At 44.7% G+C, this 144,179-nt stretch overlaps 2 protein-coding genes across 2 annotated transcripts; both read left to right on the top strand.

Annotated features, from left to right (window-relative positions):
- The first annotated feature begins 4,122 nt into the window (after positions 1-4,122).
- Positions 4,123-41,216, top strand: P3H1 (prolyl 3-hydroxylase 1). Its single transcript, XM_069742104.1, has 15 exons — positions 4,123-4,611; positions 16,079-16,231; positions 17,157-17,346; positions 18,948-19,079; positions 19,899-20,038; positions 20,922-21,011; positions 21,135-21,187; positions 22,560-22,681; positions 30,593-30,720; positions 30,800-30,895; positions 31,029-31,179; positions 32,547-32,664; positions 33,300-33,375; positions 34,038-34,178; positions 40,657-41,216. The coding sequence occupies exons 1-15, from the start codon at positions 4,183-4,185 to the stop codon at positions 40,864-40,866; spliced, it is 2,229 nt and encodes a 742-aa protein (XP_069598205.1). The 5' UTR covers positions 4,123-4,182; the 3' UTR covers positions 40,867-41,216.
- A 33,494-nt stretch (positions 41,217-74,710) lies between these two features.
- Positions 74,711-127,428, top strand: CLDN19 (claudin 19). Its single transcript, XM_069742481.1, has 5 exons — positions 74,711-75,252; positions 106,416-106,580; positions 108,338-108,422; positions 115,657-115,806; positions 124,426-127,428. The coding sequence occupies exons 1-5, from the start codon at positions 75,030-75,032 to the stop codon at positions 124,466-124,468; spliced, it is 666 nt and encodes a 221-aa protein (XP_069598582.1). The 5' UTR covers positions 74,711-75,029; the 3' UTR covers positions 124,469-127,428.
- The last annotated feature ends 16,751 nt before the right edge of the window (positions 127,429-144,179 follow it).

Genomic DNA, 144,179 nt, shown 5'->3' with positions numbered 1-144,179 from the left:
GAATCCCAAAGTAATGGTATAATATGACTTTATGTGACTATGTTGTATAATAATAAATTAATTGTTTTCTACTTTGATCCTAGTTGTGCAACTTTTTCTATGTAGGGGTTACTCTATAGTATACTGCACACACACCCCTCCCCATAGGCAGACCCTATAGTATACTGCACACATACCCTCCACATAGGCAGACTTTATGGTATACTGCACACGCCCTACCCATAGGCAGACCCTATAGTATACTGCACACATACCCTCCCCATAGGCAGACTCTATGGTATACTGCACACACCCTACCCATAGGCAGACCCTATAGTATATTGCACACACACCCTCACCTTAGTTAGACTCTATAGTATACTGCACACACCCCTCCCTATAGGCAGACTCTATAGTATACTGCACACACCCTCCCCATAGACAGACCCTATAGTATACTGCACACATACCCTCCCCATAGGCAGACTCTATAGTATACTGCACACACCCTTCCCATAGGCAGGTTCTATAGTATACTGCATACACCCCCTCCCCATAGGCAGACTCTATAGTATATTGCACACACACCCTCCCCTTAGTTAGACTCTATAGTATACTGCACACACACCCTCCCCATAGGCAGACCCTATAGTATATTGCACACACACCCTCCCCATAGGCAGACCCTATAGTATATTGCACACACACCCTCCCCTTAGTTAGACTCTATAGTATACTGCACACACACCCCTCCCCATAGGCAGACCCTATAGTATACTGCACACATACCCTCCCCATAGGCAGACTTTATGGTATACTGCACATACCCTACCCATAGGCAGACCCTATAGTATATTGCACACACACCCTCCCCTTAGACTCTATAGTATACTGCACACACACCCTCCCCATAGGCAGACTCTATAGTATACTGCACACACACCCTCCCCATAGGCAGACCCTATAGTATATTGCACACACACCCTCCCCTTAGTTAGACTCTATAGTATACTGCACACACACACCCCTCCCCATAGGCAGACTCTATAGTATACTGCACACACCCCTCCCTATAGGCAGACTATAGTATACTGCACACACCCCTCCCTATAGGCAGACTCTATAGTATACTGCACACACCCTCCCCATAGGCAGACCCTATAGTATATACTGCACACATACCCTCCCCATAGGCAGACGCTATAGTATACTGCACATCCCCCCTCCCCATACGCAGTCTCTATAGTATACTGCACACACCCTTCTCATAGGCAGGTTCTATAGTATACTGCATACACCCCCTCCCCATAGACAGACTATATAGTATACTGGACACATACCCTCCCCATAGGCAGACTCTATAGTATATTGCACATCCCCCCTCCCCATACGCAGTCTCTATAGTATACTGCATACACCCCCTCCCCATAGGCAGACTCTATAGTATACTGCACACACACCATCCCCATAGGCAGACCCTATAGTATATTGCACATCCCCCTCCCCTTAGGCAGTCTCTATAGTATACTGCACACACCCTCCCCATAGGCAGGCTCTATAGTATACTGCACACACCCTCCCCATAGGCAGGCTCTATAGTATACTGCATACACCCTCTCCCCATAGGCAGACTCTATAGTATACTGCACACACCCCCTCCCCATAAGCAGACCCTATAGTATACTGCACACATACCCTCCCCATAGGCAGACGCTATAGTATACTGCACATCCCCCCTCCCCATAAGCAGTCTCTATAGTATACTGCACACACCCTTCCCATAGGCAGGTTTTATAGTATACTGCACACACCCTCCCCATAGGCAGAATCTATAGTATAATGCACACACACCCTCCCCATAGGCAGTCTCTATAGTATACTGCACATCCCCCCTCCCCATAGGCAGGCTCTATAGTATACTGCATACACCCTCTCCCCATAGGCAGACTCTATAGTATACTGCACACACACCCATCCCATAGGCAGACCCTATAGTATACTGCACACACACCCTCCCCATAGGCAGACTCTATAGTATACTACACACCCTCCTCCCCATAGGCAGCCCCTATAGTGTACTGCACACACACCCTCCCCATAGGCAGACTCTATAGTATACTGCACACACCCCCTCCCCATAGGCAGACCCTATAGTATACTGCACACATACCCTCCCCATAGGCAGACCCTATAGAATACTGCACATCCCCCCTCGACCTAGGCAGACCCTATAGTATACTGCACACACCCTCCCCATAGGCAGACTCTATAGTATACTGCACACACCCCCTCCCCATAGGCAGACCCTATAGTATACTGCACACACCCTCCCCATAGGCAGGTTCTATAGTATACTGCATACACCCCCTCCCCATAGGCAGACTCTATAGTATACTGCACACACCCCCTCCCCATAGGCAGACCCTATAGTATACTGCACACACACCCTCCCCATAGACAGACCCTATAGTATACTGCACATCCCCCCTCGACCTAGGCAGACCCTATAGTATACTGCACACCCTCCTCCCCATAGGCAGACCCTATAGTATATTGCACACCCTCCTCCCCATAGGCAGACCCTATAGTATACTGCACACACACCCTCCCCATAGGCAGACTCTATAGTATACTGCACACACACCCTCCCCATAGGCAGACTCTATAGTATACTGCACACCCTCCTCCCCATAGGCAGCCCCTATAGTGTACTACACACACACCCTCCCCATAGGCAGACTCTATAGTATACTGCACACACACCCTCCCCATAGACAGACCCTATAGTATACTGCACATCCCCCCTTGACCTAGGCAGACCCTATAGTATACTGCACACCCTCCTCCCCATAGGCAGCCCCTATAGTATATTGCACACCCTCCTCCCCATAGGCAGACAGTCAGACTCTATATAATATAAAGCGCCCCATAAAAACAATAAATCCAATACTCCCCTTTCTTCCTCCGCTGCTCTGAGCGCCTACACACCTCCGGACAGCGGGCGCCCGACAGTGATGTCATCGCTCCAGCTGACCATGTTGGTGACATCAGACGCTGAGAGGAGGATGATGGGAGAGGGAGCGTAACACTCCTTCTCTCATCAATGAAGTCAGCTGTAGCAGCTGCGACTCAACCCGACATGCGTTTCACCTATTCTTCTGGGGGCGACCCCAGAAGAATAGGCGAAACGCGCGTCGGGGTGAGACGCAGCTGCACTGACACGTCACACAGGTATTAGTATGTGACTCCATGCACCTTATATTTTCCAAATAGAGTAGCACTGTACACATAGACTCTTTAGTATACTATATTGATGACTATTATAGATTGTCACTAGTGTGTACCATTTAATATGTACAAATGGCACCTTGATCTATATTAGACTGGATGTGAATATTTGTTTTATGGTTTCCATATGATTATGATGCCTATATGGTGCATACCTGTATGTGAATCAGTGTGTCATTCTGCTGTCGGTTGTTAGTCGTTCTGTTGAGGCATCCATTATATACTGTTAACATGATTTTATGGATATGTATTTGAAATAAATGTTATCAATAGTTTTACATCCACTTCATGGGCCTTTATTGGGGCTAAGGAACATCTGAGAACCGCTGGTGACGGAGCTGCTGCGAGTTCGGCGTCAGAGATCGGTGGTGACGTCATCGACGTAAAAAATTGGGGCGGATCCCACGCTGTTTTTTAAAATTATTTAACTAAAAAAAACATCAAAGGGACCCCTCTATTCTTGATAACCAGCCTTGATACAGCTGACAGAGCCTGGTGGGGGGGATGCTGGACTGAGCTATGAGATGATCCACAGCTCCTATGGATGAAAGAATAATAAAGTGATAGCTCCTGTAAGGAAAGAGCCCACATCATCCCAGCTGATAGGCAAGAGGTGCTCAGCAGCTGCGGGAGGACACGCGGTCTGCACTGAGGCGCAGGCAGCAGCGGTATTTAGGCAGCTGTGGGCGGGGTTATGAGAAGTGGGCGTGTTTGGAATGTCAGATTGACAGACAGATCTGCGGAGCAGTTACACGGTAATGGGCGGGTCTTATTCTCTAGGCGTGTCTTTCATCCTGGTATGGGCGGGGCTAAGCAGTCCCAGAAGCCGCACATTGGGCGTGCCCCTGTGTGGGCGTGGCTGTGGAGGAGGCCCCTGCGGCTGGCGGCGCGCTGCTCACAGTCTCCGCCGCAGACATGGCGCCCTCCGTGCTCCTTCCCGGGGGTCTCCTCCTATTAGTGGGCGCTCAGCTGCTGGCCGCCCGGCTGGAGCCCTACGACCTCCTGTATGACAGCGGCGTGCAGGCGTATTACCGGGAGGACTGGCCGTCCGTCATCCTCTCCATGGAGAAAGCGCTGCGCAACCGGGAGCTCCTGCGCCGCCACCGCATCACTTGTCGCATGCAGTGCGCCAATACGAGCGACTACTCCGCTCAGCCCCCGGGCCGGGGACCGCTGCAGGACCTGAGCCTCTTCCAGAGGGTGCTGGAGCGGGCGGCCTGTGTGCGGGGGTGCGAGCGCCACAACATGGGGGCCCCGGACACCTACTTTATGGCCAGCGAGGAGCTGGAGCTGGAGTTCAGGAAGAGGAGCCCCTACAACTACCTGCAAGTCGCCTACTTCAAGGTACAACTACTCCCAGCATTCCTCCAGTACTGCATGCCTGGAATGGGCTGTGCTCCCTGCTCATCAGTGCTGGCACTACAAGAACCAGCCTGCACTAGCCAGGGATAGGTGTCCATAGTGCTGGGGGCTGCAGTGTATAACCCCCATCATCCGTGCACTCACAACACTGTACTACAAGTCCCAGCAGTCAGTGATGGGCTGTGCTCCCTGCTCATCAGTGCTGGCACTACAAGAACCAGCCTGCACTAGCCAGGGATAGGTGTCCATAGTGCTGGGGGCTGCAGTGTATAACCCCCATCATCCGTGCACTCACAGCACTGTACTACAAGTCCCAGCAGTCAGTGATGGGCTGTGCTCCCTGCTCATCAGTGCTGGCACTACAAGAACCAGCATGCACTAGCCAGGGATAGGTGTCCATACTGCTGGGGGCTGCAGTGTATAACCCCCATCATCTGTGCACTCACAACACTGTACTACAAGTCCCAGCAGTCAGTGATGGGCTGTGCTCCCTGCTCATCAGTGCTGGCACTACAAGAACCAGCATGCACTAGCCAGGGATAGGTGTAGGGATAGGGGGTTATACACTGGAGGCTGCAGTGTATAACCCCCATCATCCGTGCACTCACAACACTGTACTACAAGTCCCAGCAGTCAGTGATGGGCTGTGCTCCCTGCTCATCAGTGCTGGCACTACAAGAACCAGCCTGCACTAGCCAGGGATAGGTGTCCATAGTGCTGGGGGCTGCAGTGTATAACCCCCATCATCCGTGCACTCACAGCACTGTACTACAAGTCCCAGCAGTCAGTGATGGGCTGTGCTCCCTGCTCATCAGTGCTGGCACTACAAGAACCAGCCTGCACTAGCCAGGGATAGGTGTCCATACTGCTGGGGGCTGCAGTGTATAACCCCCATCATCCGTGCACTCACAGCACTGTACTACAAGTCCCAGCAGTCAGTGATGGGCTGTGCTCCCTGCTCATCAGTGCTGGCACTACAAGAACCAGCATGCACTAGCCAGGGATAGGTGTCCATAGTGCTGGAGGCTGCAGTGTATAACCCCCATCATCTGTGCACTCACAACACTGTACTACAAGTCCCAGCAGTCAGTGATGGGCTGTGATTTCTGCTTAGCAGTGCTGGCACTACAAGAACCAGCATGCACTAGCCAGGGATATATGTCCATACTGCTGGGGGCTGCAGTGTATAACCCCCAACATCTGTCCACTCACAATATTGTACTTGTAGGACTACAAGTTCCAGCATGCTGAGCAGCCTCTTACACCTTAGCCTGTAGAACTACTAAGACCAGCATGCACTAGCCAGGGTTACATGTCCATAGTACTAGGGGCTGCAGTATATAACCCCCATCATCTATACACTCCTAGTATTGCACTTGTAGAACTACAAGTCTCAGCAGTCCGTGATGGGCTGTGATATTTGCTCATCAGTCCTGGCACTACAAGAACCAGCATGCACTAGCTAGGGATATGTTGCGTCCATCTTGCTAGCGGGTGCAGTGTATAACCCCCATCATCTATACACTCCCAATATTGTACTTGTAAAACTACAAGTCTCAGCAGTCAGTGATGGGCTGTGATCTTTGCTCATCAGTCCTGACACTACAAGAACCAGCATGCACTAGCTAGGGATATGTTGTGTCCATCTTGCTAGCGGCTGCACTGTATAAGCCCCATCATCCGTGCATGGACCCTGTAGAACTACTAGTCCCAGCATGCTGCAGTGCAGAGCTGCTGCTGGCTGCGCTGTGCGGCTGGCACATGTGTCACAGGCTCTGGAGTTACAGAAGTTTCCGCTGCATCTTCAGAAAACTTCCCTCCCCCATTCAAAGCACTGCCACGTATTGAGGTGGGGAAAGCCTCCATCCTCTGCCCTCCCACCCTGCGCAGCCTCCCCCCAGCTCAGCCGGACCCCGGGGTCACCTACACAGTGTGTCATTACATACCCCTAAGTGCGATCTAATGTTCTCTGTTATCAGCCATCACATACAGTAAATTCTGCATTTAAAGGGATCTACATGGCCTCCTCCTGAGTGGAGCAACAGTTCGTATGCTCAACCTCCGCTCTATTCATTGTGTACGGGACTGCGGGAACCTGAGCGCTGCACTACAAGTCCCATAGACAGTGGATGGATCGGAGGTCAAGCATGCCTATCTATGAGGATGATCAGCAACGTATCCCCTATACTATTGATCAGACATAACCCTTAGTGTATGTTCACACTACGTCTTTTTTTTCAACGTTTTTCTTTGTGTATAAAACGGCGGTAAAAGTCCTGACAAATTGCTAAAAAGAATGGACCTTTTAATTTTTTTTTGTTAAACACTTGGTCATATGTTCAGGATTTTGAGCATCTTTTAAACTCTTGTGCATTGAAAAGACACCAAGTAGTTAAAAAGAAGTAACTTGTTTTATTAGTTTATTAACCCTCCATGTGCTTCACAGGAAATAAAGCAACGTGGAAGGAAAAAATGAACATTTAACTTTTTCCACACACATTTTACTTAAATTTTTTTTTATTTTCACAAGGTAAAATGAGAAAACAGACCCCCCAAATTGGTTGTGCAATTTCTCCTAAGTACACAGATAACCGTTATGTGGGGGAAAACTACTGTTTGGGCGCACGGCAGAGCTCGGAAGGGAAGGAGCGGCGTTTGACTTTATGAACGCAAAATTGGCTGGAGTTATTAGCGGACACCTTGTCCCGATTGCAGAGCCCCTGATGTGCCTAAACAATGGTAACCTCTCACAAATGACTCCATTTTGGAAAGTAGACCCCTCAAAGAATGTATCTAGATGTGTGCTGAGCACCTTGAACCTCAAGGTGCTTCACAGAAGTCTATAACGTTGAGCCGTGAAAATAAAATTAAATTTTTCCCATAAAAATGTTTTTAGCCCTGTTTTCTTTTTTTTCACAAGGGTAACAGGAGAAAATGGACCACAAAAATTGATGTGCAATTTCACTTGACTATGCTAGTACTACATATGTGGGAGTAAACTACTGTTTGGGTTGTTAAGTCCTTCTCAGTCCCTGGCTTACTAGAGGTAGGGATCCTGAGTAAATGACACGCAAACAAGGTATTGTGTGATCATATACAGGGGAAGCCCAGAAGCACATCTCTCTCTCTGGGCTTTGCCCTCCCTTTATATAGAAAGAATTATTCTTTTACAGACATGCGCACAAGCGCTCATATTTCACTATCTCTTACATAAACAATCTATACCAGTCTTTATCAGTAGAAAGTTACATCATCTGGAAGGTGAATGAAAGGCTGCTATTGAAAGAAGGAATGCACACATGATTACTTCCATAAAAGGAAATGTCAAGTCAGCAGAAATGTATCTTGTTGTAAGCGAGATTTCTCAGGAAGAAGATAAGATGGATTCCTTTAGTTCAGTCTGATCTCCACAATTCCCCCCTTTGACATTTTCTTTTATTTATTTTATTACCACAGGGCCAAAGACAAAGCCTTTATTTGGTATTACACATGTACATGCTTGTATTCAATAAGAGAATCAAATCTAGTATTAATTCTTCCGTTTAACTCTCGCAACCTTTTCTTTGTTTTGCAATAAGTACAGATATTACAAAGGGATAGCAAAATAAGCGCAATAATCAGTATTAGCAAAGGATAACATAAGAGAAGAAGGAAAAAAAAACTTTATACTCTTGCATCTATTACACAAAGTTTATCTGTGCATACTGAGATACTCTTGAGCACAATCTGGAACAGTACGTATATGACTACAATAATCATAACTATATGTATTATGCTCTGCATAATCCCAGCAACCCACCCACCGATTCCTCTGAACCAGTTGGCTGGGTTAAGAAAAGAAAAGGTATCTGACCACCAGCTATCCTTATTCTGGTCATTGTCTTTGTCATACTGATCTCTGAGTCGTTGTACGTCCTTTAATTTAAATATCATACTCATAGTACTATTCGGGTCTATATAATGACAGCAGGTGGGTCCGATGATTTGACACATACCCCCTTGTGAGGCAGTTAGGTAATCCAATACCAGGGTATGTTGGTTAGTGACTATTATAAGCTGATTCTGTACAGCTATACTAGTGTTTAGTATATCCAATATATCCCAGATCTGATCATCTAGATAATCCGTGGCTCTAACTAATTTATCCCACATCTGTGTTAACATAGGATAAATAAAAATGGTACTAGCAATTTTGTTAGGAATTCCCATTTGTACTATATGCGGCCTCCCCGAGGGACGTGGTGAGTTATCTGCAGCTCTTTTATACAGTGTGTGCTTGGGCACGGCTTGCATATTCACTTGTTTATTTGAAATTATGAATGTAGCCGGGGTTAGGCGTCCTAATGTACAAGTACCCTTTATACCTACGGGAAGCCATTTATATGCTCCTTCTCCGCATATCCAAAATGTACCTTCAGGCAGATCCCATAGAGCTGAGTGCTGCAATACCAATCTGTGAGCCAAGTCCACAAATCTAGATACATTCTGAAGCATACACCAAGAGGGTTTTTGTCCCAAGGGGCTACAGTACCCGGCTGCGGGATTCCCACATACAGGCATTCCTTTGATATACTCATCGGATTTATTACAAACCAGGTTCCCCAGCTTACTTGTACAACTGTTTGCATCACCTTGGGGGAACAATTTAGAATGTTTCCATTTTCTATTATGTATGTATCTTTCCAATACTACAGGTTTGAAAGCATCAGAGGGGGGGGACGGTTGTACTGAAACTAAGCTGTAGATTTTCTGTGGGGACCTGTCCTAAATTAGTTAATCCAGTCTTATTTCTAGGTACCCATTTTCCTCCCCTAAATGCTAAATATTGTAGATGTGTGTTACTCCCTGAGAGATTACCCTGCCACCAAGGAAATTCTACCCATCCCACAATTGGTATGGCGATTGTAGTATTCCACAGCCTAGTATTACCAGTTTGGTTGTTGGCCAGGTTGTCTGAACAATTAGGCCAAGCGAATATTTCTTCTGCTAATACGGGAACTGCTAGAAAAGGTATACTTGTGGCTGATACCGGCGAATGGGTACAGATCCAACAATCTGTCAGGGTTTGTGTATTGTTTAACAAGTCGTGCACTAATTTTCTATGATGTTGTACGAATCTATTGTTCAAAGGGGCTAGAGAATTCAGTCTATCCCACGCCTCCGTTGAGGTTATCATTATTAACATCAATATCATGAGTTTATACTGCTTTTCTTGCAATGGCTTGCATGTATCCATGATGCCTTTCCTTCAAGCTTGACTGATGTAGGTGTTGTCAACAGGACTTGGAAGGGTCCGTCAAACCTTGGTTCTAGAGCCTTTCTGGTGTGTCTTTTTACATAGACTTGATCACCTGGTTCCAACTTGTGACTTTCTTCTGTGTTGTCAGGATCTGGAAGGGAAGCAAAAACTTGTGCATGCACCTTAGTTAATTGTTTCTGAAGATTTTGCACATAAGAAGTCAATGACTCAATATTTAACACAAGTTGCTGTGGAAAATAACATCCTAAATTGGCAGTCCTGCCAAACAAAATTTCATATGGAGACAGTTTAGTCTTACCCCTTGGGGTATTGCGTATTGAGTAAAGGGCCAGTGGAAGGCATTCTGTCCAAGGCTTTCCTGTTTCAGCCATGGCTTTCTGTATTTTTAATTTTAAAGTTCCATTCATGCGTTCTACCTTACCAGAACTTTGAGGATGATACGGAGTGTGTAACTGACTTTCAACACCCAACATTTTCAGTACATTTTGAAATATTTCTCCAGTGAAATGAGTACCCCTATCTGACTCGATCACTTCAGGGAGACCGTAACGGGGTATCAGTTCGGCAACTAGCTTTACAGCAGTGTTTTTAGCTGAAGCCTTCCGAACTGGATAGGCCTCTGGCCACCCCGAGAACATGTCCACACATACCAACACATACTCATACCCATTACTTTTTGGCAGCTGGATAAAGTCTATTTGTAATCGCTGAAACGGGTAGAGAGGTCGGACGTGGTGCTTCATAGGGGTCTTTGCTGTCTGTCCGGGATTATGTGTCAGGCATATAGCGCATGCAGCACAATAGTCTCTTGCATAGTTGCCAAAACCTGGAGCCAACCAGACTTGCTTTGCCAGTAGTGTCATTGCATTTGCAGACACATGAGTAGGGTGGTGCAGTCCACCAACTACAATCGGATACCAGGCTCTAGGTAGACATATTAGTCCATCTTTCTTCCAAATTCCCGCTTGTTCTTCTGCCCCTTCCTTTTTCCACCTGTCCCTCTCCTCTTCTCCTGCATCTTCCTGTGCTTGTCTCAGTCTATCTTCAGTATTTTCTGTGAGGTTTACAGTATGGACCTGTTGTAAGGGTTTGACAGCTGCTGCTTTGGCTGCTTTATCAGCCCTATCATTTCCCCTAGATTCCCTAGTGTCGAGTCTCACATGTGCAGCTACCTTGATTACTGCTACTTCTTTTGTTTCTTGTGCAGCCTCTAAGATCTGTTTGATCAGAGAAGCATGTTTTACAGGTTGTCCTGACGCTGTCATGTAACCTCTAGCTCTCCAGATTACTCCAAAATCAAACACAATACCATGTGCATACCTAGAATCAGTGTATATATTAGCTGTCTGGTTCTCAGCTATTTTAAGAGCTTCAATCAATGCTGTTAGTTCTGCTTCTTGTGCAGACTGTTTCGGTGGAAGTGGTTCTGCTTTGAGAGTTTCAGATTCTGACACAACTGCATACCCTGTATGGAAGTTACCTGTGTCATCTGCAAACCTACTACCATCTATAAACAGCTCTAAATCTGGATTTTGAAGTGGTGTTTCGGATACATTGGGTAAGCCTACCGTTTCTTGTAAAATGAGCTCTGTACAATCGTGTGTCTGTAGGGAAAAAATTTGCGTGTGGATCAGTGTCCTTATTCCCCCCTTCAGACTCGAGAGGTAGCAGTGTAGCTATATTGAGAGTCTGAAGCCTAGCAAATGTGATAGTAGAGGGGAGCAACAAAGAACACTGAAGCCGCAAATGTCTGGCCATGGAGATGTGTTTTGGTTGTACCTGGTTTAATATCCCATAAACATCATGTGTAGTTTGAACTGTGAGTGGATGCTCTAGGACAATTTCTGATGCTTTGTCCAACAATAGTGAGACAGCAACAACTACACGTACACAGGTTGGCGCTGCTCTAGCTACGGGATCTAACCTTGCTGAAAGATATGCAATTGGTCTTTGTTTCCCTGCATGCTTCTAGGTAAGAACTCCTGTAGCATGGGAATCAACTTCTGCAGCCATAAGCTGAAATGGTTTGGTGTAGTCTGGTAGCCCTAACGCTGGAGCTGAAACAAGGGCATCTTTTAATTGTTGGAACGAAATCTGACCTTCTTTTGTCAACAAATAAGGTTCACTTTTTACACAGTCATACAGTGGTTGCATTAGTTGACTGGTATGTATAATCCATTGTCTACAATGAGACACTATTCCTAAAAATGCTCGTAGCTGTTTATGATTTCTAGGCTCATTCATCTGTCTTATTGCTTCAGTTCTTTGAGGTGTAAGATGCTTTTTACCTTGAGAAATGCAATGACCTAGAAAGACCACTTTGGTCTGACAAACTTGTAGCTTTTGTCTATTCACTTTACACCCTTCTTTTTCTAAAAAAACATAGTAAACTCACAGTGGACCTTTCTGCAGTTTCTAGATCTGGGCAGCAAAGTAGTAGGTCATCCACATACTGCAAAATTACTACCTGTGGTTCGGGTTCAAACCTCTGAAGGACTGTTTGTAGGGCATTTGAATAAAGAGTAGGGGAGTGTATCATTCCCTGTGGAAGGCGTGTCCACGCCAACTGTTTGCCCTTAAATGTAAATGCAAACAAATGCCAACTGTCTTGGTGTAAAGGAACCGAGAAAAATGCATTTGAAAGATCTATTACAGTAAATACTTGAGAACTGGCTGGTATCTGTGATAGTAACGTATGAGGATTGGGTACAACTGGGGTGATTGGATCTAGAACTTTGTTTATTTCTCTTAAATCATGTACCATACGATATTTGGGCATAGAACTCTTATCAAGAGTTCTCTTTTTGACTGGATACAGAGGAGTGTTAGCAGGTGATTGTATCTCTACCAAAACTCCTTTCTCTTTATATCCCTCTATCTGTTTTGTAATCGCTAGTTCCTGCTGGGCACTCACAGGGTATTGTCTGAGCTGTGGGAGAACAGTTCCTGGTTGCACAGATAGTTTTACAGGAGAGATATGCAATAGTCCCACATCGGTGTCACCCTGTGCCCACAGTGTTTCTGGGACCATTGAGAGGTCTAGATCTGTGGTGTACTCTTTTTCTTCAGCATAATCCTCAAAAGCCTGAATTCTGACATATTGTTCTAATGTTTCTGCATCATCAGGGATAGTCAGTATAACTGTGCCATCTTCCCTAAAATTGATGTTAGCTTCTAATTTCTTTAGGACATCAGTTCCTAACAAACATGTTGGGGCACCTCTGGCATACAAAAATCTGGATGCAAAACATTTAGGTCCTAATGAGACCTCTAGGGGCACAGTGTATGGTAGTGTTCGAATTACCCCATCATAACCCTCAGCAAAAGTTGTTTGTTCTGAAATATCTTCCGGATTCGGAAGAAAATCTTGATTCAAAATTGAGGAAGTTGCACCTGTATCTATCAAAAATGGAATCTCTCTCCCCCCCACATTCACCTGTATCATAGGTCTTCTAGCTGGTAGGGAAGTTTGTAACACATCGAGTCAATCTGAATCTGGTATGGGACCATCTATGATGGTAGATTTCTGCTGGTTGTCCGTTTGGGGAGGGTTATTTCTGGGAACAAATTTGCCTGACTTTATATCTGCCAACTTCTTCCTGCACTCTCTTTGGAAATGACCTGGCTTTTTACAGTAGTGGCAAGGAAAGTTGTGTCTCACTCTTCCTCCTGTATTAGCTTGTGCTATTCTAACAGGCTTACGATTCTCTCTCATATCCATGACTATTCCTAAACATCGTTGTTTCACAATATTTGGTTGTTCAATTGTTCTCCAATCTGGAGTAGAGGATTTAAATTTTTCTCTGATTTTCGGATCTAGCCCCTCTATTAATTGTTTTGTAAAAAGTCTCCTTACTGAAGCATCAGTCAAATCCAATCCTTCATCCCTAAAGCTATTTTCTAATTCTTGACTATATTCTTCAATACTTTGCCCAAATTTCTGCATAATCACACCCGTAGATCCCCTTTCCCTCTGTTTTTCTCTCATGAAAATTATTAATGCCTCTGTGAACTGGGTACCTGATGCTTCTGTCTGTAAGGCACCCCCTTCTGCCACTGGTCTATTGGGCTGTAGGTGTGTCAATAATTCCTGAAAAAGTCCGGGGGACATTTTCATTCTACATAATTCTTCCCCGTCCGCCCAGACCCCAGCATGAGTCTGCATGATTTGTTGTATGTATTGTGCAAATCGGATGGGATATTGAGTGGGATCAGGCGCATTATGCAGGAGGGACATACCTTCAGCAGGGGACCAAGGAAAATACTGTCGGGTCTGGTGATATCTAGTTCCCATTACCCCGTCAGCACCAGGTTCCCTAAAGGGTCTTGGTACTACCCTAACAGGGGCAAGTACAGCGCCATGTCTAGGTGTACCACAGACTAGGCAATCATTTCTCCAATCTGGATTTTGTTGTCCACAGTGTGAACATACCCATCCTCCTACCCCACCAAGATTGGGATACAAGGCTGGAAATTGTTTTCCTCCTTCTGCTCCTCCAGATGGTACAAATGATTGGGCTTTTGGATCTAGGTAAGGTGGTGGGATTATGTCACAACTTTTTCCCTTCCCCATAATCCATTTGGAAGTGTCTGGATCATACTTCCAATTCTCCTCTTTAGCTGTTTTTGAGACCTCTATCATACAGTGTATGATTTCTTCCCACCCATTGTCTTTGATAATTCCACCTCGTTCTTTACTCAGTCTTTCCCATTCAGTGCTAAACATAAGTGCTTCTGAAATTCCCAATTTTTCTCTTACCCTTCTAATCTGACTTCTGACTGTCTTCCCACATCTTTCCTGTATGATATCTGCTGCTTCCACTTGTCCTAAGACGGTTTTTGTCTGTTTATTTCCCATTTTTCTTTTTTTTTTTTTCAATATTAGCTATTTCTACCCCAGGTGACGTTTGGACAATCACTTATCCTAGGTGATGTCTCGTTGCCTTCTCTCCTAGGGAGCTAAAATATTGAAGGGCTGATCTGCTCCATTCTTTCTAATGTGCAGAATGTACTTAAGTGCTATTATGCACGCAAACAGACCCAGCAACACCATACAGATCACAAAACTTTCTGTGTCAGTTAGCATACTTGTCCCAGGCTCATGGACCCGCGTCCTGGGCTCATTCTATCAAACCTTATCCAGAAATGAAGGAGGTTAAGCACTTAAATGAGAGTCAAGCATGGGCGGAGGTCTCCCCGAAAGGACGCAACCACATGACCCAGTTAGGCTGACTTCCGTGTATAAGGCTTATACCCCAACTATTTCGGCTTATTTTTCTACGCACTTTTGCTCTTCTTTCACAACATACCACAACCTTCACACTGTTCACACACTGCCAGGGACAGGACTCATAAATCTATACAATATAGTAACCCGAGTTTTATAGGTATCTACTCACTACTAGACTAACCCAGCGTGACACGGCTCATAGAGATCTTTCGGATAATACAAGGCAGATAAAAGAGAACTAATAATGTCTCTTACCTGGCCAGGTTTTTCAGTTCATTTGCCGTCCATTATCCCAGATCTCCATTGTCCGTATCCGCAGGTGAATCTCGAGCAAATACTCTCATCTCGGGTCCCTGTTCGGTGCGCCAAAGAAATGTTAAGTCCTTCTCAGTCCCTGGCTTACTAGAGGTAGGGATCCTGAGTAAATGACACGCAAACAAGGTATTGTGTGATCATATACAGGGGAAGCCCAGGAGCACATCTCTCTCTCTGGGCTTTGCCCTCCCTTTATATAGAAAAGAATTATTCTTTTACAGACATGCGCACAAGCGCTCATATTTCACTATCTCTTACATAAACAATCTATACCAGTCTTTATCAGTAGAAAGTTACATCATCTGGAAGGTGAATGAAAGGCTGCTATTGAAAGAAGGAATGCACACATGATTACTTCCATAAAAGGAAATGTCAAGTCAGCAGAAATGTATCTTGTTGTAAGCGAGATTTCTCAGGAAGAAGACAAGACGGATTCCTTTAGTTCAGTCTGATCTCCACAGGGTGCATGGCAGAGCTCGGAAGGGAAGAAGTGATGGTTTGGAACGCAGACTTGGATGGAATGGTCTGTGGGCATCATGTCTTGTTTGTGTCCTTCCGGATTCCCCTCTTGGCGCATTCTCTGCCCACGTTTTTTTGAATCTTCGTTGTTTGGAGCACGGTTATTTATGTTTTTGTATTTTCAGATCCACAAATTGGATAAAGCCGTAGCCGCTGCGCACACTTTTTTCATAGGGAACCCCGACCACATGGAGATGCGTCAGAATCTGGAGTATTACAAGATGATGGCGGGGGTGTCCGATTCTGACTTCCGAGATCTGGAAGCCAAGCCCCACATGGTGAGTGTTGGGGGGTCGCACATCTGGAACGTGGGGGTGGGATTACCGATGTTTGCACCTCACTGAGCTCCATGTTTGTTCTGTCGCATTGTTCCCCTGCTGCCTACCACATACAAATAGTCTTCCTGCGTAATATGTCCGATCTCTGAGGACTCGGTCTACAGAAATGCCACCGACGTCAGAATGTATAGTGACCCTCCAATGTGGTATTAAAGGGGTGTCCAGTTTTTTGCTAAAAGTCTGTAGTCGCTCTATGTGACTGCAGATTTCTGAATCCTCACCGCACGCTGGCAGGTTCTATGGCAATATATTATTATTATTATTATTATTATTATTTTTCTTTCTTCTTTTTCAATTTATTTTGAGGAGGGGGTGATTTGAACTTTTATACCCTTTTTTTTTTTAAACTTTGTTTTTTTTACTTGCTTCAATTATCTCTATCGGAGATTATAAACTGCGATCATCCGATCGCTTGTGCTACATAGAGGAAGGCTTCAGCCCTGCTCTATGTAGCAGAAATGCTCGCTTGTTATGAGTGACCAGACCACAGACCTCTATCGACTGGTTTCCCACTAAATCCATCAGCATGTGCTATGGCGCTGATGCCAAGTAGGTGATGGACGCAGACCCCAGTGCAAAAAAAAGGGTCCTGTCTTACACCCCTAAGAATTGAGAGGTGGCCAGGCGTGCACCACACTATAGCCAAGGTCATGGTCTTGCACAGCCACCATCATTTCCCAGGTTTATGATTCTAGACATTAATGTGGGCCCTGCATTAATCCTGTCGTCTGAGCGGAGTACCAAATCCAACCTGTGGACATTGGTGGCGCTGTTGCCACAAGTAGGCAGCCATGTTTGTCTTCACCAGTCCAACTTCCTTACACTTTATAATTTTGCTGCTTTCCTTAATCTTCTTTCTTTGCAGCATCAGTTTCGTCTTGGGGTGAGATATTACACGGACGAGGAGTCTGCAACGGCCATTACCTATTTTGAAAAAGCCTTGGAGGAATATTTAGTCGCGGATGTCGAATGCCGCAGCCTTTGTGACGGCCCGTACGATTACGATGGCTACAACTTCCTAGATTACAGTGCCGATTTATTCCAAAGTATTACAGGTGAGTGGGGGAGAAAACGCAAAGGGTTAACCAATGCATCGTCATGCCCACTCCTAATGGTGGCCCGCGCCCCCACGCTCGGGGATGAGTGGCCCGTGCCCCACGCTCAGAAATGAGTGGCCCGCGCCCCCACACTCGGATGGCTGGCCCCCACGCACAGGGATGTGTGGCCCGCTCCCCCACGCTCTGGAATGGCTGGCCCGCGCCCCCACGCTCGGGAATGGCTGGCCCGCGCCCCCACGCTCGGGGATGTGTGGCCCGCGCCCCCACGCTCGGGGATGTGTGGCCCGCGCCCCCACGCTCGGGGATGTGTGGCCCGCGCCCCCACGCTCGGGGATGTGTGGCCCGCTCCCCCACGCTCGGGGATGTGTGGCCCGCTCCCCCACGCTCGGGGATGTGTGGCCCGCTCCCCCACGCTCGGGAATGGCTGGCCCGCGCCCCCACGCTCGGGGATGTGTGGCCCGCGCCCCCACGCTCGGGGATGTGTGGCCCGCGCCCCCACGCTCGGGGATGTGTGGCCCGCGCCCCCACGCTCGGGGATGTGTGGCCCGCGCCCCCACGCTCGGGGATGTGTGGCCCGCGCCCCCACGCTCGGGGATGTGTGGCCCGCGCCCCCACGCTCGGGGATGTGTGGCCCGCGCCCCCACGCTCGGGGATGTGTGGCCCGCGCCCCCACGCTCGGGGATGTGTGGCCCGCGCCCCCACGCTCGGGGATGTGTGGCCCGCGCCCCCACGCTCGGGGATGTGTGGCCCGCGCCCCCACGCTCGGGGATGTGTGGCCCGCGCCCCCACGCTCGGGGATGTGTGGCCCGCGCCCCCACGCTCGGGGATGTGTGGCCCGCGCCCCCACGCTCGGGGATGTGTGGCCCGCGCCCCCACGCTCGGGGATGTGTGGCCCGCGCCCCCACGCTCGGGGATGTGTGGCCCGCGCCCCCACGCTCGGGGATGTGTGGCCCGCGCCCCCACGCTCGGGGATGTGTGGCCCGCGCCCCCACGCTCGGGGATGTGTGGCCCGCGCCCCCACGCTCGGGGATGTGTGGCCCGCGCCCCCACGCTCGGGGATGTGTGGCCCGCGCCCCCACGCTCGGGGATGTGTGGCCCGCGCCCCCACGCTCGGGGATGTGTGGCCCGCGCCCCCACGCTCGGGGATGTGTGGCCCGCGCCCCCACGCTCGGGGATGTGTGGCCCGCGCCCCCACGCTCGGGGATGTGTGGCCCGCGCCCCCACGCTCGGGGATGTGTGGCCCGCGCCCCCACGCTCGGGGATGTGTGGCCCGCGCCCCCACGCTCGGGGATGTGTGGCCCGCGCCCCCACGCTCGGGGATGTGTGGCCCGCGCCCCCACGCTCGGGGATGGCTGGCCGGCTCGCGCCCCCACGCTCGGGGATGTGTGGCCCATGCCCCCGCGCTCGGGGATGGGCGGCCCTCGCCCCCGCGCTCGGGGTTGGGCGGCCCACGCCCCCGCGCGCAGGAATGGGGGGCATAGCCCAGTTGGGTTGGCGGTGCGGGTTTCTTCCGCTAATTTCTATCCATTTGTTGTGCTGCTAGAGTAAAATTAAAATGTGATAATGACGCCACTTGGTATCACCTTGTGCTTTCCCAGACCATTACGTGCAGGTGATGAGCTGCCGGCAGGGATGTGTCTCCGAACTGGCCACACAGCCGGGCAAGGACAAGCCCACAGATGATTTCCTCGCTTCACACTTCAATTACCTGCAGTTTGCCTATTACAACAGTAAGTCACAATACAAGTCTCATCGCTGCCACATTTACAGCGCACCTGTCACTAGATGTGACTGTACAATCTTAGCCCTGATGATGCTGGTGTACTTTCTTTATAAAACGGTGTCAGAATGACTTTATATACCTTTCCCCATTTGATAGTAAAATGTGCTCTAGTTGGACTCCTAAAATGCTTGTTTTAATATCAGGACTATACATCTGTCCTTATCAGGTCTAACAGATTAATAAATGCTGGAAAATCTGATGACTGATCAACTTAAAGGGAATATGTCAGCAGTTTTTTGCTATGTAATCGGAGAGCAGCATGATGTACAAGCTAAGACCCTGATTCCAGCTATGTGTCACTTACTGGGCTGTGTGTTGCGATTTCAATAAAATCACTGTTTTATCAGCAGGAGATTATCACTTCAAGATTAGGTTTCTCGTGCCTCCTTGTCCTGCTGTTCTGTGTAATCCTGCCCCCACCACTGATTGGCAGCTGTCAGTCTACAGTGCACAGAGAGCTCAGCATTTCAAGCTCTGCCAGATCTGCAGCAGAAAAAAAGCTGTGATTGTATCAAAATGACAACCAGCAGCCCAATAAGTGATACATCGGCAGAATCAGGGTCTCAGGCCCTAAATTGAGCTGCTCTTGGGTTACGTAACAAAAACCTGCTGACGGATTCCCATTAAAGTTAGTGACTGTTCAAAAACATCAGGGACTGCCGCGTTTATCTTAAACAGTCTTTAAGTTGCCTCTGTCCTAGAATTGCGCCATTTTTTACAGCTTATAGCAAATTGTTAACCCTTTACCATGACCTCTGTTTCCCAGCTGAGAACTATACACAAGCGATTCAATGTGCCAAAACCTACCTACTATTCCACCCAAATGATGAAGTCATGACCCAGAATTTAGCCTATTATTCCGCTGTCCTGGGGGAGGACGCCGCCGCTCTGATTCAGCCCAGGGAGGTGAGTGTGGAAGACGCTGACAACACCTTTATAAGCAAAATAGTTAGGTTTTACGTGCTTTACCACTAAAGGGGGTCGCACAATTTACACAATCCATTGATATATACCTTATTAGAATCTTCATGTATTGCCGGAATGGAGCATTTCCCAATTAGGAACCTCTGACAGCTGGAGGGCGCCAGTTTATTTTGCAGGACCCGGCCCATCCGCCACGTCACTAATCTGTGGCCATCGGACTGGAGCCCTGAGAACCGCCTCTTACCTCCCTGCATCCGCAGTGGGAGGACTTGGGTGTTCTGGTTACCAGTAAGCTCAATGTCAGGCAGCAGCCGCAAAAGCAAGCGAGATTTTAGAGTCTATAAAAAGCGCAAATGCCGTGATCCCAGCGTGTTACTACCCTTCTGTTAGTCACTTGTGAGGCCACATCTAGGATATGGGATCCAGTTTTGGGCAATTGCACCGGATGGAGGGCCTCTTCTATGCTGAGAGGTTGGAGAAGTTGGGCTCGTTTAGCTTAGAAAAAAGCAATGCAAAGGATTGGCGCGCGATTTATTACTTCCAAAGGACCAGAACTCATTCATTACTTGTGGAGGAAAGATGATTCCGGCTCCTAAATTGGAAAGGGTTCTTTACAGTTAGAGCGGTCAGACTGTGGAATGCCGACCACGAGAGGCGGTAATGGCAGATATATTGGCATTTATACAAGATCCTATATTGCTGACCTTTCCCAGCATAGCTCATCAGTATACAATTGGTGGACAGCCCCTTTAAGCCTCTTTTCTCTAGACAAAACCAAATAAGCATGTCCCTTTTAAATTTCCTTTGCCTTGGCTTGCTGCCCCCATATACAGCGCCGCGCACTTTCACGATCTTCCTCTTCCAGGACATCCAGGCTTACATTACAAGGAGCCTCCTGGAGAAGGAACTGCTCTATTTTGCCTACGACGTCTTCGGAATTCCCTTTGTGGACCCTGTAAGTCGTTTCATTCATTCTTATCATCCGAAAGGTTGACGATCGCCGTGTACACGACTGTCCGACCCCCGTGTCACCCATCGTGGTCACTGACGATACTAATATTATGTGTTCTCCTCCCAGGATACATGGACGCCGGAAAGTGTCATACCCAAAAGACTGAAAGAAAAGCAAAAGTAAGAGCTCGGGCCTCGTATAGACAGAATGTCAGCTCATCTAGTGTAGTAGTGGGACCAAAGAGACCACCATGGGACCCCTGGAGTTACAGGACCCCCTTTGTGTTGATTTGGTCCCCATTTTATTGATGGTGGTAAGCAGGATATAGAGTAAGTCCGTATTTATTCAGTCTAGCCTAAACCAAGATGTTTTTTTTTTTAGAGTGAAATGCGTCAAATTTATTAACCTATTCATGACCTTTATCATTTTAAATGTGCATCATGTAGGTGTATGGAGCGGGCTCGGGAGCTGAGCCTGCACAATACCAGGGCAGGTACCTGCGTACTAGAACACAGGCTTTATAGAAGGTTGTTACTTCTGCTGTATAGTGCAGTATTATACAAACGATCACAGGGTTTAAGTCCCCGATGGGGACTAAGTAATGATGTGAAAATTGAAAAAAATGTTTTTAAAAGGAGGAAAAAAAAATAGTTTGCGACCCCCCCTCAACTCACCTTTTTTTTATTTTTATTTTTTTTCCAATTCTGAAGCCAGAAGAGAAATGTGAAATAGTCTATGAAAATCTTTAATGCAAACGGGAGAAAAAACATCAACGCTCCAGAATAGCCGTTTTTCGGTCCCCCTGAAAAATGTAAAAAAAAAAAAAAATGATCAAAACGACATATATACCCCAAATTGATGTCAATAAAAATGGCAAACCGCCGCGCAAAAATAAACAAGCTCTCATACAGCACTCCCCGGCGGAAAAAAAAAAAATTACAGATTTCGGAAGATGGCAAGACCAAAAGAAAATTTTAGTTTGTTTAAAGAAAAAAGTATAGATTTTTTTTTTTTCTTTAAATGCCTAAAATAAAAAAAACTATTTTCAAGTTTGGTGTCGCCAGGTTCATACTAACCTCAGGAATTAATCTGCTAGGCAATTTCTACTTCACAATGACCACCGACATGACACAACCAATGGAATAATGATGAGGAATGTTTTATATATATATATAGATAGATAGAATTTTTTTTTTAACACTTCACCCAACTTAAAAATTTTATTTTCCAGTGTTTCGATATATTACATGGTAAAATGAATGGCGTCATTCAAAACTACGGCTCGTCCCACAATAAACAAGTGTCCATATGGCTGTTTACATTGAAAAATAAAAAGTTATGGTTCTAAGAGGTAGGGGATTAAAACAACAACAAAAAAAACCTAAAAAAATAAAAAATAAAAACCCTAAAAAAAACCTAAACCGTGAAGAGAAAAAAACAAAAAAATAACCCTAAAAAATGGAAAACAAAACTAAACAATGAACAAAAAAAAATGTCCTAGTTGTGAAAGTGTTAAAAGGCCCTTCCATGACCTGTTATTATGTGTTCCAGAGTGGAACGGGAAACTGCGGCCAGAATATCGGAGGAGATCGGGAACTTGATGAAGGAGATTGAGAATCTGGTGGAAGAAAAGACCAAAGAGACCTTCGATTTATCAAACCCCGTAAGGGAAGGTAGGAGACCCCTTATGACTCTGGTTGCCTCCGCAATGGAGCAAATAAATGGGCCACAGTGTTAGGATAGGGTCACATGTCCACATTGTCTGCTGTGGATCTGTGGCAAATGGGCACCAAAGGTCCCCAAGGTGTTACGCTCAGAGTTTAAGGATGTTAATGTGAATTTGCCTTGGATTTCACCTTGTTCATTGGAAATCTTGCAAAATCTACTATGAAAGTCTGCAGATTTAAAGGGTTTTACGGTTTTGGGATAGTTCAATAGCTGCAAATTCTGCACTTTCCTTACCCTCTTGTTATTGTCGACAGCACTGCAGCCCTCACTGAGCTCTGCCCGAGTACATAGCACCAGCCTCTCATAGCCACTGACCTCAGCTATTGGCACCGAAAGCAGCGGAGACTCGGCACTGGACTCGGGGAGTCAGGCAATGTGTTTTCCAAAACCTGAAAACTCCTTTAAATTGAATCTATCAGCAGCTTTTGTTATGTAATCTGAGAGCAGCATGATGTAGGGCTTGAGAGCCTGATTCTAGTGATGTGTCACTTACCAGGCTTTGTGAATACAATGAGTGTATCATCATCAGCAGGAGATGATGGCTGGAGGACAACTGGCCTTGTGCATCCCAGTCCACCCCCACCGCCACCACTGATGGGAAGCTTTAGGTCAATATACAGTGTACGCAGAAATCTGCCAATCAGTGGTGAGGGCGGGGTTATATAGAGCTCCGCATTCAGAGCTCTGCTAGATCTGTAGCAGGGAAAACTGATATCACAACTGTACCCAGTAAACTAAATGACACGTGCTGTAATCAGGGTCTCTGCCCCCACATCATGCTGCTGTCAGATTACAAAGCAAATCCTGCTGGCAGATTTCCTTTACAATCCGCAGCACAAGTCAATTTCCACGATAGATTTTTATCTGCGGCATTTGAACGTGCTTTGGTAAAATCTCATCCACTTTGCTGCTACTGCTGATTTGCAGATTTATGCGGACAGACAATCCACAGAATTTGTGCACATACTTGCAATACCCCTTTTCTCCTTCGCCTCATTGGGGGACACAGGACCATGGGTTATGCTGCTGCTGTCACTAGGAGGCTGACACTAAGCTGAGACAAAAAAAGGTCAGCTCCTCCCCTGCAGTATACACCCTCATGCTGGCATCCAGAGACCCAGTTCAAGCTTAGTGTCCGTAGGAGGCACACTGATTTTTAATCTCACTGATTTTTTACCTTCCTATTCCGGACGAAGGGGGCGACGGATTCTTTCAAGGTCCGATCTCCCCCGAACCAACAACAGGCGAGCACGGGAGTTTCACCTCTCCGTATCCTCTCCTGCGACATGGGAGCCACTGCCTGAGCTGACCTTTTTTGGGTGACGGTCCCTTTCCCGGGCGCCGATCTCCCCACGTTGTACAGACGAGCACTGGTGTTTTCCTCCAGTATCCTCTTCTGCAGCCAGGCCTTTTTATTGCCGGACATCTGCCCTGTCCACCAGGTTTTACCCTCAGCTGTACAGAGGCCCTATTCCCGTGGCGTCCGTGCAGCCCCCACTGCATCACCACTGTCTATGCGTGATTCAGGTGGTGGACGGTTCCTCTCCACCCCCCTGTCTGGGGCTGGTGGATGGAGGCTTCCCAACCCCTGCACCGTCCCTGCCATTCCAAGGCACTCCTCACCTCCTCGGGGCAAGTGTCTCATGGGGGGGGGGGGGTTGCCGGTTTTGCGGTCCGGAGGGCTCCTCCTAGGTAGCGGCACATCGCTTGGCTGGGCCCCTAATTTTCGGCACTTTGCGGCCGCGCGCCGGACCGAAGCCGCAAATTTAGTCCCCGGCTGCGGCCTAGCCACAGGACGCTGCCGATAGGCTCCGCCCATCCCTTCGCGTCATCGGCGGCGCCGCCCCCCGGTCCTGGCGCTTCTCGCAGCCTCCGAGATCTCTCTCCTGATCTCGGCGGCCATCTTGGTCCCTCACTGCACACCGCAGCTCCAGTCCTGCCGCAGCTTCTAGGCGACACAGCGCCCACGTGCAGCCATTATTATTCCACCTTTCGTCTTCTCAGGACAGCGGGACACAGGACCTGGGTAAGGAGACCTCGTCAGCCTCTCCTCTGCAGCGTCGCCCTCTGTTTCCCTACCTTATAGACCCTGTGGTCTATTTTTTTGCATTAGAATCATGTCCTAGTCAAGGTCTAAAAAATCCTCTAAGGTGCATACGACCTTTTTTTCTGCGTGTACCACCTGCCAGGCCCCACTTCCTCGGCCTCAAAGTTCTCCCCTCTGCTCTGCCTGCGATGCTCCACGTGCCCAGAAGCCCTCCACCGACTCCGGCGTACCTAGTCTTCCCCCCCCCCCGTGGGTCGCTTCACTTTCGCAGTCCGTGGATTTTTTAGCCAACGCCATCAAATTCATTCAAAATCCTCCCGGGGAACGGGGCAATCCGTTACAGGTCCTAAGAGATCCCTCCGTAACAGGGGAATCGTCGGCCAGCAGGGGCGGCTCTCTCCATAAAGAGGCACGGTCATCCAGAAAACGGATCCGCACTACCTCTCCTGAGCGCTCACCTCGCCACTCAGACTCTGGCAGCTCCACCTCTCGCTCACCCTCTTTGGGGGCTCGCAGCGTTCACGACTCTGAACATGAGTCCGAAGTATCATTGGACCCGGAGGCTCCGGAGTTCAGAGCTACGGTTGACTCCCTCATTGTAGCAGTCAATCACGCACTTAAGGTGGATGATGACTCTAACTCCGCTCCGGAACATGCTGTCTCTTTTACCAGAACCAAGCGTTCCCACAAGACTTTTGCCTCTCACCCAGATTTTCTGGATATAGTCAGGCGACACAGGGAGCGTTCAGATAAGTGTTTCACGGGTAAGAAGGACCTGGTATCGAAGTATCCCTTTTCAGCAGATCTCGTGAAAGACTGGACGGATCCCCCTATAGTAGATCCTCCGGTCTCGCGCCTGGCTTCTAAAACGCTTCTTTCCGTTCCGGATGGCGCTTCAATTAAGAGTCCCACTGAACGCCAGCTAGACTCTCTAGCTCGCTCAGTGTACGAAGCCTCAGACTCTTCCGTATCCCCCTCCTTCGCCGCGGCTTGGGTGGCCAAGGCAATGGTTTCCTGGGCGGATGCTCTAGCGAAATCCATTCATGAACAGGATCTCCCGTCTGAGATGGCGGACCTGGCTAAACGGATAGCCATGGCTAGTGATTACGTGATGTACGCATCCCTCGATGCAGCATCGGCGGCTTCTAACGCCATCTCTATCAGAAGGGCACTTTGGCTCAGAGAGTGGCGCGCAGATTCCTGCTCTAAAAAATCTCTGATCTCTCTCCTTTTTCAAAGCAGGCGCCTTTTCGGCGAAAAGCTTGACCAGCTTATTTCTGACGCCACAGGGGGAAAGAGCAAGTTCCTTCCCCAACAGAGGCCCAAGGTGGCCTTCCAGCGCCAGCCTTACTTTCGCTTTCGGCCCTTTCGTACCAGCCCAGCCTGGTCCAATCCTTCCGGTCTTTCCAGATCGGACCGATCCGCTCGCACAGACAGAGACGCTCGTCCCTCCTTCAGACCGAATCCTTCCTGGCGCGGAAAGCCGAGGCAGCCCAGAACCAGAGGTTCGAGACCCCCCCCAGATTCCCATCTCAATGACTCGGGAACGGCGCCAGTCGATACCACCAGAGTAGGCGGACGTCTACTCCTTTTTCAGCAAGCCTGGCTCTCCGTCATTCACGACGAATGGGTCAGGGATCTGGTATCGTCTGGCTACAAAATAGAGTTCTCCGCTTCTCCTCCAACTCGGTTTTTCCCCTCTCGTCTCCCCAGTTTGGGAGCTCAGTCTCGTGCCCTCCTTTGCGCCCTTCACTCCCTCCGCCAGAGCGGGGTCATTGTTCCGGTCCCGGAACACGAGAGGTTCAAAGGTTTCCACTCAAACCTCTTCGTCGTGCCAAAGAAGGACGGAAAAGTGCGCCCCATTTTGGATCTGAAGCTCCTGAACAAGTGCGTAAGAGTTCGGCACTTCAGGATGGAATTGCTCAGGTCGGTCATCTCTTCGATGGAAAGAGGGGAATTCTTGGCATCGATAGACATCAAGGATACCTATCTTCACATTCCGATATTCCCGCCTCATCAGAGGTTCCTCCGCTTTGCCGTTCTGGAGGACCATTTCCAGTTCACGGCCTTACCCTTCGGTCTTGCCATGGCGCCCAGGGTATTCACGAAGGTCATGGCGGCTGTCATGGCCATCCTTCATTCTCGAGGAGTCGTCGTGTTACCTTACTTAGACGATCTCCTCATAAAGGGCCCGTCTTTTCAGGCCTGCGAGTCAAGCGTCCACATTACCCTGGATTCTCTTTCGCGCCTGGGCTGGTTGATCAACTTGGACAAGTCCTCTCCCGTTCCTGCCCGTCGGATCTCCTTTCTGGGAATGATCCTGGACACTTCAAGGGGGCTGGTCTTGCTTCCTCGGTCCAAGGCCCAAGCGCTTCAGCAGGAAGCCCGAACACTCTGCCATCCTCGCCCGCGAACCATTCGGTTCGCCATGAAGATCCTGGGAAAGATGGTTGCAGCAATCGAAGCGGTTCCTTTCGCTCAACTCCATCTCCGCCCCTTGCAACAGGCTTTGCTGGACAACTGGGACAGGAGTCTCCCATCTCTCGACCGCCCTTGCCCCCTGTCCCCGCGGGTTAGACAATCACTCGTATGGTGGACCCTGGGCCCATCTCTTCTCCAGGGGAAGTCCTTCCTCCCGATCCGCTGGTTAGTGGTAACCACCGATGCCAGTCTTCTCGGCTGGGGGGCGGTGTTTCTTCACCACTCTGCCCAGGTCCGTTGGACAGTTCAGGAATCCAGACTCCCCATCAACATCCTGGAGATTCGTGCTATCAGACTTGCCCTGAGTCGCTTTCACGCCCTGCTCGCGGGTGACCCAATACGAGTCCAATCGGACAACGTCACGGCGGTGGCTTACATCAACCACCAGGGGGGTACCCGCAGCAGGGCGGCGATGCAGGAAGTTTCTCACATCCTTCGTTGGGCCGAAACCAACCATTCCACCATCTCTGCGGTGCACATTCCGGGAGTCGAGAACTGGGCGGCGGACTTCCTGAGCCGCCAGGGCCTTGCCTCAGGGGGAGTGGGAACTCCACCCAGAGGTCTTTCAACAGATCTGTCTTCGCTGGGGGACCCCGGACGTGGATCTGATGGCGTCCAGATTGAACGCCAAGGTCCACAACTTCCTTGCACGTTCTCGGGATCCCCAGGCCATAGGAGTAGACGCGCTGATTTCTCCGTGGCATCAGTTTCAACTCCCATACGTGTTTCCTCCCCTTCCCTTACTGCCGAAGGTGATCCGAAAGATCAAGACGGAGGGAGTTCCGGTCATTCTGGTCGCCCCAGACTGGCCACGCCGCGCTTGGTACGCGGAACTCGTTCAGCTCGTAGCCGACGTCCCCTGGCGGTTACCAGACCGCCCAGACCTGCTTCGCCAAGGTCCGATCTGCCACCAGAGCTCAGGGGCCCTACGTTTAACGTCGTGGCTGTTGAAACCTGGATTCTAACTCGTGCCGGTTTCTCTCAGCAGGTCATTCCCACCATGTTAAATGCTCGCAAGGCGTCTTCCGCCTCCATTTACCACCGCGTCTGGAAAACATTCTTCTCATGGTGCAGGCTCCGAGGGCACCCTCCGCTCGCTTTCTCTATCCCTTGCATCTTGAATTTCCTTCAGTCCGGCCTGGTCCGGCTTGGCACTGAGTTCCCTCAAAGGCCAGATCTCAGCGTTATCCGTGATGTTCCAGCGCAGGATCGCCGCCCACCTTCAGGTCAAGACTTTCATTCAGGGAGTCTCCCATGTGGTTCCCCCCTACAGGATGCCGTTAGAGACCTGGGATCTCAACTTGGTCCTGGGGGTTCTTCAGGAACCCCTTCAAGACGTTCCGCTCTCTGTCCTCTCATGGAAGGTTGCCTTCCTGGTAGCGGTGACGTCCATCAGAAGGGTTTCAGAGCTCGCCGCTTTATCCTGCCGGGCTCCTTTCCTTGCCTTTCATCAGGACAAAGTAGTCCTACGCCCTTCCCCGGCGTTTCTTCCGAAGGTGGTCTCATCTTTTCATCTTAACGAGTACATCATTCTTCCCTCCTTTTGCCCGCAGCCCAAACATAGGGTCGAGAAGGCTCTCCATACCCTGGACGTATTACGGGCCCTCAGGAGGTACATTTCCAGAACGGCTCATTTCAGAAAATCGGACGCCCTTTTCGTGCTCCCGGAGGGTCACAGATAGGGTTTGGCTGCGTCTAAATCCACGATAGCCAGATGGATCCGATCTGCTATCCAGGAATCCTATCGGGTCAGGGGCAGTCCTATCCCGGCGGGGATTAGAGCACACTCCACTCGGTCGATGGGTGCTTCCTGGGCCATCCGGCACCAGGCAACAGCGGAGCAGGTTTGCAAGGCCGCAACGTGGTCCAGCCTGCATACTTTCACAAAGCATTACAATGTCCACATTCACTCCTCTGCGGACGCGGCCCTTGGCAGGCGTATCCTGCAAGCGGCCGTTGCGCATTTGTAGTCAGATGGTACACAGAGTTATTTGGTTGTATTGTTTCCCTCCCAGGGACTGCTTTGGGACGTCCCATGGTCCTGTGTCCCCCAATGAGGCGAAGGAGAAATAGGGATTTTTGTGTGTACTCACCGTAAAATCCTTTTCTCCGAGCCACTCATTGGGGGACACAGCACCCACCCTGGTAGCCTTACGGCTCGTTACCTTTTTTGGTCTTTTGACTGTTTGTTTGACATGTTATACTCTAATGTTACTTGATATTTTGTTGTTATTATCCTACTGCTTTTGCACTGAACTGGGTCTCTGGATGCCAGCATGAGGGTGTATACTGCAGGGGAGGAGCTAACCTTTTTTTGTCTCAGCTTAGTGTCAGCCTCCTAGTGACAGCAGCATAACCCATGGTCCTGTGTCCCCCAATGAGTGGCTCGGAGAAAAGGATTTTACGGTGAGTACACACAAAAATCCCTATTTTTTTTCTGTTTTTGATTTGATCTTGCACAGGTTTTACTATAAATTAGGGGGCTCCGTGTGACCACTGTGTTAGGTTTTGGGCATTAACGTTACTGTTAGCCGCCATCTTGAGCCGGTACATAGACCCATTCATTCTATGGGGCTCCAAAACAATGTTTCAGGAGGGACTGTTCCAAAATGATAGAAGAGCACAAGGAAAAGATAACCTTGCTACGCCAACCATGGCAGGTAAACCTGTTAACGAGCCTCACGGTAATAAAAGGACGACTGGCTTGGATCTGGCAATAGTCATGTATCTGGGCTCCTTAAAGGGGTTGTCCACTGATGTGCCGCCTGAGCCAGAACTAACAGTGTCTTCCAGCTCAGACAGCACAGGACCGCTGCAGTTAGTCTATGGCCACTGATTGGCTGCAGAGTAGTGATGAGCGAATGGGGTCAGATAAGGTGTTATCTGAGCATGCTCGGGTGCTAACAGAATGTCTTCGGCGTGCTCGAATATTATGTTCGAGTGTCCACAGCTGCATGTCTCGTGCTGTTAGACAGCAGCAACACATGCAGGGATTATCTAACAAACAGGCATGCGAGACATGCAGCTGTGGGGAATCAAACATATTTTTTTCAAGCATGCTCAGATAACACCTTATCCGACCTCATTCGCTCATCCCTACTGTAGAGGTTACCTGACATCTGCTGTTGGTAGGGGAATATGGGCAGCCTAACTGGGGAGTGATAAATGTTTCCATGGGCCCAGTTTTTGAATTAAGAAGCATGTGACAGACCACCCATTTAAAGGGTCAGCATTTACCTGCCTTCAAGTCATGAGCGATTGCCTTCCTTCTTGGAGGGAGCTAATCTGCGCCAATCAGGAGAATGAGATCCGCAGTCTTGTTCCGCAGGAGGCCCCGTTTTATTCGATGAAGTCAGCGTAGTGATGACCTCCAAGACCCTGAATGGATCGCAGAGAGTAGTGACCGACGGGGTGATCTCTGAAGACGAATGTCGGGAACTGCTCCGACTGACTAATGTAAGTGTCCCTCTCCGCGGAAAGTGATCGGCGTGGAGTGTAAATAAGGAAACCCTGACCCGCGCCTCCTCTGTCCTAGGCTGCGGCCTCCGCCGGTGACGGATATCGGGGCACAACCTCGCCTCATACCCCGAATGAAAAGTTTCACGGGGTGACTGTGTACAAGGCGCTGAAGGTAAATCTGCGCGAGGGCGCCCCCTGATGGAGGTCACAGGGAATAATCTGGAGGGAGAATTCCTTCTTTTTGTTGTTTGGGGGGGTCTGCGCGGCTGAATATTGAACCTGTGCCGTATGTGAATTGCTTGTAGCTGGGGCAAGAAGGAAAAGTCCCGCTGAGGAGCGCTCACCTCTACTACAACGTCACCGAGAAGGTCCGGCGCGTGGTGGAGTCGTATTTCCGCCTGGATTCTCCGCTGTACTTCTCTTATTCTCACCTGGTCTGCCGTACAGCCATCGAAGGTGAGGGTACTGGTCCGGGACTATGTGCAGCACCCGGCCATAAGAGCCAAAACGTTGGCATCGAATTGTATTGTTCTGCTGGGATATTCGGGGGTTCATGTTGTAAAATGAGGGCTTTTCAATAAGTTATACCAAGGTCTGACCCCTGGGGACCCCAACAATCCATGCTGAAGCCCCTTTACTATTTTCCAGTGATCCAGTAGTGCAGGGAACTGCATTCCCATAAATAAAGAGGTGCTGCAGTTCCCCTGCACTGTGACCCCCCCCCCCCCCCTTCATTCTCTGGTTTTGTGAGGTTTGGACCCTTCTGATCCATATTCTAGTTATCTGCCCTCCCGTTATCGGGACCTGACCATATATCGGAGCCAGCAGCACCTCTTTACTTTTGTTGCGACGCTCTTCATCTGTCCTCTGTTATCCGGGGGGAGACGTCTCTACAGTGCACGAGCACTGGTGGGGGAAAAAACATCTATAGAATAGATGATCAAGGGTTAATTAATAGGGGTCCGGTTGCTGAGACACCCCACTGATTTTTAGAATGAGGGTCCCAAAATCCACGGTGTGGTAGTGAGACCACTGCTCCATTCACATTCTGAGGAACGCTTCCTTCACACGGGACTTTGGGGCTTTCAGTAGGGTCTCAATAGCTCGGACCCCCCAGCAACCATGCATTAATCATCCATCCTGTGGACAGGTGATAAGAGGATTTTTGTATTTGCTGTAAAATCTCTTTCGTAGCTTTCATTGGGGGGACACAGGAGATGATGGATCCAGTCCAACACCACCACCACTGTGGTCTACATCAACCACCAAGGAGGAACTGGCAATGGACAAGCAATGCCCGAGGTCTCTCACCGCGGCACCTTGTGATTGTGTCTGGATGCCATCATGTCGACGTCTGGAGTTCCCCACCGAAGACAGATCTACTGAAGACGGTCGGATTTAGGGACCACTTTCCCCGCAGTTAACCCCTCGCTGCTTAGGAAGTCTTGTCCACTCCAACGATGTTGACTGCTGGGCTTCCTGGTTTCGCCCAGTATAGGATCTAAGAGACCTCTGACATTGCTTGACTACTGCAAGTTCCTCCTTGATGGTTGATGTAGGCCATGGCGGTGATGTTGTTGAACTGGACCCATGAATGAAGCCACCAAGAAGTGCTGCACGTGAGACAACTCCCTCTGACGTTACCAATGATGTATTTAGGCTTAAAACACAATTGTCCTTCACCTCTAAATTCCACGTCAGGAGATGATCGGTGGGCTCAGTGCCCACTTTCTAGGTACCAGCAGGCCATGTACTCGTGCGCGTCAGGCCTTGTCCTAAGGGCGCAGACGGTAATCCCCAATCCATATCCGTTACACTTCTAGAAAAACAAGGCGACCGTCAGGATTTGAGCCACCCCGTACATGTGGATAACTGCATTCTGAAAGCTGAAGCCATGATGTGCGTAAAGGAGCATCCTGCATATACGTTCCGGGATTACAGGTAAGATATAGCGCTAACCTAGTCAGTAGCTCTGTACACATGCTGTATTTGCAGCCAGGAGAGAGTGGACTGACATGGGAATAAATACACGTGGTATTTCGGGTCACCGGCGTATCTAGCCTCATAAATTATCTATGTTTTCATTAACACTTCATGGCAGAAAGTACTGAGCAATCCCTTTAATCTGGTCTCCGATAATCCACTAAATCTGCTAATCCTGCGCTTGTTTCCAGCAAGTCGCGGGGATGGATCCGTACTCGGCTCTTATACGTGTAGCTGCATGTCTGTAAGGGGTCGTATGAGGCGGAGGGATGGGTTGTATTCTGAGGAATGGATGCTCCTAAGGCTAAATTGACATGCGGAGACAAACTCCAGCCGAAACGTGACCTGCACCAATAACACATGTATGTAGACGCCGTACTGAGTGATTATCGGGGGACGTTGTGCCCCCTGCTGATACATGTCCATAGGGTCACCCAGGCTTCGGAGAAATGCACAGTCCCTGCTCTCTACGCGCTTTCCTCTCCTTTTGGCTCCTGTGAATCAGTGATAACATTGTAGGGAGAAAGCGATTTTATGTATTTTTCAAATCATTTATTAGATGAATTACTGACCCCTCAATTTTATTCTTTCAGCGCCATATTGTATCTAAATGGCGATTTCGAAGGGGGACACTTCTATTTTACAGAATTGGATGCAAAAACCATCACTGTAAGTATTGGGTGGGCCATTCTTCTTAGGATGGAAATGAACTGTACGGGGAGACCTTAGTCACCTGACGATCCCAGTGAGAAAACTGATGGCGGGAATTTTAGAAAGACTGAATTCATTTGAAACTTGTTTTTAGTTTTCAACATTTGTCAGGCGCTTTAATTGCCTGCAGATCGGTGGTTGTTTGGGTTCTGGTCCCCCCACAATCGCTTAAGACCCCCAAACTGTGTGTGGCTCGGTAGACAGAGAGCGTGCACAAGAGAAAGTATAGGCTGATGAAGCCTGACCTTTTATTGTACCTGAGGCTCCCGTCTGCTGATTTTGCTCCCGTCTGCCGATTTTGCACCCGTCTGCCGATTTTGCTCCCGTCTGCCGATTTTGCTCCCGTCTGCTGATTTTGCTCCCGTCTGCCGATTTTGCTCCTGTCTGCCGATTTGCTCCTGTCTGCCGGTTTGCTCCTGTCTGCCGCACACTGTTCAGGGGTCTGTTGAGCGATCAGTGGAAGTCTCAGGACCCAGACCTGGAATAATCTACAGACAATTTAAGTGTTTGCCAAATTTTGAAAAACAAGGTCAAAGATTAGTTACTTTTTGTAGGAATTGACCTAAAATGTTGTTCTGCTGTGCGTCCAAATGAATGATATTACTGTTACTACCCCCCAGGCCGAGATAAAACCACAGTGTGGACGGATGGTGGGATTTTCATCCGGATCTGAAAATCCTCATGGTGTGAAGGCCGTTACTAAAGGACAGAGGTGCGCGGTGGCATTATGGTTCACCCTGGATCCCAGGCACAATGAGAGAGTAAGTAGAGTGGATCTATTAGGTCTGTTGTCCCTTTGATCATCCCCTCCGCCCCACAGTGTCTGTTTATGGACAGTTTACAGCCCTTACTAAATGAGGACCCATGGGGTCCATGGGGTTGGTCTTCATCTTAAACCCTAGCCATCAGCTGATTTTTTGGGCAAGTTGTGTGTGTGCCTGCACCTTCCTGTCTGGCAGCAGCTGCTGAGTGGTAAACGGGGTATTACATGGTGCCCACCCATGATCGGGCGCAGTGGGAGCGGCCCTTTGCGGTGTCCCTATTCTCTGGCTAATGGACAGGGGTCCTGAAGTGGAAAACGTCTTTTTTACGGACTGTAAGAAAACAGTTTAGGGAGTTTTTTTTTTTCTTAGTGTATGGCCAGAAAGCTCCTTAAAAGAAATATAAGACTTTAATGTTATTGGACAGTATCGGCTGTAAGTGAGGCATATTTCTCCTTCGCCTCATTGGGGGACACAGGACCATGGGTTATGCTGCTGTCACTAGGAGGCTGACACTAAGCTGAGACAAAAAAAGGTCAGCTCCTCCCCTGCAGTATACACCCTCGTACTGGCTTCCAGACACCCAGTTTAAGCTTAGTGTCCGTAGGAGGCACACTGATTTTTAATTCTCGAATTTTTTCTTTTTAATCTATTCCGGACGAAGGGGGCGACGGGTCCTTTCAAGGTCCGATCTCCCCCGAACCAACAACAGGCGAGCACGGGAGTTTTACCTCTCCGTATCCTCTCCTGCGACGTGGGAGCCACTGCCTGAGCTGACATTTTTTGGGCGACGGTTTCTCCCCTAAAAGGGCCCCGATCTCCCCTTTTTTATACAGACGAGCACTGGGTTTTCCTCCAGTATCCTCCTCTGCAGCCAGGCCTTTTTATTGCCGGACTTATGCCCTGTCCACCAGGTTCTACCCTCGGCTGTACAGTGGCCCTATCCCTGTGGCGTCCGTGCAGACCACACTGCATCACCAATGTTCTGTGTGACTCAGGTGGTGGACGGTTCCTCTCCACCCCTCTCTCTCAGGGGCTGGTGGATTGAGGCTTCCCAATCCCTGCACCGTCCCAGCCATCCTAAGGTTCCTCTCACCTCCATAGGGGTAAGTGTTCCGTGGGGGATGGGGGGGTCACAGCGGTCCGGAGGGCTCCTCCTCAACTTGGCACATTGGCGGGCTGCAGCGCAGATGGTGGGCCGAGACGTCGGCCCTTTGCGGCCGCGCCCGCAAATTTAGTCCCCGACTTCGGCCTGGTCGCTGCCGATAGGCTCCGCCCACTCCTGCGCGTCATCGGCGGCGCCGCCCCCCGGTCCCTGGCGCTTCTCGCAGCCGCCGAGATCTCTCCCCTGATCTCGGCGGCCATCTTGGTCCTCACATACACGCCGCAGCTCCAGCTCTGCCGCATCCCGGAGGCACAGCGCCCACGTGCAGCTAGTTCCCTATCTCTGGATTCACAGCTCGGCTCCCCAGGACAGCGGGACACAGGACCGGGGTAAGGAGACATCGTCAGCTTCTCCTCTGCAGCACCGCCCTCTGCTTCCCAGGCCAGATTATAGCCCTGTGGCTTCTTGTGCATTAGAGTCATGTCGCAGACTAGATCTAAAAAATCCTCTAAGGTGCATACGACCTTTTTTTCTGCGTGTACCACCTGTCAGGCCCCTCTTCCTAGGCCTCAAAGTTCCCCCCCTCTGTTCTGCCTGCGATGCTCCATGTGCCCAGGAGCCCTCCACCGCCACCGACTCTGGCGTACCTAGTCCCCCCCCGTGGGTCGCTTCTCTCTCCCAATCCGTGGATTTTTTAGCCAACGCCATCAAATCCATTCAAAATCCTCCCGGGGAACGAGGTAACCCGTTACAGGCGTTAAGAGATCCCTCCATAGCAGGGGAATCGTCGGTTAGCAGGGGCCGCTCTCTCCATAGAGAGGCTCGGTCATCCCGAAAGCGGATCCGCCCTTCCTCTCCTGAACGCTCTCCTCGCCGCTCAGAATCTGGCAGCTCCCCCTCTCGCTCACCCTCTTTGGGGGCTCACAGCGTTCCCAACTCTGAACATGAGTCCGAGGTATCATTGGACCCGGAGGCTCCGGAGTTCAGAGCTACAGTCGACTCCCTCATTGTAGCAGTCAGTCACGCTCTTAAGGTGGAGGATGATGCTAATTCCGCTCCGGAACACGCGGTCTCTTTTACCAGATCCAAACGTTCCCACAAATCCTTTGCCTCTCATCCAGCCTTTCTGGATATAGTCAGGCGTCACAGGGAGCATCCAGATAAGCGGTTCACGGGTAAGAAGGATCTGTTATCAAAGTACCCCTTCTCAGCCGATCTCGTGAAAGACTGGACGGATCCTCCTTTAGTAGATCCGCCGGTCTCACGCCTAGCTTCTAAAACGCTTCTTTCAGTTCCGGAGGGCGCGTCAATTAAGAGCCCCACCGAATGCCAGATAGACTCGCTAGCTCGTTCGGTGTATGAAGCCTCTGGCTCTTCCCTGTCCCCCTCCTTCGCAGCGGCTTGGGTGTCCAAGGCTATGGTCTCCTGGGCGGATGCTCTAGCGAAATCCATTAACGAACAGGACCTCCCGTCTGATATGGCAGACCTAGCCAAGCAGTTAGCCATGGCTAGCGATTATGTGATGTTCGCATCCCTCGACGCGGCGAATTGCGCAGCATCCGCGGCTTCCAACGCCGTCGCTATCAGAAGGGCTCTTTGGCTCAGGGAGTGGCGCGCAGATTCCTCCTCTAAGAAATCTCTGATCTCCCTCCCTTTTCAAAGCGGGCGTCTTTTCGGCGAAAAGCTTGACCAGCTTATTTCCGACGCCACAGGGGGAAAGAGCAAGTTCCTTCCCCAACAGAGGCCCAAGGCGGCCTTCCAGCGCCAGCCTTACTTTCGCTTTCGGTCCTTTCGTACCAGCCCAGCCTGGTCCAATCCTACCGGTCTTCCCAGATCGGACCGTTCCGCTCGCACTGACAGAGACGCTCGTCCCTCCTTCAGGCCTATTCCTTCCTGGCGCGGGAAACCGAGACAACCCAGATCCCGAGGGTCCAGACCTCCCAGATTCCCGTCTCAATGACTCGGGAACGGCGCCAGTCGATACCATCAGAGTAGGCGGACGCCTGCTCCTTTTTCAGCAAGCCTGGCTCTCCGTCGTGCACGACGAATGGGTCAGGGATCTGGTATCGTCAGGCTACAAGATAGAGTTCTCCTCTCCTCCTCCAACTCGGTTTTTCCCCTCTCGTCTTCCCAGCTCGGCAGCTCAGGCTCGCGCCCTTCTTTGCGCCATCCACTCCCTCCGCCAGAGCGGGGTCATTGTCCCGGTCCCGGAACACGAGAGGTTCAAAGGTTTCTACTCAAACCTCTTCGTCGTGCCAAAGAAGGACGGAAAAGTGCGGCCCATTTTGGATCTGAAGCTCCTGAACAAGTGCGTAAGAGTCCGGCACTTCAGGATGGAATCGCTCAGATCGGTCATCTCTTCGATGGAAAGAGGGGAATTTCTGGCCTCGATAGACATCAAGGATGCCTATCTTCACATTCCGATTTTTCCGTCTCATCAGAGGTTCCTCCGCTTTGCCATTCGGGAGGACCACTTCCAGTTCACGGCCTTACCCTTCGGTCTCGCCACGGCGCCCAGGGTATTTACCAAGGTCATGGCGGCTGTCATGGCCATCCTTCATTCTCGAGGAGTCGTCGTGTTACCTTGCTTAGACGATCTCCTCATAAAGGGCCCGTCTTTTCAAGCCTGCGAGTCAAGCGTCCACATTACCCTGGATTCTCTTTCGCGCCTAGGTTGGTTGATCAACTGGGACAAATCCGCTCCCGTTCCGGCCCGTCGGATCTCCTTTCTGGGAATGATCCTGGACACTTCGAGGGGTCTGGTCTTGCTTCCTCGGTCCAAGGCCCAAGCACTTCAGAAGGGAGCCCGAACGCTCTGTCACCCCCGCCCGCGAACCATTCGGTTCGCCATGAAGATTCTGGGGAAGATGGTTGCCACAATCGAAGCAGTTTCTTTTGCTCAACTCCATCTCCGTCCCTTGCAACAGGCTTTGCTGGACATCTGGGACAGGAGTATCTCATCTCTCGACCGCCCTTGTCCCCTGTCCCCGCGGGTCAGACAATCTCTCGTATGGTGGACCCTGGGCCCATCTCTTCTCCAGGGGAAGTCCTTCCTCCCGATCCGCTGGTTAGTGGTAACTACCGACGCCAGTCTCCTTGGCTGGGGGGCGGTGTTCCTCCACCACTCTGCCCAGGGCCGCTGGACAGTTCGGGAATCCAAACTCCCCATCAACATCCTGGAGATTCGTGCTATCAGACTTGCACTGAGTCACTTTCACGCCCTGCTCGCGGGTCACCCAGTACGAGTCCAATCGGACAACGTCACGGCGGTGGCTTACATCAACCACCAGGGGGGTACCCGCAGCAGGGCGGCGATGCAGGAAGTCTCCCTCATCCTTCGTTGGGCCGAAACCAACCATTCCATCATCTCTGCGGTGCACATTCCAGGAGTCGAGAACTGGGCGGCGGACTTCCTGAGCCGTCAGGGCCTTGCCTCGGGGGAGTGGGAACTCCACCCAGAGGTTTTTCACCAGATCTGTCTTCGCTGGGGGACCCCGGATGTGGATCTGATGGAGTCCAGATTGAACGCCAAAGTCCACAACTTCATTGCTCGATCTCGGGATCCCCAGGCCATAGGAGTGGACGTGCTGATCTCTCCGTGGCATCAATTTCAGCTCCCATACGTGTTCCCTCCCCTTCCCTTACTGCCGAAGGTGATCCGAAAGATCAAGACGGAGGGAGTTCCAGTCATCCTGGTCGCCCCAGACTGGCCTCGTCGCACTTGGTACGCGGAGCTCGTTCAGCTCGTAGCCGACGTTCCCTGGCGGTTACCAGACCGCCCAGACCTGCTTCGCCAAGGACCGATCTACCATCAGAGCTCAGGGGCCCTACGTTTAACGGCGTGGCTGTTGAAACCTGGATTCTAACTCGTGCCGGTTTCTCTCAGCAGGTCATCCCCACCATGTTAAGTGCTCGCAAGGCGTCTTCCGCCTCCATCTACCACCGCGTCTGGAAAACCTTCTTCTCATGGTGCAGGCTCCGGGGTCACCCTCCGCTCGTTTTCTCTATCCCTTGCATCTTGAATTTCCTTCAGTCTGGTCTGGACTCCGGTTTGGCCCTGAGTTCCCTCAAAGGTCAGATCTCAGCGTTATCCGTGCTTTTCCAGCGTAGGATCGCCACCAACCTTCAGGTCAAGACTTTCATCCAGGGAGTCTCCCATGTTGTTCCTCCCTACAGGATGCCGCTAGAGACCTGGGATCTCAACTTGGTTCTGGGGGTTCTTCAGGAACCTCCGTTCGAACCCCTTCAAGACGTTCCGCTCTCTGTCCTCTCTTGGAAGGTTGCCTTCCTGGTAGCGGTGACGTCCATCAGAAGGGTTTCAGAGCTCGCCGCTTTATCCTGCCGGGTTCCTTTCCTTGCCTTTCATCAGGACAAGGTAGTCCTACGTCCTTCTCCGGCATTTCTTCCGAAGGTGGTCTCATCTTTCCATCTCAATGAGGACATCATTCTTCCCTCCTTTTGCCCGCAGCCCAAACATAGGGTCGAGAAAGCCCTCCATACCCTGGACGTGGTAAGGGCCCTCAGGAGGTACATTTCCAGAACGGCTCACTTCAGGAAATCGGACGCCCTTTTCGTGCTCCCGGAAGGTCACAGAAAGGGTTTGGCTGCGTCTAAATCCACGATAGCCAGATGGATCCGATCTGCTATCCAGGAATCCTATCGGGTCAGGGGCAGTCCTATCCCGGCGGGGATTAGAGCTCACTCCACTCGGTCGATGGGTGCTTCCTGGGCCATCCGGCACCAGGCAACAGCGGAGCAGGTTTGCAAGGCCGCAACGTGGTCCAGCCTGCATACTTTCACAAAGCATTACAATGTTCACATTCACTCCTCTGCGGACGCGGCCCTTGGCAGGCGTATCCTGCAGGCGGCCGTTGAGCATTTGTAGTCAGATGGTACACGGAGTTATTTGGTTGTATTGTTTCCCTCCCAGGGACTGCTTTGGGACGTCCCATGGTCCTGTGTCCCCCAATGAGGCGAAGGAGAAATAGGGATTTTTGTGTGTACTGACCGTAAAATCCTTTTCTCCGAGCCACTCATTGGGGGACACAGCACCCACCCTGGTAGCCTTTCGGCTCGTGATCTTTTTTTTTTTTTTTTTGATCTTGACTGTTTGTTTGACATGTTATATTCTAATGTTACTTGTTATATTGTTACTATCCTACTGCTTTTGCACTAAACTGGGTGTCTGGAAGCCAGTACGAGGGTGTATACTGCAGGGGAGGAGCTAACCTTTTTTTGTCTCAGCTTAGTGTCAGCCTCCTAGTGACAGCAGCATAACCCATGGTCCTGTGTCCCCCAATGAGTGGCTCGGAGAAAAGGATTTTACGGTGAGTACACACAAAAATCCCTATTTCTGGTTTTCATTCTACCTAGGAGCGAATTCAAGCAGACGACTTGATAAAGATGCTGTTCGGTCCAGAAGAAACAAACGTATTCCCCGGCAATGAATCCGCGAGGAAATCGGAAACGCGAGATGGTGTGGTCACCCCTCCAGAACCCCCCACAGGCCCCGATTCTGACCCCCCTAAGAAAGGCGTACTCCAACCCCCTTTAGACTCTCCTAAAACAAAAACGGAATTATAACACTAACTCGGACCTCGTCCTGCGGACTGCTGCCTTACTCAATCTGTGAATCAGGGAGCCACATTTCCACAGATCAGCGGAACCAAAAAGAGGCAACCATTAAGGTCTCCGCCTAGAAATTTTATCTTATTTTATTTTGCCTTTTTTTTATTTTTTTAATTATTATTTTGACTGTCAGGAGGTACCCAAAAATCTGCGGTCTGAACATTTAAAGGAATATTTGTTGGTTTGCGGCAAAGTTGTCATTTTTCTTATTTTTTGTTTTTGCCCCTCAACATTTTATGTTGTAAATTTAATTTTATTTTTATTTTAATGTCAAAAACAGAATCCATAAAACAGGTGCTAACTATTCTTACATGACGACTGTGCAATACTCATCCTGGTCTAAGGCTGGGGGAGAGGATTTACGCCTTGGCTGGATGAACAATCCTATTTCACCCACTTGAATGATTCATTGATTATTGGACTTGGTGACGTCAAGTGGAGAGTGAGGTTGGATATGACATCAGTACAGATTGGACGGGCGAAACATTCCCATACACACAGATACAACGATTTGCATTACATCATCAGCCTGCATGCACACGTAGTGAATTTTCCATGGAGGTTTGTGTGCATAAAATCCGCTACAGAACAGACAAGCAGTGCGGATTTTAGCATCTCCCACATGTTGGTTGTTTACGCGGAATTCAAATGCTAAAATCCGTGGATAATCGGATTAGCTGCCGTTTTGTGCCAAATACCAAGCCTCTGTTTTCACACTTTCAGGGTCCAAGTACAGACCGCGATGTTTGGACCGGCTCCAGGTCCCCTGACCCAAACTCGACAGCGTATATGAGGCTGTGGAGTTCAGGTCCAGACATGGCGTTCTATACGCGAACCATGAGACTCGGGAGTGTGAAACTGGCCTAATCCACATAGTGTCACTTCGTTAATTTCTGGTGACATGTATTTTGCCCTTTCCAGCCTCCTAAACTTTGGACCCTATTCATTGTCACATTGGCGCCTGTTTTTTTTTTTGTTTTTTTTTGGGGAGGGGGTTTGTGTGTGTTCTCACCTAGTTCACAATTTGCAATTAAAAAAAAAAAGTCCTAGAATTTGTCCCAAGTCTGCTCCAGCTCCCCCCTTTCCCTCTTAGGCCGGCGTCACACTAGCGAGTTTTTACGGACGTATGAGCGCAGAAAATACGCATTGCACACGGCCCAATGATTCTCTATGGGGCAGCTCCTATCTGCCGTATATTAGGCATCCGTAATATACGGTATGTTACAGGCGTAGAAAATCGCAGCATGCTACGTTTGTCAGTGTATTGCGCAAAATATCCGCCAATGAAAGTCTATGGGGGCGAGAAAATTACGGATTACACACGGACCAGCAGTGTGACTTGTGAGAAATACGTACCGGTGTTCTATAGAAAAGCCGGCAATTCAGCGCGGTGTACAGTAAAATCACACTGACAGGTTAGAATAGTTAGAATAAATGTGTACACATAGTATAGGTGCGTGTGTATATATATACCGTATATACTCGAGTATAAGCCGACCCGAGTATAAGCCGACCCCCCTAATTTTGCCACAAAAAACTGGGAAAACTTATTGACTCGAGTATAAGCCTAGGGTGGAAATGCAGCATTTACCGGTGAATTTCAAAAATAAAAATAGATCATTATTTCCCCATAGCTGTGCCATATAGTGCTCTGCACCGTTCATATTTCCCCATAGGTGTGAACCATATAGTGCTCTGCACCGTTCATTGTGCCCCCTAGCTGTGCCATATACGGTGCTCTGCACCGTTCACTGTGCCCCATAGCTGTGCCATATACGGTGCTCTGCACCGTTCACTGTGCCCCATAGCTGTGCTGTGCCATATACGGTGCTCTGCACCGTTCACTGTGCCCCATACATAGCTGTGCTGTGCCATATACGGTGCTCTGCACCGTTCACTGTGCCCCATAGCTGTGCTGTGCCATATACGGTGCTCTGCACCGTTCACTGTGCCCCATAGCTGTGCTGTGCCATATACGGTGCTCTGCACCGTTCACTGTGCCCCATACATAGCTGTGCTGTGCCATATACGGTGCTCTGCACCGTTCACTGTGCCCCATACATAGCTGTGCTGTGCCATATACGGTGCTCTGCACCGTTCACTGTGCCCCATAGCTGTGCTGTGCCATATACGGTGCTCTGCACCGTTCACTGTGCCCCATAGCTGTGCTGTGCCATATACGGTGCTCTGCACCGTTCACTGTGCCCCATAGCTGTGCTGTGCCATATACGGTGCTCTGCACCGTTCACTGTACCCCATAGCTGTGCTGTGCCATATACGGTGCTCTGCACCGTTCACTGTGCCCCATAGCTGTGCTGTGCCTTATACGGTGCTCTGCACCGTTCACTGTGCCCCATAGATGTTCCACATAAATTTGTGCCGCCGCTGCCGCAATAAAGAAAAAAAAACACATACTTACCTCCCTTGATTGCAGCTCCCGGCGTCTCGTTCCGGCGCCTCCATCTTCCCGGCGTCTCTGCTCTGACTGATCAGGCAGAGGGCGCCGCGCACACTGTATGCGTCATCGCGCCCTCTGCCTGAACAGTCAGAGAGCAGAGACGCCGGGAAGATGGAGGCGCCGGCCGGGAAGATGGATCGGCGCCCGGCGGCTGGAACGTGGACAGGTGAATATAACATACTCACCTAGTCCTGGCGATCCTCGCGCTGTCCCCTCCTGTCTTCGGTGCCGCAGCTTCTTTCTCTATCAGCGGTCACCGGCACCGCTGATTAGAGAAATGAATAAGCGGCTCCGCCCCTATGGGAGGTGGAGCCGCTTATTCATTTCTGTAATGAGCGGTCCCACGTGACCGCTGAAGAGAGGAAGAAACTGCAGCGCCGAAGCCCGTGGGACGGCAGGGACAGCGCGAGGATCGCTGGGACTAGGTAAGTATGCCTCAGCGCCCTCACCCGCCGACCCCACCGCTACCGTGACTCGAGTATAAGCCGAGGGGGGCACTTTCAGCCCAAAAATTTGGGCTGAAAATCTCGGCTTATACTCGAGTATATACGGTGTGTATATATATATATATATATATATATATATATATATATATATATATATATATATATATATATATATATATATATATATTTATTTATTTCAGCGCTAGATAGCAGAAAAGCCGGCAATTCATATAATTCAGCGCTAGATAGCAGAACAGCCTTCACAAACCCGACATGATACGAGACATGGTTACATACAGTAAACCATCTCATATCCCTTATTGTATTACCTATTCCTCTTTAGTAATGTAAGAAGTGTCTTTGTGTCAAATTTGGGGTCTCGAGCTATTAAATTAAATGGTTAAATCCCAGAACAAATTGGCGTGGGCTCCCGCGCAATTTTCTCCGCCAGAGTGGGAAAGCCAGTGACTGAGGGCAGATATTAATAGCCTGGAGAGGGTCTGTGGTTATTGCCCCTCCCCCCCCGGCTAAAAACACCTGCCCCCAGCCACCCCAGAAAAGGCACATCTGGAAGATGCGCCTATTCTGGCACTTGGCCTCTCTCTTCCCATTCCCGTGTAGCGGTGGGATATGGGGTAATAAAGGGTTAATGTCACCTTGCTGTTGTAATTTGATATTAAGCCAGGTTAATAATGGAGAGGCGTCCATTATGACACCTATCCATTATTAATCTAATAGTACTAAATGGTTAATAAAACACACACATTATTAAAAAGTATTTTAATGAAATAAAGACACATGGTGTTTTAATATTTTATTATTCTCTTAATCCACCTGAAGACCCTTGTCACCTGAAACAAAGTTAAAAAAACTAAACCACAATATCCCATACCTTCCGTCGTTCAGTCTTGTCCCACGCTGTAAATCCATCTGAAGGGGTTAAATCATTTTACACCCAGGAGCTCTGCTAATGCAGCTGTGCTCCTGACTGTAAAACTTGGTAAATCAATGGAATGCAGGGGAATGTACTGTAGCTACCTCGAGTCGCGGTGATGCGCTCTCTGCTGGATGAACTCATATGAACTGGAGCCTGGGAACTTTTCAGAATATTTTCCCAAGCTCGAGTTCATCTGAGGTCATGCCAGCAGGGGGCGAGCACCGCAAGTCTCAGTAGCTACGTTCCCCTGCTTTCCATTCATTCCCTGGGATTTTACAGGCAGGGGCAACTGCATTAGCAGGCTTCTGCTTGTAAAATTATTTAACCCCTTCAGATGGATTTACAGCGTGGGACAAGACTGAACGACGGAAGGTATGGGATATTGTTGGTTTTTTATTTATCCTTTTTTACAGAACAAGGGTCTTCAATTGGATTGAGAGTATAATAAACTATTACAACACCCTGTGTCTTTTATTTCATTAAAATACTTTTTCCATAATGTGTGTGTTTTATTAACCATTTTGTACTATTGGATTAATAATGGATAGGTGTCATAATTGATGCCTCGCCATTACTAACCTGGCTTAATGTCACCTTACAATAGCAAGGTGACATTAACCCTTCATTACCCCATATCCCACCGCTACACAGGAGTGGGAAGAGAGTGGCCAAGTGCCGGAATAGGCGCATCTTCCAGATGTGCCTTTTCTGGGGTGGCTGGGGGCAGATGTTTTTAGCTGAGGGGGAGGGGGGGCAATAACCATGGACCCTCTCCAGGCTATTAATATCTGCCCTCAGTCACTGGCTTTACCACTCTGGCGGAGAAAATTGTTCGGAGCCCACGCCAGTTTTATCCGTGATTTAACCCTTTATTTTAACAGCTAGAGTCCCCAAATTTTGCACACAGACACTTCTAACATTAGTAGTGAGGAATATGTAATAAAATAAAGGAATATGAGATGGTTTACTGTATGTAAACCAGGTCTCATATCATGTCGGGTTTGGGAAGGAGATAGGAAAAGCCGGTAATTGAATTACCGGCTTTTCTACTATCTAGCGCTGTATGAAATATTAATATATATACATATATGTGTCTCGCTACTATATATAGTAGCCCGATTCTAACGCATCGGGTATTCTAGAATATGTATGCGTAGTGTATGGCACAGCCCACGTAGTGTATAGCGCAGCCCATGTATTATATTGCGTGGCCCACATAGTATATAGCAATGTGGGCATCATATCCCTGTTAAAAAAAAAAAAAAAGAATTAAAAAAGTTATATACTCACCTTCCGTTGGCCCCTGGATCCAGGAAGAGGTTACCGACGCTCCTCGCGCGCTCTGGTCTCAAGAGTGCATTGCGGTCTCGCGAGACCGCTACGTCGTCATCTCGCAAGATCGCAATGCATGGTGCGGTCACGGGAGTGTCGCGAGGAGGGGCCAACGGACGGTGAGTATATAAAGTTTTTTTATTTTTTTTTAACATTAGATCTTACTATTGATGCCGCACACACAGCATCAATAGTAAAAAGTTGGTCACACAGGGTTAATAACAGTGGTTACGGAGTGCCTTACCCGCGGCATAACGCAGTCCGTTACCGCCGGCATTAACCCTGTGTGAGTGGAGTATGCGGGCACCGGGCACTGACTGCGGGGAGTAAGTAGCGGCCATTTTCTTCCGGACTGTGCTCGTCGCTGATTGGTCGTGGCTGTTTTGCCGCGACCAGTCAGCGACTTGGATTTCCATGACAGAAGCCGCGACCAATGAATATCCGTGACAGACAGACAGAAAGACGGAAGTGACCTTTTGCAAACCGGCGAGAAAATCTCGCAGTACGGATGCCATACGGATTACATACGGAGGATGCCATGTGCAAAATAAGCTGACACACCCTGCCTACGGAGGAGATACGGACCACTATTTTGGGAAAACTTCTGCGTATTACGGCTGTGAAAAAAAGGACCGTATTTTCATACGCTGAGTGTGACGCCGGCCTTAGAGTAACTTTAGCAGATTGCTTTTCGCCATTTTTCAAAATTTGCACCCTTATGTACCATATAGCCACACAAAAAAAAAGTTAGACTGTTGTTGACTTTGCGCAAATTCTATGAACCGCATGAAGAATTCGCCAACTGATAATTCAAGACAAAACAAAAATAGGAAAGTGATTTAAAAACCTAGCGAATGATGAGGGTGATCAATGAGTGGAGCAGGCGGCCACGAGAGGTGGTGAGTAGGGTTGAGCGAAACGGATCGTTCATTTTCAAAAGTCGCCGACTTTTGGCAATGTCGGGTTTCATGAGACCCGACCCGATCCCTGTGTGGGGTCGGCCATGCGGTACGCGACTTTCGCGCCAAAGTCGCGTTTCGTATGACGCGCCTGGCGCCATTTTTTTCAGCCAATGAAGGGGCGTGGGCAGAGTGATGACATAGGTCTTAGGGGCGTGGAGAGAGAGAGAGAATGAATGAATCCCATTGCCTTTGCATTGGGTTTCGTGTTTCGGTCGATCCTCGACTTTTCGCCATAATCGACTCGACTTTTCAAGGTCGCTCAACCCTAGTGGTGAGTTCTCCTTCAATGGAAGTCATCAAACAGAGGCTGGACAGACCTGAGATGGGTTAGTGAATCCTGCATTGAGCAGGTGGTCGGACACCATAACCCTGGAGGTCCCTTCCAACATATATAATGAATGTGTCTCACCACATCCAATGTCGGGTCAGGCTAAATAGTGGAAATCTAGTCTGTGCACTGCGGTCTGATCTCAGTCCAATTTATAATGGCCGTCTGACAGCTCAAATCTATTTGTCGTTTCCCAATAGAGACTCGCTCCTAATCTTTAATGGGTTATTTAACAATGCGCCTATGAAAGTGTCAGCCCCATGATCATTATGTGTCGTCGGTACTGTACTGAGCGCCCCAATCCTATTGATCTTGACTCAGTGTGATATTTAGGACTGGAGTTTGTATGTTTTTTTGTCTATATTTTGGTCTTATAACCATGGATTTGATTTCAGTTCATCAATTGGAACTTTAGGGGAAAAAAAGTTGAACGTTTTTTGCGGAAATTTACTCCAGACCCCATCCCCCACCCACTTTTGCAGTGTTTTTTGTTTTGTTTTTTTATTTTCTTTACACCCTAGAATTTTGTAGCGGATATGTTAGTCGCTTTCAAAATTTTAATGGAGCATGCAACTTTTTTTTTTTTTTTTGCTGTTTAAAAGGCACAAAAAAAAGTTAAACAAAGATATAAAGTGTTTTGGTTTTTTTTTTTTTTTCTTTTGCACAGATTTCATGAAGAATGTGCCCCTTTTGGAAGGATTTCGCACAAAAAATGTCATGAAATACCACAAGGAAAAAAAATAGAAAATCGGCATAGCGATGAATTTGGTTCATTGTCTTTTTTTTCCTTTTTTTTTTTTTTATACAAAGACTTTAAAATTTACTTTTTTCTTTTATTCGCACCTAGTACTGTGTTCTGTCACAAAAAAAGTAGTTTTTGGTTTTTTTTATTATTATTATTAACTTTTTTTGTTTGCTTTCTCCATGTCCGAGAAAAACTAATGGCACTTGGTCCACGCTCTGATCAAACTCTTTTCAAAGTCTGATATAAAAAATTTTTTTTTTTTTAAATCGGTCTTTTTTTTTTTTTTTCTTGGACGTGGAGAATACTGATGTGTGAATGAAGACTTACTAATTCCCTGGTATTTTCATCTTCATTATTTACCGGGTTCAGCGCCAACCCAATGTACACGTGTATGCCCAGTCTGAAGTTGTATCTGTATAAATGACTTGTCTGTTCCAATTTCCCTCCCTGTTATTTAAGTGCCTTCATTCATATGACCACACCCAATAAAAATGTTTTTTTTTTTCTAAATCTGGCTGCTTGGGTTTTATTTGCACACTGCTTGTAATGGAACTTTAAAAAAAAAATGTCACTTTAAAAATAACTTAAAGTGACCGTACGTGGACGATCAATGGATAAGTTTTACCCTTTTAAAGGAATCTGCATGTTATTCCATCAGTGTCAGCTAGAGGGCAGCGCATTCCCATTGATTGTGGCCCTGCAGCGCCTCTTTGTCTTCTACATGTCAGGACATAGGCTGCACATTTTTTTGGAACAGCCAGTAGGCAAAGTAAAAATCCAGGTTGCGTTTGCATAGAATTTTGAGTTGCTGTGTTTATTTTAAAATTTGCAGGATGTCAATTTCTGCTGTGCATTTTCATCAGAAATTTCATCCCTTTTGGTGTAGAGAGATTAAATCTATGGTAAATTCACAGTAAGGAGTTTTCATTTAAAAAAAAATGATGTTTTTCAAGCAGAAACTGCTTCATGAATCACTTTTGGGGTATGTACACACACTTTTTCTACTTCAAAACCCATCAGAAAAAGTGTTAAAACTCTGTCACTTTGAAGACGCTCCATACTTAAGTATACAAGTCAATGGAAATTCTCAAAAGACAAAAGATATCCGGGCGTCTCTGAGCCTTTTGTCAGGTAGTGGTTTCTTCGATGTTAAATGGCGGTTTTTTGTTTGTTTGTTTCTTTAAATGCCAAATAAAAAAAAGAGGCCAAAAATGATGGAAAAGTATGCAGAAAACTTCCAGAAAGCAACTAAAACATTTAAAAAAAAAAAATATTTCAGATTTACCAATTGTCAGAGAAAAACAGGGTTTCCCAAAGCATCTTCCGCCTGAAAAAAACTGACATTTATACCTACCGGAAAAAAGACTTGTGATGCTTTTCATTTCCTGGAGCAGTTTTGAGCTTTTTTTTTTGGGAGGAGGGGTTTGGTGTTGTGTTCTTGTTTATTTTTTTTCCAGCATTTTGACTTGATGTGTCAAGTTTGGACCAGATTCTAGAGAGAATCCGTCCCCTAGAAAAGTGACATGTCACTTCTTCCTCTTCAGGTTTTGAAAAAAAAAAAAAAACGGTAAAAATCCAAAATATACGACCAGCAAGTTGGATTAATATTGAACCTTTTTAAATAAAACCGCAACTGGCGCTCCTACACTCGTGTTCACACGTGCAGCACAGGCCATCAAAAGCAGAAAATGTATCAGCTGAATAAAAAATAAATAAAAGAAGAAAAAGCGTGCAAATTTTGCCGTGGATTTTGTTACTGATTCACTCTGAAAATCGCAGGCAGATTTGAAATGGGTCCACAGATTGGTTCTACAGCAAACCCAGAAAATGTACAAATTAAATTTGATTTGTGTAATGTGGATTTTGGTGCTGATTTGCAGAATCTGGATTAAAAAGTCGTTGGCTTACAATCGGCATTGGCAGATTCACTGGTAGTCCGCAGAAAAATCCTCCAAAATAGACCAAGTTCATATCGGCATATAAAAAAAAATCATCATTTTTTCATCCCGGATATTATCCGATTTTTTTTTTTTTTTTCCTCTCTATTGTCATCCATTTGTCCATTTTTTACGTCTGTTTTTATACATCAGCAGGGAATAACATAAGACCACATTCAGTTTCCTATATTAAAGAATTCCAATGGGTCCTAAAAAATCGGATGCAATATGGATGATCTGTGTGGGATTCAATCTTTTTTGGGGTGGGGGGACACTCATTGACATAAATAGGCGAGATTTATCTGAAATATGAAGATAATTTTTTTTTTTGTTCACATATGTAAAAAAAAGAAAAAAATGGTCATCTGCACATCCCTGATGAATAACTGTCCGTTTTATTTATTTATTTTTTCATGGAGCGGAAATATACAATGCCGGCAAAAGAAAAGGAAAACATCTGTACAAGTTCAATGAAACCACAAAATCTTAACATGCAACCAATCAGAACGCAGCTTACATTTTTCCAGAGCAGTGCGAGACATGAAAGCTGAGTTTTGATTGGTTGCTACGGGCAACTAAGCCAGTTTTGCTCTTAGACTGTTTTTGATTATCTCCCCCATTTTGATGCGGATTTTACATGTAATTTTTTTTTTTTTTGCCGGCACTATAGTCATAGTGTGAACGTAGTTGTGGGAATAAAACGATTTTGTTTTTCGATCTGTTTTGAAACATTCATGAGTGGGTGGGACCTCGTGTTGCGAGAATGTCTCAGTAGTGCAGCCTCAGGCTTTGGGCCTGGAATTTTAAGTGACCAGTCACTGTTGGTAAATCATATCTGTAAATTGAGTAGTTGCTAAGCAACACATAGTACTGCGGCCTGCACCACTAAACAGACGTATAGGAAATCTGTCCGCAAGTCAACCCTCCCATCACTGTGGGTACGACCGCTGGGACCCCCACCAATCCTAAGAACTGGTGGTCTTGTATAAAGGGAGCGGCGGTCGATCATGCCCTCTGCCGCTGCGTTCATTATTAACGTAACCGCTGGAGATGGATGAACGCTGCGCTCCGGTGGGCTTCGGCCTACCCATGAGAGTGGATGGACGGCAGTGCACCCGATCGACCACCGCTCCATTCACATCGGACCACCAGCTATCGGGAAGTAATCCCCTATCCAGTAGATTTACTGTGTGTAAAGGGGGGCACCAAGGCAAAGTCTAGCAGTTGTCCATAGCAACCAAATATTAAGGGTTTCTGAAAAATGGGAGATGGCGTCTGGTTGATGTTGGCAGCTGTTCTGTTTTTCCTGGGTATTATGTGATGTCCTGGATTAGACGATATAGCATTCCCATAGAAAATAGAGGACGGTTCCTCAACATCTTTAAAGAATACTCTTTTATTCACACAAAACCTGTAGAAAAGCCTGCTCTTGTTACCCTCATTCCCTCAAATAGGTGAAATCTGCTTTCAGTTCACATTCCAGCTTTATATGCCCAGGAATTGTCCTGATTTTGATTTATTTTTTTAACTTTAGTACACTCTCTTTGAGCAATTCCTCTTCACTAGCATTCTGCCAGCATTGTTGGTGCTGGACCTTCCTTTACTTCTCAGCACACATTGCTCCTGCTATTGTATGCAGTTTTTGTAGAGTGGGAGCGTAGGAGCAAAGAAACAAGACCTGCACCTGCCTGTCATTGCTTGACCCTCACAGATTTAGGGAAATATTTCAGCTCTTTCCATCCAAAGACAAAACAATGCAATTTTTCTTATGAATCCAGAGCTAGGAGTGTATTCAATAAAAATGTAAAAATTTTAAAAAAAAAACTAACATTCTCCTTTCTTCGGGACTCATATATTGTTCTGAAATGTACAAAAATAAGACTTAAAATAGTTAAAAATAAAAAAAAATTAGAAAATGAAACCTTGGAATATTAGGCACTTCACAACGTATGCTGATTTTGTAGTATAATAATATGAGGGATGGAACTTGAGGAAAATCAGATTTCTCAGCTTCATCCGGGGTACAGATGCGGGAGTACATGTCTCGGTAATTAAAAACAAACAAGTGTCTTCCCCCTTCTCTTTCTCCCATGAAATTTTATGTTTGTCTTGACTAAACGATTCATGCTAATCCTGAAGAGTGCATGTAGACACTACATAACCAGTATCATCAGAAGTAATCACACCCTGGGTTGCGATAAATACAGCTTTGGGTATATTTCCACGTGCAGGAAACGCTGCGTGTCTGACGCTGCATAAAGCCGCAGCGTCCAGATGTTACAGCATAGTGGAGGGGATTGAATGAAATCCCGTCTCCACTATGCGTGGTAACACGCACGCGGCGGCCCTGCGACTCCGGACATGCTGCGCGTCTTTTCAGATCGCAGCATGTCCGTATATCCGTATATCTTGCGGCGACGCAGCGTCGCCGCAAGATATAGCACAGGGCCCTATGGTGGGGAGCGATGATGCCGGATGTTTGCTATGAACACATCCGGCATCATCGCGTCCCAGAAGGGGGCGGGGCTTACCGCAGAGCGGCAAAGCCGCTCCGACGATACCGCCGGCCATCCTGAAAGTGGACACATACCCTTAGGCTTGACAGCGGAACTTCAGATACCGCCACTGTCAAGAGTCAAAAAGCTGTGGCCTGCACTACTATGGCTCCGTGGGTTGTTGTGATTGGTGGATCCTGTGTTATCAGATGTGTATAGCTGTGTTACTTGTTACTGTAATCCTGCCTGTGATGATAATGAGCCTGCTGAAAATTTTTCCTGCAAGGACAAGACATATGAACCTAACAAAGCCCCAGGAATCAATGTCAAAATTGCAAGCTTATTCATTTATTTTTTTATTTTTTTGTAATAATGACCATGATATTGAAAAAAAAATTTCCTTTTTTTTAATACACGTAATACAAAAATCTGATTTCAACAATAGGTCATTTTCTGATTTATATATTCCCTTTAAAGGGGTTGCACAACCCCTTCTCGATCCGAATGTGTGCCCCCGTGAAAAAAATAAACACACTCGTACTCACCTCCAGTGGTGGCACTGTCCCGCGTTGTCGGCACTCTCGTTCCCTGGGCTTCCGTGCGGGTTGTTATGATGGGAGCCCTACTAATTCGGACATACTAGTTAAATGGAAGTGAGCGACCAGCCGCAGCTCTCACCTCCTCTTAATAGGAGGAGACAGTGACGCCAGCATGGGGGAAAACATTCAGATCAAGAATGGGTTGTCCTAGTAATGGACAACCCCTTTGGGTATGTGCACACGTTGCGGATCTGCAGCGTTTTTTGCGGTGCAGAAACTCTGGAGATCCGCAATTGATTTAAATTGATGTAAATCAATGAGAAAAAAAAAATGCTGTGCACACTTTGCGGAAAATCCGCTGCAGTTTAAAAGAAGTAGCATGTCACTTCTTGTTTACGAATCTGCAGCGTTTTTGTACCCATTCCATTATAGAAAACCGCAGGGGTAAAAAACGCAGCAAATCCGCAAAAAAACGCTGCGGAACCGCACAAAAAAACCAACAAATCCTCAGGTGCGTTTTCTGCCAGGAGAGGCAGTATCCGCACCAGAAATTCCTAAGGCTAATCCGCAACGTGTGCACATAGCCTTTATATCCATTTAGACAAGCCAATAATCATTGAAGAATGTTTCCAACTATTGGCGTGCATAAAAACTTCAATGATCACTTGAAGTTCATCAGGCGATTGGATCATTTATGCTGGGAAAAAAAAATAGTTGCCGGCAGCACATCACCCCATCTAAGCAAAGGACGTGTTGCAAATTCCCACCAGCCTTTTTAAACAGGCCAGTAAAGAAGCACTGATCGCACTGTATATAGTCAATTGGTGCACATTAGCCAGTCAATATTGATCCATCTAAATAAACCTTTAGGGTGTCGGATGTTGGACCCCATACCTAAGGATGGGTCAATAAGCCTCTTCGTGACCAAGTCCAATTTTTCAAAGCTGACGTGTCACTTTGTGTTAATAACTAGTGATGAGCGAATATACTCGTTACTCGAGATTTCCCGAGCACGCTCGGGTGTCCTCCGAGTATTTTTTTAGTACTCGGAGATTTAGTTTTTTTCGCCGCAGCTGGATGATTTACAGCTACTAGCCAGCTTGATTACATGTGGGGATCCCCTAGCAACCAGGCAACCCCCACATGTACTTAGCCTGGCTAATAGATGTAAATCATTCAGCTGCGGCGATGAAAACTAAATCTCCGAGCACTTACAAATACTCGGAGGACCCCCGAGCGTGCTCGAGAAATCTAGAGTAACGAGTATATTCGCTCATCACTATTAATTACGCTCAAATAATTCAATATAACCCAGTGATTCTGAGATTGTCTTCTTCATGACACATTGTATTTTATGCTAGTGGTAACTTTAGGTTCGTATATGTTGCGTTTATTTATAAAAATAAAACAAAATATTGGAAATTTGAAGAAAATTTTCCAAAATTTGCAATTCTTAAACGTTCAATGTTTGTACCTATAAACCAGACAGTCATAACCACACAAAAAAAAACACTTAAATAATATTTTCCATATGTTTACTTTACGTCAGCATCATTTTTCAAAATGCCTTTTCATTTTGTTACAAGAGTTTGTTAGAAGAGTTTTAAAAATTTAGTGACAATTTTTTTAAAAAAAAAATTAAGGAAATTTATGACTTTGAGGGTCCTATATGTCATAAAATCCCCAAAAGTGCTTCCATTTTAAAAGCAGGCAACTCTCAAGTTATTCATAAGGGTTTCATCTATAGTATTCAACTGATACCTGCTGCGAAAGAGCAAAAAGTGGCCATGTTTGACCTGATGATAGGTCCTCGTTATGCCAGTATTTCCTTTCAACTAATGTTTTTCGAAAAAGTATCCACAGATAATAAGTGTAGTCCATGAACGGATGGAGAAGTACTCAAAGTGAAGAAGAATCCTTATTATCACACTGTTACATCTCGGTTACGAGTTCTTGATACATAAGATACTAAACATCAGCTAATAGTGAGCACATTGTTTCCCCGAGGGGCTTGTATAAATATTCTGGCATGTCGCACTCTCTCGGTCCTCCCACATACATTGCGTTGGAGAACGAAAATTTCCATTTAATGTGACCATTGTTAGCGGAGATTTGCATGAAGGACAAGGCTAAGAACGGCGGCTGTGTTCCTTTCGTTTGGAGTTTACATAAGAATGTTAAGAATTTTCGCCAGCTACATGTATGTCCATGTATTACACGGTCTAACTATCCACTGTCCATAGCAAATATCACGTCTCGCTGGCGTAAAGGTGGTGGGACGTAAAGTCGAAAGTTTTACAAGAAGTGACCTATCAACGAAAGCTGCACCATAGTCCATTTGTGCCGTTGTAATTTAAGGTTGGCAACGGGGCAAGGTTCAGGGTCAAGACTAATGGGAGAAGGGGCACAAGATTAGGAGGGGAAGGGGAAGAATAAGAAAGAAATAACGTAGAAAAAATTCCATTGGGTCCACAATAGTAGACAATGAAGCTGTCGTTATACCATAGGTTTAGTATATGCAGAGTTTCTTCTACGAATTACTTTAATGTCTTATCAATCAAAAATCGGAGGAGGTTCTTGATGTTTATGGGGTTCTCTGATGTCTGCCACCAGTACCAATGTGACTTTTATAGGAGATATGGTCCTCGGGACATTTAACCCCTTTACCCCCAAGGGTGGTTTGCATGTTATGGACCGGGCCAATTTTTACAATTCTGACCACTTTCCCTTTATGAGGTTATAACTCTGGAACGCTTCAACGGATCCCAGTGATTCTGACATTGTTTTCTCGTGACATATTGTACTTCATGATAGTGGTAAAATTTATTTGATATTACCTGCGTTTATTTGTGAAAAAAACGGAAATATGGCGAAAATTTTGAAAATTTCGCAATTTTCCAACTTTGAATTTTTATGCAATTAAATCACAGAGATATGTCACACAAAATACTTAATAAGTAACATTTCCCACATGTCTACTTTACATCAGCACAATTTTGGAACCAAAATTTTTTTTGTTAGGGAGTTATAAGGGTTAAAAGTTGACCACCAATTTCTCATTTTTACAACACCATTTTATTTTAGGGACCACATCTCATTTGAAGTCATTTTGAGGGGTCTATATGATAGAAAATACCCAAGTGTGACACCATTCTAAAAACTGCACCCCTCAAGGTTCTCAAAACCACATTCAGGAAGTTTATTAACCCTTCAGGTGTTTCACAGGAATTTTTGGAATGTTTAAATAAAAATTAACATTTAACTTTTTTTCACAAAAAATTTACTTCAGCTCCAATTTGTTTTATTTTACCAAGGGTTACAGGAGAAAATGGACCGCAAACCTTGTTGTACAATTTGTCCTGAGTACGCCAATACCCCATAAGTGGAGGTAAACCACTGTTTGGGCGCATGACAGATCTTGGAAGCGAAGAAGCGCCATTTGACTTTTTAATGCAAAATTGACTGGAATTGAGATGGGACGCCATGTTGCGTTTGGAGAGCCACTGATGTGCCTAAACATTGAAACCCCCACAAGTGACACCATTTTGGAAAGTAGACCCCCTAAGGAACTTATCTAGAGGTGTGGTGAGCACTTTGACCCACCAAGTGCTTCACAGAAGTTTATAATGCAGAACCGTAAAAATAAAAAAAAACATTTTTTTTCACAAAAATTATCTTTTCGCCCCCAATTTTTTATTTTTCCAATGGTAAGAGAAGAAATTGGAACCAAAAAGTTGTTGTACAATTTGTCCTGAGTACGCTGATACCCCATATGTGGGGGTAAACCACTGTTTGGGCGCATGGGAGAGCTCGGAAGGGAAGGAGCGCCGTTTGACTTTTCAATGCAAAATTCACAGGAATTGAGATGAGACGCCATGTTGCGTTTGGAGAGCCACTGATGTGCCTAAACATTGAAACCCCCCACAAGTGACACCATTTTGGAAAGTAGACCCCCTAAGGAACTTATCTAGATGTGTGGTGAGCACTTTAACCCACCAAGAGCTTCACAGAAGTTTATAATGCAGAGCCGTAAAAATAAAACAAAAATTTTTTCCCACAAAAATTATTTTTTAGCCCCCAGTTTTGTATTTTCCCAAGGGTAACAGGAGAAATTGGACCCCAAAAGTTGTTGTGCAATTTGTCCTGACTGCGCTGATACCCCATATGTGGGGGGGAACCACCGTTTGGGCGCATGGGAGGGCTCGGAATGGAAGGAGCGCCATTTGGAATACAGACTTAGATGGAATGGTCTGCAGGCATCACATTGCGTTTGCAGAGCCCCTAATGTACCTAAACAGTAGAAAACCCCCACAAGTGACCCCATATTGGAAACTAGACCCCCCAAGGAACTTATCTAGATGTGTTGTGAGAACTTTGAGCCCCCAAGTGTTTCACTACAGTTTCTAACGCAGAGCCGTGAAAATAAAAATAAAAAATTCCCCCCAAAATTATTTTTTAGCCCCCAGTTTTGTATTTTCTCGAGGGTAACAGGAGAAATTGGACCCCAAAAGTTGTTGTCCAATTTGTCCTGAGTGCGCTGATGCCCCATATGTGGGGGGGATCCACCGTTTGGGTGCATGGGAGGGCTCGGAAGGGAAGGAGCGCCATTTGGAATGCAGACTTAGATGGAATGGTCTGCAGGCGTCACATTGCGTTTGCAGAGCCCCTAGTGTACCTAAACAGTAGAAACCCCCGACAAGTGACACCATTTTGGAAACTAGACCCCCCCACAAACTTATCTGGATGTGTTGTGAGAACTTTGAGCCCCCAAGTGTTTCACTACAGTTTATAACGCAGAGCCGTGAAAATAAAAAATCTTTTTTTTTCCCACAAAAATTATTTTTTAGCCCCCAGTTTTGTATTTTCCCAAGGGTAAGAGGAGAAATTGGACCCCAAAAGTTGTTGTCCAATTTGTCCTGAGTACGCTGATACCCCATATGTTGGGGTAAACTCCTGTTTGGACACACGGGAGAGCTCGGAAGGGAAGGAGCACTGTTTTACTTTTTCAACGCAGAATTGGCTGGAATTGAGATCGGACGCCATGTCGCGTTTGGAGAGCCCCTGATGTGTCTAAACAGTGGAAACCTCCCAATTATAACTGAAACCCTAATCCAAACACACCCCTAACCCTAATTCCAACGGTAACCCTAACCACACCTCTAACCCAGACACACCCCTAACCCTAATCCCAACCCTATTCCCAACCACAAATGTAATCCAAACCCTAACCCTAACTTTAGCCCCAACCCTAACTGTAGCCTTAACCCTAACTGTAGCCTTAACCCTAGCCCTAACCCTAACCCTAACCCTAGCCCTAACCCTAGCCCTAACCCTAGCCCTAACCCTAGCCCTAACCCTAACCCTAGCCCTAACCCTAGCCCTAACCCTAGCCCTAACCCTAACCCTAGACCTAACCCTAACCCTAGCCCTAACCCTAGCCCCAACCCTAACCCTAGCCCCAGCCCTAACCCTAGCCCTAACCCTAGCCCTAGCCCTAACCCTAACCCTAGCCCTAACCCTAATGGGAAAATGGAAATACATTTTTTAAATTTTTTTTATTTTTCCCTAACTAAGGGGGTGATGAAGGGGGGTTTTATTTACTTTTATAGCGGGTTTTTTAGCGGATTTTTATGATTGGCAGCCGTCACACACTGAAAGATGCTTTTTATTGCAAAAAATATTTTTTGCGTTACCACATTTTGAGAGCTATAATTTTTCCATATTTGAGTCCACAGAATCATGTGAGGTCTTGTTTTTTGCGGGACGAGTTGACGTTTTTATTGGTAACATTTTCGGGTACGTTTTTGATCGCTTTTTATTCCGATTTTTGTGAGGCAGAATGACCAAAAACCAGCTATTCATGAATTTCTTTTGGGAGAGGCGTTTATACCGTTCCGCGTTTGGTAAAATTGATAAAGCAGTTTTATTCTTTGGGTCAGTACGATTACAGCGACACCTCATTTATATCATTTTTTTTATGTTTTGGCACTGTTATACGATAAAAACTATTTTATAGAAAAAAAAATTATTTTTGCATCGCATTATTCTGAGGACTATAACTTTTTTATTTTTTTGCCGATGTTGCCGTATGGCGGCTCGTTTTTTGCAGGACAAGATGACGCTTTCAGCGGTACCATGGTTATTTATATCTGTCTTTTTGATCGCGTGTTATTCCACTTTTTGTTCGGCGGTATGATAATAAAGCATTGTTTTTTGTCTCGTTTTTTTTTTTTTCTTACGGTGTTTACTGAAGGGGTTAACTAGTGGGACAGTTTTATAGGTCGGGTCGTTACGGACGCGGCGATACTAAATATGTGTACTTTTATTGTTGTTTTTTTTATTTAGATAAAGAAATGTCTATGGGAATAATATATTTTTTTTTTTTTCATTATTTTGGAATATTTTTTTTTATTTTTTTTTACACATTTGGAATTTTTTTTTTTACTTTTTTACATTGTGCCAGGTGGGGACATCACAGATCAGTGATCTGACAGTGTGCACAGCACTCTGTCAGATCACTGATCTGACATGCAGCGCTGCAGCCTTCACAGTGCCTGCTCTGAGCAGGCTCTGTGAAGCCACCTCCCTCCCTGCAGGACCCGGATCCGCGGCCATCTTGGATCCGGGGCTGGAGGAAGCAGGGAGGGAGGTGAGACCCTCGCAGCAACGTGATCACATCGCGTTGCTGCGGGGGGCTCAGGGAAGCCCCGCAGGGAGCCCCCTCCCTGCGGGAAGCTTCCTTATACCGCCGCCGGCACATCGCGATCATCTTTGATCGCGGTGTGCCGGGGGTTAATGTGTCGGGAGCGGTCCGTGACCGCTCCTGGCACATAGTGCCGGATGCCAGCTGCGATAAGCAGCTGACACCCGGCTGCGATCGGCCGCGCTCCCCCCGTGAGCGTGGCCGATCGCCTATGACGTACTATTCCGTCCGTGGGAAGTAAAGCCCACCCCACATGGACGGAATAGTACGTCTAATGGCAGAAAGGGGTTAAAGACCAAGACTATGAGAGTGGATTGTTCTAGTAGTGGACACTAGAGATTTTCGGAGTTCAAACTTTGGATCCTATAGATTGCTGAGCGCTTCGGGTTGTGGAAGAGTCATACGGTAACTTGAGTCTCCTAAATCCCAGTGCAAAATCAATGTGCAGGTCTCCAGTAGTGGCGGACATATCATTGTTGCAACCAGTGCAGCCAAAAAGGCGCCCAAAAAGTCAAAGGGCCTATTTTGACCTCCAAAACAGCTGTAATTGTGCAATATAATGGGCCCTGATGTGAATTCTGTGGCAGAGCTCCCTCCTGTGGTCACAAGTGGTACTTCGGCTGATTCTCTCTGTGAGCTTCCGTTGGTGGAGGAGAGTGGTACTGCGGCTTCTGAGTTTCCTTCCTCAGGTGATGTGGTGAAGTCGTTAGGTGCTGCTCTATTTAACTCCACCTAGTGCTTTGATCCTGGCCTCCAGTCAATGTTCTAGTATTGGACCTGTTTCCTCCTGGATCGTTCCTGTGGCCTGCTGCTCTGCATAGCTAAGTTCCGCTTTTGCTATTTTGTTTGCTGTTTTTTCTGTCCAGCTTGCTTATTTGTTTTTTTCTTGCTTGTTGGAAGCTCTGGGACGCAGAGGGTGTACCTCCGTGCCGTTAGTTCGGTACGGAGGGTCTTTTTGCCCCCTTTGCGTGGTTTTTTGTAGGGTTTTGTGTTGACCGCAAAGTTACCTTTCCTATCCTCGCTCTGTTCAGAAAGTCGGGCCTCACTTTGCTAAATCTATTTCATCTCTACGTTTGTCTTTTCATTTTTACTCACAGTCATTATATGTGGGGGCTGCCTTTTCCTTTGGGGTATTTCTCTGAGGCAAGGTAGGCTTATTTTCTATCTTCAGGCTAGCTAGTTTCTCAGGCTGTGCCGAGTTGCATAGGGAGCGTTAGGCGCAATCCACGGCTGCCTCTAGTGTGGTTGGAGAGGATTAGGGATTGCGGTCAGCAGAGTTCCCACGTCTCAGAGCTCGTTCTATGTTTTTGGGTTATTGTCAGGTCACTGTATGTGCTCTGACTTCTATGGCCATTGTGGTACTGAATTACCTTATCATAACAGTACTGGAGGCCCAAAGTACTAATGATTCTCAATAGAGGGAAAAAAGAAGTTCTGAGACCATTTTTTTTTCTCTGCACTGTGTTTTGCCTTTTTTTTCCCCTAGACATTTGGGTGGTTCAGGACACAGGTGTAGCGATGGACATTAAAGATCTGTCTTCATGTGTGGATCAGCTCACTGCAAGAGTACAAAATATTCAAGACTTTGTGGTTCAGAATTCTATGTTAGAACCAAGAATTCCTATTCCTGATTTGTTTTTTGGAGATAGAACTAAATTTCTGAGTTTCAAAAATAATTGTAAACTATTTCTGGCTTTGAAACCTCGCTCCTCTGGTGACCCAGTTCAACAAGTTAGGATCATTATTTCTTTTTTACGTGGCGACCCTCAGGACTGGGCATTTTCTCTTGCGTCAGGAGATCCTGCATTAAGTAATATCGATGCGTTTTTCCTGGCGCTCGGATTGCTGTACGATGAACCTAATTCAGTGGATCAGGCAGAGAAAAATTTGCTGGCTCTGTGTCAGGGTCAGGATGAGATAGAGGTATATTGTCAGAAATTTAGAAAGTGGTCCGTACTCACTCAATGGAATGAAGGTGCGCTCGCAGCTATTTTCAGAAAGGGTCTCTCTGAAGCCCTTAAGGATGTCATGGTGGGATTTCCTATGCCTGCTGGTCTGAATGAGTCTATGTCTTTGGCCATTCAGATCGGTCGACGCTTGCGTGAGCGTAAATCTGTGCACCATTTAGCGGTATTATCTGAGCATAAACCTGAGCCTATGCAGTGCGATAGGACTTTGACCAGAGTTGAACGGCAAGAACACAGACGTCTGAATGGGCTGTGTTTCTACTGTGGTGATTCCACTCATGCTATCTCTGATTTGTCCTAAGCGCACTAAGCGGTTCGCTAGGTCTGCCACCATTGGTACGGTACAGTCAAAATTTCTTTTGTCCGTTACCTTGATCTGCTCTTTGTCATCGTATTCTGTCATGGCATTTGTGGATTCAGGCACTGCCCTGAATTTGATGGACTTGGAGTATGCTAGGCGTTGTGGGTTTTTCTTGGAGCCCTTGCAGTGTCTTATTCCATTGAGAGGAATTGATGCTATGCCTTTGGCCAAGAATAAGCCTCAGTACTGGACCCAGCTGACCATGTGCATGGCTCCTGCACATCAGGAGGTTATTCGCTTTCTGGTGTTGCATAATCTGCATGATGTGGTCGTGTTGGGGTTGCCATGGCTACAAGTCCATAATCCAGTATTAGATTGGAAATCCATGTCTGTGTCCAGCTGGGGTTGTCAGGGGGTACATGATGATGTCCCATTTCTGTCTATTTCGTCATCCACCCTTTCTGAGGTTCCAGAGTTCTTGTCTGACTACCGGGATGTATTTGATGAGCCCAAGTCCGATACCCTACCTCCGCATAGGGATTGTGATTGTGCTATCGATTTGATTCCTGGTAGTAAATTCCCAAAAGGTCGACTGTTTAATTTATCTGTGCCTGAGCACGCCGCTATGCGGAGTTATGTGAAGGAGTCCTTGGAGAAGGGGCATATTCGCCCGTCATCGTCGCCATTAGGAGCAGGGTTCTTTTTTGTGGCCAAGAAGGATGGTTCGCTGAGACCTTGTATTGATTACCGCCTTCTAAATAAGATCACGGTTAAATTTCAGTACCCCTTGCCGTTGTTATCTGATTTGTTTGCTCGGATTAAGGGGGCTAGTTGGTTCACCAAGATAGATCTTCCTGGTGCGTATAATCTTGTGCGTATTAAGCGAGGTGATGAATGGAAAACTGCATTTAATATGCCCGAGGGCCATTTTGAGTATCTAGTAATGCCATTCGGACTTGCCAATGCTCCATCAGTGTTTCAGTCCTTTATGCATGACATCTTCCGAGAGTACCTGGATAAATTCCTGATTGTGTACTTGGATGACATTTTGATCTTCTCTGATGATTGGGAGTCTCATGTGAAGCAGGTCAGAACGGTGTTTCAGGTCCTGCGTGCTAATTCTTTGTTTGTGAAGGGATCAAAGTGTCTCTTTGGTGTTCAGAAGGTTTCATTTTTGGGGTTCATCTTTTCCCCTTCTACAATCGAGATGGACCCTGTTAAGGTCCAAGCCATCCATGATTGGACTCAGCCGACATCTCTGAAAAGTCTGCAAAAGTTCCTGGGCTTTGCTAATTTTTATCATCGCTTCATCTGCAATTTTTCTAGTATTGCTAAACCATTGACCGATTTGACCAAGAAGGGTGCTGATGTGGTCAATTGGTCTTCTGCTGCTGTGGAAGCTTTTCAAGAGTTGAAGCGTCGTTTTTCTTCTGCCCCTGTGTTGTGTCAACCAGATGTTTCGCTTCCATTCCAGGTCGAGGTTGATGCTTCTGAGATTGGAGCAGGGGCTGTTTTGTCGCAGAGAAGTTCTGATTGCTCGGTGATGAAACCATGCGCCTTCTTTTCCAGGAAGTTTTCGCCTGCTGAGCGAAATTATGATGTTGGCAATCGAGAGTTGCTGGCCATGAAGTGGGCATTCGAGGAGTGCCGTCATTGGCTTGAAGGAGCTAAGCATCGCGTGGTGGTCTTGACTGATCATAAGAACTTGACTTATCTCGAGTTTGCCAAGCGGTTGAATCCTAGATAGGCTCGTTGGTCGCTGTTTTTTGCCCGTTTTGACTTTGTGATTTCGTACCTTCCGGGCTCTAAAAATGTGAAGGCGGATGCTCTGTCTAGGAGTTTTGTGCCCGACTCTCCGGGTTTATCTGAGCCGGCGGGTATTCTCAAAGAGGGAGTAATTGTGTCTGCCATCTCCCCTGATTTGTGGCGGGTGCTTCAAAAATTTCAGGCTAATAAACCTGATCGTTGCCCAGCGGAGAAACTGTTTGTCCCTGATAGGTGGACGAATAAAGTTATCTCTGAGGTTCATTGTTCGGTGTTGGCTGGTCATCCTGGAATCTTTGGTACCAGAGAGTTAGTGGCTAGATCCTTTTGGTGGCCATCTCTGTCGCGGGATGTGCGTTCTTTTGTGCAGTCCTGTGGGATTTGTGCTCGGGCTAAGCCCTGCTGTTCTCGTGCCAGTGGGTTGCTTTTGCCCTTGCCGGTCCCGAAGAGGCCTTGGACACATATCTCTATGGATTTTATTTCAGATATTCCCGTCTCTCAAAAGATGTCAGTCATTTGGGTGGTCTGTGATCACTTCTCTAAAATGGTCCATTTGGTACCCTTGTCTAAATTACCTTCCTCCTCTGATTTGGTGCCATTGTTCTTCCAGCATGTGGTTCGTTTACATGGCATTCCAGAGAATATTGTTTCTGACAGAGGTTCCCAGTTTGTTTCGAGGTTTTGGCGAGCCTTTTGTGCTAGGATGGGCATTGACTTGTCTTTTTCCTCGGCTTTCCATCCTCAGACTAATGGCCAGACCGAACGAACCAATCAGACCTTGTTTCTGCTGATCAGGATGACTGGGTGTCCTTTTTGCCTTTGGCTGAGTTCGCCCTTAATAATCGGGCCAGCTCGGCTACCTTGGTTTCGCCGTTTTTCTGCAACTCTGGGTTCCATCCTCGTTTCTCTTCAGGGCAGGTTGAGTCTTCGGACTGTCCTGGTGTGGATACTGTGGTGGACAGGTTGCAGCAGATTTGGACTCATGTAGTGGACAATTTGACCTTGTCCCAGGAGAAGGCTCAACGTTTCGCTAATCGCAGACGCTGTGTGGGTCCCCGACTTCGTATTGGGGATTTGGTTTGGTTATCTTCTCGTCATATTCCTATGAAGGTTTCCTCTCCTAAGTTTAAACCTCGTTTCATTTGTCCGTATAGGATTTCTGAGGTTCTTAATCCTGTGTCTTTTCGTCTGACCCTTCCAGATTCTTTTTCCATACATAACGTATTCCATAGGTCATTGTTGCGGAGATACGTGGCACCTATGGTTCCATCTGTTGATCCTCCTGCCCCGGTTTTGGTGGAGGGGGAGTTGGAGTATATTGTGGAGAAGATTTTGGATTCTCGTGTTTCAAGACAGAAACTCCAGTATCTGGTTAAGTGGAAGGGTTATGCTCAGGAAGATAATTCCTGGGTCTTTGCCTCTGATGTCCATGCTCCCGATCTTGTTTGTGCCTTTCATATGGCTCATCCTGGTCGTCCTGGGGGCTCTGGTGAGGGTTCGGTGACCCCTCCTCAAGGGGGGGGTACTGTTGTGAATTCTGTGGCAGAGCTCCCTCCTGTGGTCACAAGTGGTACTTCGGCTGATTCTCTCTGTGAGCTTCCGTTGGTGGAGGAGAGTGGTACTGCGGCTTCTGAGTTTCCTTCCTCAGGTGATGTGGTGAAGTCGTTAGGTGCTGCTCTATTTAACTCCACCTAGTGCTTTGATCCTGGCCTCCAGTCAATGTTCTAGTATTGGACCTGTTTCCTCCTGGATCGTTCCTGTGGCCTGCTGCTCTGCATAGCTAAGTTCCGCTTTTGCTATTTTGTTTGCTGTTTTTTTCTGTCCAGCTTGCTTATTTGTTTTTTTCTTGCTTGCTGGAAGCTCTGGGACGCAGAGGGTGTACCTCCGTGCCGTTAGTTCGGTACGGAGGGTCTTTTTGCCCCCTTTGCGTGGTTTTTTGTAGGGTTTTGTGTTGACCGCAAAGTTACCTTTCCTATCCTCGCTCTGTTCAGAAAGTCGGGCCTCACTTTGCTAAATCTATTTCATCTCTACGTTTGTCTTTTCATTTTTACTCACAGTCATTATATGTGGGGGCTGCCTTTTCCTTTGGGGTATTTCTCTGAGGCAAGGTAGGCTTATTTTCTATCTTCAGGCTAGCTAGTTTCTCAGGCTGTGCCGAGTTGCATAGGGAGCGTTAGACGCAATCCACGGCTGCCTATAGTGTGGTTGGAGAGGATTAGGGATTGCGGTCAGCAGAGTTCCCACGTCTCAGAGCTCGTTCTATGTTTTTGGGTTATTGTCAGGTCACTGTATGTGCTCTGACGTCTATGTCCATTGTGTACTGAATTACCTTATCATAACAGGGCCCCAAATATTGTTCTTGCACAGGGGCCCTTTTCTGCCTGTGTCCGCCAGTGGTCTCCAGCTACCATGTGCCTCTCATAATACTGATAATATTTATCTTTATAAAGGGAACTTACCCGTGTATGGCCTATTGTTTAAATAAGGTTTTTGTGTTAAAATATATTTTTGCCAATTTTTCTTTCACCATATGATTATCGGTCTTAAAAATAAAAAATGGACATCTTTCAATTTTACAACTGCTAGCATGCCCTGATGGAGAACCTTACAACGTGTACAGTACTACCAGCATATGGCACGGTATATATCCCCGTATTCCCACCTCTGAATCTTCCTTGTAAATGTCGCCTTTTATAATAAGGGTATTGTCAGTGCACCTCCCGTGTGCATTGTCTGGGAAATGTCGCCCATAATTACTTACAACAGCGGTCGCCTTCATCACCGACGGCATTTTGTCATCCGACTTGGTTTTATTTGTGGTCTCCAGCCTGTGATACATTTAATGGCATCACACCCGCACCGCCGGCTTGTCTGACACTTTTTAAATAGATTCTTGTTATCCGTCTTGTTGTTTTTGTCCACAGTGTTATTCAGGGTAATTATTAGTCTGTACAGAAGGATGAATGCAGCCCAGGGAATCCTGTCCTTCTGCAGTCTGATGATTCCCCGTGTCTGCCCGCAGCATTGTGCCAGTCAGACATGGCTGAGAAGTGAAAACATTCTGATTTTGGATGATTGGGAGATCTGGCACCTCGTGTTTCCCCTTGAGTTCTTTCTGCTGTAGGGACTTTATTGAAGTCTGGTTACTTTGAATGACACAGAACCTGAAACCTGCAAACAGATTGTCCCAGGTCACCCATCAATTCCTCAGGGTAGCAAGTGGAGACCTTCCACGCACCCCTACAATTGCCAATTATCTACTCTTTGTATTGTAATTTTATATACTCCCATACATACCCTCACTACAGGTATGTCTGGATTCAGGGGTCTAGTAGGGGGAGCTGAGGGAGGTACGCGTCCTGAGTGCTGAAGAACTTCATGCTTTTAGATGCAAGTGACCAGGACTACTGGTGTCGGGAGGAAAGTGACCCGTAGAGATGGCTGGGCTCCGAGGGGATCTCAGGGGCCACTGTGATCTGGATTTACAAGCTGCAAGATTTTCAAGCTGAGTGGGTGGTAGGCAGTCGGGTCATTGTGACCCTGTCATCTAAAAGCTAGGGTTCATCTTAGCCTTCCCAAGAGGTGACCACATAGGCACTCTCAGTCTACGAGGGTATTGTCATTCCTTGTTGAGACCACCAGTTGGCACAGGACGTCTTAATTACGTGGTGTTACTTGAAGCTTGCAGGGCCCAAAGCAAAATCTCCAACAGGACCCCCAACTCACAGATCTTTAGTAGTTTTAGTCTTCTCTTATGGGCCAAATGGACCTTTTGGGCCACTTTTGGGCGACAGCAACTCCTGCGCCCACTATAGGTAAACCTCTGGTCTTCATGCAAATAATCTATCCGGCATAATGTGGAACTGCAATGGATTTGAGCGACGACCATATAGATCCCCAATATAATTTTGCCCATCCATCATTTCTCTAAACCTTGTGGAGGGCCCTAGACCCAAGGTAACCGCTAAAGTCACAGAGCGACTTTCTGATGGTGATAATGAAGTGAAGGTGCCGAAATCGGTAAGATGAACAATAATTAAAGAGTGAAGCTCCATTTGGTTTCTTCTTGTGTTGCAGAAGGGTCTTTGGACCCCCTCCGGCACCAGAACACAGTTGGGTATGTATCTCCTTTAGCTGCTCCTTTGGACATGGTATTGTACGCCTGCAAGTGGCCGGACAACCATGTGATTGCACAATACTGGTCTGGTCGAAAACAAAAGCCGCAGACGAGGCTGATTTCAGGGTATTTATCTGCACCATAACAATATAATAGAAGACTAGGCGAACAATGCTGTTTGCTTTGCGGACCGCCTGTACGCATGTCATCCCATTAGTAGTAAGTGACGGACCAATTATTCCTGGGAATTCTCCGGAACAGGAGAAGCAGGTTGTCATGGCAATTCGGCTGTCATGATCATGTACCATGAAAGATTAGGACTGTCACGCCAAGTTAAAGATTAATTTCAATTTCAAAGTGGTATCGAAAAAAAAAAAAAAGGAGTACAATCTGTCGTTCTCATTCCAATTTTAATGTTTAACAGCTTGCAAGAGACGTTCCTGGAGATCTGGGAATCTCGTCATTAACTGTTTACACTCTGAATCTAAAAGCTTTCTGATACAGAGCTCCAAATCCTCTACATAGGCAAAAGATAAAGGTTTAGCTACCGGCAGTCACCACTGGGGGGAGCTAACCGCATACAGTTTATACATTGAACTGAGTAATAACACAGTATTCAGCTGACTCCTGAGCTCCCTCTAGGGGCGAAGCAGCGTTACATCTTCAATATAAGTCTACAGTGGGGCTATAAATAATATAAAGAAATAGTTATAAGAAAATAGATATAAAAAATAGAGAAAAATACAAGGCGATCAAAATACATAGAGAAATTGATCGACAAAGGATTTGAGCCAAAAAAAAAATCACATAAAAATGGGATTGCAGGACTAATTATCTAAAAGTCGCTACAATATTTTTAATGGTCGTTTTTTTTAGTTGTCTGCTTTGTAGCTATGTTAGGGAACAGCAATGATCAAATAAAAATGTCATGTACTCTCAAATTCAACTTTTGACTTTTTTTTTTGCACTATCATAGTGCTTAAAGGGGGCTGTCTGTCTGGCTCTTTAGCTAAGCCAGTCTCCTTCTTCGTCACGCCGTTAAAGGAGCTGGCTTAGGTAATGAACAGTCCACTACAAGCACATCTACAACACAGAGCATGGGAGAAAGTTCCCTGTCTGGAGAATGAATGGCGCTTCTTGAAGCTATGGACTGGAACTGAAATTTGGACAGCGAGTCCTGAAGCTTTTTTTTTTTTTTTTTTTTTTAAACACAGTTGTGCTTTTAAGTGCAGAATTAAAGCTTTTCAGTAATGAAAAAAAGCATTAAAAATGTTGCTTCAAACCCAAAAAATGCATAAAAAATGCAGTAAATATTCAATAATCAGAGGGATAAAAAGCAGCAGAAAAAAAATGCGGTATTTATGCTACATGTGAACACGGCCTTGCTTGGGGTTTTCCTGGGATTGAGGACATTGGCGTCACCTCTCTGCCGGCTCTACGGGTATAGTTATAACCTCATTGACCATTAGAGACTTGCTTTGTCACAGAGCAGGTGGTGAAGTCAGAGTGAAATCACCCCGGGCAGTGTTAATGCCTCACTAGATGCCATTATTATTAGTAAAAACACACCGGAAGGTACCGTGAGAAACAGAGTTGACTTTTCCTTAAAAAAATCACTGGGACTTAGCTAGTGACAAGGCCGAGATGATCTAATGCGGGGGTCAGCGTGGTTACAATCTTATGCCAAGTTGACACTACCGGAACCTATGATACTCATCCATTCTTGTCTGTGAGTAGACGGATCATCCGTGTAATATCTGGTGTTTACGTTGCAGTTTTGTAACCCTGCTGTTGTCTTCGGTCTGGGGAGACTGATTTTGAACTTTGGTATTTTTGGGGTGTTCAAGATGCGGTTCTGAAACTTGTGGTTGATTGACTTATATGAGGATGGGTTGGTCGGCCGCGTCTTGAATATTTTAAAGAATATTGAAGGTCGGTCATTTTTGACCGAAGACAACAGCAGGGTTAAAGGGGTTGTCCGGCCTTAAGCTGCAAGTCTGCAGTCATTCTATGTGACTGTAGACTTGTGAATCCTCATGGCGAGCACACTGCACGCTGTGCAGATTCACCTGGGAGTGATTTTCATACATTCGGTCACATGCCGACTAGACGGGCGCAAAGCCAGACAAGTCTAGTCTGAATGTAACCAGAAGTATGCAAATTGCATCTTTGCAGTCACATGCGCAGTACATGCAACGTTAGGATTCACAAGACAGGGTCACATAGAGTGACTGCGGACTTGTAGCTTAAGGCCGGACAATCACTTTTACATCGGAATTTCATCTTGTAAATTGTAATAACTGCCGATGTATAAAAATAGAGATGGGCAAAAAATGTCGGCTTTATTCTGGATGAAAGTCGGGCGATTTTTCTTTTTAGGCGCTCGTGTGAACTTAGCAATCAGGTTCATCATTAGGGAGATGTGCAGAATGGATCAAGCTCGGTACATGAATGGTCGGAGGACCCTGACTGGTCAGCCGTGTGGCCTCTAGGTAATTACGGTCACTTGAGTTCTTGGTTGACTGGTCCTTTCTCATAATACGGAAGGTGGAATGTAAATGCTGTCATGTTCACCAGCTGGAACCTTGCAAACTGTGATACAAAGACTAGTGAAGCACAAACTGCCTGGATCCTGCTGGGAACATGTGAGAGCCTGAAGGTCCAACCGGACTGGGGTTCCCCACGGTGATATTAATCCTGCTGGACGGAAAAGTCACAAGAACGGAGTATGCAGACAAAGAAATCCAGTAAGAAGGGATTTATGGGGAAAACAAAAGTACAATAACCTTAAGGGGTACAGGTAAGGCCAATAAATGGAGAATTCCCTCTGTGACACAAACCTTAGGCTCTGGTCCCATCACGATAGAGCTCTGGTAGAGGTAGCTCTTAGGAGGGTGCTTCGATTTATGGCACACATCCATCCATGATAATAATATACATTAGATAAATGGTTGGTGTCGACCATAATGGCAGTTTCTCGGTGAGACAGACGATTGTTCATTTTGACTGGTGCCTGTCTGCCTGACCAACGAACGTGCAGTGTCTTTCAACAACCTGGTGGAACCTGGTGGAACATATTGGATATTTTGGGGGGGCTAAATAATAAGCACTACCTGAAAAATCCAGCATAACCAATGCTTTCTGAGATGTTTTATTCTTCTATATAGGATGATCATTTGTCAGCCCATTTTTGTCCAATTTAAATGGAGGTCTTAAAACAACGGTGGAGGTCAAAAGGACCCTTTTAGGCATCCGCTCGGTAAATAGGGGCTTATGGATATGTTTGCCTTTTCCTGGCACTTAGAATGTACATATGCCATCATTTCTATTTCTTTTTCTGTTTTCCAAGGTCTCTAGACAAGACCTTCGACATAAACGTTTCAACCGGAATCAAAATACCAAAGGGACAAGTGGCCATTGTGGGGGCCTTCGATATAGGAGGTGCTGTTTTTGGTCTCATTTATTCACCCGGACCCTCTATGGTGAGTGGCAAGAAAAGACCAAGTTTAAGCTTTTCTTTGGGGTCCCAGTTTACAAAAATAGTAGGTAGCTATGATGTCAGAGCCACCTTAGTACAAGTGCCACATGACCTCCAGCTTTACCTTTGGAGAGTGGTCCATAAGCTGCTATGACACCTATGGTACCAGCCATTGGTCTAGCGCAGTGTTCCCCAACTCCGGTCCTCGAGAGCCACCAACAGGTCATGTTTTCAGGATTTCCTTAGTATCGCCCAGGTGATAATTGCATCATCTGGACAGGCAAGCATTCAATAACCTGTGCAATACTAAGGAAATCCTGAAAACATGACCCGTTGGTGGCTCTTGAGGACCGGAGTTGGGGAACACTGGTCTAGCGGGACAGAACTGAAGTTGGCATTGCCCTTCAATCATATAAGGAGGTATATGAAAAATTGTCTCACCCTTCCATCCATGGGAGGCTGGCATGAACCTGCCCATAGAGAGGAGGTCCCATATTTTTGTTATGAAGGCTCTTTTCCAGAAGGCAACAACTTAGAGGAGGAGAACGTATTCTTCATTGGTCTCTGCCCCTTTAACGATGTAGTTCCCAATAAATAAAGGAATCGCTCGAATAGATGGATTCTAGGAATTCGTCATCTAAAACGAATAATAAAAACAACACATTTTCACCAAGTGTTACATATAAATCTGAATTAATGGTTTCTCCTTCACACAATGGCTCTTATGTGTCCTCACTGTCCAAACTTTGTTTCTCGGCAGCACAACTCCACGATTATATGGATGTGATTTCATTCTGCGGCACAAGCGTCTTAAATCGTTCTCAATGAGCGGCTTTGTTGGAAAACCCTGACGTGATTGAGTTTGGACCCACACACATGTTCATTAACCCACTGAACCGGGGAGGGAGGACAATGCGTTCTGTGCTGTAGAAGCTTCGGGGGTCACACTGGCCACATAGCAGTATCAAAGCGAAGCCCGTACACTTGTACACACTGTATAATATGTCTTATCTAAGTCCTATATACACTACCAAAAAATGACCCTTGCAGAGTGAAATATCTAGCCCTTAAAGGGATATTCCCGACATTTAAAGTTATCAAGCGATAGTTGATCATTTTCTGACTTCTGGGGGTCCAAACGCTGGAACTACCACTGACCCTGAGAACAGGTCTCTAAAATACCCTGGCGGTATGCATTTTTAGACAGGCATACTCCATTAATTTCCTATGGGACGGCCGGAGAGCTTACCTTTCTCTAGCAGTCCCATAGAGAATGACCGAAGCAGTCCAACAGGACACCGCTACGTTCTTAAGGGAAGGGGGGGGGGGCAGTGGCACCCACTGATCATAACGTTAACATTTATGCCATGGATATTGAGTATAACACTTTAAAGGGTCTATCACCAGTTTTCAAAATATAAACTGGAGGCATAAATAGATTTTGTAGACCTGATGAGGCTGCTGTACTTACTATGAAAAGCAAGTCAGAATGGTTGAGTAAACCTAATATTAAAAAAAAGCATTTCATAAGGCCAAATGGATTCAGTCTCTGCACACCCAGCCAGACTGACAGCTGCAGCTTGTACTGAGCAGTGTGAGATCTCAGCAGCAGCAGGGAGGAGGGACACTGAGGAGCAGCTTGTACTGAGCAGTGTGAGATCTCAGCAGCAGCAGGGAGGAGGGACACTGAGGAGCAGCTTGTACTGAGCAGTGTGAGATCTCAGCAGCAGCAGGGAGGAGGGACACTGAGGAGCAGCTTGTACTGAGCAGTGTGAGATCTCAGCAGCAGGGAGGAGGGACACTGAGGAGCAGCTTGTACTGAGCAGTGTGAGATCTCAGCAGCAGCAGGGAGGAGGGACACTGAGGAGCAGCTTGTACTGAGCACTGTGAGATCTCAGCAGCAGCAGGGAGGAGGGACACTGAGGAGCTGTCAGTAAGTCTAAGGGGGCAATGATTAAGTGTCAAAAAGGACTATACAACCATTCTGGGTCTGTTCGCATGGAATATTTTTCACGTGTATTTTGAAGCAGATCTGTTTCGAAATCCCCAGCAAAACCTGTTTTAAATAGTCGCAATACTCGTCCTACTGATTCCAATGGGAAATCCACATTGCCGTTCATGCAGCGAGTTTTGTCTGTTTCCTTCCAAAGAGATTCTACAAACCTCTCTGCGGGAAAAAAAAAAAAGAAGTGACATGTTACATCTCTGATATAAGGAGGATCTGCTCCAAAGATTATATTCTCAAGTCAAAAATCTGCAGAAAAAAAACACACTGAAAAACGAATCTTCGAAAACCTCTTCGAAACTGCGTAAAAAAACTCGTAAAAAAAACATGTCATATCTGAAAACCTCATCAAAAATCACAAGGAGGCATTAGCTGGATTTTTTTTTTTGTTTTTAGAAAACCACCTTTGGTTTGTTGGTTTAGAAAAAAAAAACCTTTAAAGGGAATCTGTCAGCAGATTTTTTGCTATGTAATCTGAGAACTGCACAATGTAGGGACAAATACCCTGATTCCAGTGATGTGTCATTTAGTTTACTGGGTGCAGCAGTTATGATAGAAGTACAGTTTTCCCTGCTGCAGATCTAGAGCTCAAATGCTGAGCCCTGTATAACCCCGCCCACATCACTGATTGGTGGGGGGGCGGGGTTACACAGTCTAGCTTGACTGGCCTGCACCTGAGTCCTAGTCAGGCAGTAATAATCTTTTTCTGATAAAACACTGATTGTATTGAAACTACCACACAAAGCCCAGTAAATGACACATCCCTAGAATAAGGGTTTCTCTCCCTACATTATACTGCTGTCGGATTAAACAGCAAAATCCGGGTGACAGGTTCCCTTTAAACGGGAGCCGAATCCAAGTGTATTTTTCTGACATGTCGACATGACACTGTAAGCTGACGATTATATCAGCTCCACGAGTAAAGATCTCCGCCATCCAGCTTCAGTTATGTCCTTCTTGTACAAATATGGATCTAGAAGTGTTTAATTTTCAAGAAACAATGAAATAATATATAATATGCAGGATCAATTATCAATGTAGTAACGATATTGAGAATTTTGGCTACAGATTTGCATGGGGGGAAAACGTAACGCGGATTTTAGTTTTACAGATAATTGCGCAAATCGGCAATGATCAGAAATGATCGTTCCTACGTAAGGGGTTTACAAAGTGTTAATCCTAAATTCCGGGAGTTCTGCCTTTCCCTCTGTGGGTGTTCCTATGAATTCCATTAATGTGAGGACCAGCCTTCCTGGCATTCTGTGAGCTGCTTCTAGACATTAGTGCCAGTTGTGGGTTTTTTCATCTTCTTGTTACCACTTTGTCCCCTACTTGTCCTAGAGACTGGGCCAAGGGTAACCATGAAGTTCTGGAGACACCAGTGTCCCATCCACATCTCCGCCTGGGAGGAGAGCGCCGTCAGGAATTGCTACTGAACTCCATCATCCTCCTCTTCCTCCAAACTTGCAGGGAAAGTCACTATTTTGCACCTTGTGACTTTATCCCACCATCTTCTTCCCGGACCTATAACGGGGCGCATTCAAGGGATCCTTTTTTTTTTTTTCTTCCATTTATTCCAGTAATTGAACTTTATTAATTAAGTCATGGCGAATTCGGGGATCCAGCTCCTTGGCTATTTTCTGGCTCTGGGAGGATGGATTGGAATCATCTCAACCACAGCGTTACCTCAATGGAAGCAATCGTCCTATGCCGGAGATGCCATCATCACCGCAGTGGGACTATATGAGGGACTGTGGATGTCATGTGCTTCCCAGAGTACTGGGCAGGTGCAGTGCAAAGTCTACGACTCTCTCCTCTCCCTGGAAGGTGCGTAACGAGACCGTCATGGGGGGGTCGTATATTTATACACTTAATTAGATTGATTTATGAAGCTTTGATTAATAATACGTGACCTTATTCTTTGGTTTGGCGGAAGGAGCGATGGTCCTGGGCGCCAAGGGTGATGCCAACAAGCCACCAGGGGTAACAGATACACTGCTACATCAGAAAAAAAAAAAATATATATATAATAATCTTTATTTTTAATAATAATCTTTAATTTTTTATATAGCGGTAACATATTCCGCAGCGCTTTACAGTTTGCACACATTATCATCACTGTCCCCGATGGGGATCACAATCTAGAATCCCTATCAGTATGTCTTTGGAATGTGGGAGGAAACCGGAGTGCCCGGAGGAAACCCACGCAAACACGGAGAGAACATATATATATATATATATATATATATATATATATATATATATATATATATATATATATATATATATATATATATATATATATATACAACTACATATATACACAGCTACATCAGAAAACTATATGTATGCCCCAAGCAAAGGAAAACCAACCACCCATTGTAGCAATGTATAGTATAAATGTATACATATATATACACTATATATGTATGTATATATGTATATATATATATATATACATATATACTGTACTTTGCTACAATGGGTCATTGGGTTTCCTTCGCTTGGGGCATATATATATATATAGGTTTCTGATGTAGCTGTGTATATATGTATTTGTATATATACATTGTGTATATATATATATATATATATATATATATATATATATATATATATAGTTCCTCACTGGGCAATCACTTGTTTTAAGGGACATTGCTGCTCCATATGAATTCTGCACATACAGAGAGTATTATAGGTTTATCCACATACAGTTATTTTGTCTTCAAACAGCGGCTAAAAGTTACTCGACTCTTTTTTTTTTTTTTTCATTCCTTCGCAGAATAACACGAAAGCTGCCTGCACGCATTGCGGTTTTATCCAGAACTTCTAAAAAAAATTCAATAACTTAAATGAATATGAAAATTGCAAAAGTTTTTATTACAGGTCATCACACAAGCCACCATCTAATGTGTGTTAAATAACGAAAGATAGTTATGTTCAGTTATGCCTTTATGACGTTATAAATTATTATTCTTAATAATTATTAATATGATTGTACCATAACATCGATGTTTGACACACAAATATTAAAATAAATGAGAAAAATAAGAAATTTACGTTCATTATGCCATGATGATATTATACATTGTTATTAATAATAACTCTTATTATTCTATCATAACACAATGAGAAAAATAAGACATTTACGTTCATTATAATATTATAAAATATTATTATTGTTACTATTCTATCATAACATTGATATTTAACACAGACCGATAAAAGAAATGGAAATGGTGATGAGTGTACTAATGATAATACTGTGATTATAGTTGTTATGTTACATGTTAATCGTATGTGATGTGAGTAACATGTATTATCCTTTTTTTATTATCTTACAGTTTTTGTTTCCAATTAGCATCTTTTTCTTTAATTAAGTTTAAGTTACTAGAAAAAAATTAAACAAAGTATCGGGTATTTATTATTCATGTCCAATCGGTAATGCTCCGCTCATTGAAAAATCCAAGGACAAAGAAGAGTTTAACGTTCCAGCCTAATTATCCTGAGCGAGATTTATAGGGTACAACGTAGACGTCTTAAAGGGAACCTGTCACCTGAATTTGGCGAGACTGGTTTTGGGTCATATGGGCGGAGTTTTCGGGTGTTTGATTCACCCTTTCCTTACCCGCTGGCTGCATGCTGGCTGCAATATTGGACTGAAGTTCATTCTCTGTCCTCTGTAGTACACGCCTGCGCAAAGCAATCTTGCCTTGCGCAGGCGTGTACAGGTCCTTCTCAAAAAATTAGCATATAGTGTTAAATTTCATTATTTACCATAATGTAATGATTACAATTAAACTTTCATATATTATAGATTCATTATCCACCAACTGAAATTTGTCAGGTCTTTTATTGTTTTAATACTGATGATTTTGGCATACAACTCCTGATAACCCAAAAAACCTGTCTCAATAAATTAGCATATCAAGAAAAGGTTCTCTAAACGACCTATTACCCTAATCTTCTGAATCAACTAATTAACTCTAAACACATGCAAAAGATACCTGAGGCTTTTATAAACTCCCTGCCTGGTTCATTACTCAAAACCCCCATCATGGGTAAGACTAGCGACCTGACAGATGCCAAGAAGGCCATCATTGACACCCTCAAGCAAGAGGGTAAGACCCAGAAAGAAATTTCTCAACAAATAGGCTGTTCCCAGAGTGCTGTATCAAGGCACCTCAATGGTAAGTCTGTTGGAAGGAAACAATGTGGCAGAAAACGCTGTACAACGAGAAGAGGAGACCGGACCCTGAGGAAGATTGTGGAGAAGGACCGATTCCAGACCTTGGGGAACCTGAGGAAGCAGTGGACTGAGTCTGGTGTGGAAACATCCAGAGCCACCGTGCACAGGCGTGTGCAGGAAATGGGCTACAGGTGCCGCATTCCCCAGGTAAAGCCACTTTTGAACCATAAACAGCGGCAGAGGCGCCTGACCTGGGCTACAGAGAAGCAGCACTGGACTGTTGCTAAGTGGTCCCAAGTACTTTTTTCTGATGAAAGCAAATTTTGCATGTCATTCGGAAATCAAGGTGCCAGAGTCTGGAGGAAGACTGGGGAGAAGGAAATGCCAAAATGCCTGAAGTCCAGTGTCAAGTACCCACAGTCAGTGATGGTGTGGGGTGCCATGTCAGCTGCTGGTGTTGGTCCACTGTGTTTCATCAAGGGCAGGGTCAATGCAGCTAGCTATCAGGAGATTTTGGAGCACTTCATGCTTCCATCGGCTGAAATGCTTTATGGAGATGAAGATTTCATTTTTCAGCACGACCTGGCACCTGCTCACAGTGCCAAAACCACTGGTAAATGGTTTACTGACCATGGTATTACTGTGCTCAATTGGCCTGCCAACTCTCCTGACCTGAACCCCATAGAGAATCTGTGGGATATTGTGAAGAGAAAGTTGAGAGACGCAAGACCCAACACTCTGGATGAGCTTAAGGCCGCTATTGAAGCATCCTGGGCCTCCATAACATCTCAGCAGTGTCACAGGCTGATTGCCTCCATGCCACGCCGCATTGAAGCAGTCATTTCTGCCAAAGGATTCCCGACCAAGTATTGAGTGCATAACTGAACATTATTATTTGTTGGTTTTTTTGTTTGTTATTAAAAAACACTTTTATTTGATTGGATGGGTGAAATATGCTAATTTATTGAGACAGGTTTTTTGGGTTATCAGGAGTTGTATGCCAAAATCATCAGTATTAAAACAATAAAAGACCTGACAAATTTCAGTTGGTGGATAATGAATCTATAATATATGAAAGTTTAATTGTAATCATTACATTATGGTAAATAATGAAATTTAACACTATATGCTAATTTTTTGAGAAGGACCTGTACTATGGAGGACAGAGAATGAACTTCAGTCCAATATTGCAGCCAGCATGCAGCCAGCGGGTAAGGAAAGGGTGAATCAAAAACCCGAAAACTCCGCCCATATGACCCAAAACAAGTCCCGCCAAATTCAGGTGACAGGTTCCCTTTAAGACTTTGGTAATGCCAATTGCGTGTTTACCGCAACAGTTTATTATTGGTGATCGGCAAGGGCGGGTTTACATGGAATCAGCTGCAAAAATCTGGATCCGACCCTCTGATTTCTGTTGCGGATTTGTAGTTTGACATTCCGAAGATCCACCTCTCTAACCTCACTTAAAGGTAACTTCCGGTTTCCGAAAAATCCCTGTCCCCCCAATTGCCGTTTGTTTTAAAAACGGCGCTCTACTCACCCCCTCTGGATCCGGCAGTGAGTCTCTGCTGCTCCTGTGTGAAGTGCTGACGTCACATTGACAAGGCTGCAGCCAATCGGTGATCTCATGACAACGCTGCAGCCAATCGGTGATCTCATGACAACGCTGCAGCCAATCGGTGATCTCAGCAGCTCTGACGCTGCTCATTCCGTCAACTCTGGCAGAGCCGCTGAGCTCAGTGATGGCCACATTGCTATCGATGTGATGACGCTCGGCGCTACAGATAATGAAATACATCTGCAGGTGCAGCAGAAACTCATTGCTGGACCTGGGGAGGATGAGTAAAGCACACGGTTTTGTTTTAAAAACAAACAATAGATTGAGGACACAGATTTTCTGAAACTGCTAATCCCCTTTAATTCATCTAATCCACCTGACGTGGTTTCTGCATCGAATCTGCATCAAAAGATGACATGATAATCCTTATCTGTATTTAAAGGGAATCTGTCAGCAGGATTTAACCACCACTCCCCCCCCCCACACACACACACACACACACACACCTCCAAACTATTTTCATGGACATATAGCACTTTCCTAGCACAGTCCGTTAATCCGTCGCTGAGAAATCAACTTTTGAATTGATATGCAAATGAGGCTGAAGAGCTATGGTAGATCTGAAGCCTCAGTCACTCCACCTCTATTCCCCACCCAGCACCACCTCCTCCTACGTGACTTTGTGATTTCAGGCAATGGAGCTGTTGATCAAGCAGGAGGAGATGGTGCTGGGCGGGGAATAGAGCTGGAGTGACACAAGCTTCAGTCTACCATGGTCATTTCCTTATCAATTCAAACACTGATTTCTCATTAACCAAGGAACGCACTGGCCATGGAAAGGTATTGCTGGACTTGACTTTTGAATAGTTTCATGGGTATATAAACGGTATGAAATGCTGCTGACGGATTCCCCTCAAATCAGCCCATAGAAGATAGGACACAAAATTATCTTGGATTTTATGCAGATTTTCAACATAATTCACTTTGGAATTTGCATCAGGTACACTTGTCCTAAGTATAAAAAAACATAATAAAAAATGTTGCTAGTAATAAATATGGGATGATAAATTCCAGAATGTCCATGATGCTCATTGTTACTATAAGTGCTTGGTTTTATCGGACGGACTTTGGCTCAGGACACCTAACGGGCAAATGTTTAGTTCTGAATTAGATCGTTTTTAAGGGCATCAAACGCTCATAAATATATTTCATGCATTCGGTAATACTGGGAACATGGCCTAATACAGCATATATGCACAATGTAAAAAAGCCCCTTTATAGTTTAAAGGGGTTCTCTGCTTTGGGTAATTTCTGCTTGTTAGAAGGGGCACAGTATGGTTAATCACATGGTACCCCCATGCAGAAACCATCAGTTATCATTGTAATCAGCGGAACCTAGCAGTAAAGCCCCCCATACACAATGCGTAAATGTCGGATAAAGGATCTGAGCTATCTCTCCCCACTCCCTTGTAGTTAGTAACTAGAGTTGAGCGAATTTTTCAAAATTTGCTTCTGATTATGATCAGCAGTAAATATTGTTTTTGCAACATTCTCCGAACACAGTCAAACGTCATTGGAGTCAATGGGAGTAGATATTACCGAATATGTTCAGAACCGATCATCAAATATACATTCGGCACGAATAGGGTATCGATATGGCCCGAATACGGAAAATTCATATTTGGCGACCGAATTCGAACATATTCGCTCAACATCAGTAGCGCTTGACTTGGCTGAGCACTCCTTTGTTACTATGCGAGTGCTGCTGTCCTCTCCAGAGTCTTCTGTCCTCTCCAGAGTCTTCTGTCCTCTCCAGAGTCCTCTGTCCTCTCCAGACACCTGTCATCTATAGACATCTGTTGCCTCCAAACTCCTCTGTCCTCTCCAGACTCCTTTGTCCTCTCCGGTGTCCTCTGTTTTCTCCAGACTTCTTCGTCCCCTTCAGACTCCTCTGTCCTCTCCAGACACCTGTCACCTACAGTTAGGGCCAGAAATATTTGGACAGTGACACAAGTTTTGTTATTTTAGCTGTTTACAAAAACATGTTCAGAAATAAAATTATATATGTAATATGGGCTGAAAGTGCACACTCCCAGCTGCAATATGATAGTTTCCACATCCAAATCGGAGAAAGGGTTTAGGAATCATAGCTCTGTAATGCATAGCGTCCTCTTTTTCAAGGGACCAAAAGTAATTGGACAATGGACTCTAAGGGCTGCAATTAACTCTGAAGGCGTCTCCCTCGTTAACCTGTAATCAATGAAGTAGTTAAAAGGTCAGGGGTGGATTCCAGGTGTGTGGTTTTGCATTTGGAAGCTGTTGCTGTGAGCAGACAACATGCGGTCAAAGGAACTCTCAATTGAGGTGAAGCAGAACATCCTGAGGCTGAAAAAAAAGAAAAAATCCATCAGAGAGATAGGATTGGATGGAGTAGCAAAATCAACAGTTGGGTACATTCTGAGAAAAAAGGAATTGACTGGTGAGCTTGGGAACTCAAAAAGGCCTGGGCGTCCACGGATGACAACAGTGGTGGATGATCGCCGCATACTTAATTTGGTGAAGAAGAACCCGTTCACAACATCAACTGAAGTCCAGAACACTCTCAGTGAAGTAGGTGTATCTGTCTCTAAGTCAACAGTAAAGAGAAGACTCCATGACAGTAAATACAAAGGGTTCACATCTAGATGCAAACCATTCATCAATACCAAAAATAGACAGGCCAGAGTTACATTTGCAGAAAAACACCTCAAGAAGCCAGCTCAGTTCTGGAAAAGTATTCTATGCACAGATGAGACAAAGATCAACCTGTACCAGAATGATGGGAAGAAAAAAGTTTGGAGAAGAAAGGGAACGGCACATGATCCAAGGCACACCACATCCTCTGTAAAACATGGTGGAGGCAACGTGATGGCATGGGCATGCATGGCTTTCAATGGCACTGGGTCACTTGTGTTTATTGATGACATAAGAGCAGACAAGAGTAGCCGGATGAATTCTGAAGTGTACCGGGATATACTTTCAGCCCAGATTCAGCCAAATGCTGCAAAGTTGATTGGACGGCGCTTCATAGTACAGATGGACAATGACCCCAAGCATACAGCCAAAGCTACCCAGGAGTTCATGAGTGCCAAAAAGTGAAACATTCTGCAATGGCCAAGTCAATCTCCAGATCTAAACCCAATTGAGCATGCATTTCACTTGCTCAAATCCAGACTTAAGACGGAAAGACCCACAAACAAGCAAGACCTGAAGGCTGCGGCTGTAAAGGCCTGGCAAAGCATTAAGAAGGAGGAAACCCAGCGTTTGGTGATGTCCATGGGTTCCAGACTTAAGGCAGTGATTGCCTCCAAAGGATTTGCAACAAAATATTGAAAATAAAAATATTTTTTTGGGGTTATGTTTATTTGTCCAATTACTTTTGACCTCCTAAAATGTGGAGTGTTTGTAAAGAAATGTGTACAATTCCTACATTTTCTATCAGATATTTTTGTTCAACCCTTCAAATTAAACGTTACAATCTGCACTTGAATTCTGTTGTAGAGGTTTCATTTCAAATCCAATGTGGTGGCATGCAGAGCCCAACTCGCGAAAATTGTGTCACTGTCCAAATATTTCTGGCCCTAACTGTATATACGTCTGTTGCCTCCAGACTCGACTGTCCCCTCCAGACTTCTCTGTCCTTTACAGACTCCTCTGTTCCCTCCAGACTCCTCTGTTCCCCCCAGAATGCTCCGACAGCGGCTTATCTTTAAGAAAACAAAAGCATCTTTCATTGTAAATCCAATGTGCCTTATCCTTCTCCCCCTCTGCATTATCTGTCAGGGGAGAGTAGAGAAACCCCCTATACACATATGACTTTCTGATGACCTTGCTGACATCAACAGATTTAGGCAACCCTTGTGTGTATGTATCGTGGCGCAGGATGGTAGCCGTGGGCTAGGTACTCGTGCTTACCGCCCTGTATGCTACATAAAAATAGGGCTCCTGGCAGGGCGTGTGGACTTTAGCTGTGAGGACGCTATACCCTTGCAGACCGCATGATGCCGTGGACTTCGGCTTGCCAGGACCAGACATTGTCGTGTTCAATGAGGGAGACCACCATTCAAAAATAATCTATATTTTACAGCACAATAAAGTGGGAAGTATGTACAGTACATAGTAACATAGTAACATAGTTAGTAAGGCCGAAAAAAGACATTTGTCCATCCAGTTCAGCCTATATTCCATCATAATAAATCCCCAGATCTACGTCCTTCTACAGAACCTAATAATTGTATGATACAATATTGTTCTGCTCCAGGAAGACATCCAGGCCTCTCTTGAACCCCCCGACTGAGTTCGCCATCACCACCTCCTCAGGCAAGCAATTCCAGATTCTCACTGCCCTAACAGTAAAGAATCCTCTTCTATGTTGGTGGAAAAACCTTCTCTCCTCCAGACGCAAAGAATGCCCCCTTGTGCCCGTCACCTTCCTTGGTATAAACAGATCCTCAGCGAGATATTTGTATTGTCCCCTTATATACTTATACATGGTTATTAGATCGCCCCTCAGTCGTCTTTTTTCTAGACTAAATAATCCTAATTTCACTAATCTATCTGGGTATTGTAGTTCTCCCATCCCCTTTATTAATTTTGTTGCCCTCCTTTGTACTCTCTCTAGTTCCATTATATCCTTCCTGAGCACCGGTGCCCAAAACTGGACACAGTACTCCATGTGCGGTCTAACTAGGGATTTGTACAGAGGCAGTATAATGCTCTCATCATGTGTATCCAGACCTCTTTTAATGCACCCCATGATCCTGTTTTCCTTGGCAGCTGCTGCCTGGCACTGGCTGCTCCAGGTAAGTTTATCATTAACTAGGATCCCCAAGTCCTTCTCCCTGTCAGATTTACCCAGTGGTTTCCCGTTCAGTGTGTAATGGTGATATTGATTCCCTCTTCCCATGTGTATAACCTTACATTTATCATTGTTAAACCTCATCTGCCACCTTTCAGCCCAAGTTTCCAACTTATCCAGATCCATCTGTAGCAGAATACTATCTTCTCTTGTATTAACTGCTTTACATAGTTTTGTATCATCTGCAAATATCGATATTTTACTGTGTAAACCTTCTACCAGATCATTAATGAATATGTTGAAGAGAACAGGTCCCAATACTGACCCCTGCGGTACCCCACTGGTCACAGCGACCCAGTTAGAGACTATACCATTTATAACCACCCTCTGCTTTCTATCACTAAGCCAGTTACTAACCCATTTACACACAATTTCCCCCAGACCAAGCATTCTCATTTTGTGTACCAACCTCTTGTGCGGCACGGTATCAAACGCTTTGGAAAAATCGAGATATACCACGTCCAATGACTCACCGTGGTCCAGCCTATAGCTTACCTCTTCATAAAAACTGATTAGATTGGTTTGACAGGAGCGATTTCTCATAAACCCATGCTGATATGGAGTTAAACAGTTATTCTCATTGAGATAATCCAGAATAACATCCCTCAGAAACCCTTCAAATATTTTACCAACAATAGAGGTTAGACTTACTGGCCTATAATTTCCAGGTTCACAATTTCCAGGTTATATGGGCATTGGATGGCATTCTCAAGCATTATGTGTACTATTTATATGAGCATTGGATGGCATTCTCCAGCACTATGTGTGCTATTTATATGGGCATTGGATGGCATTCTCCAGCACTATGTGTGCTATTTATATGGGCATTGGATGGCATTCTCCAGCACCATGCATACTATTTATATGAGCATTGGATGGCATTCTCCAGCACTATGTGTACTATTGGTGTGGGCACTGGATGGCATTCTCCAGCACTATGTGTGCTATTTATATGGGCATTGGATGGCATTCTCCAGCACTATGTGTACTATTGGTGTGGGCACTGGATGGCATTCTCCAGCACTATGTGTGCTACTTATATGGGCATTGGATGGCATTCTCCAGCACTATGTGTACTATTTGTATGGGCATTGGATGGCATTCTCCAGCACTATGTGTACTACTTATATGGGCATTGGATGGCATTCTCCAGCACCATGCATACTATTTATATGGGCATTGGATGGCATTCTCCAGTACTATGTGTACTATTGGTGTGGGCACTGGATGGCATTCTCCAGCACCACGTGTGCTATTTATATGGGCATTGGATGGCATTCTCCAGCACTATGTGTGCTATTAATATGGGCATTGGATGGCATTCTCCAGCACTATGTGTGCTATTTATATGGGCATTTGATGGCATTCTCCAGCACTATGTGTGCTATTTATATGGGCATTGGATGGCATTCTCCAGCACCATGCATACTATTTATATGAGCATTGGATGGCATTCTCCAGCACTATGTGTACTATTGGTGTGGGCACTGGATGGCATTCTCCAGCACTATGTGTGCTATTTATATGGGCATTGGATGGCATTCTCCAGCACTATGTGTACTATTGGTGTGGGCACTGGATGGCATTCTCCAGCACTATGTGTGCTACTTATATGGGCATTGGATGGCATTCTCCAGCACTATGTGTACTATTTGTATGGGCATTGGATGGCATTCTCCAGCACTATGTGTACTACTTATATGGGCATTGGATGGCATTCTCAAGCATTATGTGTACTATTTATATGGGCATTGGATGGCATTCTCCAGCACCATGCATACTATTTATATGGGCATTGGATGGCATTCTCCAGCACTATGTGTACTATTGGTGTGGGCACTGGATGGCATTCTCCAGCACCACGTGTGCTATTTAAATGGGCATTGGATGGCATTCTCCAGCACTATGTGTGCTATTTATATGGGCATTGGATGGCATTCTCCAGCACTATGTGTGCTATTTATATGGGCATTTGATGGCATTCTCCAGCACTATGTGTGATATTTATATGGGCATTGGATGGCATTCTCCAGCACTATGTGTGCTATTTATATGGGTATTGGATGGCATTCTCCAGCACTATGTGTGCTATTTATATGGGCATTAGATGGCATTCTCCAGCACTATGTGTGCTATTTATATGGGCATTGGCTGGCATTCTCCAGCACTATGTGTGCTATTTATATGGGCAGTGGATGGCATTCTCCAGCACTATGTGTGCTATTTATATCGGCAGTGGATGGCATTCTCCAGCACCGTGTGTACAATTTATATGGGCAGTAGATGGCATTCTCCAGCACTATGTGTGCTATTTATATGGGCAGTGGATGGCATTCTCCAGCACTATGTGTGCTATTTATATGGGCATTAGATGGCATTCTCCAGCACTATGTGTGCTATTTATATGGGCATTGGCTGGCATTCTCCAGCACTATGTGTGCTATTTATATCGGCAGTGGATGGCATTCTCCAGCACTATGTGTGCTATTTATATGGGCATTAGATGGCATTCTCCAGCACCGTGTGTACAATTTATATGGGCAGTAGATGGCATTCTCCAGCACTATGTGTGCTATTTATATGGGCATTGGCTGGCATTCTCCAGCACTATGTGTGCTATTTATATGGGCAGTGGATGGCATTCTCCAGCACTATGTGTGCTATTTATATCGGCAGTGGATGGCATTCTCCAGCACCGTGTGTACAATTTATATGGGCAGTAGATGGCATTCTCCAGCACTATGTGTGCTATTTATATGGGCAGTGGATGGCATTCTCCAGCACTATGTGTGCTATTTATATGGGCATTAGATGGCATTCTCCAGCACTATGTGTGCTATTTATATGGGCATTGGCTGGCATTCTCCAGCACTATGTGTGCTATTTATATGGGTATTGGATGGCATTCTCCAGCACTATGTGTGCTATTTATATGGGCATTAGATGGCATTCTCCAGCACTATGTGTGCTATTTATATCGGCAGTGGATGGCATTCTCCAGCACTATGTGTGCTATTTATATGGGCATTAGATGGCATTCTCCAGCACCGTGTGTACAATTTATATGGGCAGTAGATGGCATTCTCCAGCACTATGTGTGCTATTTATATGGGCAGTGGATGGTCTGTGAGAGCCAGAAATCTTACATGTTTTTAGGTGACCCAATACTTATTTTCTCCAATACATATATTCTCTGGGGGGCTACATTATATTCCATGGGGGGCTGTATTATATTCTATGAGGGAGGATTGCATCATACTCGTTTATGGAGCTACATTATATTCTATGGGGAGGTAGGCTGTATTATATTCTATGTATTAAATTTATTATATTCTATGAGGGGTGATTGCATCATACTCTATGAGGGGGCTACATTATATTCTATGGGGAACTGCATTATACTATATGAGGAGGGCTGCATTGTATTCTATGGAGGGGCTACATTATATTCTATGGGGGGCTGCATTATGCTCTATGAGGGGGCTACCATATATTATATATGCGGGGCTGCATTATATTATCTGGGGGTTACATTATACTCGGGGCTACAATATATTCTGCGGGGTACATTATACTATATGAAGAACTATGGGGTGCATTATACTATGGGAAGTGAATTGTACTACATGGATGACAATGGCGGTGCATTATACTATATGGAGGACTGAGGAGTGTGTTATACTATATGGAGGACTGAGGAGTGTGTTATACTATATGGAGGACTGAGGTGCACATTATAATATATGGAGGACTATGGGGTGTATTATACTAAACAAGCAAAATGCTGCCTATTCATCGAGTGATTGGATTGTTTATGTGGGAACAGACATCCTTGTTCTCAGCAGCACATCACCGGTGTAAACTGTAGATGTGCTGCTGATAACATGATACTGTATGGGGACAGATTGATCTAATTGTGATTGTTCTGTTCCCTTCATTCTTTCTCAGTTGGTGTAAAGAGGCTGGGAAACAAGCGAATGACTTCAGTATTGTCGATCACACTGGTTTAGCGGCCTGAGATCAGCGCATTTAAATACAACAGAAATGCTTTGCAGGGAGATGAGGCAAGGATGATGACAGTTGTAGTTAGCACCCGGCGCCTGGGAATAGCGCTAACTCTACTGCTTTTCCCAGCCGCCAGAGCATTTAATTCTGGTATGTGTAATGATTTTTAGGGTTGATGTCAGCTGCGTAATGTCAGCCGCTATCAATCCCTGGTGTAAGTAATGGAGAGGTGTCTATCAGACACCCCCACTACTAGCCCAGACCTGGCGAGACCCATCGACTCTGAAGAGAGGGGATGGTAGTAACAATACCGCTCTTCACAGTCGCCGAGCTCAGCGCAAGACCCGGAATATCTGAAGAGCGGTGACGTTACTGATGTCACCGCTCTTCAGAGTCACCGGGTCTCGTGCTACGCAGCGGAACCAAAAGTGGCTGTAGGCAAAGTATATGGAGCATCAAGATGAGGTTCATTATCTACGAGATCCAGTTATGTAGGTAAAGTAGCGGCTTTTCTTGGTTCTGCAACTAAAAGCCATAAATAGGTCTGAGCTGTAATGCTGGATACAGCTGTGATTATATGTTATATAGTCGTGTTACACTCCCGTCATTTCTTGTAACCTACAAGTGTACAAAGATATTATACAGTCACCATGTGACAAGTGGGCCTGTGTAACTTCAAATGCCAGGGCTGAATTTTAGTCCCAGTCCGGCCCTGTAGGGCAGTCACCCACAAAATGGCGCTGCCCTGTGATGCTGCTCTTCATTCTGCCCCAGGGATACTAGACCACCCAAAAAGGAAGGGAAATGGTGATGTCAGCAGTTACTGCCCCAATTTCCCAGCTAACAGTAAAGCTGGTAAGTCTTATTATAGCTGCTTGAGGTCTAAAATGGAAACTGCTCCCCCTAGTGGTAATTATATATATTTGTAAGAAAATATATATTTTTCTTATAGAAATGTTTGCAAACAGTGCAAGCGTTGCATTAATACATTTTATTTACTATTTTAAGCTTACTTAAAATACATAGGAAAACTACAAACTACAAGAAAACTGGTGGCACCTTCCCTTTAACTGTAATAACAGTCATTTTGAACAGGGGTGCCCAAACTTTTACATGCCACTGTATGCTGGGTACAGGAGTGGCCCCTTAAAAGTCTGTATAAGAAGGCAACTTTCTGATGAGATCAGTAAAATATTGCACAAATGTTCACCAACGTGTCGGCTTTTTGCCTAGATGCACAATGGTAATGTGTCCTCCTTTGAAGTAACTGGGACAGAGCGGTATAACGACCCATTAGGGGAGGCGATTTCCAACGCAAACACAAGCTGTTAAATCGTGAGACCTGATGGACCTACTGTACATATACTGATGAGCAAAAGTGTAACAATGTTTTGAACTTTTGACTTTCAGGCTCCGTATCTCACCATCCACTAGAGCTTCGAACGTGAGACTACCGTCATTTTATAGGCAATTATTATTGGCTTTCTCATACATAAATTTGTCTTGTAACTATTTAGCATACAATTAGTTATGCAGATTCTTGTCATGTCACTGCATTGTTACTGTTTTGCTCCTAAAAATCTAAATTTTATTTTTATATTATTTTGGCTTTCAACACTGCCTGAACCCTTCTGGACATGCTCTTGATCAGATTCAAAGACGTCTCGACCGAGATTTGATCTCAGGTCTCTTCCACACGTTCCCAAAGATGGTGCATACTGGTTGGCCCACTTGGGTATGTACACAGTTTGTTCTTCAACTCTACCCACAAGTGTTCGATTGGGTTGAGGTCTGGAGATTATGGGGTCAATCCAGCACCTCTACTTCATTGCCATTAAACCCTTTCTTCGACAATCTCTACTTATGCTACGGGTTGTTGTCCTGCTGTAAAACTATGTTGTCCCTTTCATACCCATAGTACTCTAATGTACGAATTTGTCTTGTAGTATACTCATATATAGCTCAGCATTGAGATTAAAATTAATCGTGGTCAAGTATCCAATGGCTTTAGCTGTGAAACAACCTCATATCATCAGGCTTCCTCCACTGACCTTGACAGTTCCTTCAACTTCTCAATCTGTTAGCCTCTTTTCCCCTCCAGACCCATTTGCACCCATGAGAGCCTAGTCTATTGACTTTTATCTCATCGCTCCAAATCACCCATTTCCAATCTTCTACTTTCCGCTTTCCGTCATTTTTTGCAAACTCGAGCTGACGCTTCTTTTGACGATATTGGAGTCGAGGCTTCTTCATCTTTTTTCGAGCCACCATTCAAGACTTGTGTAACGTTTGTCGCACGATGCTTGCGTAGACATCTGTGATCTCACTTTGGTGAAACATACAAGCCATCTCCACTGCCGCATTTCTTGCGCCAGAACTGATAGACCTTGTGAATAACCGACTTGCTGACTCCGAAATTTTTCCTGGTCCACCTCTTGGCTTTCGAATGGATAGACTTCATTTCATATTCTTCCAACTGTCATGGTGCTCATATGATGCACGTTGGCAGTTTGCGTGGAGACACCGCTATCAATGATCTGGATGATGCTGTTTGTCTTTTCTTGGGAAATCTTCTTCATGGCTGCTCTTTGATTCGAGCCAGTGACCTTTCACTTGGGAACCATGCTAATAACACAGTGAGCTATTAGGGAATGTGAGAGCAGGTTGTAATTTGTAATTTATGTATGAGACAGCCAAGATGATTGTCTATAAAGTGACGGTAGCCTCACGTTGGAAGCAGTAGTGGATGGTGAGATATGGGGTCAGAAAGTCACACGTTCAAAACATTGTTTGTTACTCTTTTGCTCGTCAGTGTATTAAAGACAAGATCACATTAGGCATTAATATCTGACAAGACTTTATGTGCCATTATGAATTAGATCCACAGTTCTGTATTATATGAATTGATAGTATTTTTTGTTAGGTAATAGTTTTGCCTGCGACTATTAACTTCAATGTCATGGTTGATTCTATCGGTCATTGGTTTCTTTCAGTCAGGTGTCGACACAGGACATGACAACATGACACGCCATCCAATCCACATTTTAATATGCAACGATTAGCGACATTCGTCTGAATTGCGTTTGCGTAAAATTGTTATGTTTTTTTTGGGATGTGAAGTTGTGATTTCTTCCTTTTTATGTGTTTTTTTTGCTAAAGAAAAACATGGCTTTTAATATGAGAATCTGATGCTGGCTATTCGCTTTTGCGTCTGCTGATTTCTTGTTTCCGTGCACTGGATCTTCTCATGAGTGAGCTGACTTATGCGGTTTTTGTCTGAACTTTCTCACTCATTTTCACACTTTCCTTTTCCCGCTAGGCTTCTTGCCCCAGGCCCCATCTCTGGAGAATCACTCATCTAGCCAAATTAGTTCTCATGCTTCGCACTGACGAGGGCCAACAGCCCGAAACACCGTGTCTGCGAATTGAGATATTGATTTGGCTTTTATCCTAAGTCATATTCCACGACTCATTAAAGGGTTGATTGTGACTTGTAGGATCGCTACTTCTAACAGGTGGCGCTATAGAGTTTAAGTCCTCTTTTTCTCAGAAGAGGCAATTTGCATATTATATCACTCCTTGTAAAACTTTACCTATGTATTTACTATGGATCATGCTATCAGCAGCCTCGGAATCCACTCACTTTGGGAACACCCACTTCATGCGGTTCTGCCTATCTGACCCTTGACAGGAACCTGTCTGCTGTTGCTTCATATAAGCCCTTCCCACTTTGGGCTAGTCCCAACTATTAAATCCCTCTATCCCTGTCAGCTACTGGTGCTGGGCATAATACACATTCCTTGCCAACAGAACAAAATAACTACACATCCTACACATCATATCACATTACATTGATACACATGTCTTCAAGGGGACATGTGGACAACACTTCCACCTTATTCTATGTACAGGGGCCTTGTGTGTTAACTTTCCCCGTAGCACCAGCACAGGGAAAATAAAGGTATTACAAAGTGTCCATTCAAATCAAATGGTTGTCTGTGTTATCTAGGACAGGACAGGTCCTTCAGAGCTAGAGATGCTCTAGGTCAGGGGTCCCCAACTCCAGTCCTCAAGGCCCACCAACATGTCATGTTTTCAGGATTTCCTTAGTCTTGCCCAGGTAATAATTGCATCACCTGTGCAATGCAAAGGAAATCCTGAAAACATGACCTGTTGGTGGGCTTTGAGGACTGGAGTTGGGGACCCCTGCTCTAGGTCACTGCTCTACTCTCAACAAGAGATGAGGAGGATCCTAAACAGAAGTCCCCTTCTATTAGCTAAGAATTACCTATTAGGGTATATTAAGATGTCAATCCTGAATTTCCCTTTAAATAAACAAGGAAACACAGGAATCAGACAAACTATGTCCCAAAGCTCCGATTAGCTTCTGGTTCTTCTAATCTACATTACGCCACTTCATAAGCCATGATGGACAATCGGTGGCGCTCCTCTTATTTTGTTTATTCAGGACTTTCCTGTTAAGACACTTACAAGTTTATTGCTCGTATTGGTACTTTAGCTGTAAATGATATTAGTAGCCTTAGTAATTTCTAGACGACTGGGAGACCATTGTATATCAATAGCAAAACAAGAAACGTGAAGATTTTCCTTACAGTAAAAAAGGTAATGATTTTTGGCCAAAAGTTGAACTTTGACTTCTTCGTTGCCCATATAATTTAGTGTGGGTCGATTGAAGGGCAAAGGGAATCGTTGACTAACAAAAATTGAAAAAAAAGTCACAATTCCCAGGAAATGTAACTTTTGTGGACTTTATTGAGTCATCCTCTTAATAAATAATAATAATAATAATCTTTATTTATATAACGCCAACATATTCCGCAGGGCTTTACAGTTTAACAGTTTCAAACACAACAGTCATAAGTAATAATGTTAACAATACAATAATTAAAGCAAAATAAAACGACCCTGCTCGTGAGAGCTTACAATCTACAATGAGGTGGGGGGAGATACAAAGTACAGGTGTGTATTTACAATGATGTATTTACAATGATGGTCCAGCCATCTTCAGGGGGTGGGGGATAGATGGAGATAGTGAATGGGATACACACACACAAACATAAAATGACTTTGATTAGGGAACATGATAGGCCGCTCTGAACAAATGTGTTTTGAGGGAGCGCCTAAAACTATGCAAATTGTGGATGGTCCTAATATCTTGGGGTAGAGCATTCCAGAGGATTGGCGCAGCGCGGGAGAAGTCTTGTAGTCGGGAGTGGGAGGTACGGATTACTGCAGAGGTTAGTCGAAAGTCATTTGCAGAGTGCAGCGGTTGGTTAGGCCGATAGACAGAAATGAGGGAGGAGATGTAAGGGGGTGCTGCACTGTGAAGAGCTTTGTGGGTGAGAACAAGTACTTTGAATTGTGTCCTGTAATGAATGGGCAGCCAGTGTAACGACTGGCAAAGAGCAGCTGCATCTGAGTAACGATTAGCCAGATGGACGACCCTGGCTGCTGCATTAAGGATGGACTGGAGAGGGGAAAGTCGAGTGAGGGGGAGGCCAATTAATAGGGTATTGCAGTAGTCCAGGCGGGAGTGGATCAGGGCTACAGTGAGGGTTTTTGTTGTTTACATAGTGAGAAAAGGGCGGATTATAGAGATGTTCTTTAGGTGTAAGCGGCATGAGCGGGCAAGAGATTGTATATGGGAGGTGAAGTAGAGATCGGAGTCAAACTTAACACCCAGATAGCGCGCCTGCTGCCAGGGTGTTATTATGGTGCCACCCACGGAGAGGGAAATGTCAGATTTAGGGAGGTTAGTAGATGGTGGGAGCAGAAGAAGTTCAGTTTTGGAAAGGTTGAGTTTCAGATAGAGAGCGGACATGATGTCTGAGACTGCGGACAGACAGTCAGTGACGTTCTGTAGTACAGCGGGGTAAGGCCAAAGGATGACGTGTATAGTTGTGTGTCATCAGCATAAAGATGGTACTGAAAGCCAAATCTGCTGATGATCTGTCCAATTGGGGCCGTGTAGAGGGAGAAGAGAAGGGGGCCAAGGACTGAGCCCTGAGGTACCCCGACAGTGAGAGGAAGAGGAGATTAAGTGGAGCCAGAGAACAGAACACTGAAGGAACGGTCAGAAAGATAGGAGGAGAACCAGGAGAGAGCAGTGTCCTTAATGCCATGTGACTGGAGCCTAGGGAGTAGGAGAGGGTGGTCAACAGTATCGAAAGCTGCAGAAAGTTCGAGAAGAATGAGCAGAGAGTTGTCACCGTTACATTTTTCTGTCAGAAGGTCGTTGGTCACTTTGATGAGTGCAGTTTCTAACGAGTGTAGGGGGCGGAAGCCGGACTGTGAAGGGTCTAGGAGGGAGTGAGTGGAGAGGTAACAGATAAGGCGGGAGTAGACTAGGCGCTCCAAGAGTTTAGAGATGAAGGGGAGGTTGGAGACCGGTCTGTAGTTATTTGTGCAGGATGGGTCAAGGGTGGTTTTTTTTAGTAACGGAGTAATGATAGAGTGTTTGAAGGAGGATGGGAAAATGCCTGAGGAGACTGAGAGATTAAAGATTGTAGTTAGGTGAGTTGTGATGATTGGAGAGAGAGACTGTAGGAGATGAGAGGGAATGGGGTCGGTAGTGCATGTAGTCGGACGAGAAGAAGAGAGGAGCCTGGAGACTTCTTCTTCTGTGATGGGATCAAATGTGGAGAGTGAGCCAGGGGGATGCAGGGAGGGATGGGAGTCACTGAACTTGGTGATTGGGAGCAGATTTCCTGACGGATATTGTCTATTTTCTCTATAAAGTGGAAGGCCAGGTCATCAGCACAAATGTCTGTGATAGGGGCTTGTGCTTTTGGCCTGAGGAGGGAGTGAAAGGTGTCAAAAAGTTTCTTGGGTTTGTTGGATAGTGAGGAGATCAGGGTGGTGAAGTAGGTCTGTTTGGTGAGGTGAAGGGCAGATTTATAGGTTTTTAACATAAATTTGAAGTGTATGAAGTCTTCTGGTGTGCAGGTTTTCCTCCATAAGCGTTCAGCACCCCTAGAGCATCGCTGGAGAAATCGAGTTTGGGATGTGAGCCAGGGCTGTTTTACTCTGTGTTTGGAGGTTCTGATGGTGAGGGGAGCTACTTGGTCAAGGGTGCTTCTAAGAGTGTCATTGAAGTGATGTACAGCCAGATCAGGACAGGAAAAAGAGGAGATTGGGGACAGTGATGAGTGTAAGGAGTCTGAAAGTGTATGAGGATTAATGGCTTGTAGATTTTTGACTGAATGGTAGGTAGGAGGGTGCTGGGGTGAGCGAGGATTTGTGAGCATGAAGGAGAGAATTTTGTGGTCAGAGAGGGGAAGCGGTGAGTTATTTAGGTAGGAGATTGAACACAGCCGGCAAAGACCAGGCCAAGGGTGTTACCGTCCTTGTGTGTCTCAGAGGTTGAGAGCTGTGAGAGGCCGAGCGAAGTGGTTAGTGATAGAAGCTGGGATGCAGATGTAGAAGTGGGGCTGTTTATGGGGATGTTGAAGTCTCCCAGGATAAGGGTTGGGAGTTCTGAGGACATGAAGTGCGGCAGCCAGGCAGAGAAATGGTCCCGGAAGTGGGTGGGTGAGCCTGGGGGCTGGTATATGACCGCTACTCTGAGGAAGAGAGGACAGAAGAGCCTGATGGTGTGGACCTCAAAAGAAGGGAATGAGCGTGATGGAGCTGGGCAGATGACCTGGAAGGTGCATTGTGGAACAATCAACCAAGTCCAAGTTGTACAATAGGTGGGAAAATTGTATATCGTTCCCAGATGAGTCAACAAATATGTGTTGACCCAACGGCCTTCATGAATTATGGGTAGGGTCGTAAAACACTCAATTTACTGTTTGATCTTCTTCAAGTTCTTCAAATGTAGTTCTGCCATAGTCCCTCAGACCCTATCTACCATTTCACATATTCTCTAATGTGCCAGTAATAACTCTAGGGGCAAATAAAAGGGTGGCCCAAAATACGAATTCATTTTCATCCTTAATCCATATCTATTTAACTCAAACAAATCATCATCAGGTGGCAGCCTATCACTGCTGCAGCCTCTGCCCCCTCCCTGAAACAAAGCCTCCCAGAGACGAGCGCCACTCGCAAATGATGTGACTTGCAGGTGGGGCGCTGTTCTCTGCAAGTGCACTCTGCTGTTGTAAGCTCGTTACTGCTGATCTGAGCTGCTAGAGAGTGCGCTGTCATCGTGCACATATCATAGTGTACATCGCTTAAGGACTAACCCAGCCCAAAAATGAGGGTCACTGACGACACTTCTGAGTTGCCCGCCAGGGCCGTGGGGTACTCGGTACCGGGTCCTGATTTCACAGGGGCATGTCACGGTGGCGACCCAGTCCGTGGCCCTGGGCGCCCATCTAAAATGGAAAGGTTTTTAAAGGGAATAAAGTTTGTGTTCGTGATGCCACCTGTGGTATTCAGTCAGTGGGGACCGACGCTGCTTTAAGGGGTCCTCTGGGGTGATGTTATCGCAGCTAGATGGTATGACTTCCCACAGGTGAAGTATATCCCCAGGGCTCATGGTGTGTAGATGGAAGATGGTGAATGGCGCAGTAAAGAATGAGGACACAGGTTTGCAGTCTCTTTACCTTGTTTACTGTCAACTCCAGGCAGCCACAGTCCAGGGCACCAGTTCACAGGGCAAGCAGGGTCCGGCCGGCTTGAAGGTAAGTTAGGAGTCCCCTTATCCAGGTGGAAATCAAAGCCTTCCTCTAGCGCCGTGGTGGTGTAGTCCCTTACGGCCTATGGCTACACATAAGGTCCTCACAGATGTTATCTCTCGCTGTCCCCTGAATAGGATAGGACATAATCCGTATGACTGGTGGCTTGAGGTGGTTTATAGGGGCTCTACCATGCCCCAGCCCCTGAGGGGTGCCACCCTGCCTGCTGGGTATTACGTCGGACAGGTAACTTGGAGTTCAGCTGTCCTGCCGGTCTCTGATATAAGTCATAGAGGTCCTTACAACCTTGGTGTTCTGGCTACCGGTCTCTGCGCCTCAGAAGGAGGCAGCCTGCTCGGGGCTGGTCTCCCCCTGGTATCCTCTCCTGTGCTTTGCTCTCCCGCATGTTCACTGCAATCAATTCAGCTTTCTGAATGTCTCTTTCCAGGAACTGCTGCACTGTGGCTACACAGCTCCGTAAAACCCTCCTCTGCCTCAGACTGATCCAGTCTGTTCTCTGGCAAGAACTGTTCTCCAGCTCTGACTAACTACTTTCCCTCCAAAACTAACTTATATATGGGGGAGTCACCTAGTAAATAGGATAAAAAGCTCCCCCTGGTGGCCTGGAGTGTGAATGTGTTGCATGCTTGCGTCACCTGGTTACAGTTATCCCTTCTTGCCTTCAAGCATAACATCACTCTCCCCGTGAGAAAAGCAGTGCTACTGTGACGACCAGGACTCTGGGGCGCCACACTTCTTTTGAGTATCTAAGCATGCACTGGGATTCTCAAAGTGTCATCAACAAAAGAAGTAGGAGAAAAATAAGGAAAAGCAGATAGATAATGTAATCACGGAATAATAGGGAATTTTTAATTCAAGTATATTACAAAATAGTTTTAGATTATGGCATTAAATAGATGGAGATTTAAGATGAAAGTTACTTTGTATTTTGGATCCCCATTTTAAGGCCTCCATACACATTAGACTGACGTTGACTGAATCCGCCAATATCGAAGAACCCCAGTCTCTCCCCCAACAGACGACGCTGGCCAAACTATGGGGGTCATTTTGGAACTTGGAGCTCTCTCGCACCACAAAGGTGTAAAGTCACATAGAGGAAGCCCATACGGCCACTATAGGGCAACAGGACATAGATGGGTGCGTTGAAACTAATGCTGGTAGTCATTCCTCCAGAACTAACAGTACTGTTATTAGCAAACAAAGGTGTGAGGAATTAAAGCGGTCCATGTAAAGTCTCAATGGTCCCACTGGAGTGAATAGAGGTGAGAAGCAATAACACAACTTGTAGACCTGTTTTTGTCATTTAAGTAGCCATATTTTTATAATAAAACCAATTTAGTCCAAAAAATCACCCCTGGGTCCTTCTCTCCTAGGTGGTCAGAGGTGTAATAACATTATCCAGTTTTGGAAACTGGACCACGAAAACAGTTGGTAAGCTGGCGAAATCCTGTGCCCAACCTGGTAGTAATAATAAGAAGGATACCGGTATATTTCGGACAGTGCTTGGAGGCCACCCCTCAAAATTCAGTCCTTGAATCGAAATATTTCTAGTAACCACTCTCTTTTTTTTTTGCACATTGTTTGAAAATGTTTGTTTTCTATTTCTTTTCTTTGGGCAATTTTGAGTGACGCTCCCTAATGAGACGCCCGACAATAGCGCTTTTATAGGCCAATTACGCCATATTGACTCATTAAATCCCATGTTACGTTCCCATATCCTAAAATCCTTTCATGTCAATCAATCTTCTTTGTTTGCAGCTTCGGACCCCTTAATATTAGATTAACCCCGACTTTCATTCCTTCAAAATCCCAACAAGAAAGCTCAGACGTCTCTTAATAGGAAAATGTAGGAAAACAAAGAGATTATTTCAGATCAGGAATGTATTTTGCAGACCAGTCCTTATTTAATTCTGTGCTGTGATGTTGGCAGTCCCTTGTAGTTAACCACAATTTAATGCTATCCCATAAAAATTAGCAAATTCTTGGCATATTTTCCCCTGCGGCGATATCGCCCTGAACCCCGGTGATAACTGTAGCATGTGACATTAGATATTACTCATTGAACCAGACTGGAGGTCCTAGTGTGCTTTTGTCCTGTATTATACAGTATTAATGCTAGGTATGGCTTGTTGCTCCATTTATATCAGCGGGGGTCTCGCTAAGTGTGTCCATCATGGGACTAGCACGGTTGTTCCCACCAACCTATTTATTCCCAATTTACGGTAGTTTCTTAATGCATGTAAACAGAGACTGCACCAGCAGAATAGTGAGTGCAGCTCTGGAGTATAATACAGGATGTAACTCAGGATCAGTAATGTATGTACACAGTGACTGCACCAGCAGAATAGTGAGTGCAGCTCTGGGGTATAATACAGGATGTAACTCAGGATCAGTAATGTAATGTATGTACACAGTGACTGCACCAGCAGAATAGTGAATGCAGCTCTGGAGTATAATACAGGATGTAACTCAGGATCAGTAATGTAATGTATGTACACAGTGACTGCACCAGCAGAATAGTGAGTGCAGCTCTGGGGTATAATACAGGATGTAACTCAGGATCAGTAATGTAATGTATGTACACAGTGACTGCACCAGCAGAATAGTGAGTGCAGCTCTGGAGTATAATACAGGATGTAACTCAGGATCAGTAATGTAATGTATGTACACAGTGACAGCACCAGCAGAATAGTGAGTGCAGCTCTGGGGTATAATACAGGATGTAACTCAGGATCAGTAATGTAATGTATGTACACAGTGACTGCACCAGCAGAATAGTGAGTGCAGCTCTGGGGTATAATACAGGATGTAACTCAGGATCAGTAATGTAATGTATGTACACAGTGACTGCACCAGCAGAATAGTGAGTGCAGCTCTGGAGTATAATACAGGATGTAACTCAGGATCAGTAATGTAATGTATGTACACAGTGACAGCACCAGCAGAATAGTGAGTGCAGCTCTGGGGTATAATACAGGATGTAACTCAGGATCAGTAATGTAATGTATGTACACAGTGACAGCACCAGCAGAATAGTGAGTGCAGCTCTGGGGTATAATACAGGATGTAACTCAGGATCAGTAATGTAATGTATGTACACAGTGACAGCACCAGCAGAATAGTGAGTGCAGCTCTGGAGTATAATACAGGATGTAACTCAGGATCAGTAATGTGTGTACACAGTGACTGCACCAGCAGAATAGTGAGTGCAGCTCTGGAGTATAATACAGGATGTAACTCAGGATCAGTAATGTAATGTATGTACACAGTGACAGCACCAGCAGAATAGTGAGTGCAGCTCTGGAGTATAATACAGGAGGTAACTCAGGATCAGTAATGTAATGTATGTACACAATGACTGCACCAGCAGAATAGTGAGTGCAGCTCTGGGGTATAATACAGGAGGTAACTCAGAATCAGTAATGTAATGTATGTACACAGTGACTGCACCAGCAGAATAGTGAGTGCAGCTCTGGGGTATAATACAGGATGTAACTCAGGATCAGTAATGTAACGTATGTACACAGTAACTGCACCAGCAGAATAGTGAGTGCAGCTCTGGCGTATAATACAGGATGTAACTCAGGATCAGTAATGTAATGTATGTACACAGTGACTGCACCAGCAGAATAGTGAGTGCAGCTCTGGGGTATAATACAGGATGTAACTCAGGATTAGTAATGTAATGTATGTACACAGTGACTGCACCAGCAGAATAGTGAGTGCAGCTCTGGAGTATAATACAGGATGTAACTCAGGATCAGTAATGTAATGTGTGTACACAGTGACTGCACCAGCAGAATAGTGAGTGCAGCTCTGGGGTATAATACAGGATGTAACTCAGGATCAGTAATGTAATGTGTGTACACAGTGACTGCACCAGCAGAATAGTGAGAGCAGCTCTGGCGTATAATACAGGATGTAACTCAGGATCAGTAATGTAATGTATGTACACAGTGACTGCACCAGCAGAATAGTGAGTGCAGCTCTGGGGTATAATACAGGATGTAACTCAGGATCAGTAATGTAATGTATGTACGCAGTGACTGCACCAGCAGAATAGTGAGTGCAGCTCTGGAGTATAATACAGGATGTAACTCAGGATAAGTAATGTAATGTATGTACACAGTGACTGCACCAGCAGAATAGTGAGTGCAGCTCTGGGGTATAATACAGGATGTAACTCAGGATTACTAATGTAATGTATGTACACAGTGACTGCACCAGCAGAATAGTGAGTGCAGCTCTGGGGTATAATACAGGATGTAACTCAGGATCAGTAATGTAATGTATGTACACAGTGACTGCACCAGCAGAATAGTGAGTGCAGCTCTGGGGTATAATACAGGATGTAACTCAGGATTAGTAATGTAATGTATGTACACAGTGACTGCACCAGCAGAATAGTGAGTGCAGCTCTGGGGTATAATACTGGATGTAACTTACAACAGTGACAGATAAGAAATGTATTTACAAAGCTGATCAAAGTTGTGTGCAGATGACATCTTTATATCCAATGTAAACTTCTGCTCATATTCTATAAGCTATGAGTAATTCCAGTGTATAGATTTCTAAACGACACGTATAACCTTTGAACAGGATAGATAATGAATAATCACTATGTGTCTGGCTCCTGAAACCCCCACTGATCCCATCATAAAATTAAATATAATCGTAATGTATCTTCAATAAGATCTAATAAGGTATTATTGAATCATTCTACAAGAACTAGATCCTAGTGATTATTGATTGTCTTGCAAGTCACCTCCAAATTCCGGCGCATAGGCTTGGTTCCACAGGAGGATACATTAGTACATATGCACCGTCCCGCATGGCTCATATTATTGCTGTATGTACTAAAACTTTCCATGATCGCTGATCTGATGTGAATTCTTATTTTATTCATGTCTGCACAGCGTTGAGATTATTGCCTAAATGCGCTCCATAATTCTTCTCAGTCCCTGTACGTATGGAGCCCAATTCCTAAGGTGCTTTTTTCTTTTTTGAGCAAATGAAATAACTTTTAATGGTCATCAATCCCAGTTGGTATTGCTGCGCTTCCACCACATGATTCATTCTCCGGTAGCAAAAGAAAATAGAAAGAAAATAGGAAAAAATTGTAAATCACACTGAAGACCACGTCTCCAAAATAAACTGCGGTTGGTCGTTTTCTAGAAGGGCCGGTCCAGAGTTTTGGTAGCGAGTGACACTTTATAATTACATGAAGGTCCACACCTGAATATTTAATGGAGAAACCCGGTAATCCTAAAAACAAGTGACAGATCATTACATCAGGCAAATATTCTGGCCAATGTCCGATCATGGACACCTTGGGACCACACCAAAACTGTTTGGGTGCGGAATAGTTTAAAGGAGCGGTCTGTGTTTTTCCAAAAATATAGCCACTTTATATAGTTTGTTATAGTATTGTAACTCTTATAATTCAGTGGAGTAGAGCTGTAATACCGCACACAACCTGGACATAGGAGTGGCGCCGTTTAACCTTTTTAATACCTGTCCATGTTACTTTCCAAGATGATATTTGAGCATCTGTATTAGGCCTCTTTTCCACTTGAGAGAAAAAAAGGTCCGATTTACGGTCCGAAAAAACAGATGTAACGTATGCGAGTATCATGCGATTTTTTTTTTATCACAACATCCGTATGACATCCGTATTGCTGTCCGATTTTAACGCACTTGTGTCCTTTGAAAAGCCGGTAATTCAGCGCAGTGTACAGTAAAATCACACTGACAGGTTAGATTAGAGTAGATATATACACATAGAATAGGTATATATGCATATATATATATATATATATATATATATGTCAGGGACACACCTATATATATATATTTATATTTAATGCAGCGCTAGATAGCAGAAAAGCCGGAACTTCAATTGCCGGCTTTTGCTATCTCCTTCACAAACCCAACATGATATGAGACATGGTTACATACAGTAAACCATCTCATATCACCTTTTTTTTTGCATATTCCACACTACTAATGTTAGTAGTGTGTATGTGCAAAATTTGGGCGCTCTATTACATTTAAGGGTTAAATTGTGGGGAAAAATGGCGTGGGCTCCCGCGCAATTTTCTCCGCCAGAGTGGTAAAGCCAGTGACTGAGGGCAGATATTAATAGCCTGGAGAGGGTCCATGGTTATTGGCCCCCCCTGGCTAAAAACATCTGCCCCAGCCACCCCAGAAAAGGCACTTGGCCACTCTCTTCCCATTCCCGTGTAGCGATGGGATATGGGGTAATGAAGGGTTAATGTCACCTTGCTATTGTAAGGTGACATTAAGCCAGATTAATAATGGAGAGGCGTCAATTATGACACCTATCCATTATTAATCCAATAGTCTGAAATGGTTAAAAAAAACACACACACATTATTACAAAGTATTTTAATTAAATAAATACACAGGTTGTTGTAATTTTTTATTATCCTGGTAATCCACCTGAAGACCCTCGTTCTGTAAAAAAGGTAAAATAAAAAAAACATCAATATCCCATACCTTCCGATGATCAGTCTCGTCCCACGCGGTAAATCCATCTGAAGGGGTTAACTAATTTTACAAGCAGAAGCTCTGCTAATGCAGCTGTGCTCCTGCCTGTAAAACCCCGGGGAATTAATGGAATGTAGGTCAATGACCTGTAGTTACCTTCAGTTACGGTGATGCGCCCTCTGCTGGATGTCCTCATATGAACTCGAGCCTGGGAACTTTTCAGAATATTTTCCCACGCTCGAGCATCATTTCCTTGTCTTGAGGCATTTCCACTGAAGTTAGATCAGCCTGTAACTTCATTTTTCACTTTGATTCTGAGCATGATTCCAACTCCAGACCTCCGTGGGATATTAGTTGTGATTTACGTTGATCATTTTTAGGTTTTATTGTTCTCAACACATTCCACTATGTAATAAATAAAGATTTACAACTGGAATATTTAATTCAGTGATATTTAGGATGTGGGATTTTATTTTTATTTTTATTTTTTTGAGCAAGCAGTATATATATATATACAGTGGGGCAAAAAAGTATTTAGTCAGTCAGCAATAGTGCAAGTTCCACCACTTAAAAAGATGAGAGGCATCTGTAATTTACATCATAGGCAGACCTCAACTATGGGAGACAAACTGAGAAAAAAAAATCCAGAAAATCACATTGTCTGTTTTTTTAACAATTTATTTGCATATTATGGTGGAAAATAAGTATTTGGTCAGAAACAAAATTTCATCTCAATACTTTGTAATATATCCTTTGTTGGCAATGACAGAGGTCAAACGTTTTCTGTAAGTCTTCACAAGGTTGCCACACACTGTTGTTGGTATGTTGGCCCATTCCTCCATGCAGATCTCCTCTAGAGCAGTGATGTTTTTGGCTTTTCGCTTGGCAACACGGACTTTCAACTCCCTCCAAAGGTTTTCTATAGGGTTGAGATCTGGAGACTGGCTAGGCCACTCCAGGACCTTGAAATGCTTCTTACGAAGCCACTCCTTCGTTGCCCTGGCGGTGTGCTTTGGATCATTGTCATGTTGAAAGACCCAGCCACGTTTCATCTTCAATGCCCTTGCTGATGGAAGGAGGTTTGCACTCAAAATCTCACGATACATGGCCCCATTCATTCTTTCATGTACCCGGATCAGTCGTCCTGGCCCCTTTGCAGAGAAACAGCCCCAAAGTATGATGTTTCCACCACCATGCTTTACAGTAGGTATGGTGTTTGATGGATGCAACTCAGTATTCTTTTTCCTCCAAACACGACAAGTTGTGTTTCTACCAAACAGTTCCAGTTTGGTTTCATCAGACCATAGGACATTCTCCCAAAACTCCTCTGGATCATCCAAATGCTCTCTAGCAAACTTCAGACGGGCCCGGACATGTACTGGCTTAAGCAGTGGGACACGTCTGGCACTGCAGGATCTGAGTCCATGGTGGCGTGGTGTGTTACTTATGGTAGGCCTTGTTACATTGGTCCCAGCTCTCTGCAGTTCATTCACTAGGTCCCCCGCGTGGTTCTGGGATTTTTGCTCACCGTTCTTGTGATCATTCTGACCCCACGGGGTGGGATTTTGCGTGGAGCCCCAAATCGAGGGAGATTATCAGTGGTCTTGTATGTCTTCCATTTTCTAATTATTGCTCCCACTGTTGATTTCTTCACTCCAAGCTGGTTGGCTATTGCAGATTCAGTCTTCCCAGCCTGGTGCAGGGCTACAATTTTGTTTCTGGTGTCCTTTGACAGCTCTTTGGTCTTCACCATAGTGGAGTTTGGAGTCAGACTGTTTGAGGGTGTGCACAGGTGTCTTTTTATACTGATAACAAGTTTAAACAGGTGCCATTACTACAGGTAATGAGTGGAGGAAAGAGGAGACTCTTAAAGAAGAAGTTACAGGTCTGTGAGAGCCAGAAATCTTCATTGTTTGTTTCTGACCAAATACTTATTTTCCACCATAATATGCAAATAAAATGTTAAAAAAACAGACAATGTGATTTTCTGGATTTTTTTTTCTCAGTTTGTCTCCCATAGTTGAGGTCTACCTATGATGTAAATTACAGACGCCTCTCATCTTTTTAAGTGGTGGAACTTGCACTATTGCTGACTGACTAAATACTTTTTTGCCCCACTGTATATATATATATATATATATATATATATATATATATATATATATATATATATATATATGTATGTATATGGTGGGCCATTTATATGGATTCACCTTGGTGGGCCAGTTGGATCCAAAATGGCCGACTACAAAATAGCCGCCATGGTCTCCACCCATCTTGAAAAGTTTTTCCCCTCCCATATACTAATGCGCCATAGTCAGGAAATTGATATCACCAACCATTCCTATTTTATTTAGGTGTATTCATATACATGGCCCACCCAGATGTATCCATATACATGGCCCCACCCTGTACAACAGGCCAATGAATGTAAAGAATGGAACTATTCACATGTGCAAAATATTTACAGACTAATAGCAATCTAAAAAATTTAAACCGCCGCCATTAGTCAATATTGGATGCCAGCGCATGCGCAGTAAAGAACATGTTCTCCTAATTTCCATATCACGTGGCTCAATGGGTCAGGTGATGACCGCATCATACCCCAGCATTCCAGTAATATGCCCATGCGTATGACCTCATATAACGCCCCAATGATGTTGAGGTCATGCGGCATGGGAAGGTCACGTGACCGCAGCGTCACCAACGACGGGGAGAAAGTCCCTGTGCTTAACCAATAGGATTGCTGAAGCAGCGGTCATGTGACCACTGACTCGGGATTTCAGTACGTACTGAGGAGTAGATTCCATTCTCGTTAACCCTAAATCCAATGCTGTGATAAATATGCATATGAATATACTAATAATAATAGCAATGTCTGCTTTTGCACAAATCAAAAAGTCCTCTATTTAGGCCATGTTCACACTAGCAGTATTTGGTCAGTATTTTACATCAGTATTTGTAAGCCAAAACCAGAAGAGGAAAAATCAGAGGAAAAGTATAATAGAAACATATGCACCACTTCTGTATTTATCACCCACTCCTGGTTTTGTCTTATAAATACTGATATAAAATACTGACCAAATATTGCAGGTGTGAACGTGGCCTGAATCTAAACATGTTATTCTATCAGTTGATGCATATCTTTGTTTGTTTTTTGTCCCACAGTTCATATCCAGGCGACACGGGCTCTCATGGTGGTGGCCATGCTGCTGGGATTCATTGGAATTATTATTAGTGTTGTTGGGATGAAATGTACTAAAGTGGGTGACAACAATCCCGTCACGAAAGACAGAATCGCGGTGTCAGGCGGAATCCTCTTCTTGCTTGCAGGTAACATACCAAACACCTATTCAACTAAGAAAAGGTATTGTATCTCTGATGAGACCCACAAGTCTGATTCTATCAAATCCAGGTATAAAAATGTTATAAGACTGCAACATTTTTCAACCCTTGAAGACAAGTGTCTCACAGTAGGAAAAGTTTTGACTTGGCCAAGAACATCCGGCCTGGATGGTCTTTATTTACCAATGTACTTGAAAAAAATAGAACGCAAAAAAAAAACCACGAGGGTCCAAAAATTTAGAAGCAAATATTTTTCAGAACAAGCTCAGATAGCCACCAATGAGACCAGACCATCGTAGATATATGGTGGGATGTGTTGACATTATGTTTTATCACTTTTATGCTCCCAAAATTTCCTATGCAAATTGCCTCTTCAAATAGGAAAAGGACTTGATCTCTAGCGCCACCTAGTAGATGCAACAATCCTCTAAGTCAATATTCACTCCTTAACAAGCTTTGCCGCATGACTTAGGATAAGAAGAGAAACCAGAAACTCCACTTGCAGTCACGTGTTTCAGGGTATTTGCCCCTCCTCAGTGCAAAGCGGGAGATCTGATTTGGGTGAGTGAGAGGCTCTGACTGGGGATCTAAAGTTTCACAAAGCCGAATCAAACCTCCTGCTTTGCACTGAGGAGTGGCAAACATGCTGAGACATGTTTCTGCAAATGGAGTATCGGGTTTGGCTTCTTGTCCTATGTCATGTGGCAAGGCTTGTTAAAGTGTTGAATTTGTCTTTTAGGACTGCTGATTATAATGGGGGGGGGGTGCTAGAGTTCCAGTCCTATTCCTTTTTGAAGCATTGCATGGTCTTTAAGTCTCCTTACACCAGTTTGGAAGTCTTTACAAGAAGAAACCCTTAGAGCGGGAAACTTCCTGGCACATGCACTGAACATGTTCATAGAGCCCTATTAACTGGTCATATGCTAAAACAATGTCCACGTATGAGTGGGCATAATTTTTTCAGAGGTAAATAGCAAAAAATTTCTATCATGCAGTGCCCTTTTTTTTTACAACGTGTCATACATAGGTTCCTTCTGTTGAACATATAAACCAGAAATTACTACGATGCAAACGTCTAATGAGGGGCTCAAACACAATCTAAACAGAATATGTGAACTATGGAAATAATATAGACTTTAGCTTTTGTATCACTAGTTGCCAGTGGTGACGGAACTTGGGTACTTTAGTGGGAACACTTTTTGAATTGAATTGTTTGAGGGTACATGATTTGTACTGAAGTTCATTAATGGACCCCGAGTATACTTTTTCAACTTCAAAACTAAGTGGTAATAGCATAGTTGTCAGTTTATCCCATATTTTTTAGCTATATTTGGATAGATATTCCACTAGGTGCAGGTGGACCATGTCCAAGGTTGACCTCAGGCGGAGTATAGGGTTGATGATGGTCGGAGTCGAGTTTAAGCGATGGGATGTGGTGCAGGTCCCCATTCAGTACTCCTATATATGTATGTAGCAACTGTATTATCCTCTGATAGTCAAATAAATAGTTGCGATACATAAGGCCATCTTTGGTAAATCTTAGGGGCATCCAGACCATGGACCCATATATGCTACATTTACACCAGCTCAATAGCCAGAGACATTTTTGATCCTAGAGTTATAAATTCAATCTTTGAATTATGCAATCCTTCATGCTATTTTAGTGTGACCTACATACTTTATAACTTTTTGATTTGGATAGTCACGTGACATGTTTTGATCTTTCTTTCCATTTTTATTATCAGGTCTGCTGACATTAATAGCTGTGTCCTGGTACGCTACTCAGGTCACTCATGACTTTTTTAACCCCAACACTCCTGTTAATGCACGGTAAGTTGAAATATTGGCACCTCATTATTGAACAAATGCTGGTAAAAAGAAAGGGGCTGCCAGTTGATAGTCTTCCAGTCAATGTAGGGTAATTATAGAAGTGATTTTTTTTGCTCTCACAGCTCCATATGTCACCCATAAAAGTTGTCACAAATGTAGGCCAAATATTGTCTTCATAGCCACTATGTCTACCCCCATGCTGAGTGGTGATGTATCTCAGACTATACCTCCCACTTGTCAAAATTTCTGTAGAATTGTCCAACTTACACAGTTGTGATAGAAGCCAGGTACAGCAGAGAAAAGGACATGTTTTATTATTAATTTCATTGAGTTTCCGGAAAGGTTAAAGGGTTCCTACAGGATTGAAAATACATATATTTGCCATTTTTTTTAGAAATAGCACCACACCTGTTCATCAGTTGGTACTGGTATTGCAGTTCAGCTCAATTAAAGTTAATAAGACTGAGCAATACCGCATACATTCTGTGGACAGGTATAACAGCCACGTTTTCCTAATCACTTTAATATAATCAAGGGATATAACTAAAGAATGTCACCTTGATACCTGATGACAAAGTCACCATCCAACTTAATCTACCTAAAATATCTTGGAAAGGTTCATGAGTCTAGACTTACGACACTTCCTTAAAAGATGTCTCTAAATAGACATTCTCAAAAAAATGTGAATAATTTTCCACCATCCAAAAAAATTATCAAGTAAATGGGGGCGCACGCTGTGCCCATGGCAGTGCCTTTTATTTAGTTAAAAAATACACTAGCGCCCAAGGAGATGGTGGCTGAAGAATACTAGAAGCTGCTGGCTGATACTTGGGTCCTGTGTGATCGCCCTTAGGCCGGCGTCACACTTGCGAGTTTTACGGACGTAAGAGCGCAGAATCTACGTCCGTAAAACTCGCAAAAAATACGGCACAATTATTCTCTATGCCCCTGCTCCTATTTGCCGTATTTTACTGATCAGTATTATACGGCTTTCTACGGCCGTACAAAATCGCAGCATGCTGCGTTTGTCACCGTACTGCGCAAGAAATACGCCAATGAAAGTCTATGGAAGCGTGAAAAATACGGATTACACACGGACAAGCAGTGTGACTTGCGAGAAATACGCAGCGCTGTTAGAGAGAAAAGCCGGCAATTCAGTGCGGTGTACAGTAAAATCACACTGACAGCTTACAGTCCAATAGGTAGAATAAATGTGTACACATAGAATAGGTATATATATATATATATATATATATATATGTAAGTGAGACACATATATGTATATATATTAATATTTATTCCAGCGCTATACAGCTTGAAAGCCGGTAATTCAATTACCGGCTTTTTCTTTCTCCTTCCTAAAACCCGACATGATTTGAGACATGGTTTACATACAGTAAACCATGTCTTCTCTCCATTTTTTTTGCAGATTCCACACTACTAATGTCAGTAGTGTGTATCTGCAAAATTTGGCCGTTCTAGCTCTTAAAATAAAGGGTTAAATGGCGGAAAAAATTGGCGTGGGCTCCCGCGCAATTTTCTCCGCCAGAGTAGTAAAGCCAGTGACTGAGGGCAGATATTAATAGCCTGGAGAGGGTCCACGGTTATTGGCCCCCCCCTGGCTAAAAATATCTGCCCCCAGCCACCCCAGAAAAGGCACATCTGGAAGATCCGCCTATTCTGGCACTTGGCCACTCTCTTCCCATTCCCGTGTAGCGGTGGGATATGGGGTAATGAAGGGTTAATGCCACCTTGCTATTGTAAGGTGACATTAAGCCTAATTAATAATGGAGAGGCGTCAATTATGACACCTATCCATTATTAATCCAATTGTAGTGAAGGGTTAAATAAAACACAAACACATTATTTAAAATTATTTTAATGAAATAAAAACAATGGTTGTTGCAGTATTTTATTCAACGCCCAATCCAGTCACTGAAGACCCTCGTTCTGTGAGTAAAAAAACATAATAAACCAACAATATACTTACCCTCCGCAGATCTGTAACGTCCAACGATGTAAATCCTTCTGAAGGGGTTAAAACATTTTGCAGCAAGGAGCTGTGCTAATGCAGGCTGCTCCTCGCTGCAAAACCCCAGGGAATGAGGCTAAAAATAGATCAATGATCTATATTTAGCTTCATTTGCGGTGAGGCGCCCTCTGCTGGCTGTTCATAGATCGTGGGAAATTATCTAGAAAGCTCCCTGGAGCCCACGCCAATTTTTTCCGCCATTTAACCCTTTATTTTAAGAGCTAGAACGGCCAAATTTTGCAGATACACACTACTGACATTAGTAGTGTGGAATCTGCAAAAAAAATGGAGAGAAGACATGGTTTACTGTATGTAAACCATGTCTCAAATCATGTCGGGTTTTAGGAAGGAGAAAGAAAAAGCCGGTAATTGAATTACCGGCTTTCAAGCTGTATAGCGCTGGAATAAATATTAATATATATACATATATGTGTCTCACTGACATATATATATATATATATATACCTATTCTGTGTGTACACATTTATTCTACCTATTCTACTGTAAGCTGTCAGTGTGATTTTACTGTACACCGCACTGAATTACCGGCTTTTCTCTCTAATATATGTGTCTACTGACATATATATATATATATATCTCACCACCTGTGCACTTGACCCACTCCCATCCCACTTCATCCCAAACCTCACCACAGTCTTCATCCCAACCCTAACCCATCTCTTTAACCTATCACTAACAACTGGCATTTTCCCCTCAAGCTTTAAACATGCCACAATCACACCTATCCTCAAAAAGCCCTCTCTTGACCCATCCTCTGTATCTAGCTATCGCCCTATATCACTTCTCCCCTTTGCCTCAAAACTACTGGAACAACACGTCCATATTGAACTGTCCTCCCATCTATCTTCCTGCTCCTTCTTCGACCGCTTTCAATCAGGCTTCCGGTCACACCACTCCACTGAAACTGCCCTAACTAAGGTCACCAATGACCTATTAACCGCCAAGAGCAAGCGACACTACTCTGTCCTCCTCCTCCTGGACCTGTCCTCTGCCTTTGACACAGTGGACCATTCCCTGCTGCTGCAGACCCTCTCATCCCTTGGCATCACAGAATTGGCCCTATCCTGGATCTCATCATACCTAACTGACCGTACATTCAGCGTCTCCCACTCACACACCACCTCCTCACCTCGCCCCCTATCTGTCGGAGTCCCGCAAGGTTCAGTTCTAGGACCCCTGCTCTTCTCCATCTACACCTTTGGCCTGGGACAGCTCATAGAATCTCATGGCTTTCAGTATCATCTCTATGCTGACGACACACAGATCTACATCTCTGGACCAGATATCACCTCCCTACTAACCAGAATCCCTCAATGTCTGTCTGCTATTTCATCATTCTTCTCCACTAGATTTCTAAAACTTAACATGGACAAAACAGAATTCATCATCTTTCCCCCATCTCACGCGATCTCCCCAACGAACCTATCCATTACAGTAAACGGCTGCCCACTCTCCCCAGTCCCACAAGCCCGCTGTCTTGGGGTAATCCTTGACACTGATCTCTCCTTTAAACCACATATCCAAACCCTTTCCACTTCCTGCCGCCTCCAACTCAAAAATATTTCACGGATCCGCACATTCCTAAACCAAGAATCTGCAAAAACCCTAGTCCATGCCCTCATCATCTCTCGCCTTGACTACTGTAACCTCCTGCTCTGTGGCCTCCCCTCTAACACTCTTGCACCCCTCCAATCTATTCTAAACTCTGCTGCCCGACTAATCCACCTGTCCCCACGCTATTCCCCGGCCTCTCCCCTCTGTCAATCCCTGCACTGGCTCCCCATCACCCAGAGACTCCAGTACAAAAGCCTAACCATGACATATAAAGCCATCCACAACCTGTCTCCTCCATACATCTGTGACCTCGTCTTCCGGTACTTTCCTGCACGCAACCTCCGATCCTCACAAGATCTCCTTCTCTACTCCCCTATTATCTCCTCTTCCCACAATCGCATACAAGATTTCTCTCGTGCATCCCCCCTACTCTGGAATGCTCTACCACAACATATCAGACTCTCGCCTACCATCGAAACCTTCAAAAAGAACCTGAAGACCCACCTCTTCCGACAAGCCTACAACCTGCAGTAACCACCGATTGACCAAACCGCTGCACGGCCAGCTCTACCCTCACCTACTGTATCCTCACCCATCCCTTGTAGATTGTGAGCCCTCGCGGGCAGGGTCCTCTCTCCTCCTGTACCAGTTGTGACTTGTATTTTTCAAGATTATTGTACTTGTTTTATTATGTATACCCCTCCTCACATGTAAAGCACCATGGAATAAATGGCGCTATAATAATAAATAATAATAATAATAATAATATATATATATATATATAAATAGACAGTATATATATATTTTCTTTTCTTTTTGGGACACATGGATCACTTCTATAGCGGTATGTTGGTTTTGCTAGCCTGCGAGAAAACCACGCAGTACGGATGCCATACGGATTACATACGGAGGATGCCATGCGCAAAAAACGCTGACACACCCTGCCTACGGAGGAGCTACGGACCACTTTTTTCGGGACTTTTCAGCGTATTACGGCCGTAATATACGGACCGTATTGTTTTACGCTGTGTGTGACGCCGGCCTTAAGTGGAGGATTAATAGTAGTAAATAAATAGTACTGCCACGCTGATAGATTGGGGGAGTGTAGTGGGAAGGAAAAAATCAACTATAAAAAAAGCAATATAAAAGATATAGTACTGCCTGGTCTATGGCCTAGATATATAGGTACAGTAAAACAGTATATACCTAATCAAGTGGAGGTAACAATGATCTCACGGGGCATGGTGACAGAGCCCTTGGTGTTTTTTTAAGAACCAAGAAAGAATAACAACAAAAAGAGATAATTTCATAGACATTCGTACTAGTGCCATAACTCTGGTTGATATTTTCTGCCAGAATTGGTCTACTAGGAATATGGTGCCATGCAATGGTAGAATTAGGATTAAAAAGATAATCAATCTCGTCCTCCATAATTAATGCAATCTGTAGGATTTTATATATTACATTCATTTCACAAACAATGCATACTATATGATGCCATTGGAAAAGGGGAATTTTTACTCTCTTTCTATAAAAACTAAGTTATGAGGATCTTTTTCTTTTCCACTTGAATTGTGTGGATAATAAGTGTTTAATTCCTAATGGAATTTTTCAAATTTTTCCTTTAAAGGCATATCTCCAGATTTCTCATCAAACATCATGAGGGTTCGACTGTTTGTTCCTCACTAATGTTCCTCACTAAACCAGAATCTAATTTTGCAGACACTGTGTTTCATGGTGTTGACCCCTCATCAGTGCAAAGTATGAGATCTGATTTGGCTAGGTGAGAGGCTTAAGACTGGAATCTAAGGAGTTAGCTTTCTCCTTATGGAGAGTGACAAGCCAGGCCTGGCATGTCAGAGTGAGGAGACTTATACACCATGCTCCCTTCTCCCTATACAGGCACATGTGGAGATACCTATCAATACAGAGGAGTGGGCTAGGAGAAGCAGCCCGGGACCCTCCTGTCCAGTCTTTAAAGTATGTTTTTTTCTGAAATGTTGTACAGTTTCAGAGACAAACATACCTGGCTGGAATTGTACAGCCAGTGTGTGATACAATGCTGTCTGTGGATCGGCAGCATGTAAACGTTGTCACGTTCCTTTAAAACACCATGAACATCTGACCGTAATGTAAATGCTTATTGCATTTTATCCTTTTGGAAATCTGCCAAATAATAAACTCACACTTTTTTTCTACAAAGCAATTTATGCAAAGTCTTCCATCCATTCACACTTGTAAGAGTTAGTGTCCTTTACAACAATTGACAGCAAATGTGCTGCCAAGTATTGATAGATTGTAAAACTTACACTGTGCTTGGAATGACTCCATCTTCTAAAATTATAGTTCTGGAAGGAAATAAGATAATCGGATGGCGGGGAATGTCGTAGCAATATAGCAAAAATATAGCAAGTTTGTTAAAAGTCACAAAAACATTGAAACTTCCGATAAAGAATTACGGTATGTCTCTTACAAAAATGAACATCCTGATACAATCTGAACATTTGGCTTTTGCCTAGAATAAGACCCATCCCAAAAACTCATATTTACTTGAGACCTTGAAGATGTAGTCAATTCTTATCCTGAATTCGGGAAAATACTCTGTTAGCTGGATTGGCTTATGGGCTACTGTAAGTTTCCAAAATGACGTACTGAATATTTTGGTGGGTTGGAGAGGGTATCTACATCAACCTATGTAAAATAGTGATTCCTTAGAGATTTGGAAAAATCTCTGCTTTTGAGTCTTCACTAAGTCTTAGTCTAGGGCTACATTGAGATGTTCCTCAGCCAATGTTAAAAGTAATGATACCGCACAAGGTGCATCTTTGCCAACTGTTGGTTCATGGTCTTGCGCAGTTGTGGGTCTCAAGGTGAATCCATGGATTTGCCCAGTTGTGGGTCTCAAGGTGAATCCATGGACTTGCCCAGTTGTGGGTCTCAAGGTGAATCTATGGACTTGCCCAGTTGTGGGTCTCAAGGTGAATCCATGGACTTGCCCAGTTGTGGGTCTCAAGGTGAATCTATGGACTTGCCCAGTTGTGGGTCTCAAGGTGAATCCATGGACTTGCCCAGTTGTGGGTCTCAAGGTGAATCCATGGTCTTGCCCAGTTGAGGGTCTCAAGGTGAATCCATGGTCTTGCCCAGTTGTGGGTCTCAAGGTGAATGCATGGACTTGCCCAGTTGTGGGTCTCAAGTTGAATCCATGGTCTTGCCCAGTTGTGGGTCTCAAGGTGAATACATGGACTTGCCCAGTTGTGGGTCTCAAGGTGAATCCATGGTCTTGCCCAGTTGTGGGCCTCAAGGTGAATCCATGGTCTTGCCCAGTTGTGAGTGTCAAAGTGAATCCATGGTCTTGCCCAGTTGTGGGTCTCAAGGTGACTCCATTCACTATCATCAATTAATGGGCGCACCACATTATTATCCTACATTATACATTTACAAGTCGCCACGTAGCCCTAGCAGTATTTTAAAATACAATTTAAAGGGGTTATCCATTTTATCAGGACAAATAGTGAGGTTCCATATGGTCAATTTTTAGAAAAGCACCAAATCTTGACAATATTGTCAAAATGACTTATCGGCACAAGCTTGCAATATCCTCACTATGACCCAATTCTTGTGTTACAGGTATGAGTTTGGCTCAGCGTTGTTCGTGGGGTGGGCAGCTGCCAGTCTCACCATGCTGGGAGGATCCTTCCTGTGCTGTTCATGTCCTAACGAAGATAGAAGAGGACAACAATACTACAGACAATCCCAACCATCAGCAACAACCAGAGAGTATGTGTAATATCCATCCTAGTGAGCAGCGTCTCCAGGTGTCCTCATCCCAGCCGTGCACAATGATAGTACCTCACTTATTATAGCACTCATGTTTTATACCTATCATGTTTTTTATGTTTTGTTTTTTTTTGTTGTTCCATTTTAATATTTTGAAAATAAATTTTAACATATTAATCCATTAATTATTATCATCATTAGACACCATCATGTGGCTCTGAAATAACGTCTGTTATGTTGGTTGATTACTTACAACACAGGATACTGTCACCGAAACATATTAGATTCCCTAATGACATTAATGGTTACATTAATATCACCAAATAATTTTATTAGCTAATTCCTTAGCTCCTGATCAGTGGCTGTTACCCTAGTGCAAATGGTAAATCAGCAAATTCTTCTCTCCTATTCCTATTGGTTAGAAAATCACCTAACTGATTCCAAAATTCCTTTAAAGACGACCAGTCATTTACCATGAATATGGTGTAAATGCAGCTTTTCTCCTGAACGTTTTTCTTTTTTTCCTGCGCCTCTTCAATCCAGAGGTATGGCCCCCTTTTACCTGTAAATATACACTACTCAAAAAAAAAATAAAGGGAACACAAAAAAATCCATCCTGGATATAACTGAATGGAATATTCCAGTTGCAAATCTTTATTCATTACATAGTGGAATGCGTTGAGAACAATAAAACATAAAAATGATCAATGTAAATCAAGAGTAATATCCCATGGAGATCTGGATTTGGAATGATAATTAAAATCAAAGTGTAAAATCAAATTACAGACTGATCCAACTTCAGTGGAAATGCCTCAAGACAAGGAAATGATGCTCAGTAGTATGTGTGGCCTCCACGTGCCTTTATGACCTCCCTACAATGCATGTGCATGGTCCTGATGAGGTGGCAGATGTTCTCCTGAGGAATTTCCTCCCAGACCTAGATTAAAGCATCAGTTAACTCCTGGACAGTCTGTGGTGCAACGTGGCGTTGGTGGATGGAACGAGACATGATGTTCCAGATGTACTCGATTGGATTCACGTCTGGGAATGGACAGGCCAGTCCATAGCATTAATGCCTTCATAATGCTGACACACTTCAGCCACATGAGCCCTAGAATTGTCATGCATTAGAAGTAACTCAGGGCCCAGTGCACCAGCATATGCTCTCACAATGGGTCTGAGGATCTCATCACGATACCTAATGGCAGTCAGGCTACCTCTGGCGAGCACATGGAGGGCTGTTCGTCCTTCCAAAGAAATGCCTCCCCACTCCATTACTGACCCACTGCCAAACAAGTTATGCTAGAGGATACTGCAGGCAGCAGAATGTTCTCCACGGCGTCTCCAGAACCAGTCACGTCTGTCACGTGTGCTCAGTATGAACCTGCTCTCATCCGTGAAGAGCACAGGGCGCCAATGTCAAATCGGCCAATCTTGGTGTTCTCTCGCAAATGCCAATCGCCTTGCATGGTGCTGTGCATACAGCCCAACACCCACTTGTGGACGTTGGGCCCTCATACCACCCTCATGGAGTCTGTTTATGACAGTTAAATCAGACATATGGATGTTAATGGCCTCCTGAATGAGGCAGTACTCCTGCTGTTCCTCCTTGCAAAAAGGAGGAGGTAGAGCGGTCCTGCTACTGGGTTGTTACCCTCCTACACTAACTTCGACGTCTCCTTGTGTACTGGCCTGTCTCCTGGTATCTGCTCCAAGCTCTGGACACTGTGCTGACAGACACAGATACCCTTCCTACCACAGCTCGCATTGATGTGCCATCCTGGATGAGCTGAACTACCTGAGCATAACATCTGTGGGTTGAAGACACTGCCTCATGCTACTGTACAGTACCTCTAGGGGTGAGAGCAATGACAAAATACAAAAGTGACCAAAACAGCCAAAAAGTATGAGAACAGAGAAATGGTCTGTGGTCACCCCCTGCAGAACCACTCCTTTATAGGGGTTGTCTGCTAATTGGCGATAATTGCTACCTGTTGTCTGTTTCATTTGCACAACAGCAGGAGAAATTCATTCAAAATCAGTGCTGCTTCTTAACTGGTCAGGTCGATTTCACAGAAGTGTGATTGACTTGGAGTTACATCATGTTGTTTAAGTGTTCCCTTTATTTTTTGTGCAGTGTATATCTTTGTTAACCAATTGAATGTGATCTTCAAGAAGACGCCCCCTGAGAAAAGTTATGGATCACACCCACTTGGCTAACAAGACTAGATTTCTATACAGGGAAGAGGTGGCCATATCTCAGGACTGGAGAGGCGCAGGAACAAAAGAAAAACAACGCCGGATTCAGAAGAATATCGGCATTTACACCAGATAAGAGATTACATATTCATGGGAAGTGACAAGTCCTCTTTAAGAGAACAGGACCAGGTCCATTCAGCCAGGAGAGTGACACTATGTCACTTATAGTGCACACTTTCTGTAACTGATTCGTATATGTCCACAAACGGTCCCTCACATGGGAAGGCAACTTACAAAGTAAAGTTGGCTAGACATGTTGGATAGGCTTCAGCCAAATGCTTGTTTGGGCGACTGTTAGCCCTCCTTGCACCAAGTTTGCATATTTTTTAGGTAATGAGGAAAGCGGAATAAGCTGTTGTCAGTCTCTGACACGCTAAATCCTTCTTTCCCCGACCTTTCATGTCACATACACAATAAAAAGTTGGGTGATTTCATACGAACCAACAGTTATCTAATGCGTATGGATGCCTTAAGCGAAGTTGTAAAAAGAACTACATAAACCAAAAATGCTGTAATGCATAGATGATTGGTGCTGTGGCTGTAAGACTGTGACTGTTCTTCGGAATTGAACATTATATTGTACGTCCTGCAGAATTGTCCCAGTTTCCAGTTTATTACAATATCTTGACATGAGTACCGAGATGACAGTGTCCAGCGGACCCTCAGCTCCCATTGTAACCCATCGGCAGGGGGCTGATGGGAGGCTATGCATGCCAATACCATTTAACCCCTTAAGCCCCAAGGGTGGTTTGCACATTAATGACTCGACCAATGTTTACAATTCTGACCACTGTCCCTTTATGAGTTTATAACTCTGGAATGTTTCAACGGATCCTGGTGATTCTGACATTGTTTTCTCGTGACATATTGTACTTCATGATAGTGGTAAAATTTCTTCGATAAGACTTGCGTTTATGTGTGAAAAAAATGGAAATTTGGCGAAAATGTTGAAAATTTTGCAATTTTCCAACTTTGAATTTTTATGCCCTTAAATCACAGAGATATGTCACACAAAATACTTAATAAGTAACATTTCCCACATGTCTACTTTACATCAGCACAATTCTGGAACCAGTTTTTTTTTTTTTTGTTAGGGAGTTATAAGGGTTAAAAGTTGACCAGCAATTTCTCATTTTTACAACACCATTTTTTTTAGGGACCACATCTCATTTGAAGTAAATTTTGAGGGGTAGAGGGGAGGGGAGAAAATAACCAAGTGTGACACCATTCTAAAAACTGCACCCCTCAAGGTGCTCAAAACCACATTCAAAAAGTTTATTAACCCTTCAGGTGTTTCACAGGAATTTTTGGAATGTTTAAATAAAAATGAACATTTAACTTTTTTTCACACAAAATTTATTTCAGCTCCAATTTGATTTATTTTACCAAGGGTAACAGGAGAAAATGGACCCCAAAAGTTGTACAATTTGTCCTGAGTACGCCAATATCCCATATGTGGGGGTAAACCACTGTTTGGGCGCATGGCAGAACTCGGAAGGGAAGGAGCGCTATTTGACTTTTCAATGCAAAATTGACAGGAATTGAGATTGGACGCCATGTTGCATTTGGAGAGCCACTGATGTGCCTAGACATTGAAACCCCCCACGAGTGACACCATTTTGGAAAGTAGACCCCCTAAGAAACTTAGCTAGATGTGTGGTGAGCACTTTGACCCACCAAGTGCTTCACAGAAGTTTATAATGCTGAGCCGTAAAAATAAAAAATCATATTTTTTTGCAAAAATGATCTTTTCGCCCCCCAATTTTTTATTTTCCCAAGGGTAAGAGAAGAAATTGGACCCCAAAAGTTGTTGTGCAATTTGTCCTGAGTATGCTGATACCCCATATGTGGGGGTAAACCACTGTTTGGGCGCATGGCAGAGCTCGGAAGGGAAGGAGCGCCGTTTGACTTTTCAATGCAAAATTGACAGGAATTGAGATTGGACGCCATGTTGCATTTGGAGAGCCACTGATGTGCCTAGACATTGAAACCCCCCACGAGTGACACCATTTTGGAAAGTAGACCCCATAAGGAACTTATCTAGATGTGTGGTGAGCACTTTGACCCACCAAGTGCTTCACAGAAGTTTATAATGCTGAGCCGTAAAAATAAAAAATCATATTTTTTCACAAAAATGATCTTTTCGCCCCCCAATTTTTTATTTTCCCAAGGGTAAGAGAAGAAATTTGACCCCAAAAGTTGTTGATCCATTTGTCCTGAGTACACTGACACTCCATATGTGGGGTAAACCACTGTTTGGGCGCATGGTAGAGCTCAGAAGGGAAGGAGCGCCGTTTGACTTTTCATTGCAAAATTGACTGGAATTGAGAAGGGACGCCATGTTGCGCTTGGAGAGCCACTGATGTGCCTAAACATTGAAACCCCCCAAACGTGACACCATTTTGAAAAGTAGACCCCCTAAGGAACTTATCTAGATGTGTTGTGAGAGCTTTGAACCCCAAAGTATTTCACTACAGTTTATAACGCAGAGCCATAAAAATAAAAAATCATTTTTTTTCCACAAAAATTATTTTTTAGCCCCCAGTTTTGTATTTTTCCAACGGTAACAGGAGAAATTGGATGCCAAAAGTTGTTGTCCAATTTGTCCTGAATACGCTGATACCCCATATGTGGGGGGAAAACCACCATTTGGGCGCATGACAGAGCTCGGAAGTGAAGGAGCGCCATTTGTAATGTAGACTTAGATGGATTGGTCTGCAGGCATCACATTGCGTTTGCAGAGCCCTTAATGTACTTAAACAGTAGAAACCCCCCACAAGTGACCCCATATTAGAAACTAGACCCCCCCAAGGAACTTATCTAGATGTGTTGTGAGAACTTTGAACCCCCAAGTGATTCACTACAGTTTATAACGCAGAGCCGTGAAAATAAAAAATCATTTTTTTTCCACAAAAATTATTTTTAGCCCCCAGTTTTGTATTTTTCCAAGGGTAACAGGAGAAATTGGATGCCAAAGTTGTTGTCCAATTTGTCCTGAGTACGCTGGTACCCCATATGTGGGGGGGATCCACCGTTTGGGTGCATGGAAGAGCTCAGAAGGGAAGGAGCGCCATTTGGAGTGCAGACTTAGATGGATTGGTCTGCCGGAGTCAAGTTGCATTTGCAGAGCCCCTGATGTAACTAAACAGTAGAAACCCCCAACAAGTGACCCCATATTGGAAACTAGACCCCCCAAGGAACTTATCTAGATGTGTTGTGAGAACTTTGAACCCCCAAGTGTTTCACTACAGTTTATAACGCAGAGCCGAGAAAATTAAAAATCATTTTTTTACCACAAAAATGTTTTTTTAGCCCCCCAAATTTTTATTTCTCCAAGGGTAACAAGACAAATTGGACCCCAAAGTTGTTGTCCAATTTGTCCTGAGTACGCTGATACCCCATATGTTGGGGTAAACCCCTGTTTGGGCGCATGGGAGAGCTCGGAAGGGAAGCAGCACTGTTTTACTTTTTCAATGCAGAATTGGCTGGAATTGAGATCGGACGCCATGTCGCATTTGGAGAGCCCCTGATGTGCCTAAACAGTGGAAACCCCCAATTCTAACTGAAACCCTAACCCTAGCCCCAACCCTAACCCTAATCCTAACCCTAGCCCCAACTCTAGCCCTAACCCTAGCCCTAACCCTAGCCTTAACCCTACCCCTAACCCTAGCCCTACCCCTAACTCTAGCCCTAACCCTACCCCTATCCTTAGCAATAATCCTAGTACTAATCCTAGCACTAATCCTAGCCCTAACCCTAGCCCTAACCCGAATCCTAGCCCTAACCCTAATGGGAAAATGGAAATAAATACATTTTTTAAATTTTATTATTTTTCCCTAACTAAGGGGGTGATGAAGGGGGTTTGATTTACTTTTATAGCGGGTTTTTTAGCAGATTTTTATTATTGGCAGCCGTCACAGACTAAAAGACGCTTTTTATTGCAAAAAATTGTTTGTGTCTCCACATTTTGAGAGCTATAATTTTTCCATGTTTTGGTCCACAGAGTCATGTGAGGTCTTGTTTTTTGTGGGACAAGTTGACATTTTTATTGGTAACATTTTCGGGCACGTGACATTTTTTTATCGCTTTTTATTCCGATTTTTGTGAGGCAGAATGACCAAAAACCAGCTATTTATGAATTTATTTTTGGGGGAGGCGTTTATACCGTTCAGCTTTTGGTAAAGTTGATAAAGCAGTTTTATTGTTCGGGTCAGTACGATTACAGCGACACCTCATTCATATCATTTTTTATGTTTTGGCGTTTTTATACAATAAAAACTATTTTATAGAAAAAATTATTATTTTTGCATCGCTTTATTCTAAGGGCTATAACTTTTTTAATTTTTTGCTGATGATGCTGTATGGCGGCTCGTTTTTTACGGGAAAAGATGACGTTTTCAGTGGTACCATGGTTATTTATATCCATCTTTTTAATCGCGTGTTATTCCACTTTTTGTTCAGCGGTATGATAATAAAGCGGGTTTTTTTTGCCTTCGTTCACTGAAGGGGTTAACTAGTGTGACAGTTTTATAGGTGAGGTCATTACGGACGCGGTGATACTATATATGTGTACTTTTATTTTTTTTTATTATTATTATTTAGATAAAGAAATGTATTTATGGGAACAAATTTTTTTTCTTTATTTAGGATTTTTTTTTTTTTTACATATGTGAATATTTTTTTTTACTTTACAACATTGCCCCAGGGGGGGACATCATGTTATAGGGTCAGATTGCTGATTTGACACTTTGCACAGCACTGTGTCAGATCAGCGATCTGACATGCAGGGCTGCAGGCTTACCAGCGCTTGCTCTGAGCGGGCGCTGTTAAGCCACCTCCCTGCTGGACCCGGATGCAGCCCCACGGCAATTTTGGATCAGGGGCCTGCGGGGAGAAGAAGGTTGGAGACCCTTGGAGCAATGCGATCACATCGCCTTGCTCCGAGGGTCTCAGGGAAGCACGCAGGGAGCCCCCTCCCTGTGCGATGCTTCCCTATGCTGCTGGAACACTGCGGTCATGTTTGATCGCAGTGTGCCGGGGGTTAATGTGCCAGGGGCGGTCCGTGACCACTCCTGGCAATAGTGCCAGATGTCAGCTGTGATAGTCAGCTGACACCCGGCCGCGATCGGCCGCCCTTCCCCCTGTGAGCGCGGCCGATCGCATATGACGTACTATCCCGTCACTGGGAATTAAGTCCCAGGTCACCTTGACGGGATAGTACGTCATATGGGATTAAGGGGTTAAAGAGAATCTGTCAGCAGGTTTTTGCTATCCCATCTGACAGTAGCATGATGTAGGGTAAGAGATCTGGATTCCAGTGATATATCACTTAGTTTACTGGGTGCAGCAGTTGTGATAAAATCACTGTTTTCTCTGCTGCAGATCTGAAAGAGCTCGGATTGCTGAGTTGTGTATAACCCAGCCCACACCACTGATTGCCAGCTTTCTGTGTACACTGTGCATAGGCAGAATGCTACCAATTGTCAGAGGAGGGTTACACAGAACAGGCATGAGGCATTGAGTCCTGTAGTGATAATCTCCTGCTGATAAAACACTGACTTTATTGACATGACAACAATGCCTAGTAAGTGACACATCGCTGGAATCAGAGTCTCAACCTCTACGGTATGTTGCTCTCAGATTACATATCAACAATCTGTTGACATATTCTCTTTAAATTTTGCTTTTGGAGATGTTTAACAGCTGCTACCGGAGCTCAGCTCCACATGTGGAGGAAGCTCAGCTTCTCAGCCCTCTCCACACATGCAGACTCATTCTTAGGATACTACTTTACATCCTAATGTGGGAGCTGGTTAGTAATCATCACAGGCAGAGCGTCTTTATTATATAAGCAGTGAGACTATGGTTCTGCTAATGGTCGCTTCACTTAAAAAAATTCAAGGAGTGCCTGAAAAATATAATATTACAGGGTAGGGGTATTAGATTCTGTGATGAGACATTAATGCAGGGAACTAATCTAATCGAGAAGAGATTTTTTTCCCTAATGTGAGGCAATTAGCTTCAGCTTCATGGGATTTTTGTCTTCCTCTGAATCAACCTTTTAGGTTCTAGGTTGAATGTGAAGGACTTGTGTCTTCTTTCAACCTTAAGGCTATGAAACTATATCAAGACATCATGTAAAAGGAGCATAGTAGGTGGTGATGGGGAGCTGTTACAAATTTTGCATCGGGACCAAGTTATTGCTCAGCTGGTTCTTAATAATAGGATGAAAGCATAAAACATGAATTTCTAACAATAACACTGTCGGGATAAAAGAAAATACATAAAATAGAATCTATTTTTGTGAGCTTATAAATCATCAATAATTTTGTTTTGTAATTCGATCATTCTTTTATTTAGAATTACAAAAGTTCCGATGAAGAAAAAAGAAGAGACAAGTTAATGTGACAGCCCGCCATGAAATCCATGTTGAATATGTTTTGGAAAGAAAACAATGGAAAATCCTGGAAACATAATAAGAATTATTTCCTCCTAGAAAAAGACTGATGCTTTATTGAAAGACTTTGGCTTTAAAGAAATTGCGGCAAATTATTTGTAATTGTGAGGAGTCCAAAGTAGAGGAACCGTACACAGTTAATCCTGTAGGGTGTCCTATAAACATTCCTCACTTTTGTCTTCTAAAGCCTATTTCAATGTGGTGTACCCTTAAGTAGTGTCTTAACCATGACCCCACTAGAGTTCTATACATTCCATTCTGCTATGATGTCCTGTAAACCCTTTGCACCATATTTTTTAGAATCTGCTTTCCAGTAGTGCCCCGTAAATCCAACTTCTTTCTATGCTATGCTATAAACCTCAATCCCTGATTGTATCCTACTCCTAGCCAATGTTCTACCAACCTTACTTTTCACTAATGTCTCTTCAATTCTTATGTACAATAGTGTTGTAGTATCTCCAATGCCTGGTTGTGTCTTACTCCTTACCAATGTTCTACAAACCCTACTTTTCCCCAATGTCTCTTCAATTCTTATGTACAATAGTGTTGTAGGAACTCCAAAGCCTGGTTGTGTCTTACTCCTTACCAATGTTCTACAAACCCTGTTTCTCATCAATGTCTCTTCAATTCTTATGTACAATAGTGTTGTAGTATCTCCAATGCCTGGTTGTGTCTTACTCCTTACCAATGTTCTACAAACCCTACTTTTCACCAATGTCTCTTCAATTCTTATGTACAATAGTGTTGTAGGAACTCCAAAACCTGGTTGTGTCTTACTCCTTACCAATGTTCTACAAACCCTGTTTCTCACCAATGTCTCTTCAGTTCTTATTTACAATAGTGTTGTAGGATCTTCAATGCATGGTTGTGTCCTACTCCTTACCAATGTTCTACAAACCCAACTTCTCACCAATGTCTCTTCAATTCTTATGTACAATAGTGTTGTAGGAACTCCAATGCCTGGTTGTGTCTTACTCCTTACCAATGTTCTACAAACCCTACTTTTCACCAATGTTTCTTCAATTCTTATGTACAATAGTGTTGTAGGAACTCCAATGCCTGGTTGTGTCTTACTCCTTACCAATGTTCTACAAACCCTACTTTTCACCAATGTTTCTTCAATTCTTATGTACAATAGTGTTGTAGGAACTCCAATGCCTGGTTGTGTCCTACTCCTTACCAATGTTCTACAAACCCTACTTTTCACCAATGTCTCTTCAATTCTTATGTACAATAGTGTTGTAGTATCTCCAATGCATGGTTGTGTCCTACTCCTTACCAATGTTTTACAAACCCTACTTTTCACCAATGTCTCTTCAATTCTTATGTACAATAGTGTTGTAGGATCTCCAGTGCCTGGTTGTGTCCTACTCTTTACCAATGTTCTACAAATCATATTTCTCACCAATGTCTATTCAATTCTTATGTACAATAGTGTTGTAGGAACTCCAATGCCTGGTTGTGTCCTACTCTTTACCAATGTTCTACAAATCATATTTCTCACCAATGTCTATTCAATTCTTATGTACAATAGTGTTGTAGGAACTCCAATCCCTGGTTGTGTCCTACTCCTGACCAATGTTCTACAAACCCTACTTTTCACCAGTGTTTACTAAACACCACTTTATAATAGTGTCCCACACATCTTATGATCTAGTGATGTCCCATAAGCCCCAATTCCTGGTTGTGTCCTACTGATTACCAAAGTTCTTCAAACCTTCTTTCTCCTCAATGAATTCTAAACTCAAGTCCATGGGAGTGTCCCTTACACCCCATTTCCTAGTGTTGCTCTAAAAACCCCAATCACTGGTTGTGTCTTACGCCTTAACAATGTTCTACAAACCCTATGTCTCACTGGTGTCTTCTAAACTGTATAGTAGTGTCTTGTACATTTTAATTTCTGTTGATGTCCTATGAACCCCAGTTCCTTGTTGTATAATATTCTTACGAATGTCCTACAAACCCTACTTCTCACCATCGTCTTCTGAAGCCTACAGAAGTGTCCCATACATCTTACTCTCAAGTGGTATACCAAGGACCCCAATCTCTGTTTGTGTCCAACTTCTAACCAATGTCCTATAAACCCTACTTCTCATGATTCTTTTCCTATAAACCCTTCTTTAAAACGTTGTTCAATAAACCTTACTACCCTTTTGTATGCTATGAACCCTGCTCAACAGTGGTGTCTTATAAACCTCAGTCATTGGTTGTGTCCTATAAGTCCTTCTCTACCCCAGTATTACAGGAGCCCTCCTTGTCTCTGATATCTTATAATCCTTACTATATAATAACAGTGCCTTATAGATTCTACTGAATACTGGGAGGAATCTCATAAACCCTTCTCTTCTACAGTGTCCTTACTTTACTACCTAGTGGTGTATCAAAAATGCTTTTCCATATTGATGGCCAAAGCTTCTACTCCCCAGTAATGTCCTATAGGCCCTGTACCGAGTGATATCCCATAAATGGAGCATATTGAATATTGCAAATGGTGTCCACAGTCATTTGAAACAATAATTTTTCCAGCCATAGACATTTTGCATTACCTAAAAAATAACCAGCACTGCCTACTTTTTTTTAATATTTTGATATTCTCAAGGGAGATCGTTAGTTTTTGGATTGCAATGTAAAGTCCCACAAAACGTTCTTTTTGCGAGTCCGGCTATTCTGCATTTGCCATTGTCTTGTTAACAAACTAAACCAGGAATGTGTTACTGTATTTTCCAGCAACGAGTCGGATGACAAGGTCGTCATTGATAAAATAACATTTTAACCTTCAGATATTTTTTTTCATTTGGAATTGTACATATTGAAGATACCGTGAATCCCGAAGAACATTTATAATGTCTTGCTGTGAATGTAACTTTTTTTTTGTCAACTAATGAATAAAATATAGATAATGAGTTCTTAAAGTTCAGAATGTCACATCTGATGTTCAACGAACAGGGAATATTCATAATATATGTAGCAGTCTATACATAAGGAGGTAACGGAGGTGCTACAAAGTACAAAGCCAATTCTTTGCCAAAAAGGAAAAGTTCAATGGTAAATATTTACTGGAAGGCTTAAAATTGTAAAGCTACTTTCTTTTAAATTTAATATGGAGGTTATTGGAAACGTTTTCATGTTGTACTTGAACTGGTGCAAAACGATTCCTTCTGGGACCAGTGTATTCCATCACACGTTGTCCTGCAGTAACCACAACATGATGTGATTTCCTGGATACTGCACACAATTTCCATTCCATTACCATGCCAATCGCTGCAGAAATCACATTGGAGAATGCAAAGCACATCTGACATGACTTGGAAAGACTTCAAATAGTTCATCCAGAATATCGACTTCCCCCTTTCCCAATCCGCCACTTCTTCCTTCGTCCCAATGTTGGAAGGTGACTCGGACCCGCGGCCGGCCCCTCCAGACCACTCAAGCTCATACTTGGCTGATTTAATTTTTTTTTTTTAAACAAACTCCATTATTACGGTCTGCAACTCCTGAAGGGGCCAAAATAATTAGACTCCCCGCCTGCATGGGACAACAGCCATGAGTCCTGGGAGCAGAAAGTGTAGGTAGCCTTACACAACCCTTTTTATTTTATGAAAAATTAATGCAAAATATTAAATACAGGAAAAATACAGGAAATAAAAAAAGCTATTGTTATGGAAAACTTTTTGATATATACTGCATTACATATTTTTCTTTCTTTCATCTGTCATCTGTTATCTATCTTTCTATTTATTTATTACAAATGTTTCTGTCTTTTTATCTATAGCCCAAAAAATGGCAGTACTCCATACTAGCGTATGCAGCTAAAAAAAAAAAATGTGGATGTTTAGCTGGTGGATGCAATGGTTTAGCCTTATATAATGTATATAATTAGCTTTTTTCAATAACTCAAATATTGCATCTGTGCACTAAATAAACATCTGCGCTAATTTCACAGAACCTTGGATGGATGGATGGATGGATGGACAGATAGATGATACATAGATAATAGATAGCTGATAGCTATCTAATAGATAGTCTTAGGCTTCTTTAACACTAGCGTCGGGCTCGGCCCATCGCAGTGCGTCGGGGCGAGGTTACCGACGCTAGCGTTGCCTCCGCCGCACAACAGGTGCAGCGGATGCTGCTTTTCAGCGCATCCGCTGCCCCATTGTGAGGTGCGGGGAGGTGGGGGAGGAGTTCCGGCCGCGCATGCGCAGTCGGAAAAGACGGTCCGTCGGCTGCAAAAAATGTTACATGGAACGTTTTTTGCGGCCGACAGTCGGCCGAAACACGGCGCAACCGTCGCGCGACGGTTGCGACGTGTGGCAATCCGTCGCAATGCATCGCGTAATGTTAGTCAATGGAGAAAACACGCATCCTGCAAACACTTTTGCAGGATGCGTTTTTTCTGCAAAACGACGCATTGTGACGGACTGCAGTTCACGCTAGTGTGAAAGTAGCCTTAGAGAAAAAAAAAACAACTGACAGCACCACCGCTCAAGGGAAACAACTCACGCCTGCTCACCTGCGATGGGAGTTTAACTGCCGGATCTTAGGTGCTCCGGCCACGACACATATCAACGTCCATCCAAAGAAAGAAAGCAGAAAATGGCAGCACTCACCGATCCATCACGAGAGGTAACTTTTATTGTGTCACGTAAAAAACATCACGCCCGGGAGTACAAATGTGCAGAGTGCGGCAAGCCTGACGACCGCCGTTTCGCACCCTCCTGGCGCTTCCACGGGTTTCTGCTTTCTTTCTTTGGATGGACTATCTAATAGATAGATAATAGATAGATAATAGATGAATAGATAGATAGATAATAGATAGATAATAGATGAATAGATAGATAATAGATAGATATTAGATAGATAGATGCAGTAGATAGATCGATAGATAGATAGATAGATAGATAGATACAGTAGATAGATACAGTAGATAGATAGATAGATAGATAGATAGATAGATGATAGATAGATAGATAGATACAGTAGATAGATACAGTAGATAGATAGATAGATAGATAGATAGATGATAGATAGATAGATACAGTAGATAGATACAGTAGATAGATAGATAGATAGATGATAGATAATAGAGAGATAGATAGATAGATAGATATCTATCCAAAAACCAGGGATTCAAGCTTCAGGAGGCTAATTTGCATATTCCAGGTGCCTTCTGGGAGAAGCGAAGTCTCCCTAAGCTAGAAGATCGTTGGGTACAGCCGGGACCAGCTGCTTCGAAAGCATCACCAAACCAGGGATTCAAGCTTCAGGAGGCTAATTTGCATATTCCAGGTGCCTTCTGGGAGAAGCGAAGTCTCCCTAAGCTAGAAGATCGTTGGGTACAGCCGGGACCAGCTGCTTCGAAAGCATCACCAAACCAGGGATTCAAGCTTCAGGAGGCTAATTTGCATATTCCAGGTGCCTTCTGGGAGAAGCGAAGTCTCCCTAAGCTAGAAGATCGTTGGGTACAGCCGGGACCAGCTGCTTCGAAAGCATCACCAATTTTTGCCTGTAGGACATTATTGCAAGAGAGCTTGGCTGAGTAGATTACACAAGAAGGAAAACACACAGCAAGTCAGCAGGATCTAGGAGCAACATGGCAGATGTGACAACCTACATGGTGAGCTGCAGCATGTGCTACATGTTCACAGATCGACCAGAAGAAGAATCCAATTTCACCTGTCAGAAGTGTAGACTAGTGGCCCTTTTAGAAGAAAAGGTGCGGGGTCTGGAAGAAAGAATAGCAACTTTGAAACTCATCAAAGAGAATGAAGACTTTCTAGACAGAACAGAAGCATCTCTACTGGTCACAGAAGGTGCAAAAAGTGTCAGAGAACCTCCAAAAGCAGATGAGTGGAAGCATGTGACCAAAAGAAGCAAGAAGACCATGGAGAAATCACCAACCACACAACTGAAGAACCGATATCAAATCTTTGTAGAGGATGAAGATGGCACACCTAAGAATGAAGCAATACCAGCAAGCAAAAAAGAAAAGGGCACACAGCAACAAGTGACAGCAAAAAGTACAGCCAAGAAGCAACGAAGAGTGGTGGTGGTGGGAGACTCACTACTGAGAGGCACCGAAGCAGCCATCTGCAGACCGGACATAACTGCAAGAGAAGTATGCTGCCTTCCAGGTGCGATGATCAAAGATGTGGCCGATAGGATACCAAAGCTCTTCAGCTCCAAGGACGTCCACCCATTTCTTCTGATACATGTTGGCACCAATGACACGGCAAGGAAGGACCTACCGACAATCTGCAAGGACTTTGAAGAGTTGGGGAAGAAAGTAAAGGAACTGGATGCACAGGTAGTTTTTTCTTCTATCCTTCCAGTAGACGGGCATGGCACCAGGAGATGGAACAGGATCCTTGATGCAAACAACTGGCTAAGACGATGGTGCAGACAACAAGGATTTGGATTCCTGGACCACGGTGTGAATTACTGGTATGATGGACTCCTCGCCAGAGACGGACTACACCTCAACAAACCTGGGAAACACACATTCGCCAGAAGACTCGCTACACTCATCAGGAGGGCGTTAAACTAGAAGAAGAGGGGACGGGAAGAAAAACATTAGACTCGAACAAAGACGACCCAGGAAAACATACTCAGAAGGGAGGTAAGAACATTTCTAAAACAATCCACAGTGAGGAGATTGGAACAAAACAAAATCCTCTAAACTGCATGCTCGCAAACGCCAGAAGCCTGACAAACAAGATGGAAGAACTAGAAGCAGAAATATCTACAGGTAACTTTGACATAGTGGGAATAACCGAGACATGGTTAGATGAAAGCTATGACTGGGCAGTTAACTTACAGGGTTACAGTCTGTTTAGAAAGGATCGTAAAAATCGGAGAGGAGGAGGGGTTTGTCTCTATGTAAAGTCTTGTCTAAAGTCCACTTTAAGGGAGGATATTAGCGAAGGGAATGAGGATGTCGAGTCCATATGGGTTGAAATTCATGGAGGGAAAAATGGTAACAAAATTCTCATTGGGGTCTGTTACAAACCCCCAAATATAACAGAAAGCATGGAAAGTCTACTTCTAAAGCAGATAGATGAAGCTGCAACCCATAATGAAGTCCTGGTTATGGGGGACTTTAACTACCCGGATATTAACTGGGAAACAGAAACCTGTGAAACCCATAAAGGCAACAGGTTTCTGCTAATAACCAAGAAAAATTATCTTTCACAATTGGTGCAGAATCCAACCAGAGGAGCAGCACTTTTAGACCTAATACTATCTAATAGACCTGACAGAATAACAAATCTGCAGGTGGTTGGGCATTTAGGAAATAGCGACCACAATATTGTGCAGTTTCACCTGTCTTTCACTAGGGGGACTTGTCAGGGAGTCACAAAAACATTGAACTTTAGGAAGGCAAAGTTTGACCAGCTTAGAGATGCCCTTAATCTGGTAGACTGGGACAATATCCTCAGAAATGAGAATACAGATAATAAATGGGAAATGTTTAAGAACATCCTAAATAGGCAGTGTAAGCGGTTTATACCTTGTGGGAATAAAAGGACTAGAAATAGGAAAAACCCAATGTGGCTAAACAAAAGTAAGACAGGCAATTAACAGTAAAAAGAAAGCATTTGCACTACTAAAGCAGGATGGCACCATTGAAGCTCTAAAAAACTATAGGGAGAAAAAATACTTTATCTAAAAAACTAATTAAAGCTGCCAAAAAGGAAACAGAGAAGCACATTGCTAAGGAGAGTAAAACTAATCCCAAACTGTTCTTCAACTATATCAATAGTAAAAGAATAAAAACTGAAAATGTAGGCCCCTTAAAAAATAGTGAGGAAAGAATGGTTGTAGATGACGAGGAAAAAGCTAACATATTAAACACCTTCTTCTCCACGGTATTCACGGTGGAAAATGAAATGCTAGGTGAAATCCCAAGAAACAATGAAAACCCTATATTAAGGGTCACCAATCTAACCCAAGAAGAGGTGCGAAACCGGCTAAATAAGATTAAAATAGATAAATCTCCGGGTCCGGATGGCATACACCCACGAGTACTAAGAGAACTAAGTAATGTAATAGATAAACCATTATTTCTTATTTTTAGTGACTCTATAGCGACAGGGTCTGTTCCGCAGGACTGGCGCATAGCAAATGTGGTGCCAATATTCAAAAAGGGCTCTAAAAGTGAACCTGGAAATTATAGGCCAGTAAGTCTAACCTCTATTGTTGGTAAAATATTTGAAGGGTTTCTGAGGGATGTTATTCTGGATTATCTCAATGAGAATAACTGTTTAACTCCATATCAGCATGGGTTTATGAGAAATCGCTCCTGTCAAACCAATCTAATCAGTTTTTATGAAGAGGTAAGCTATAGACTGGACCACGGTGAGTCATTGGACGTGGTATATCTCGATTTTTCCAAAGCGTTTGATACCGTGCCGCACAAGAGGTTGGTACACAAAATGAGAATGCTTGGTCTGGGGGAAAATGTGTGTACATGGGTTAGTAACTGGCTTAGTGATAGAAAGCAGAGGGTGGTTATAAATGGTATAGTCTCTAACTGGGTCGCTGTGACCAGTGGGGTACCGCAGGGGTCAGTATTGGGACCTGTTCTCTTCAACATATTCATTAATGATCTGGTAGAAGGTTTACACAGTAAAATATCGATATTTGCAGATGATACTAAACTATGTAAAGCAGTTAATACAAGAGAAGATAGTATTCTGCTACAGATGGATCTGGATAAGTTGGAAACTTGGGCTGAAAGGTGGCAGATGAGGTTTAACAATGATAAATGTAAGGTTATACACATGGGAAGAGGGAATCAATATCACCATTACACACTGAACGGGAAACCACTGGGTAAATCTGACAGGGAGAAGGACTTGGGGATCCTAGTTAATGATAAACTTACCTGGAGCAGCCAGTGCCAGGCAGCAGCTGCCAAGGCAAACAGGATCATGGGGTGCATTAAAAGAGGTCTGGATACACATGATGAGAGCATTATACTGCCTCTGTACAAATCCCTAGTTAGACCGCACATGGAGTACTGTGTCCAGTTTTGGGCACCGGTGCTCAGGAAGGATATAATGGAACTAGAGAGAGTACAAAGGAGGGCAACAAAATTAATAAAGGGGATGGGAGAACTACAATACCCAGATAGATTAGCGAAATTAGGATTATTTAGTCTAGAAAAAAGACGACTGAGGGGCGATCTAATAACCATGTATAAGTATATAAGGGGACAATACAAATATCTCGCTGAGGATCTGTTTATACCAAGGAAGGTGACGGGCACAAGGGGGCATTCTTTGCGTCTGGAGGAGAGAAGGTTTTTCCACCAACATAGAAGAGGATTCTTTACTGTTAGGGCAGTGAGAATCTGGAATTGCTTGCCTGAGGAGGTGGTGATGGCGAACTCAGTCGAGGGGTTCAAGAGAGGCCTGGATGTCTTCCTGGAGCAGAACAATATTGTATCATACAATTATTAGGTTCTGTAGAAGGACGTAGATCTGGGTATTTATTATGATGGAATATAGGCTGAACTGGATGGACAAATGTCTTTTTTCGGCCTTACTAACTATGTTACTATGTTACTATGTTACTATGATAGATAGATTATAGATAATAGATAGATGATAGATAGATGATAGATAGATGATAGATAATAGATAGATAGATGATAGATAGATAAAATAGACAGATAATAGATGATAGAGACATAGATAGATAATAGATAGATAATAGATGATAGACAGATAATAGGTAGATGATAGATAGATAGATGATAGATAGATAGATGATAGATAGATAGATAGATAGATAGATAGATAGATAGATAGATAGATAGATAGATAGAGTGCCAGGCCGCCAAACAAATGTCCAGTTTGTTTCATAGTAAGAATCCCAGAGAAGGCAGCACTCCAAGCAGAACAAAAGTAAATTGAAAAAAATTGACTTTATTGAGCCCAAATGGCAATGTTTCGGTTCATAGAACCATCTTTTTCTCTTTCTGCCTGAAGAAGGATCTATCTTTCTATCTATTTATTATATATGTTATAGAAAAACTCTCTCGGTGCTAGCAGGGATCTCACTGAGGTCGCGGCAGTTCAGCCCGGCTGGGATTGCAGTTTCAGTGACCGTAGGTAACCTCGATGACATCACCGCCGGTCACGGACGCTGCGTTCACAGCAGCTCATTCACCAGTGGTTCTCAGCCCGGATGGTCGCATTTTGGCACCGTCCAGGTTGAAAACTGTTTATCCCTCCAAGGCATGGGACAGAATGAATGGCAGGTGAGGGATATTGTTGTTTTTTATTTTTGTTTTATTACAGGAGAATGAGGACTTCGGTATTAACGTTAGGTGAGTATAACGGTGTTTGTTATTTTTATATAAAAAAGTAAAAGTGTGTGTTTTTTTGGTTTCAAATATAGGACTTTATTCTGGCTGTGTCTTTATTTGCCATGTTTACCATAAAACTAAAGGATTAGTAATGGAGAGCTGTCTTATATACACCTCTCCATTACTACCCTGTTATGTTAACCAATTCAGTAACACAATGGACATAGAGGTCAGAGCACATACAGTGATCTGACAAAACCCCAAAATAATAGAACGAGCTCTGAGACGTGGGAACTCTGCAGACCGCAATCCCTAATCCTCTCCAACAACACTAGAGGCAGTCGTGGATTGCGCCTAACGCTCCCTATGCAACTCGGCACAGCCTGAGAAACTAGCTAGCCTGAAGAAAGAAAATAAGCCTACCTTGCCTCAGAGAAATACCCCAAAGGAAAAGGCAGCCCCCCACATATAATGACTGTGAGTTAAGATGAAAAGACAAACGTAGAGATGAAATAGATTTAGCAAAGTGAGACCCGACTTTCTGAACAGAGCGAGGATAGGAAAGGTAACTTTGCGGTCTACACAAAACCCTACAAAACCACACAAAGGGGGCAAAAAGACCCTCCGTACCGAACTAACGGCACGGAGGTACACCCTCTGCGTCCCAGAGCTTCCAGCAAACAAATAGACAAGCTGGACAGAAAAAATAGCAAACAAAAATAGCAAAGAAGAACTTAGCTATGCAGAGCAGCAGGCCACAGGAACGATCCAGGAAAAAGCAAGTCCAATACTGGAACATTGACAGGAAGCCAGGATCAAAGCACTAGGTGGAGTTAAGTAGAGCAGCACCTAACGACCTCACCAAATCACCTGAGGGAGGAAACTCAGAAGCCGCAGTACCACTTTCCTCCACCAACGGAAGCTCACAGAGAGAATCAACCGAAGTACCACTTGTGACCACAGGAGGGAGCTCTGCCACAGAATTCACAACAGTACCCCCCCTTGAGGAGGGGTCACCGAACCCTCACCAGAGCCCCCAGGCCGACCAGGATGAGCCACATGAAAGGCACGAACAAGATCGGGAGCATGGACATCAGAGGCAAAGACCCAGGAATTATCCTCCTGAGCATAACCCTTCCACTTAACCAGATACTGGAGTTTCCGTCTTGAAACACAAGAATCCAAAATCTTCTCCACAATATACTCCAACTCCCCCTCCACCAAAACCGGGGCAGGAGGGTCAACAGATGGAACCATAGGTGCCACGTATCTCCGCAACAATGACCTATGGAATACGTTATGTATGGAAAAAGAATCTGGAAGGGTCAGACGAAAAGACACAGGATTAAGAACCTCAGAAATCCTATACGGACCAATGAAACGAGGTTTAAACTTAGGAGAGGAAACCTTCATAGGAATATGACGAGAAGATAACCAAACCAGATCCCCAACACGAAGTCGGGGACCCACACAGCGTCTGCGATTAGCGAAACTTTGAGCCTTCTCCTGGGACAAGGTCAAATTGTCCACTACCTGAGTCCAAATCTGCTGCAACCTGTCCACCACAGTATCCACACCAGGACAGTCCGAAGACTCAACCTGTCCTGAAGAGAAACGAGGATGGAACCCAGAGTTGCAGAAAAATGGCGAAACCAAGGTAGCCGAGCTGGCCCGATTATTAAGGGCGAACTCAGCCAAAGGCAAAAAGGACACCCAATCATCCTGATCAGCAGAAACAAAGCATCTCAGATATGTTTCCAAGGTCTGATTGGTTCGTTCGGTCTGGCCATTAGTCTGAGGATGGAAAGCCGAGGAAAAAGACAAGTCAATGCCCATCCTACCCCAAAAGGCTCGCCAAAACCTCGAAACAAACTGGGAACCTCCTGTCAGAAACGATATTCTCTGGAATGCCATGTAAACGAACCACATGCTGGAAGAACAATGGCACCAAATCAGAGGAGAAAGGCAATTTAGACAAGGGTACCAAATGGACCATCTTAGAAAAGCGATCACAGACCACCCAAATGACTGACATCTTTTGAGAAACGGGAAGATCTGAAATAAAATCCATGGAAATATGCGTCCAGGGCCTCTTCGGCACCGGCAAGGGCAAAAGCAACCCACTGGCACGAGAACAGCAGGGCTTAGCCCGAGCACAAATCCCACAGGACTGCACAAAAGTACGCACATCCCGCGACAGAGATGGCCACCAAAAGGATCTAGCCACTAACTCTCTGGTACCAAAGATTCCAGGATGACCAGCCAACACCGAACAATGAACCTCAGAGATAACTTTATTCGTCCACCTATCAGGGACAAACAGTTTCTCCGCTGGACAACGATCAGGTTTATTAGCCTGAAATTTTTGCAGCACCCGCCGCAAATCAGGGGAGATGGCAGACACAATTACTCCTTCCTTGAGGATACCCGCCGGCTCAGACAAACCCGGAGAGTCGGGCACAAAACTCCTAGACAGAGCATCCGCCTTCACATTTTTAGAGCCCGGAAGGTACGAAATCACAAAGTCAAAACGGGCAAAAAACAGCGACCAACGAGCCTGTCTAGGATTCAACCGCTTGGCAGACTCGAGATAAGTCAAGTTCTTATGATCAGTCAATACCACCACGCGATGCTTAGCTCCTTCAAGCCAATGACGCCACTCCTCGAATGCCCACTTCATGGCCAGCAACTCTCGGTTGCCCACATCATAATTTCGCTCGGCAGGCGAAAACTTCTTGGAAAAGAAGGCGCATGGTTTCATCACTGAGCAATCAGAACCTCTCTGCGACAAAACAGCCCCTGCTCCAATCTCAGAAGCATCAACCTCAACCTGGAACGGAAGCGAAACATCAGGTTGACACAACACAGGGGCAGAAGAAAAACGACGCTTCAACTCTTGAAAAGCCTCCACAGCAGCAGAAGACCAATTGACCACATCAGCACCCTTCTTGGTCAAATCGGTCAATGGTTTGGCAATACTAGAAAAATTGCAGATGAAGCGACGATAAAAATTAGCAAAGCCCAGGAACTTTTGCAGACTCTTCAGAGATGTAGGCTGAGTCCAATCATGGATGGCCTGGACCTTAACAGTATCCATCTCGATAGTAGAAGGGGAAAAGATGAACCCCAATAATGAAACCTTCTGTACACCAAAGAGACACTTTGATCCCTTCACAAACAAAGAATTAGCACGCAGGACCTGAAAAACCGTTCTGACCTGCTTCACATGAGACTCCCAATCATCCGAGAAGATCAAAATGTCATCCAAGTACACAATCAGGAATTTATCCAGGTACTCTCGGAAGATGTCATGCATAAAGGACTGAAACACTGATGGAGCATTGGCAAGTCCGAATGGCATTACTAGATACTCAAAATGACCCTCGGGCGTATTAAATGCAGTTTTCCATTCATCGCCTCGCTTAATTCGCACAAGATTATACGCACCACGAAGATCTATCTTGGTGAACCAACTAGCCCCCTTAATCTGAGCAAACAAATCAGATAACAACGGCAAGGGGTACTGAAATTTAACCGTGATCTTATTTAGAAGGCGGTAATCTATACAAGGTCTCAGCGAACCATCCTTCTTGGCCACAAAAAAGAATCCTGCTCCTAATGGCGATGATGACGGTTGAATATGCCCCTTCTCCAGGGACTCCTTCACATAACTGCGCATAGCGGCGTGCTCAGGCACAGATAAATTAAACAGTCGGCCTTTTGGGAATTTACTACCAGGAATCAAATTGATAGCACAATCACAATCCCTATGCGGAGGTAGGGTATCGGACTTGGGCTCCTCAAATACATCCCGGTAATCAGACAAGAACTCTGGAACCTCAGAAGGGGTGGATGACGAAATTGACAGAAATGGAACATCACCATGTACCCCCTGACAACCCCAGCTGGACACCGACATGGATTTCCAATCTAATACAGGATTATGGACTTGTAGCCATGGCAACCCCAACACGACCACATCATGCAGATTATGCAACACCAGAAAGCGAATAACCTCCTGATGTGCAGGAGCCATGCACATGGTCAGCTGGGTCCAGTACTGAGGCTTATTCTTGGCCAAAGGCGTAGCATCAATTCCTCTCAATGGAATAGGACACTGCAAGGGCTCCAAGAAAAACTCACAACGCTTAGCATACTCCAAGTCCATCAAATTCAGGGCAGCGCCTGAATCCACAAATGCCATGACAGAATACGATGACAAAGAGCAGATCAAGGTAACGGACAGAAGAAATTTTGACTGTACCGTACCAATGGTGGCAGACCTAGCAAACCGCCCAGTGCGTTTAGGACAATCAGAGATAGCATGAGTGGAATCACCACAGTAGAAACACAGCCCAATCAGACGTCTGTGCTCTTGCCGTTCAACTCTGGTCAAAGTCCTATCGCACTGCATAGGCTCAGGTTTAAGCTCAGGTAATACCGCCAAATGGTGCACAGATTTACGCTCACGTAAGCGTCGACCGATCTGAATGGCCAAAGACATAGACTCATTCAGACCAGCAGGCATAGGAAATCCCACCATGACATCCTTAAGGGCTTCAGAGAGACCCTTTCTGAAAATCGCTGCGAGCGCAGATTCATTCCATTGAGTGAGCACGGACCACTTTCTAAATTTCTGACAATATACCTCTATCTCATCCTGACCCTGACAAAGAGCCAGCAAATTTTTCTCTGCCTGATCCACTGAATTAGGCTCATTGTACAGCAATCCAAGCGCCAGGAAAAACGCATCGATATTACTTAATGCAGGATCCCCTGACGCAAGAGAAAACGCCCAGTCCTGAGGGTCGCCACGCAAAAAAGAAATAATGATCCTAACTTGTTGAACTGGGTCACCAGAGGAGCGAGGTTTCAAAGCCAGAAATAGTTTACAATTATTTTTGAAACTCAGAAATTTAGTTCTATCTCCAAAAAACAAATCTGGAATAGGAATTCTCGGTTCTAACATAGAATTCTGAACCACAAAGTCTTGAATATTTTTTACTCTTGCCGTGAGCTGATCCACACATGAAGACAGACCTTTAATGTCCATTGCTACACCTGTGTCTTGAACCACCCAAATGTCTAGGGGGAAAAAAAGGCAAAACACAGTGCAGAGAAAAAAAAATGGTCTCAGAACTTCTTTTTTCCCTCTATTGAGAATCATTAGTACTTTGGGCTTCCTGTACTGTTATGTTAACCAATTCAGTAACACAATGGACATAGAGGTCAGAGCACATACAGTGATCTGACAAAACCCCAAAATAATAGAACGAGCTCTGAGACGTGGGAACTCTGCAGACCGCAATCCCTAATCCTCTCCAACAACACTAGAGGCAGCCGTGGATTGCGCCTAACGCTCCCTATGCAACTCGGCACAGCCTGAGAAACTAGCTAGCCTGAAGAAAGAAAATAAGCCTACCTTGCCTCAGAGAAATACCCCAAAGGAAAAGACAGCCCCCCACATATAATGACTGTGAGTTAAGATGAAAAGACAAACGTAGAGATGAAATAGATTTAGCAAAGTGAGACCCGACTTTCTGAACAGAGCGAGGATAGGAAAGGTAACTTTGCGGTCTACACAAAACCCTACAAAACCACACAAAGGGGGCAAAAAGACCCTCCGTACCGAACTAACGGCACTGAGGTACACCCTCTGCGTCCCAGAGCTTCCAGCAAACAAATAGACAAGCTGGACAGAAAAAATAGCAAACAAATATAGCAGAGAAGAACTTAGCTATGCAGAGCAGCAGGCCACAGGAACGATCCAGGAAAAAGCAAGTCCAATACTGGAACATTGACAGGAAGCCAGGATCAAAGCACTAGGTGGAGTTAAGTAGAGCAGCACCTAACGACCTCACCAAATCACCTGAGGGAGGAAACTCAGAAGCCGCAGTACCACTTTCCTCCACCAACGGAAGCTCACAGAGAGAATCAACCGAAGTACCACTTGTGACCACAGGAGGGAGCTCTGCCACAGAATTCACAACACTACCCATGGGCTTGATGTCACCTGACAATACAAAGGTGACACCAACCCCACAAATATTAACCCCCTCTTGCCACCGCTACAGGGCAAGTGGGACGAGCTGGGCAACGCACCAGAATTGGCGCATCTAATAGATGTGCCTTTTCTGGGCAGCTGTGAGCTGCTATTTTTAGGCTGGGGGGGCAATATCCATGGCCCCTTACCAGTCTGAAAATACCAACCCCCACCTGTCTGCTTTAGCTAGGCTGGTTGTCAAAAATGAGGGGGACCCCACGCCGTTTTTTTAAATTATTTAAATAATTGAAAAGCTCGGCGTCTAGACCCTTCTATTCTTGATAACCAGTCTTTTTGAAGCTGACAGCTGAGGGTTGCAGCCTCCAGCTGTGCGTTTTGCCTGGCTGGTTATCAAAAATACAGGGGAACCCACGCCGGGTTTTTTAAAATTATTCATTTACAGCACAAGAGTCAGCTAATGAATACTCCCATCAGCCGCTACTGCTCTCCCTGTTATTAGCGGCAGCAGGTGTGGGATGATGGGAGCTGTAGTCCCATCCGCTGACATCAGTGACAGGAGGTAAACTTTTTACCGCGGCTCTCTGACCGGAGGGGACGATATCACCGCCGATCCATCTATATTGATAGAATACGGCATGTAATGCTCCTATACAGTATATTACAATTTCTGCAGTATTCCCTATATGTGCTGTTATATGTGAGACAACTTAATTCTTCATTAAGTGCAGCCTATGGCTCTTACCAATGTAAGTGTATATATAATATGCAGTATATAATGCTTGAAAAATAGTCTTTAATATACTTAATAAAAATATTTCATTAAATATAAATCAGAGCAGACACTTATTTAGAAGCGACACATTTCAGTGCTTGAGAACAACATCAAATATTTTTGCGACTGAGAATAAGCATTAGGGTACGATTTATAGAAAATGATTTGGGGCTAATTAGCATTAGAGTGTGGTAGAAGAGCTAAAATATGCAAATTGGAAAAAGTTACCTTGGGATTTTAGCTCATTTCCATTCTTTTGTTTCTTTGCGAGGAAAAATGTCTCTGAATATTAATCATTACAGTAATTAAAATCAGTCCCCGGAGGAAAAGACGACACTCGGAATCCAATCATTCAAGACTTACATTTGTTATCTTTCTTATCCCTTGACTTTTTACAATTCTCAGTTGATAGTTTATTATCATTATTATTTTAGATTTATTAGTTAATGATTTTTTTAAAAGTATTTATGAACTGCTTCTTGTATATTGTGAAATGGTGTATACAGCACCTATATTAGGGAGCCCCATACAAAACATAGCTGTCAGACGATCGTTTCGCCGGCAGCTATCTCCTCCATATACAGGACCGCTCTCTCTGCAGCCTTCTCCTGTGCTCCCTATGAGAGAGTCATTGCCAGACTCGGCTAATGCCGTCCAAAAAAAAAGGACATGGGTCATATGATATAAAAAAAAAGAATTTATTCATTTGGACTTTGTATTAACCATGTAGATATAAAATATACAATTTCTCATTTTTCTCTTTATGTGTAAAGAATTGTTTGTGTTTTGGAGCCCTCTACCGTGTTTTTGATTGTAGCTATGTCACGCTGGGTGAGGAAGAAGCTAGGGAAGAGATTGGGGAAGCTTCAAAACTAGGAAAGGGGGGAATGGAGACCCCTAGGCAGATCTGACAACACCCTGATTTTCTTAACATCGTTAAATAGATTCCACGCCTATCGCCGAGCAGGAGCCAAATCCCTGACTGCCCCTAGCAATACGCCCTGGATAGAGAGGGTACAGGGTGAGCACTAGTCAGCCCCCACTACAACTAAAAACTTGCATTAAAGAAATCACGCCAGCTATCCTCGAAGAGAACTACAAGAGTGAACTAGTCAACTACTAATACTTCAAACCAGGCAGAGGGAAATAGAACTATCACCGGCACCATGCTGAAGTGACTAAAGGCATTTAAACATCCAGCAAGGGTATGTTAATCAGCAGCAGACGGTGGAGATCACCGCTAGGTCCTAGAGGGAGAAGGATATCACTCCATAGCAGAAATGCAAAATCCAGAAGGTGCCTTCAGAGGCAAGCACAATTACCTTTTACAGCCGGATTCAAAATGACTGTCTGTCACCCCTGACACACCCGTGACAGACTACTTGGGTTGACTTCTTCTACTATGATGTTCACAGTGAAGAAATGGCCGTACATGTTTCTGTTCACATTTTGGGTGCCCAAGGAACCATTTTGCTAAGGTACGTCATGTCTAAGACACCAAACAGAATCCAGGTGAAAGAAAACCTAGCTACGACTTTATCATCTGGAGCCATTATGTCAAAGTCTGGGACCACCAAATATTCTCCAGTACTATGGCGGTCCAGCCCAACCCTAGAGTCCTATCACTTTTACAATGGAAACTTCTGATTTTAGGAAGAAGATATCTTTACTAAAATGCAATAAAAAGAGCTGAAAAATGAACATGTCTTAGTAGTCATGGAAAACCTTTCAGGATTGATGTCTAAGCAGTTACTTTTCATAGCACGGTCCTCATTTCTATCACAAGCAATAAAAATGACTTCAATATTCCTGGCAGCGCCCTCAAAGGAGAATGGCACATTGAGGACAAGTAGTGTAATGATGTTCTTTCTTGGCAGCATTTCTTACGACGGCATAAATCACAGCTCGTAGCTCTCGCCCTCTGTACTATAGTTTACCAGACTTCTGATAAAATTCAGATAGTTCCGTCTATTGGAAATACTCATTATGTGCCACAATTCCATTAGGCGGCATTCTACGTGACAGGCATCCCATTTCCTGTACACTTGGTTCTGTTAAATTACTATAGGACTGATTGATGTCTTAGAGGATATTTTTCTTTACAGATCTAAGTCCGAGGTTACTAAATAGCAATCTAAGTACACAAAATAGGAAGTGAGTAGAAGCAAAAAACTGAAATGAAAGTAGAAAATTAAAAAGTCTTATAGCTAAAGAACTAATAATAACAAAAGGCGAAAAATTTAAAATGGAAAACGTAAAGGGGTTGTCCACATTTGGGGGAAATTTATTTATTTATTTTTACTCAAGTGCATGTAATTGGTGCTAAAAATATTTTTTTCATTTGGTTTTCATTAAATATTTTGCACCGTTTACATTCCGTAGTATAGAAAATATCCAGCCAACTCATTACCGGATGCACCGATCACGCGGTGTGCAGGCGGCAATGACGACAAACCAAGAGATTCCAGCTTTCACGATCCATTGTAATTAAATAAAATCAGCTTTTATTGAATCATTCACGGAGAACAGGAGAGACACAAATGCAGAAATGCAACGTGACGTACCT

Source organism: Ranitomeya imitator, chromosome 10, assembly GCF_032444005.1.
Source record: "Ranitomeya imitator isolate aRanImi1 chromosome 10, aRanImi1.pri, whole genome shotgun sequence".
Lineage (NCBI taxonomy): Eukaryota > Metazoa > Chordata > Amphibia > Anura > Dendrobatidae > Ranitomeya > Ranitomeya imitator.
This window is presented reverse-complemented; position numbering and strand designations above follow the sequence as displayed.

Coding starts and splice junctions, on each gene's coding strand:
- P3H1 (XM_069742104.1), top strand. CDS start 4,183: ATGGCGCCCTCCGTGCTCCTTCCCGGGGGTCTCCTCCTATTAGTGGGC. Junction 4,612..16,078: donor TGCAAGTCGCCTACTTCAAG/GTACAACTACTC, acceptor TTGTATTTTCAG/ATCCACAAATTGGATAAAGC. Junction 33,376..34,037: donor TGGATGCAAAAACCATCACT/GTAAGTATTGGG, acceptor ACTACCCCCCAG/GCCGAGATAAAACCACAGTG.
- CLDN19 (XM_069742481.1), top strand. CDS start 75,030: ATGGCGAATTCGGGGATCCAGCTCCTTGGCTATTTTCTGGCTCTGGGA. Junction 106,581..108,337: donor AATCCTCTTCTTGCTTGCAG/GTAACATACCAA, acceptor TTTTATTATCAG/GTCTGCTGACATTAATAGCT. Junction 115,807..124,425: donor CCATCAGCAACAACCAGAGA/GTATGTGTAATA, acceptor TCTTTTATTTAG/AATTACAAAAGTTCCGATGA.